The sequence below is a fragment of the Argiope bruennichi genome, chromosome 9 (assembly GCF_947563725.1).
Source record: "Argiope bruennichi chromosome 9, qqArgBrue1.1, whole genome shotgun sequence".
NCBI classification, from domain to species: Eukaryota; Metazoa; Arthropoda; class Arachnida; order Araneae; family Araneidae; genus Argiope; species Argiope bruennichi.
In genome coordinates this window covers 101,452,853-101,597,031 of record NC_079159.1, presented here as the reverse complement: position 1 = coordinate 101,597,031, position 144,179 = coordinate 101,452,853, and the positions used below count along the sequence as shown (strand labels likewise).

Sequence of the window (144,179 nt, the reverse complement as noted above, 5' to 3'; positions counted from 1 at the left end):
TACAGATAACTCAAGAACGCTTTGAGCTAGATGCGTGAAATTTGGTACACAGTCTTTACTTCAAATCTGCAGATTTCTATCAAATCTTAATTAAAATCTGTTTAGAGGAAGTACGTCTGTGCGGCTGTTCGAATGCAAGTTAACACGATCATTACAAAGCAAAGAGAGCTAGAAAGATAAGATTCGACGCACAGATTTAACATCTATAGTGTCGGCACCAGTCAAAGTTTGAGGTAAAACCAACAAAGGGTTGACAGTCTATTGGTAACGTTTCAGTATCGTTTTAACGCAGTAATTCAAAAACATAATGACTTAAATATATCAATTTAGGTATGGGATTTCGTGACTACAAGGGCAGTTTTGTGTCAAATTTTTGTTTCAATCGGTTGAGAAAAACGTGTCTGAATCAAAAATTCGATTTTTGGGTAACCACATGCCAGAGATTTATCGCCAAATAACTCGCCAAGGTTCACACTATAGATTTAGTAAAAATGCTAAATTCACTCCAAATGTTAATTTTTCGTAATTACTATATGCGAATGCCATGCAATATTTTGAGGTGATCACTCCAGCTGGTTTTAATTGAAGACAGAAAAATCATTTATAATTTTTCTCTCAAACAAAAAACAATATAAATCATTGAGTACTAAAAAGCTTTAAAGATGGAAGCTACTTTTAAGCAATATAAAATAATAGGGTCATGGAAGACTATTTTTTTTCCTAAATAGTATAAATAACAAATAAAAACAATTGAATTGAACTGGGTGACTTACTTGAAATGACAGTTCTACGTTCTGCTGCGAAATTGAGCTGTTAATTTATGCATGATTTAATGCAATACTAAACTACTATTTAATATATATTTCTAAATCTTAAATCTAAATCCTTTCTTCTCGTTTGGCATGATATGCAGTCATTCCTCTTTTTATAAAGGTTAATTTTCGAGCTTTTCTCGATATCTATAAAGATAAGTTGATGTATAACGGTCATAAATTAAATCACTTTAGACTGAAGGTATTAAATAATTTTGAAAATTTATGCTATATTCCATGTAATAATTTCTTTAATTGCACTTTAGGGCAACTAGGAACAAATAATAACATTTATTATGATGCAATATACAACAATTTCTCATGATTCCAAATTCATTCTCTTCAAAAAAAACTCGTTACTGTAACCACAAGCCAAAATGCGACCTAAGATTTGCTCCATAGTCTGGAGTAACGGGAAAAATTGTGAAGTAAATGGAAACGTTCCTGTAAGTGAGGTTGGTTAATTAATAAATGATCTGGGGAACAGAATTCACAACATGATTATGCACTCAGAAAAAGAATGCATTTTTTACAGTAAGGAAAACATTTCTTACAGTAAGGAAAGCCTTAATTTAAATGTTGTCTTAAATGTCTTAATTTAAATGTTGACTACTTGTCAGTTCATCAAAACGTTTTCTACGAAAGATAATATTTTGTAGTAGCCTCGTAAAGAAATGAGATCAAAAATTGCACCATTATTCCGTACTTGGTAAAACAAAATTTATTTATAAAGTTTCTATTGTTATGCTACTATTGCAGTTACGAAAGTTTGTTTTTCTAACTTTGAAAGTCCATTACATTTGAATACTTGGTTACAAAGTATGTCTACATCGAGACTTATTTGACATTTTTATAGGAAATACAGATTTTTAATTATTCTTTTTTTGACAACAAAAATTTAGCATAACTTCGGAAAATTATAACTAATATTTCTATTATAATTAAAGCTATCTTCCACTTATTAATAAAGTACTTTAAACGCTTAGATAATATAAATTTCCACAATGGGATTTTTTTTCTCCTTATCAGTTTTGAAATGTAAAAACAGCTAACTTTATTCTTCTACTTTTATTTTGAATTTTCAATTAATGGTGAAACTATAAAAAATAAAAATGAAACTTTCCAAAAATTTTGATATTATAACTTCAAATATATATATCTCTAATAGTCTGACCATCCCATCAATAATGCGCATTATTCTTACAATGAATTTTACTTCAAAACCCATATCCTCACAATTATCATTTCTTAGCAATGTCCTTCTTATTTAGAACTGCCTGATTTTAATACTTCCCACTCTTTGATAAACATTTTACACCTTTTCTTCGACTTTGGTCTCTTCATTTTCGGCAGAAAATTCGTCCTCTTCTTCTGAAATGTCACTTGACTCAATTTCAGACGAATCACTCCCAGAAAAACAAGCAAAATTTAACTCCATTTCTTCTTCTTGTCTTCTGTTTTGTGAAGCTCTATCATCCGCATTTAACGGTTGTAATCCTGGAATTCCCATGTCAAAGTCAATCGCAACAGCCGCAGCCACCACCTGAACATTCCCTGAATCATCCCCAGGATTCTCCTCCCTCTCGTTGTTGTTCTCCGAAGCGACAAAGTCACCACAGGCAGAGTTTAACCCTGGTTCTTCTTGCTTTTCAGCCGAATCACTTCTTTCAGCTTCTTCCTCCACATCTTCTAAACCTTGGTCACCTTCCGCTAACTTCAAATCTGACTTGCGATTGTTCTTTTTGCTGTGTTCCTTCTTCTCTGAAGCAAACGCCGTGTCACGTTCCTGCGTGGATCCATTCTTTTGCTGGGAATAATTTACTTCATCAAGCAATTCAAACTCTGCATTACAGACGTCATTCTCAAAATTGTGTTGGTCTTCTATTTCTTCTAAAGTTAATGAGATTGTGTATCCGTCAGAATCCACATTCTGATAGAGAATGGGCTCTTGGTCCTGCAGAAGAAAGTCATTTTCGAACATTTCATAATCCCAGTCTGCATCGACTTCAGGAAAACTGATTATTGACAGATCTTCAGGTGCTTTAGTAAAATCGGAACTCCCTTGTTCTACATATGGAGTTTCATTTCCAACTAAAGATTTCCAGGCTTCCAAATTTTGAACAAGTTTTGAAGTTGGGTTAAAACATTCAGCACATGGATTCAGGGAAGAAGATTTCTTAGAAGGTTTCAAATCAGATTTATTTTCCTGTGCTTCTGTCTTCTCACCCGTTAAGGCCGTTGTGCCCTCTACAGAAGGTATGATTTGAACAGGATGCCTATCAATTAATTTTGAAGATTCTTCGTCATTGAGTGAAGACTTGTGATTAAGCAATTCGTTTACTGAAACGTGCTTTTCATTTTCATCCTTAGCTTCCTGGGAAGCACTCACTTCTTGTTCACTGTTGCCATTACTAACAGGTTGGATTCGTATCGTACTGATCCTCCCATCGGAAGTTCCAGCTCTTTCAGTTGAATGAATAGCATCAGTCTCTGTGGCTACTGAACACTGCCCCTGACTGGTAGAAAATACATCACCTCCTTCTCCTATATACGAAAAGCGGGACTCAGGCATTTGCCGATATATTTGGCTATGAGGTCGACTAAAATTGGCATTTCCTCCTGAACATGGTTTAGAAATTTTAATTTGAGAAAATGGGCTTTGTTCATTAAGTATTCGCCGTCTGTAACCATTAATATGCCACGAATTTTGGCCATGATATTGTTGCTGACCTTGTCGATGGTTTTTTCTACGCAATTCATTATCATCTATAACAAAGCCTTTATTCACAATGCCCCCTTTAGAAAAATATTTTTCATTTACACAGGTATCTTTTGAATCACTTTTACTTTGTTTAGTATTTGAGTCACTTATTACTAATTTTTTATCTAAGGAACTTCCTTTTTTGAAATTTAAATTTTTATCTTTACTAGCATTAATTTCTTTAATAGGTGCAATTTCTTTGCATTTGATTTCTTCTTCGACCTTTTTGCCCTTCAAACGATAATCAAGTACATGCGAGTCTAATTCGGCTTCACAATCATCGCTTTTCAATTCCATTAACTTCTGCGATATTTTACTACATCCCTTATTAATTGCAAATGATGAAATTTTATTTCTTGGTCCTTTCAAAAATTCTTTGCTTTGAGCTAGGTTATCAGAAGAGGAAAATGTTGTTACAGAACGTTTCTTTCTTGGAGCAGGTTGTGATTTCTCCGGTAATATTTCACTCAGCGTTTTGATTCTCTGAAGATTTTCGTTACAAAAGGACTTCATTGAATCCAACACCTTTACCAGTTCTTGAAGCGATTGACTCACCAATTTTACAGAACTTTCAATCTCATTTTGAACAAATGGTGTTGAACTTTCTTTCGTTTCCGCCAAACTTGCTAACTCCTTCAATTGTGGAATGGGTCCAAATGAAGTATTAAGTGTGATACTTTCTCTAGAAACTGTGGCCGATTCAACAGTGTCATCCTTTTGAAAACATTGTTTTGAACTTATATCTGGAGAAAGTTCTTCTTCGTCTTCATGAGTCGCAGCAAATTCTGTCTTAAATTTAAGATCGCTTTTAGAATCAACATTGGAAGACCATTGTTTTCGATGGGTTGTTCCAGATGTTATATCTGTAGAAGATGATGAAGAGTTTATAATAGTGCTTAACTCTTCTTTAACTTCTTTATCAAATGGTAATAAGACATCATCATCTATGAGTGAACTTTTACTTGATTCCAAAGTACTTGAATATACATTTCTTTCCTGGTTATCAATACATTTTTTTCTGTTCTCTATGTTTCCTTCGTCTCCAAAGAAAAATTGGTGATCAGCTCTTTTTGCTTTAGAACTTTCTGTATTCAGGGTACCTGTGAAGTTAAATGAAATAATACATATTATAAAAGTTTGCATACATACGTATTGCATATTTATTGCCTGTATCATATATAAACTATGACACGATAAACATTTAGATAAATACGTTTGGAAGTTTAGAACTTTCGCCTGGATAAAAATTTTATAATACCAGCTACCGAAAGGCGTGGGATATTTTAATGAAATTCGATATATATTTAAAGTATTAACCAACTAAAAATGCCGTGGAACTAAATTAATCCCAACCACATATTTCTGCGTTGGCTGTATAATATGCCATTGTATGTATTATGTATGTCAGTAAGTCATTTAAATGCATGTAGCAAATTAGCTATTTGGCATGAAATTTGATTCTAAATCATCAAATTCAAAATTTCGTGTTGCTAATTCTTTTATGTAACTAAATATATAGGATGCTAATAGTCTTCAATCTACTGACTTATGGGTCAAGTGAGTTTAAATATATCATACCAATGAGCCGACTGGGAAGAATTTTCTATCCCAAATTTCAATCTGTTAAATTTTAAAAAATCCTGAAGAATAATATTCTCAGGAATAATAAAGGAATTATATTCACAGAATATTGTTACGAAATTTCCCGGGGTTCGTTTGGATAGTGGGAGTTATATGGTGTGGAGAACACTCAATCAGCAGGCGGCAGCAGAAAATGAAACAACGACGTTTGTTTACACGAAGACACACAGGACAGCACAAAGACGGCAACTATATGCAGCACAGAAGACGATTATCTTCAGCCGTGACGTGCAGCATACAACAGCATGCAACAATATACACAGCAGCATACAACAGTATACACAGCAGCTCTACTCCGTCGCTGCTCCGCTAGTCCCTGGAAGACGAGTTCTTCACTGTCGCTTCCGACTACTCTTCGACTCCACTGGTCCCCGACTCAATTCACCGTCCTCCCCGGCAGCTGCAGCTCCTTTTATAGGTCTTAGGAGGCGGGGCTAGAAGCCTCTCAACCAATCAGGAACGTTCGAGGCGTATCTCCGTTCCTACAGGATGGATCAGGAAAATTCTCGATGTTTCGGGTATAATCTATTTTGGCGCCAAAGTCGCCAAATTCGTCGCCAAGCTCTGTGTTATGTATCTGGCAACGGCCAGATTAGAGAAAGGAACTGTTATGTATCTGGCAACAGCCAGATTATAAAAGAACCTTCCAGGCTGTGTGACGCGCGCCTGCTTCTTACCTTTTTGAGTTCCGTAGTTCTTCGTATTGTACTTGTTCGGTGTAGTTGTTGTTATGCTCGTTCGTGCCTGTGCATCTTAATACTAATAAATGTTCTTTGCGTGTATGTAAAACGAATCGTATCGTCTCTCGGTCTACCTGGCATACATGACAAAAGAGTTGGCGACGAGGATGGGATCTTCGAACATTAGTTTTGAATCTTATGATGCGTCTGTGGAAGACTGGTCCAGTTATGTGGAACGTTTAGAATCTTACTTCGTTGTTAATGGAATCGAAGATAAAATGAAGGTCCCTGCTATTTTAAGCCTTATGGGAGCAACAACGTATAAATTGTTAAAGAATCTGGCCACTCCCAACATTCCTTCTGAATTGACTTATCAAGATATCGTAAAATTACTTTCGGAACATTTGAATCCTAAACCACTGGAGATGACAGAACGGTTTCGGTTCTACAAGAGGAAGCAATTTGAAGGTGAGTCCATTGCAAATTATTGTGCCGAATTACAAAAACTGTCGATACACTGTACCTTTGGGAACAATTTAAGTACGATGCTTCGTGATAAATTGGTGATGGGTCTCAAAAACGAAAATATACAGAAAAAGCTGTTAGCAGAGGATAAGTTAACATATGAAAAAGCTAAGAGCATTGCGTTCGCAATGGAATCTGCTCAGAGAGATGTGTGTGAAATTCAGAATCAAATGGCATCGATAAAAAAATTACATAGTTCGCAAGATAAAACTATCAAAAAAGATTTTTCTAAATTTAAGAAATTTGAACCTACAAAGAAGTTTGATAAATCTCGGAAATGTTACAGATGTGATAGTACTCAACATTTAGCTCACGAATGTAAGCACAAGAACACTCAGTGTAGGAATTGCTTAAAGAACGGGCATTTGGCAAAAGTCTGCCGCTCAAAACGTAACGAAACAGTTAAACAAATAGAATCTTGTTCTGAAACTGTACCAGTTAATAGCGTTAAATCACCACGACATGCAAGGGATAAGATTTTATTAGAAATTTTTGTTGAAGGGAATAAATGTTTATTTGAATTAGATACTGGAGCTGCTATTAGTTGTATGAATGTGAATGAATTTAAGAAACTTTGTCCGGATGTAGCCATTAAGCCTACCAAATTATTGCTTAGGAATTTCGATAATTCTATGATAACATCAGCTGGCCAAGCAGAGGTGCAAATTCAATACAAAGATCAAATTAATACAGAAACTATTTATTTGGTGCATGCAAAAGTAAACGCAGTTTTTGGTCGTGAATGGTTGAGAAATTTCCAATTAGACTGGAGCTCAATTAAAGCAGTTCGGGTTCGAAATTGTAATTCTCGAACCAATAAATTAAATATCTTGCTTCAAAAGTATGAGAAAAATTTTTCTCCGGGTATCGGGAAACTGGAAAAGTTTTGTTGCCGTCTTCAAATGAAACCTAATTACAAACCGGTATTTTTTAAACCTCGACCAGTACCATTTGCTTTAAAAGAAAGAATAGAAGCTGAACTTAAGAGGTTAGTTGCAGAAGACATCATTGAGCCGGTGACATATAGTGAGTGGGCTACACCAATTGTTCCTGTTATCAAGCAGAATGGGAACCTACGAATCTGTGGTGATTATAAGGTGACTATCAACCCGGGACTAAAAATTGAGCAATATCCTTTACCCCGTATCGAGGACATTTTTGCTGAACTGTCAGGAGGGGAGTTCTTTACTAAAATCGAATTATCTGAGGCATACCTTCAAATGTTAGGTGATGAGCGGGACCGACATCTATTGACGATCAATACTCACAAGGGTTTGTTCCGTTACAAGAGAATGAATTATGGTATAGCCTTAGCTCCGGCAGTGTGGCAGAGAGCCATTGAACAAGTTTTATCAGGCATCGCGGGGGTACACGTATTTTTAGACGATATTACCGTAACGGGGAGAAATGATCAAGAGCATTTTGAAAGGTTAGAATTAGTACTACAGAGACTAGAAGAATATGGTCTCAGAGTAAATAAGCGGAAAAGTGAATTTTTTAAGAAATCTGTGAATTATTGTGGCGCCAATGGAACTGTTATGTATCTGGCAACAGCCAGATTATAAAAGAACCTTCCAGGCTGTGTGACGCGCGCCTGCTTTCTTACCTTTTTGTGTTCCGTAGTTCTTAGTTTTGTACTTGTTCGGTGTAGTTGTTGTTATGCTCGTTCGTACCTGTGCATCTTAATACTAATAAATGTTCTTTGCGTGTATGTAAAACGAATCGTATCGTCTCTCGGTCTACCTGGCATACATGACAAAAGAGTTGTGAATTATTGTGTAAATATATCATACCAATGAGCCGACTGGGAAGAATTTTCTATCCCAAATTTCAATCTGTTAAATTTTAAAAAATCCTGAAGAATAATATTCTCAGGAATAATAAAGGAATTATATTCACAGAATATTGTTACGAAATTTCCCGGGGTTCGTTTGGATAGTGGGAGTTATATGGTGTGGAGAACACTCAATCAGCAGGCGGCAGCAGAAAATGAAACAACGACGTTTGTTTACACGAAGACACACAGGACAGCACAAAGACGGCAACTATATGCAGCACAGAAGACGATTATCTTCAGCCGAGACGTGCAGCATACAACAGCATGCAACAATATACACAGCAGCATACAACAGCATACACAGCAGCTCTACTCCGTCGCTGCTCCGCTAGTCCCTGGAAGACGAGTTCTTCACTGTCGCTTCCGACTACTCTTCGACTCCACTGGTCCCCGACTCAATTCACCGTCCTCCCCGGCAGCTGCAGCTCCTTTTATAGGTCTTAGGAGGCGGGGCTAGAAGCCTCTCAACCAATCAGGAACGTTCGAGGCGTATCTCCGTTCCTACAGGATGGATCAGGAAAATTCTCGATGTTTCGGGTATAATCTATTTTGGCGCCAAAGTCGCCAAATTCGTCGCCAAATGGTCGCCAAGCTCTGGAACCTCCCATGGAACCAATTGTGCTGGAAAGCATAGAATTCGTAACAATATTCTATATGTATTCTCAGGAATAAAGAATAATATTTCACATTTACTATCTCTATAATTTTAAGAAATGCTTATTTAAAATGACTGCTGCAGTTAATACATTACTCATTGACCTACCGAAAAAGCTGGAAATAAACGGGTCCTAACTCATTTTCAATCATTTCAATAGTTTTGAATCATTAAATTTGTAATGTTTTTATTTAGTGTGTTGTGTCATTAGAATTTGAGCATTAGCCCACCAATAAAACAATTTTAATAGATAATATTTATTTTCAAGACATTGTTCTTTCTGCCTACCATATGACTTTGATATAAAAAATGAGAGGGTATCTAAAAGAATTACTTCCAGTTCTCTTCAATTCAATTCAATTCTGAATTTCCTATCGATTTTTTTTCTAATATACAATAGTGTCAGGTTATCCGACTACACATACTTATTTATTAATCAAATTCTTTTTTATTCTGAGAAATGTTTAATGGATTTCAAATTAATGCTGGTGTGGCATATTTGAGATGTATAACATTGGCAGGAATTTACATCTTCAAGCTGACCCCATCTGAATCGTATGGAATAGAAAATTAGGATAATTTTCAAATATAAAATCGCATTTTTATCCCTTAAAATTTTTGTGCTCCCCCACCTCTATATCAAGATTGTGTGCCTATACTTTCTTTAATTCAGTTAGCATTCAGAATAAAAAGAATTAATAAAACGAACCTTCTGAAGCCATATTCTTATTTGGATGATCACCGATAAAGCTCATAGCATCAGCAACATCGCAAGAAATATCCCAAAGGCGGCATGGCATGGATGATGAATCCGAAGGGCTGTTCCAAGAACTGGTCTCTCGAAGTGATAACCTGTTACGATGGGTATCTGTCAATGCCGGCAGACTCGTGGATTCTTGTACCTGGGGCACTCGTTCACGTTTCTGTGCTTTTTCTCCAGTTTCAAAGATCTTGCTTTGTTGAATTTTCTCATTTTCGTTTCCTGAAACAAATGAAAAATTTTATCTTGCAAATGAAGAATTTTAACAATGGCTTGATAAATGTACCATTCTTTATTATTCATGCTCGAATCATCATAAATTCTTGAGCACGCCAAAGACACTATATATATTAAAGAATATATTAATCATTAAACTTATTGATAAATAATTAAATTCGCTTGGAATGAAGTTTCTGAAACTTTCACCTTATTATTAACTTAATTTGTCCATGATTTTTACCAACAGAAAAATAATCACCGTATTCAGCGTTATTCAATCATTGAAGCTCCAATTTACTCAGTTTGAATGCCAACGATCATTTGTGTTGCGCCGACAAATAATTGCATAGAAAGCGTATATCGACGCCTAAAAGTTAGCTTTAAGATTTGGCTGGTTTGCGTCTGGGACTTCTCTATCGGAATCTTTGCCAAGTTTAAATGTTGGCGCTATGATTTGGCAGTTTTGGGACCCCTCACTAACGGATATGTGGCGAAAAGTGTTCAGTTTAAATATTTATCACTCTGAAAAAAGTCAAATACATTGAAATGATTTCGATACACTGATGTGACTTCAAAAATAAGTTATTTAGTATTAATTGAAATATATAAAATATTGCATTAAAAGAATCAATACAGAAATAAATCGTTGTTTTCAATAATCGAAATATCTTAAAGTATCTAGTTGGTATGAATTTAACAATTTACCTCAACAAACAAACTTATACAAATAAAAAAATTTCAAGCATTTGAATATATTTACTTCTTTATAGTATATAAAGCTCGTAAAACATCGGAATTTTATGCTATGCAGATTACAATTTTATTAAGATTATTCAAATGCTATTGAATTCTAAAAAATGAACAATACATTTCATTTCCACGATAATATAAAGTTATCCTCGCATTTAAATTTTTAGCTAACCAAATCTTAAATAATCGTTTATTTTATGCTGCTGTCATGCACTTGAAAAAGTCAACAGGTCTCTTAAGACATTTTTATAGAAAAAAGACAAGAATTAATAATTAAATTGTTTAAAAATAGGAAAACAAAGCATGTTATACATTTATTATAATAAAGAAAGAAATTTTAGTATACGAATTATTGCCTACTGAAAATGTAGCCAATTACTCAATAAAAAAAGAATAACAACAGATGCATTTGGTACAATCATGAGCTACGCCAAATGACTTCAATCCCTTTTAACAAATACGCCATATTTGTCGTAGTTTTGAAAGAAAAAGCAAAACATTAATATATCAAAGAGAAGGAAGAAAATAGTTACAATAAACTGTCTTATTAAAAGAATAATTTCAAATTATGAATTTAACTTACCTGAAGCGCTGCGCTTTTGTCTCTCTTCTAATAATTCTTGAAAATACCTTGCGCAATATCTTGTAACATCTGTCGGTTTGTCGTGCAAGCTTTTGTGTAACAAAGGCACAATAAGCTGACGAAACTCTTCTCTCAAATGATTGTTTTCATTCTCCTGAGGATCTTCTTCTTGATTTGCCTATGAAAAAGAGCACATCAATTCTTATGTAATCAAACGTATGTAATAACAACAACATGAGTTGATTTAAATGCAAGTTTTCTCATTTACCATGTTTTTCTTCAATTATTCTTTGGGGAACTTTTTCTAAACAAACCTCAACATCTTATGTAGAACACAGTTATACAATTGATGAAAATAAATTGCGCATGGTTGTATGTTGCCTAAGAGCAAAAAAACATTTAAAGCTTTGAATTAAAATATGCTTAATGATCACGTGCTGATACCAGTGGCAAGTTGAATTTTTCCGTTAATGTAAAATTTTCTTGTTGCCAAGTCATTAACTTTAAAGTTAGAAATAATTCGTAAAAAATGAATTTTGTGAATTGGCAATCATTGGTAATTATACCCACTATTGGTGTATTATGTGCTCATAGTATAAACGAGCTGGCTGATTTTAAATCTGCCTTCTGATATTACGAAGAAGTATAAAATCGTACCAAAGACTTTCATGCCCCTATTAATAAGATTAGATTGTTGTTAATGCTAATATTCAGCTTAATTGTTTGAGTTACCATATTGGTGGCAAATTACCTTTCTTAAAGATGTTATCATATAGGAAAAAAGATTTCTGTTAGTTTTCATTTAACCAAAGAATCATCATGCAACTGACTAATAACCAATCACTCAACAATGGTGACAGTGGCAACATTCTTATTTTAATTAATGACAATGTAAATTGACATAACTCAGAAAATACGTTAAACGATCCTCAACATAAATCAAGTAAATAGTCATAAATTATGGATTTCGAATGAACTTAAATTAAATGAGATATTTGTAACCTGAAATCCTTTAGATGACGATAAAGAACCAATAATATAAAAAACCAACTTGAGTAGTCTCTCTAAAACGTTCTCGAATACTCTTTAATAAAATAGTGATGCAAGAGAACGCATTGTATCGTTCCAGTGAAATTTATGGTTTTTAAATATGTTAATCAATTTGCACAGGAAAAAAGTCACTATTGCCTTTCAAAATTATTTTATTGTCACCATATTCAGGAAAGTTGCCTTGTTTTGACTATCACAATCTCGAACGCATATTTTCAAATAACATTATCTAAAATGTCCTTTCTATTGGTTAAGTGGATATAGGTACATGTAAAAGAGAAGTCCTTTTTTGTATGATAATTCTGTATTTCAAATAATAGGGAATACCAACGAGACAATCTTCCAGCCCAACTATTGCACCAATTCTGATAATTTTAGTTTCATATGAAAACTCTATTGTATATTATTCTCAGATACATATATCATCAAGAATTGCTTTCTCACCTGCACCTTCTATTTTCGAGAAAAACAGAATTTAAAAAATTTCATAATGCACTCTGTGTGGAGCAATCCCATGATAGAGCTCACAAACTCAGACAACAGAATCAATACCAAAAAGTTCATAATACGAGACAGAGTCAAAAAGAAAAGGGACATTTGGGAAAAAGTCCGTTTATTCTAATGATAGTAAGTTGAACAGAAACATACATTTTTTTCCTACATAATCACTCTGGACTTGAATCCACTTTTCCCAACGTTTCGTAAAATTTTTGATTCCGTTGGGGAAAAAAATTTGTATCTGTAACCAATTTTGCACCGCATCAATGACATCATTGGTTGCAAATCTTCTTTCCCTTTCAATGATCCAGACATGCAAAAATCGCTTGGAGCTAGTCTACGATGGGTGTCCCAGTACTTCGAATCCCAAATCTTTTATTGTTTAGGCCATCCGTTGGGCAGAATGTGGCCGAGCGGTATCTTTCTGAAGGATGACACCTTTTCGTAGTTTTCCACAACGTTTGGATCTGACTGTATGTTTCGATTTAGTTCGCAACGCATCACCATACTTATCAACTTTTAAATTGTCCTCAGTGGTGGACGACGATGGCCTGCCGGATCTTTCGTTGTCACATAAAAAAGTTCTTCCCTGTATGAAGCGCTCTATCCTTTAGCAAATCTTGCTTCGCAATAAACAGCTGTCACCATGCTGCGCTTGCCTTCGACGAATAATTTCCGCAGGTTTAACACCTTTCGTAAACAAAAAGCGAATCACTGCCATCATTTCCTCCTTGGTGCAGACCGACAATGGAGCTGCCATATTTAACAGTCTGTTACACTCCAACGACAAATGCGAGAATAAGAGTGACACGTTGTATAGAAGTGTTGCCGACTGCACTAATTCAGCACTGGATACTAGCAGTGTTACCAAACCTTGGAAAGATAAATTGCAAAACTTCCTTTACATTTTTACTTTCCATAGTATACGGAACTCATGACCCTTATATATGCATATGTTAGAGTCGGCTCCTTTCCATTACACTCCAGTTATTAGGTGAAAAAAATATTTTCTTTATGGGGAAATCCCTTGTCTGAGTTTTTCAGCCCCAACCATTGGACCTCTCTCAAATAGTAGTAGAAAAGTTGCGTGAAAGCTCATGCCTCCTAAGTATGTCGTTTAAGGTTTGAACAAAACTGAAAACACACTTTTTTACTACAAATTCTTTAAGGAGAAAAACTTCGACAGAATCCCCTGCCACAAACATTGTACCGATTTCGAACATTTCTGTTTCATGTGAATGCTCAGGACTCATCGACAAATCTTCAATGACCATCGATTCCCTTCCACTCTACTTTGAGAGATATTACAAAATAAAATTTTGATATTGTTTTCAACTTCAACAACCGAGAACTTCAAACAATCGGTGGCCAAAGGTAGGTAGTTCAAATTTAAAACGCATAAATTTTTGGGGAAACCCTTATTTTACGTTTGCTTTTATTAATAAAGAACTGCAATTTAGTTAAATACAATTTTTCTGTGTCATAACAATATTCGACTTGAAATTTTACGTAAGCTGTATAAAAGCTGTAGTATAAGCTTTCAGCTGTATAAAACTTTATGAAATTATGAAGGGAAAAAATTATTAGGTCAGAAATTATTTACTACGAATACTGATTAAAGTACTTAATTCAAATTTTAATATAATGTTTCTCTGGTTCACTTTTACAAATTCTAAAAATATATTATAATTTATTTTCGAATTCTACATATTATTTGCAAAAAACATGCTGGAAAATTTGGAATTTTATTTTAAAAAACATTTTTTTCCGGAGTATAAGTGCTATTTTTCTGAAAATGTATATAATTATCAATCGCAACAAGCAAAATCATTGATGGATGTTGTAAATCATCATAACTTTTTATGAAATGGAGTGAATATAAACCATTTATACTTTTCCGTCGCTACGCTAAGTACCTTCATGATCTAATTTTCATCACAAAACGTGAATTCAAGCATATTCTTTATGTGTTTTGTCATCAAGGCCTTTCCCGATTCTATAAACTGTCAAGGATGTCTAAAATAACTCGAGTAAATGTGGTAATTCGAAAATGCTGTATCTTTGATCAAATAGAACATATATCATATTCAGGCATATAGAATAAGTAATGTTATTAAGATTTAAAGATATATATTTTCGAAAATTAGAGAAGCAAATTTTAAAAAGCAAAAAAGTTTTTCAGCCATGCTTATTTTTCCAAAGAATGCCATTTGCTTATACTTATTTCTCCACTAAACATTCGGTATTTTTCTATTTCGGCATAGACAATCTCGCCAAGCAGACTTTATTGGCGACAACATACAGTACACGCATAAAAAAAGTGTTAATAATGCTGTTACCAGCAGGAATATTCCGTTTGGCATCAGTGTATTATTTTCCGCGACATTATCGCCTATGCGGGCGAAATGGAAAAGGATCAAATGCTCTTACAATCCAGAAAAGGGACGAGTTATTTTATTATTTAGAAAACTTTTCATCTTTTTACATCAAAAGAATGAATTATAAAAAAATAATTTAAATTTGATTCATTGCATTCACTATGTCTGACTTTAATGTTTCTAATCTTCCACTTCATCACAGTATGCAGATACTGCATTAGACGCAACCGATAGAGCATGTATAGCCAATCCTTCAGGAAATAATTCTAACAAGGCTGCTTGGATATCTTCTACATCTAATTCTTCAGAATTCCCTGCGTGGGAAACACTGATATCAATTAGCACTTCGCATACCTGTTCGAGGACTTGACTTAAATTTCTTGCTGTTTCCCTTTCTAAAGATACATTTACTCGAGAAAATGATTTCGGAGCACTGGACGTCAAAGCTGCTGCAAAATTCTGTGATGCGTCAGTTATCTTAGATTTTGTGGTTCCTACTTTGTCAGTTGGGGAAGATTTAGATCTTCGTTTCTTAGATGTTTGCAAGCGGTTTGGACTTCGGCTAGCTTTACGGCTCTTGGATATTCGTGACGATTTAAAGCTTTTTCGCTTCGATTTTAAAACCTTTGCATGTTTTTCGGACCGTTGCCTTTCTCTCTTAGGTCTTTTTCTACTGTCTTTTGATTTTCGTCTTTCTTGCCTCAAATATGTTCTTTCATACGATATCATTCCACTTTGGAACTCCATGACGTCTTTAGAACCTTTCACTAAAGCAAGCTCTTTCAGTTGTTGAGGAAAAGTCTCACTGACAGACCGAAGAATCTCATCATCCTTCATTTCGAATATTTTTTCCTTTCGGCATGTCTTTGAAGCATGTTCTGCTATATACCTGGTTAAGTCCATTAGAATATGCCCTAAAAATCTTTGAGCTTTCGAATCGGCTTCAGAGCTTGGATCGATTTCGTTCAGTAGAATTTTGATACCTGGTTTAAAAATTGTATTAAATATTTTTTCAAAGAGTATATTATCCGGAGACCATTCGGATTCGTATGTTTTCCTTGGCTTGAATTCAATCAAATCATTTTCGTACAAAGCAACAGATTTACTTCCCTCGCTAATTGCAGTCCTCTGAACACCGTCTTTTAAATATTCAGTTAATATGTGTTTTAAATCCACAACTGTCAGTTCCTCTTTTTGGCCAAATTGCTCAGATGCTTTCTCAGCTACCATCTTGCAAAACTCATGCATGTAAAATGCCAGAGATCCCATAGCATTGCTATTAACTTTCATATTCGAAACAACATCATGACACATTTTCCCAATGCCTAACTTAAACAGGCGCATCGATGCTTCGATTCTTTTGAGTTCGATCTCTTCCCTTGTGCTTCTTTGAATATCATTTCTTTTGAATTTGGCTTCTGTACCATTTTCTCCAAACGTTATACAACCGCTCTCCAGCAAGGCTAATTGCTTATAAGCCTCCGATAATGCATTTGTTTTCAAATCTTCGGGAAACTTCTCATCGATTACTTTGCGGGCAAGACGGTGAAACGTCTGTCCATTGACCCTAGCTACAGAACTGTAGTGCGTTTCGATGCAGGAAATTAACATTGAATTAACATCATTTAATAAGTTTGAAATAAGCTCTATGGCACTATCTTCTATTCTTTCAGAAGAAAAATAAAATTTCTTGAAAATCTCCAAGCAGCTATTATAATTTATTCTTTTATTTACCGCCATTATGTTATATTCTAATTTTTTTAAATTCTTATATAGTGAATGGAGAAAAAGATTCCAGATGTAACAGGTACAATAAACAATTTCAATTAACGATTTTGAAAAGATTAAATATCATAATAAAGGCAAAATAATGAAAATGCTGCCATTTTTTAAAAAATTGTTTGTGATTCACGTTCATTGAAAATCTCTATTTCTAAAGCAGTTAAAATATTCATTTTTGAAATTACATTTTTTTGAAAAACTTTTCTGACAATTATTATTAAGTCATGCTTTGTAAACGATAGCATGATTGATATAAAACTGAAAACTAACTTATGATAATTGTGTAGCACTCTTTTGACATTTTGCATTAATATTAGTTTTACAAATCCAAAGACTAGTTTCAAAACTAAACTACTTAATGCAAAATCATCAAATTCTTTAACAGACTTTGCTACATGCTCCCTATTTTTTAAGTTCAAAATCAGGTTCTTCTTACGCCTGAAGTAAGATATGAACTTTTAAGCAAAATACTCGTGCAAAAGACTTTCCTCACTTTTGAATAGGAAGAATTTTAATTTACTCTAGCCGCCTTATATGACCAACCCAGATGTTTGTCCAGATTATTCAACTGCATCAGTTTAGTGCAAATTAAAAAGTACATACATACGAAAAAAAGTGAAAATGAAAATTCTACTGTGAATTTAATGATTGGAACAAGAGGTAATAGCATTAATATGGAGGATTCCTTAAATAATAATTGTTTTTCAATATTTTTTTTATCTTTTTCCTACTTAAACTTAACAATTACTTGACATTTTCAAAAAAATTTCTAATCATTCATTGAAAAAAAAAACGAATACTGCTGTATCGATTTTATGTGTTTGAAAGAAGCATCTAATTTTTTAATCAGGTCATTAATTATCCCTTTTACTAATAAAATCGAAAGTGTGTTTGTCTACCAAAATGTGCGCATGTCTGCTAGCACTCTAAAGCGCAGACAAATGGACTTAAAAAATTCGGCATAAACATATTTTGAAGTATTAGGAAATTTGGAAAACTTTCAAAGTTTTTCCATACTAATTTTTTTATTCCAAAATATTATCATACCCTATGGATTTTTCGAGCACTTGAACAGCAAAAATATATATATCTTTTCAAATGTGCCTATTTATTTGTGCTACAATTTTTTTTCTTTAATTTTAACAAATTTCATTTTTTTTTTTAATTTTTATTTGTAATAATACCTTCCATTGTTTTAATGAGAGCTGAAACGATTTAGTTATTTCTATTCGGATGTTTAAATTACTAATTAATCTCCTCTAAAAATAGATAGAGTTATATGCTTTCGACTTCTCCCCATATTACCTCGATTTGTCATACTTTATGTTTATCTTCGTCAGTGGAGGCGAAAGATATAACGCTTTTTTAATCATCTTCTCTCCGACACAATCGAAATTTAGTATTAAGACTACAATAAAATTCATCTATCTAACATATTCCGTGTGTGTGTGTGTGTGTGTGTGTGTGTGTGTGTGTGTGTGTGTGTGTGTGTGTGTGTGTGTGTGTGTGTGTGTGTGTGTGTGTGTGTGTGTGTGTGTGTGTGTGTGTGTGTGTGTGTGTGTGTGTGTGTTATGAAATTCGCATAGCACTAACTTACAGATTCACAGACAGTCGATCTTTTGACGGATATGATTCAAAATTGATGCTGATATAAAATTTAACGAATCTAGATTATTACGTTTTTTTTTACTTTCTCATATAAGAAGTATACAAAGAGAAAGTATTGTAATTGTCAAAAAAATTCGAACGCGAGATTTTGATGAATGTTCACATTCCAAATCTTTCTGAGTCCGGAAAACACATTTCTGAAATTTGTCTCCCTGCCAGCAAACTCGGTCATTCAGAAATGCTTTGAGCCTTGATGGATGAAATTTGAAATGTGGTATTTACACCAAATTTGTAGATAACTATTAAATTTTTAACAAAATCCATTCAGAGGAACTCTGTCTGTCCGACTGTCCGCGATAGCTACAAAACGAGGAGAGATGGATGAATAAAATTTGGTGCATAGATTTAAAATCTAAAACATAGATATTTATCAAGTTTGAAACCAAATCTTTCATGGACTAGACTGTCTATACGGTCTGTACTTTTACAAGCATGTAAATGATGCGTGACTTGTCAATGACTTAAATATATGAAATTTGGTATGTAATCTGTTGATTACAATTGTGTTCTATGTCAAATTTTGCTTTCAGTCGGTCTAAAAAAAAAATTTCAATATACAGGGTGTTTATAAAGTCCCGGACCCATTTTGATGTTTAATAACTCATAAAATAATAAAGATATAAACACACTTATGACATTTATTGATGGAATAACTCATATATTTTCCTTTTCAGGTTTGAATATTTTTACTTTTGTAAATATCGTCTGCGCGTGTGGTTAATTTCAGATAATTTCATTTTCCAGTCTAAATATCTGTACTTTTCTAAATATTGTCTGATTATTAATTGCATTTTTCTCTCTTTTGTTTTTGTCAACTATTGCAATGTTATGTTTACTTTTGATGTGTTTGTTCTATGTAGTACTTTTGTATGTGATGTTTTATTCGAGCGAATATTAAGGAGAATGCATACACCACAAGAGAAAGCACAGATTTTATGGTGGTTCATAGAAATGAAATCGATAGTGCAAGCACAGAGAAATTTCAGAAGAATTTACCAAAAAGATCCTCCATCCAAAAACAGCATCTTGCGGTGGAAAAAGAATTTTCTAGAAATCGGAAGTATCGAAGATAAGAAACGTTCCAGACGTCCTTGCACAAGTGATTTTGATGTTGAGCGTGTCAGAGAGACATTTTTACACAATCCTAGAATATCTGTGAGATCAGCGGCAACAGAATTGGATATGCCAATTTCGACGGTGTACAAGGTTATTAAGAAAAAATTAAGACTGCATGTATACAAAGTTCAAATTGTTCAAGTTTTGGAACCGAACGATAGACCTAGGAGGATGGCCTTTGCAACAGATATGCTAAGGAGGATAGAAGATGCTGCTGATTTTCTGAAGAGCATAATGTTCTCTGATGAAGCATCCTTTCATGTTTCTGGCATTGTTAATCGCCATAAAGTGCGCAAATGGCTCTGTGGATGCCGACATGCTTGTCGCTACCTGGCGGGAAATTGACTATCGACTTGATATTCTCCGTGCGACGAAGGGGGCACACGTGGAAGTTCATTGACAAGGGTCATGAAACTTTTTGAGTCTATTTAACCATTTATGTTATTAATTTAAATCTATCTTTATTATTTTATGAGTTATTAAACATCAAAATGGGTCCGGGACTTTATAAACACCCTGTATTATCGGTTTATTCGGTTTATTATTATTATTACTATCATTATTACTACTTGTGTAATAACAGCGTTCCAGCTATTAATCGCCAAAAATAGATTTTTTTTAATAGAAGCTTTCTAATTATTGTTCGCCAATGCTATGCGAGTAGTAATAATGCACTGGTGCATTTATTAGAGAGTAAGAGAGAAAGGAGACAACTCCCAGTAGTTTGTTATCGCTTGAACATGCTCACCGATGGACAAACTGGTAAACATCCTTTGAAGTATTTAGTCCAAATTTGATACATATATGCAGTTTTGATGTCACAAGTACATGCCAAATGCCATCCCTTCTTCCAATTTTTAGACATCACATTCACAATCAACCGTAAAATCAAATTTGATATTCCCAAACGTTGATTTATGCAATATGCAAAATTTGCATATATGCAAGATGAATATTAAAGAATAAAAATTCATGAGTAATCGTTACAGAATAAAACATATCAAGGCTGTGATTAGAATTTCAATTGTTTTAATTTATGATATACTAGCCGCTTTTGGTGACCACCCGGATCGCCAAAAGCGGCGGTACAGTGTGTGTAGTTAATTTGATTAAAACAATACTTAAATATTTGAAAATTCATTTAAAAGACTGAGTATCAGATTACTTTTATACTAACCTTTTGCAAAGAAACTCTCTGATTTATACTGACTTTTCAAAGCCGATGCTCATATGTGTGTTATTTAAAACCAATCGAGACAAAGTAAAAAGTTACTTTATTATCTAAAAAAATATTCCAAGTGATTTTAGGTAGAGTTTAGGAATTATAAAAGCAATTGATTTAAATTTGATCCGTTACAGCCTTGATTTCTAACTTTAAGGTCGATTTCTTTTCATTTCTTCAAAGTATAAAGATACAGCGTTAGTCGCAACAGATAGGGCATGTGCGGCCAATTCTGGGGGAAAGAGTTTTAATAGAGCTGCTTCGATGTCTTGGGTGCTTAACTCATTGGATTTTGCAGCATGGGAAATACTGTGTTTGATTAACGCATCGCATGTTTCTTCAAGGATTTGATTAAATTTGCTTGCAGTGTCCTTTGCTAAGGATATATCTATGTCAGAAAAGGCTTTCAGAACACATGACGACATAGCCGCTGCAAAACTCTGAGATTTTAAAATTTTCTTAGAAGGTTTCTTGGTTCTAGGTTTTTCTTTTGGTGGTGATGTGGATCTTCGTTTTTTAGGTGTTGATGGACGCTTTGGTCTTTTGCTTACTTTTCGTTTCTTATGTGCTGGTGGACGCTTTGGAACTGAGCGTTTTCGCTTATGGATTAATTTTTTAATCTTGGCCAGTTTTTTCAGTTTAATTGGCACTTTTACAGGTCTCTTAATTTTTGCAACTTTTTTAGATGGTTTTTTGGTTCTTTGTTTTTTTCTTGCCGGAGTTTTGGATATTTGTTTCTTAGGTGTTGACGGTCGCTTTGGAGTTCTGGTGACTTTCCGTTTCTTAGGTGAGGGCTTTGGACTTGTACTGGCTTTACGTTTCTTAACGTCTGATAATCGCTTCGGACTTTTGTGTTTTCGCTTAGCGGTTAATTTTTTTACTTTGGCGGGCCTTTTCGGTTTAATTGGAGATTTTGCAGGTTTCTTAATTTCAGTAACTTTCTTAAATGGTTTCCTGGTTCTTAGTTTTTCTTTTGGTGGTGTTTTAGATCTCCGTTTCTTAGGTGCTGAGGGTCGCTTTGGACTGCTACTGGCTTTCCGTTTCTTTGCTTCTGGTAATCGCTTGGGACTTTTTCTTTTTGGTTTGGGGCTCACTTTTCTAACCTTGGATGGCCTTTTCGATTTAATTGGTGACTTAATAGGTTTCTTTATTCTTAGTTTTACTTTTTGTGGAGATTTGGATCTTCGTTTCTTAGGTAAACGCTTGGGACTTTCTCGCTTTGGTTTAGGGCTCAGCTTTTTAACTTTGACCGGTCTTGGCTTAAATTCAAGTAAACCACTTTCGTACAAAGCCAAAGATTTATTACCCTCGCTAATAGCAGATTTCTGAACATTATCTTTTAAATACTCATTTAATACTTGTCTTAAATCCGCAGGTTGTAGTTCCTCTTTTTTACCAAATTTTTCAGATGCCCTCTCGGCCACTATCTTGTTAAAAGAGTGAATAAAATATGCCAAAGATCCCATTGCTTTGCTGTCAACTTTAACATTTGGAATAACTCTCGGACACATTTTCGTAATGCCTGACTTGAACAGACGTACTGGACCTTCATCTATTTTGGACTCTCTGTCTTTTCGAGTGCTTCTTCTCGGAACTTCCGCATTATCATCAGTTTCTAAATCAGCTTCTTTATATAGTATGCAACCACTCTCCAACAAGACTAGCTGCTTATAAGCTTCTGATAATGCATGCGCTTTCAACTCTTGTGGGAAAATCGCATCGATTGCTTTTCGAGCGCAGTGTTGAAATGTCTGCCCGTTGACTTTAGAAACTGAACTGAAATCCTTTTCGATTTGAGAAATCAACATTGAATTGGCATCGTTTAATAGGTTTGAAAGAAGCTCTTTGCCACTGTTGTCCACTTTCTCAGAAGGAAAATAAATTTTCATAAAGGTCTCCAAACAGATTTTATAATTCATATTTTTGCTTCCAGCCATCATGTCATATTCTAGTATACATCTGAGCACATATCATGTAAAGTAAATAATGAAAAATGGTCCCAAATACGGTAATTATTTTTACCAATTTCATTTAACAATTTTGAAAAGACTACATATCGTGATAAAAGTAGAAATGATGCCATTCTAAAAAATTCTGTCCTTCACGTTCAAAGAAAATGTTTACTACTTAAAGCAATTAGATCGCTTATTTAAATTTCATTTTCTGAGAAACACCATCGATATCAAATTCACAATCATTATGAATACGTGATTTGTAAATTTAAGAAATGATATTAGTAGAAAATTAAAAAATATCTTAAAATGCGTATAAAGCTCGCATGATTTTGGCAATTTTGGACCACAATTCACTAATCTATTTATACATAGTATAAAATGAAGGACCTAAAAACTCGAGAAATACTTAACTAATTTTGGAGATATTTGTACCATTGTGCAGGGCATTTATTGGGGAAGGTTTTAATATATTGAAGTCATATCAAAATAAAAGAAGGAATTTTATAATTGCAATTTTAATTATTTTCTTACTAAGATTCGCGCATGCGTAAAGCAGCAATACTTGTGTTTTGCACTTATCCGCGCTTGAGCAGAATTCTCAAACTTCGCATGTGCAATTAGAAAGAGCTGTGGTGTGCATATGTGATACATTTCTTTGTTTACGTCTGATTTTAAACAGTGATTCAAAACTCATTATGCCCAAAAGAAGGAAATCCAACCTTGGCCGGAGCACGTTAAATGCTAAAACGCTTTGTTTGTTGCGCGTTAATGAAAATGTCGAGGAAAGAAACGTTCGGTTAGCGAATATCAGAGAAACAATGTCCACACTTAGGAAAGGAGAGTCTTCTGTTGTGCAAAGTAAAATAACACTATAATTGAATTTCAGAGGCATAATGAATCAGACTTAAGTTTAAAGCTAATTTTTCCTCTTGGATGTTATGCCACGGGCAACGCTGTGCAGATACTGTTAGTACAAAATAAAAGAACAGTTTCAAAATTTCTTTAATCAGACAATCGGATTCTTTTCCATCACAAAGAAAAGCATGGAAACGGCGTCTTGGCATAGGGGTAGTGCGTTTTTCCAGTGATGTGGAAGTCCCGGATTCGGGAATGGTTGTTCTTTTCCTGTGTTCTGTCTGTGAGGTGTGTGAATATGCCCCCCTGTAAAAAGGGGTTGTGCAAGCGAATGTGACGCTTGAAGTAGCTAAGTCGTGCTCTTGTTCCTAGTTTGGGCTATTGAAAAAACAAGAGACCCTCACTCGACTTAAATCGCTGACAGATAACTCTCAGCGGGCTAGTAAAGTGTCATAAGTCGCAACAACACAACAAAGCATAAAATAATCAGACAAAATATTCATACCAAAAAAGCAGACCACAGTTGCATTAATAGAAATTACTTACAAGAACGAGCATTCTAGCATGTAAATGAATTTAATCGAAACAGTTTTTGAATATACTTTTTTATGAACATACTAATAAGAGATATCTATACTTATAATAAAGCTCAATGTGTGTGTGTTGGCGCTCTACAGGCCAGACCGTTTGACCTACAGCTACCAAATTTGGCACGTGTATACCTTGGAGGTCGGGAATGTGAACCTGGGGGTTACTTTTTAGAATTTTTAATTAGAATTTTATTTATTTAAAAATTAAGCAAAATGTTGGCGTGTTTCTGCTATAACTTCCGAAAATATTACCGCACAAAAAGGATTTTTACATCAAGTTAAAGATCAAAAATTTATCTTTTAAATGATACCAATGTTTTACCCTTAAAATTAAATTTCTATTTTTAATGAGTTTTTAAATAAATATTTTAACTATATTTTTCAACAATTTTTTTCGTACAAAATAAAAATAAAATTTAAGCTGCACGAGCACGTTTCGCATTCATGGGAAAAAAATTAGCTTTTTTCAAAGTGTTGCCATCACATTGATTAAAGCTCCAATTAAAAATAAATTTAATCTTTTTGGAAATGAAATCTGCAAAAATATAATTTTCGGCACGGTCTGTAGGAAATGAAACAAATATGAAATATTATTTTTTTCTAAAAAATAAATTCAAGAAAAATTATTTTATGATCTTTTACACTCTCCATATTATTAATCCAATAAATCAGTTTTTTTTAAAGGCAAGTTTTGTTTAATATGAACAGGATATCCATTCAAATCATGGCCACACAGCTAATTTGTAAAGCTTTAGTAAGACACAGATCTGCTAAAATGGTCTAAATGGAAAATGATTATATTTTATGTAACTTGATTCAATAAATGCTGTAATAAATAACGAATTTTTGATTTTACATAAAGCTTCTGCTGTGGAAATCACGATTAACAAAATGTTCTTGAAACACTAATATTTTAAATAAAAATAGTTAATTTCCAATCAACTAAATCAATCACTTAAACTGATTGATTTATGAAAATGTGAATATCACTATTCAATAAAAAAAGGATAATTTTAGATTTTCCATCGATCGTTTCAAAGAAAATACGCCAATCAGCGTGCAGGTTTCTCAAGATTAATTGGCCTAAGATTATGAAAATGTTGAGTTTTTCTAAATTTTTAACATTCAAAACTTCATAAATAAGTCTTAGTTGATCGTGGAAAATAGAAACATTCATTCATTTATTTAAAATTTGGTGTGTCCAGAATATTTCTCAGAATCTGATACCGTACTGCATTAAATTTAGACTTCATAATTTTTGGAATATATTTATAGGTCGGAACAAAATATTATTATTGATTTCATTTCAATCCTTTTGAAAGCAAAACTAAAAACTGAATTTTATGCTGAATCTGAGAAATTTTTGTTGAATTATTCTTTGAGATATTACATAAATTATGAAAAATATTTTTTAGTTCACATAAGACTTAAATGCCGAGCGATTCTGTTTGCAATACTCATATTCAATAATAATAATAATAAATAAATAAATAACAATAAAGATGATAAATAAAATAAAACGCTTGGTTTATTAAAAATATCTTTATATTAATTGCAATTTCATCATTTCCACTTTAAGTTAAAGTTGAAGTTTTACCGGAAATGACAACAAATTAGCAAAATATATATAGTAAATTGAACGAAACGATCTAAACAACAGTAAAAGTTTGGTATGACTATCAAAATTGGAAGATTAAAAATGTTTTGTTTGAGAATCTATTAAGAGACCAGTTACTTAAAATATTTAATTGAAAATCGTAGCGAGCGGTAATACTGGTGAACCGGCTGGTCGCCAAAGGCGGCTAGTAATTAATATATTTTAGATCTTAATAGTTACTTATACTTTAGCCATTAATTCATTATTATAAAAAATATTTTGGAGTCTTAAAATCAATTTCTTAAAATTTCTATGAAGTGGCATCATCTTTATGGAATCAAAATTTGATTCATTTAACCTGGTTAAATAAATTGAAAATTCAACCCAGAAAGTGTTAAAAAGGCATATTATCATCGAGGAGATATGTCTATAATATTTGAAAGCTTTGTTAAACAAAAAAAAAGAAAGAGTGAAAAATAGATCACAAAATTCTATTTTTACAAACGCGAAACAAGTCAAGTTAAATAGCGATTTTTGAATTTTAAAATAGAATAAAAATTAATTTAGTGATGATATATTGTGTAGGTTATCATATAAACAAATCAAAATTTCGCATAATTTATAATAAAGATTTTTTTAAATTTCTTCGAAGTATACTTTCCCGCCATTCAAAGTATATATGTTTCAAATTTGGTGATCTAGATCTGGCCTATAGAGCCAGATCTAGATCTGGTCACAGTCACACACATTCTCTTTTATAATTAATAGTGATATTAATATTAATTCCAATTAAAAAATGTATTTTTACTTTATCGTATACTTAGTATAATAATCGTCAAAAAATTCGAACTCGAGATTTTGACGACGAATCTCCTCATTTTTGACCTTCCTGAGTTCGAAAAATACATTTTTGGAAAATGTCCATCTGTCTATCTGTGAGAAAGATACTTGAGATGGTTGGTATACGGTCTTCATACCAAATTTTGAGTAAAATCTCTTTAGAAGAAGTCTGTCCGGCCGTTTGAAAATAAGTCAATACGATAATTACGAAACGAGGAGAGTTAGGCAGATAAAATTAGGTACAGAGATTTAACATCTACAGTATAGCTACTTGTCAAATTTAAACCAAATCTGATTACTGTCTGCCGGTCTTTACTTTCAGAAGTAAGTGAAATCGACAATTCAAAAACGCAATGACTTAAATATATCAGATTTGGTATGAGATTTTGTAACTACAAGTGCAAGTTTGTGTTAAATTTTGCTTTCAATCGATTGAGAAAAAAATATGTCTAAAACACTAATTTGATTTTCGGATACTATTAACCACATGCCAGGGAATAATCGCCAAATAACTTGCCAAGGATGGATGATACGATTTGCTAAATTCACTCCAAAAGTTAATTTGGCGTGAATGCCAGTGCCATGTAAAGCATTCTCTGGCATGACATTTATTAGAGAATTTGAGAGAAAGTTTTCGTGAGACTACTCCAGTTGGTTAAGTTGGTTAACAAAACTAAAACCCTTTCTAGGGCCTTGGGAAGTATGCTTCCCACCAAATTTATCAATCTTTGTATGAAATTATGTAGGTTGGCATAAGTTTTGACAAATTTTTTTAGTAAGTCAGAAACTTAGATGCTTCAGTACTTTATCTCAGACAAAATGATGTGTCTTGATTTGTTACTTAATTATTAATTAACCAAATTAATTAATTAATCAAATTAAATTTATCTAATAAGCTAAATGAATCCCTTTTCTTATTCTAATTTCAAGCCTAAAAATATTTTAACATAATATGACTAGAAAAAAAATGACCCTTTAAAGGGTTAAGTCAGTCCTCTGCAAAGAATACTTATGGGAAGACCTACCAACTAAGACACATAACAAGAACATAGAACGACACATGATGAGAACAGGTTGAGGCGAATTAGAAGGATTTGGAAAGCTAATTTACGGCTGTCTCAATAAAAAAAATTATTAATGAAAAAATAAAATTACTTGACGAATTTATGTTGGAATCAAGAATTAAAACGTTAATTAATGAATGCAATGAAGAGCGAACCATACAGTCGCTAAAAACAGCTAGCTGAAAATTATTTATAACAAAAATTAATTATCCTTTTACTTTCTTTCAACTTAATTTTCCTAAAACTATAATTAACAAAATTAGTTATCTCCTTTCACTTGCCACTTCAAAGATTCTTAAAGATCGCTTTAAGAAGTTTCTATGTTTCTTATCATTGACATCTAACTCATCTTTAATCAGAAAATGACTATTAAGGCCTCTTTCTTACCATTGAATGTATTTAGTTAAGTTTTCTCTGTTTATAGACCATGCAAAATAAGAATTTTTTTTTAATATCCCTAGTTTCAGCAATGGACAAAAGAAATAAAAAATTTCTTCGAAAAGTCCGAGAGGTTTCAGTTTGTAAAAAAGGATATGCTACAACGAATAAGCTGCACAAAATAGACAAAGACATAGAATCTAATATTTCTGCCTGGGGAAACCTGTAAATTTTTTTTACATAAAAAAATGGCCCATTCATATTTACTCATATGATTGTGTTTTTTCCGATATACTCATTCCTTTATTCCACCAAGACAAATCAGTCTACCCAGAACTTGTAAGTCACTAACTGTGATGGTGAGAAATAAGCATCTAGATATAAAACATTTTTAACATACTAATTCCGGTCAGTATACCTATATTTGTCAAAGGAATTGTCTGCCTGTTATGTCTTCGGTGATCACGAATCTACCAAATTAACTGAGCCATGAAATTTGACATAGATAATCGTAATGATTTCCCAACTAGCCTTGAAATCCAGTTTTAAAAGGTTAATGTAAAAAGATTTTTGTGTAATATTTTGTGCACTGTTGAGGTGATTTTTCGCATGTATTTGTCCTAGTGCTCTTTTTTTTGGGGGGGGGGGTGATAATAGAAAAATAAATAAATGCACCGATTCATAAAACAAACGATTTTCGGTCTGATAAAATTGTTATTTTTTTTTTAACTTCTTGCGCATTTTGCTGCATTTTGAATTTTTTTTTTTTTAAATAAAATCGTTTTTTAGAGAAATTTTATAAACTAAAACTAAAATGCTTGCATCTATCAATCTAATTCTGTCATCGTTTTGAAATTCTGTGAAATAATAACTGGAATATTTCTCTCTAATGTAAAACAAAAACGTGGAAATATTTAGTATTTATGGTAAACTTTTCTAGTGATTTCAAATAATTTCTTCGCAAATCCGTGGTCGGGGAGGAAGGGTCTCCTTTGACTAGACAAGAGCCAAATGATAATTGAGGCTCCAAGAGCTATTTTTGCACAATTTAAAATCTATTAGCATCACTGCAGCATATCTTCTAATTTTCTTATTTCTTTTTTAAAGCATGTCTTTTTTTCCTTGTTAATTGACTCGATTTCTATCGTTTACACTTCTTTATACGATATCATCGCCAAAAAGAAATTAAATGAGAAAATTAATATTATCTTTCGTTTTGATGCTATTATCATATTTATATATTGAAAATAAACAGAAAACCCCAAAATCCAGTCACTTAGCTCCAACCACTGCTCTGATTTCGCCAATCAATAATAACCTGTCCACGTCTTCCGAGAGAAGCTTCAGAAATGCTGCACTGTACATCCTTTATGACGAAAAATTTTATAAAGTTCTCCAGTAGCAACCACTGTACCGGTTTCGACTATTTTTGTTTCATAAGAAAATTCTTGAAATTTTTTGCAAATACTTAAATTATTGGGCGGGCGTAATTAAATATTTTTATTCTACAGAATAAAATCAAAAATGAAAAACTAAAAAAAAAAAAAAAAAAAACTATTTAACGTTTGCACAAAAGTAAGAGGTGTGATTAAACAATAAATAAGTTTAATATTCCGAAAGAAAAAAAAGAATTTTTATAAATTATGTTTATACTAAGCTTGAAAACTCATTAAAAATAGAGAAATTATCGTTTGGAAATAAAATTTATGTCACTGAAAAATTACTTTTTTTTTTCATTTTAAGGTGGCTTAAATATAATTTGCTGCTCGATGTTATTGAAGAACACGTAAATTCCTTTTCATTCCCCCCCCCCTTTCCGTCGGTTTTAGAACGACTTAGAAACTTTTTAATAGTTCAACTAATCCTTCAAACTTCGAGAAATATGTGCTACAAATTTCATTCGAATCAGCAAAAGTATAAGGAATTCTGCCAGGTTCATTTAAACATACAAGCAGATCTTTCAATTTCGTAAGTATAATTAATACGCCCAACTTTTCGTTTTCTCTTTAGCGAGGATTCTTCCATTTTTACTTTCTCATATATGGAATATAGAAAAAGTATTGTAATCATCAAAAAATTCGAACTCGAGATTGTGACATATCTTAACGTTTTGAACCTTAAAAAAATACATCTTCGGAAAATATCTATGTGACTTTCTATCTGCCTATCTGTGAAAAAATGATTCAAAAACACTTTGAGCAAGATGAGTGAAATTTGATTTATAGACTTAAGACCAAATTTGTAAATTTCTATCGAATTTTGAGCAAAGTTATTTCAGATTAAGTCTATCTATTCGAATATAAGTTAACACTATAACTACAAAACGAAGAGAGCTAGATAGATTAAATTCGGTACACAGATTTAGGTCATTTGATAGGTGTCTATAGTATAGACACCTGTCAAATGTTGAGCCAGATTCAGCAAGGGATTTATTGTCTGCCCATCTATACTTTCAGAAACATGAAAACACTGTAATTCTAATATTGAATGACTTAAGTACATCAAATTTTGGTATGTAGTTTTGTGTCAAATTTTTGTTCCAGTTTGGTTAGGAAAAACGCTTTTCTAAAACCCAAATTTGATTTTGAGATACTTTTAACGGCATGGCCAAATTTCCAAAAAATTTAATTGCCGAAAAAACTTGTGAAGAATCACACGATAAACTCAATAGAAATGCTGAATTTATTCCAAAGTCTGATATTTCATAATTTTTATATGCTAGTGCCAAGCAAAGCGTTCCCTGGGATAACATCATTATTAGAGAGTATGCGAGAAAGTTTTCGGAAAACAATTCCCTCTGTTTTTTTGTTTTTTAATCTCAAATTGAAATATTTTATTTATTGTACGTAATAAGAAATGTCTTCTTTTTTCGGTCGATGAACTGCTTCTCAGAGGAAAATAAAATACATTTAGCTGTCTTTTTTAAACAAATTTTTGATGTAACAATGCAAAGTCGTTAAAGCCAATTACACTGCCTGTTTTTATTTATTTATTTATTTAATTTAATTTTATTTAGATATCTCAAATAAAGAACGGCCAAAAAATTTTCTCACTCTGTTGAGGAAATATATACAAAGAATAGCGTATTTTCGCATATATTTGCATCAAAATAAACCATTTGTTTTTATGCAATAAAAACACTTTTTCAAAAAATACTGCCTTTATTTAACTCATAATGCCAATCCGCCTGACGTCACAATCACTTCAGCCATCTATCCTGTTACTTCCTGCAGGATGTGCAAATGATTCCAGAAATATATAAATATATTAAGGAAGCATGAATTAATTATATTTTAAAATAAAATTATTTGTAGTCTGTAAATATTACTTTACAATTATACATGTTAATTATATTTGTTCGCATATTTTTGTGCAATAAAGGAAAGAAGGTACCTTCCATTGTGGAATAATTTTTCCAACTTCAGTATCGATATTATCGTCATCGAATGAAGTGAATGTATTTATATGTAAATAAACACATGTTTCTGATAACAGACGAAGCACCAAAAGTCATTTATTTCGGACTGGTTATTTTAGTTTGTTTATTTGACAATTCATTTTTCTCCTTTCCTTTTTAACTACAATGAATCTCGAAACATCAAAATTTACTACAAAAGATTTTTGTGTTAGAGTGAAGAAATTAAAAATGACAGATGTTGTTGAATTAAATCTTGTCATTGACCAGTTAAATGCACTGAATTCTTTAAATTTTTCCGGAGATTGTAAAGTAAGATAACATTCAAATTTTAGAATTTATGTGGGATTTTTGTACTTAACTATAAAAATATTTTTTTTAAATTTAGAAATATTTTTGAATTTAAAATTATTTATAATGCAGAGTGTATTAATATACCTTTAAATTGTTTGTATGTTGTGTAGTAGCAAATTATTCTTTTGATGTTGATTGCTTTAAAAGTGACAGAAATTATGAAGTTAATAATTAATTTTTGTTTCTTAAGTGTCATGTATTTGAAGCAAATTTTTAAAATGTTCATAAGGTTATTTATAATGTGCTATCTAATAAAGCTTGTGTATTTAATTATGTTAAAATGCATTTTAGGATTTTCTACATTACTTTTAAATTACATTTAGCTGATATTTAAACAAATTTTACTTTAAAGAAATTTTATATAAGCTTAAATTTTATTATTGCAAGTGAAAAATAAATAAATTAGAAAAATTTTCTTTGTATACCCAAAGAGCTATATTTATTCTTTATTCTCTATTGTAAATAGTTTATAATACATTCCTATAATATTAATTAAAGTTTTAATTAATTTTATAGGAATATGGTGAATTACTGTGTGATTTAGCAAACTTGATTCCTCCTGGAAATGATCACATGCTTTCCAAGTTCTGCTGTCTTCTGTATTTTTCTCTGCACAAACAGAAAGTAAGTTTTCTTGTTAATAAAATGCCCTTAATTATACATTAGTGTTTCTTTTAAAATTGATTTATTTTATTGTCATCATAATAATTATTCTTTACTGATATAGCTTGAATATCTTATTGCTACATAGCTAGTTAAAAATACATAACGTATATTTAATTGAGCTTTTTTTTAAATTTATTTTTTAAAACGTGAAATATTCAAACAATTTAAATAGCAGGTTGTTTATATATATGTATATATGATAAATTATATAATTGTGTATAGAATGTTGTCTTGCTAATCCTTTAGATCAAAACTAAATTCTAGAACTGCAAGTCAGTCTCATTTTCTAAATATCTTTCATTTTGCTTCTAAATAAACTATACTATTCTATCATTTGCAATCTTGTTGCAATTATACTCTTCTCATAGCTAATTAAAATAATTCTTTTTAAATACTGCTTCAAGATGACTTCCTATTTTCTTCTTTATTTCAACTTAATTTACAGTTTCATTAATGAAATTGTTGTATTTTTTATAGTTCATTCTTTATACTTGCTTTAAATATGAATATTATTTTTGCTTCCAAAAGCCTATTATCAGTGACTTTTTTACACCAAGAAAAGGCAAGCATTAGCTTATTTGAAAGTCATACTTTCAATAAATTTAAAAATAATATTATATTTCTAAGGGAAAAACAAACAAACAAACTGAATGGATGTCATCTAATGTAATTTTTAATAGGATTAAAAAAGATAAAATGTGAAATTTTTAGGAATTACAAATTTTGAAGTAGCAATTACAATAAAGAAATTTTTAAAAAAAATCTATGTTTCTCAAATGTATGTGCAACAAATATTTACATTATTTTTTTATTTCAATATTTTACATATGTGAAATACCAATCATTATCAGATTTGAATGTTGCCACCAGTGTTCATCATTAAGAGTCACTCATGGGAATTATTGCTATCGTGAGTTATTGTTAAATGTAGCCAGTTTTTGTCTAGGCCCCAACTCTGTAAAAATTAGCAAATAATATTTTGATAACTTTAAATGCAAGAAATGTTAATGGGATTTAAATAAAGTACCTACTCTTTTAACTTAATCCTTCTGTTTAATATAATAAGAAAAACAATTTCTATCATAAAAAATAAAAATAAATTAGAAAGCTAATTTCCAAGGTCCGGAATAAGTTAAACAAAATAAGTTTCTGCTTGTTTTTGTTCCAATAATTATAATATGTTTGTTTTTTGTTTATAATAATTGTGAAGTAAATGGAATGCAGTTGATTGTTCGATTTAAAATATTAGCAAGTAATTTTGTGTTGCTTCTCATCATGCTTTTTCATTATATTCTTGATTTTATTAAAATTTCTGTAATTTTTTAATTTTTAAAGCTGTTAAAAAAATTAAAAGAAAAAAAAAAGCCCACACACTCTAAAGGACAGGTTGTAAGTCGATTTCCAATTTCCTTTTATTTTAACTTAACTATTTCAAATATATACTAATAGCTATTTTTATTGACACCTCTAATTAATTGTGCATTGAAAGCAATGAGCAGTCATATTGTCAACAAATGATATGCTATGTATTTCTATGTTTTCAAAGATAACAGAAAGATCTCCAAATAATTTATCAATTTTGGTTCAAATATAGAGTTTCATTACAAAGATAGTAGTATCATATTCAGTACATTTTAACAGAACATAATTTACTTCCTAGTAGCGTTCCCCAAATAGTTATTAAATTTAGTGTTTTAGTAAAATATGCATATGATCATTATTCTAATTTTATTTATCCATTGGTATTATGAATTGTTTTCGCATTATTATCTTAATGCCATTTTCATTTATTTTTCACTCAATTTTGACATTTTAAATTATACTTCTATAACTCAAACTTATTAATTTCTTTCAGGTAATTCTTCAGGAGGCATCACAAGAATATCTTTTAGAATTTATTATACCATCAGTTCATTCTTGTGCTGACTGGGTTTGTAGTGATGTACTAATGGCACTGTCAGCTTTATTGGAAAGCAGCAGTGAGTACAATAAGAAAGTAAGTTTAGAAACCGTATTATTTTTAATAAATGTGTAAAAATAAAAACTGCATTGGATTGAATGGAAAGAAAATTAATATTTTAATACTGAAAACATAAAGTGTTGATATTTTTATTTTCATCCTTTTAATTAATTATTTTTATTTCAAGCATGTCCAATTTTGCATGTCTTGTTAAGATAAGTATTTAAAGGAAGAAATAAATTCCTCATTTTTCATTTACTAGGAGACAAGATCTGCCATGTCTTTAAACTCATTATAAGGTTAACAATTCTTTCATTAGCATTAAGCATGCACAACACATAATTTGATACAACCAGATAGAGAGTAAAATAATAGAAGATAATTAGAAATTCCAAAGACTATTTACAAATGAATTTCATAACTGCTGTACCACTGTACGCAGATAAGAAAATCTTGTAGAATGATTGCATTCACTCAAATAGTTGTTGACTGTTTGTTGTGTTTATGAACCATCCTAATGGAACTAAGCCCCATGACATCATAGCACTATTTAAAACATAATTGTCTGGTTCATCTTCCTTCTAACATTTGAAATTATTTAGCATTAAAATTCATCACTAACCACCTTTGGATTGTTGTTAAAAATGTTAACTAAATAATTTCTCTGCCTATGTCTTCAACAAAATATGTTATTTCAATTTTTGATAGACAAATAACTTATATATTTTAGAAGCTTTGCACTATTCTGTTCATTCTACTGTACATTTCCTGAATTTTCTAATTATATCTTTATATATCGAATTATATCTTGGAAATAAGCAGTAGTATTTAAAAGTGAGTGCATTTTTTCCTCCCCAGAAGTTCCACTGTTACTTGATTTTGAAGTTAACCTGAATTGTAAATACAATAAAATTTTAAAACTTTTATTACAAACATATCTTATATTGAAACCAATCCAGTATAAAAAAATAATGCAAAGTTTTTTTTATCTTGAATATCAACTATGGAAAAAAACAAGCCATGATGGAATATTAGTAGCTACAATGAAAATGATTTGAGTTTCACTTCAACAATGGAATGTGTTACTGTAAAATATGCTTAAAAGTTTTTTCTTTATTGTCTCAAAAAAATTCATTCAAATAGAAAAAAAAAAAAAATGTAACTAAAAAAATTGGTGTCATTGAAAAGATAATAATTTTAAAATGATGAAAAAAATCATTTTTTGTGCTTTAATATTTTTAGAAGATAATGCAGAAAACATCAAAATTTTGCTAAATTTCTTTCTTTTATATAAATTATACAAAAAAAAAAATATTGCAATGACAATTTGAAATATATGGGGGTAAAAAAGGAAGAGAAAGTATTGAAAGGGAAATGGTAGCCTGACATTTTTTTTATTATTATTATTGAAAGTTTCTTGTTCGGTATATTTTAATTTTATTTCTATTTTAGATTACTATTTTGATTGTGTAAAAAAAGTTAGACTTTTGTTTTCAAGCTTCATTTTGGCTACAAAAAATATTTTACTTTTATTAATAGCACTTTTATTTCAACAAGTCACTACATTATATTTTTAATATAAATATTTCAAATCATTATAATAAAATTTTATATGCTTTAGCAAAAGCACAACTCTTATTTTTATTTTAGATAAGTAGAGTAGTTATTTAAATATACAGTCCTTTGCTTAATGTGAAATGAAAGGGTGCAATAATTTTATTTCGCTATTTTACTTATTGCACTATAAAGATTTAGTTGTGGTAGCAAACTATGAATGTAATATATGCTGTGGTTTTATGGAAGATAATTTTGGATGAATTGGAAATTCTATTCCTATTTTCTATTAATGTCTTGATTTCTGTTTATATTATATACATTTAATATAATTTTCCTTTTTTCTTTTTCATTAGTTTAAAGACATTCTTATTGGAAAAAATGGGGTTCTCACAAAATTTTTGGAAACTGATTATGATGACAAAAACAATCAATACAATGCTTTTCAGTGCCTTTATTGTCTGTTAAAGTAAGTATTTTACAGGGAAAAAATTTTGCCATTGCAAAATTAGTTTGATTAAAAAAGGATTATATCAGATAGTTTTACTTGTTAAACAGTAAAAAATAACAGTACCATTCAACAATTAAAAAAAAAAATTATGAATTTATACTTTTGAAAAATTTATTTCAACAAGCAGAAGCCAAAGGTGAATTCCTTAGAAAAGTAGAGAAATATACTTAATATTTTCTAATTTTTATTTCAATCAGATAAAAACAATAAAATATGGAATATGAAGCAACCATAAATAATGAATTTATTAATATCACATATTGAGCATTAAAAAATGAATTTCTACCACTCAAGTAAACAGTGTGGGATATAGAGACAAAAAAAAAAAAAATATTTGAGGAAAAATATGCTTAAATGATGTTTGCTTACAAAAGTTTGAGAATTATTGAGCACTTATTGGAAATAGATATCTAATATGATCTGTATTGCCAGATTTAAAAAATAAATAAATGATCATAATCCAATACATTTAAAAGAACTAAAGCACTTGCAACTTCTGAAATTTTTTAATGCTGGCCATTTTTACATAATGTTACTAATAAATATTTTTATTTAATTAGTTTTCTTCAAGCTATAGTCCATGTACATTTAAACATTTTATAGTCTGTACATTTAAACATTTTATAGTCCATGTACATTAATTTTTTAAGGTACATTTAAACCATGTACATTTAATTACATTTTACATTTCAAATTAAGAAAAAAAAGTAATATTTTTTTTTTTTTTTTTTTTTTGAAATTTTTGTAGCAATGCAGATTATATTCAAAATAATGAAAGTTAAGAATTAAAAATCGCATTTCAGCCATTAATTTCTAAACAATTGCAGCTATTGGAAAACTTTTAATAAAAATTTATTTGTCTAAATAAGATGTAAATTTGCCTCATTTGATTTAGACACATTTACACTTATGCAGAAACACAGGTACAAAATAAATGAAGGACAATGCTTTTTCATGTATTAAATTAAATTTGAAAAAGTTATTCAAATGCTTTCAGATATATATAATTTTTGGTTTTTCAGTCTTCCTCAAAAAAAAAAAAAAAAAAAAAAAATGACTTTCCAACCTTTTGAGCATGCTACGTATTACTGGCCATATGAAAAGAATAGATTTTCGAGATCTAATTCATACATTTGAAACCGCTGATCTTGTAGCTTGTTGATGAGCATCCAGGTTTCAAAAAGAATGGGGAACTGCAGTCGTTTGAAATCAAATCTCATGTTGATGGAAATAAGGATGAGTGAAATTGTACCTTTTAACTTGGCATTCAAAATTATCGCCACGATGATATTTAGTATTAGGTTTTGACAATGAGCCTAACTTCAATGCATAGTCATGTATTAATGTTACAATTTACTTATGAGAAAGATTTCCTTAGAATATTATGTCACTTCTAATTAAAGATATTTTGATCACAGAAATAATTAACATGGAAATTTTTTAATTAGCTGATTTTTAAAACTAGTGAAATAAATGTGATTTTGTGTAAATTGTCTTGTGTTTACTATTCTTTCCTTTTGTCATTAGGTGTTCTGGAGAAAATCCACTAGATGAAAAAATGTTAGATTTCTGTTTTAAAAATTGTTTTTTAATATTAAAAGACAAATTAAAGAGCAACATGGGTGACATACTTGTCCTAAAGGTAAATTTTTAAAATACAAATAGTAATGTTTCAATTACATTTTACTGATAATAATGTTTTGCATGTGACTTTTAGTTTGATAAGTCTATTAATGAATTCTTGAAACATTGTATCTTCATTTTCAATATTTTCTCTTTGATTATTGAAATAAAGATTAGATCTCAAATAATAATATCCAAAGTAAACTATAAACTTAACCCTAGTCTGCTGAATTTAAAATGTGGTACATTCTTTTTCATTATTCATTTCTAATCACTTTTCTTTAAAGAAGTATATTTATCTATACAAAAATATTTCTGTATTAGGAAGTTAAATCCAAAATTATCAGTTTTTAAAAGTACATTTTTTTTTTTAAGGATTTTTAAAAAAGCAATTTTTTAATTGCCTATTTGTTGATAAAGTATTCTTAAAATATTTTAGAAATGACAGTAAAAACTAGGATATCAAAAGCATTAAAATAGTTTTTAATATTTTTTTTAACTAAATTAGGTCTTCTGTAAAGTTGAATTTCTGGATATAGAATACTACTGATTCACTGCAAAGATATCATTGATGATTGATTGAAATGGGACGAGAATGAGATTTTTGGCAACAAAGGCCATTATCCCCTAATGACAAAAGCATCATTCAATAGATGATAAACTTCAAAGATTGGAGAAAGATCCAAACATACTGCTTATTAGAAATAGCTTTTTGAATAAACATTTTGAATGAAGAACAAGAATGAAGATCAATATTAAGTTTTGCAAAAAGATTTGACCTATGAGTTGCGTATTTGTAGCAAAAAAAGATGATATCTTCATTGTTATTTTCATGATTACAAACTTGGCAGTGAGGATAATTGTGTAGACCAAACTATGCAACAGAACTGGAGTTATAATCATCCGGGGTAAAAGGCAGTTATGATATCTTCTCTTCTATTTTTAAGCCAAGGATTAAGGGAAAACATTGTGGGAACATCGCCAATAAATTCTTGATATTTGCTGTTTTTAAAAATGTGATTCGTTTTTTTGTAGTGAGGTTTTCTGATAATGAGAAATTAAATCCTCTGAGTCAATACACTCCAGCAACGAGTGCGACTCCGTGACCATTTTTGTGAGTACGTCCGCCTTTTCATTCCAGTGGATATGTGTATATCCTGGAGACCACACCAAGCATATTTTCTGATTTAATTTTCCCATGGCTTGAATTTTGCCAGCTAATCTATGAATGACTTTTGGAGATATGATTGTAAGGCATTTTAGATCTTGAAGGGCCAAACAGCTGTTTGTCAACAAAAACAGTTTTTTTTTTTTTTTTTTTTTTTTATTCTTATTACTGAAAGTTTATTCAGAGCTAGACAAAGTGCCAAGGTTTCCGCAGTATATATGGAATTGATGGGATGAATTCTATAGACGAAGGATTGATTACAAGAGATACCCACAATAGAAGTGAAAGATTGAGATTTGGATGCATCTTTAGCAGTAATATAATAATCTTGAAATTGTTTACATACAGTTTCGTCCAAGAGATTCTTAATCATGTAACTAGGAAGAAAATTATTAAAAATTTATAATTTATTATAATTATTATTATGAAAACTAAGGTCTGAAAGATGAATTTCACAAAAATTGTTTGCAAACAATAGTGTTTTGCAGAGCAATAATATGACTTTTAGTAGCATTCAGGTTTTTAAATAAATTTTGAACTATAATTTAGTCCTTTTTGACTAATTTGATTCCAGGATTGGAATTATGATGATATATTGGTAAGTTGCCTAAGAAAGAATTACACATCTAATCTTTTAATTTTTTCCTATAGCATTTCCTGATCCGCGATTTTCATTAGAACAATATTTGGGGACCATTTTGGCAGTTCAAGTGCTATTCTAAGGGTTAATTCTATAGTTTGTATCGAATCGCAGGCTTTGTATTGAGTTTCAGAGATTTTATTGGTACTGAGCTGCTGTTATAAAATAGACTTAAGATGCTATTATTGGTATGTTTACGAGATCCGTTGTTCTAGGACCGTAAGTTTTATACGCAATAGATATTAATTTTTCTAAGAGCTTTAGCTCGAATATTTTTTCATATAATCCCATTTTGGTTTTGTTTTCGAAAAATCGATGTCTAAGTATTTAATATATTGTTTCCAAGGAAGTGGGAAACCAGCATATGTAATTCGAGGAGTCGATTGCAATTTCTTTTTTGATGGGTCATCAATAGAACATTTCTTGGGGCTGATTTTAAGTTTCCAATAACTACACCATTTGTGGACGTTTTCTATTGTATTCTAAAGCGTCTTTGAAATGTTATCTAAAGATGTATGAGCACAAAAGATAAAAATGTCATCAGCAAAAATTGAACGTTCCACGTCAACCTCAAGAGTTTCAAAGAAATCTGCAGAGAAGTTTACAAAGAGTATGGGGGAAACTACGCTATCTTGAGGCAAAATTTTCTGAAGAGTTTTTCTCCTAAAAAGAGAATTTCTCCAACGAACTTGGAAAGTTCGGTTTTGGAGAAAATTGTGTATAACCTTTGAAATGCTGCCTTTCATATCAAGCTGAAGTTACTTTAACATAATACCATCAATATAAACAGAGTCGCTTTTAATATCTACCCTAATTCCGATAAAGTATTTCTTTAGATTATGGGCTTCCGTAATGGCTATATGAATTTTTATACTGCAATCTGATTGTCCCCGAGGAGAAGGAAACCATTCACAAAAGGCGGAATTTTTCTCTTAATTATTAAATGATGGGAACTGAATCAAAATTCTTTCAAAAGTTTTTGAGAAAACAAAGGTGAGAGCTATTGGTCTATATGAAGTGATTTTGGTTTTGTCCTTGTTAGGTTTAGGAACTGGACCAATGATTGAATGTTTCCATTCCTTCGGAATAAAAGATGCAAGAACCTCCTGAAAGATGGATATAATGTTTATTAGATCTGTGATGCTAAGATTTTTAAACCGATTTGCTGTAATACCATCAGCACCAGGTGTGGAATTCTTTGCTTTTTTTTTTATAGCGTATCTGACTTCCTGTAAGTGAATAGGAATATTAAGACAAGAAATGCGGTCTTCGCTATAGTCAAGTGGAATCGTCTCATGCTGAATGCTACTGTCAGCAAAAAATTGCCTTGTTGAAATGGATTTGCGACAAAACGATTGTTATGCTAAATGAGATTTGATATATTTTATTCCTGGTTTGAATGATTGTAAAACTTGTTGAGTATCGAGTAAAACATTATAGGATTTGTAGAAATGTTGGAAATTTTATCCCAATAAATTCGACTTGCCTTTTTAATATGAAAACGAAGACTTGCTTCATTTTTTTATGCTTTATCCAATCTGGTTCTTTCGAAATAGGGCTCTTTTTCGAAATATAATTTTCAACTTTTGAAATCTGTGGCAAGATAGGTACCACCGGGGAGAATAAGTTTTAGTTGGCAAAGGTATTAATTTTGTGTTTTTCCTTGTAACTTCCGAAATCCTGCTTGTCAATGCATTTAGATTAGTACTTGTAGCCAATACTTTTGCCGATTTCTCCATAGTCCGATTCTAAACTATTGTTTTTATATACCTTGCAGTAGGTTCTAAATTTGACTACGTAATAATGATAGGGCAATGATCACTTTCAAAGGACGAATCAGAAACACAGCAATTTACGCCATTATAAATATTGGGTTGGCAACTAAGTAATTGCGGATTTTTTTTAGAAAATCAAAGACAATTTTTTTATGGAACTAAATAACTTTATTTTGTAATGTATTGCCTATTTTGATCAATGACCTTTTGCCATCTTTCAGGCAGCATCATAATCCCACGTTCATAAAACTTCTGGTTTTTATTAGCAAAAAACTGAATCAGGTACGATTTGACATCATCATCATTATTGAAATTTTAACCATTCAAGGAGTTTTGTAAAGATCGAAACAAAAAGTAATCATATGGTACAAGGTCAGGACTATATGGTGGATGTGGCAAAACATCCCAACCAAGCTCCAAGAATTTTTGCCGAGTGACCAAAGATGTGTGTGGCCTTGCATTGTCATGATGGAATACACCTTTTCGATTTGTCAATTCGGGCCGCTTTTCTTCAACTGCATTGTTTAATTTCGTTAGTTGTTCAATGTAGACATCAGAATGGATCGTTCGGTTGGGTGGTAAGAGTTCAAAGTAGACAATTCCTTTGTAATCCCACCAAACTGATAACAAAACTTTCTTTTGATGAATATCAGCTTTTGATGTTGTTTGAGTTGATTCACCTGGCCTGCTACAGATCTTTTCCGCTTGATATTGTTGTAAACAACCCATTTTTCATCGCCAATTATCAGTCATTTTAAAAATGGATCATTTTCATTACGTTTCTTTAGCAAACCGCAGCTGTTAATGCGTTGCGTTAAATGCGTTTCTTTCAGTTCGTGAGGAACCCATGTATCGAGTTTTTGAACATAGCCAAGTTGTTTTAAGTGATTTTCAATGCATGTATGTGATACATGAAGCTTCTCTGCAATCTCACGTGTTGTATTGTGACGATCCGAATCGATTATTGCTTTAATTAGGTCGTCATCAACTTCAACTGGGCGACCAGAGCGTTTTTCATCTTTGAGTGAAAAATCACCAGAACGAAATTTGGCAAACCAATTTTGACACTGCCGTTCTTTTAAGTCTTCGTCACCATAAACAGCACATAACTTTTTATGAGCTTGCGATGCGTTTTTCCCTTTGCGGAAATAAAAAAGCAAAATATGACGAAAATGTTCCTTTTGATTTTCCATTTTTCAACGAACGCCAAACGAAAACTACGCAACCGATCAAAAAACTTTTTTTACTGATTGACAGCTGAATTGCCAACTATCAAATAACAAAATGTGTTTTACATTTGTACTACGTCTGCAAGCCTAAAAATTCAACTGAAGCCATCTATGAGTGAAATCCGCAATTACTTAGTTGCCAACCCAATAGATGCCGAGCAGATTGAGCGATCGAGCAGCGAAGCTGATTTAGTACAAGTTGCATACATAGGGCTCGGAGTATTAAGGAGGATAAAATTGGAATTTTGAAGCCATTCTACGAAGTCATTACTTAGAGGAGAGGATTTAAGAAGACGATGAAGATTAAAGTCATCGAATATAAAAACAGAAACAGAGATAGAATTTTTTAAAAAAAACTTGCATTTTCTATATTGAGTTCTTGAGGAGCAAAGAAGTTAATGATAATAAAATTTAAGCCTTTATGATAAACTTCACCTACAAGAATTTCATGGTTGCTATCGTGTGTAGTACTAATTGGGATAATTCTGCCAGATGCGTTTTTTTTTTTTTTTTTTTTTTTTTTTTTTTTTTTTGGAATGCCGGTAATTAAACCACTTCCAGGCCGATCTTGCCTGTCTAAATAAAACAAATTTTTAGTTGAACACAGAAAGTGATCTTCATGCTTGAAGAATGTTTTTTGAAAAATCTAGAATTCGGATGAAGAAAAAGGAGGAATTTTGAGTCTTTTGTTTTTAAGACCTCTACAGTTCCACTGTACGAAAGTCATTGTAAAAAAGAAAACGACAAAAACTCACAAAAAACCAGTCTCAAATGAATTATGGGAAAACAAAAAAAATTTGAAGACACACAAGAAAAACAAAAGAAAAAAGGATTAAAATGGGAAGGAGCGAGCACCTGCATCCAATTATATTGGAATAGCAGATGCTTTGCAAATCTTTTCTAATGCTTTTTTTCTTTCTTGGTGGAGAAAGATTTTCGCCGCCAAGGTTACTCATGGCTGTTAATTTATGTGACAGCGAATCCCCCAGTTTTCCAAATATTCGAATGATTATGTTAATTTGCTCTTCCATTTTAATTTTCATTGTTTGGATGACAGATTCTGTGCTTTCATTCATTTTAATGACCATAGTCTCCACTTTTTCACTTAATTATTCTTCTATATTTTTATAGGAGCATTTGTTTTGACAGTTGTCGCGTAACTAGATTTCTTTCATTGATTGTAGATTCATCTCGTCACAGCAGTTGTGATATTGTTTCTACATTTGAGCTCTAAAATGTCCTTTACCTTGATAAAAAAAAAATGAGCATCCTCTCATTGTGGCCGAATGCTCATCTTCACAACTGATACATGTGGGGATTGACAAATGCCTGCATGAATGTCTCCACACAGAAGATAAATCGTTAATTTTTAGCATATGCTTGACGGGTGCATGAAACTAAAGCAATTTGCGCACTGCGTGGCTTGTAAATAAATGGGTTTTTTTTTTATTTGTGAATTAATCTTTGCTTCCACCGACAAACGTGTTCCAAGTTTCGTTATAAGAACGGGTGATGTCCCCTTGGAGTCATTCTGTGTTATAAATCGCCTCATCTCAACAATTTCAAATTCGTTATATTTTGTTAGCTTTTCAGCAATTTCTAGCAGCAAGACTTTTGTGGGGATATCATAGAGTAGAAATCGAGAGGTTATATTTTCCTATATAATATCCGTCGCAACTGGAATGTTTAATATGGTATCTAAATTAAGTAATTGGGCTGCACAAACAGGATTTTTTCCTTGCAAATAAATTTCATATTTTGTATGTTTGCATGATGCATTATTTTCTCTTTAATGAAAGCTTGTAGGGTAAATGGGTTTATTTGGGGAAATACGTTATTTAGAGTCCGCATTTGGTTATACGATATTAATTTCTTCGTATTCATTTTGCCCAGGGCGTAAAACCAGTTCATTTGTGGATTTTCCACTTTTGGAGAATTTTTCAGATATTGCATAATGTTTATAGAATAGCAAATATCATTTTCTTCTACTACAGAAACCTTTGTATGGCTCAGTTTTTACTAAGTTTTGAAACAGTAGAATAAAAAAAGAAGAAATTGATAGGTCTCACCTGACTTCAATGCACTATATCAGTTGAAAACAGAACTTTTAATGAAATAAGAAAACAAGGAACGAATTCTTTTACTTCAAAAATAACAACGCAAAATTATCCAAAATTCAAATATCGTTTTTTTTTTTTTTTTTTTCCGCCCCAACGTTAACAATGCAAAGAAAAAACAGTAAAACTCTTCAACAATTTATTTCTTGTGGAATAAAAATAAAATTTTCAATATTACTGTTATTATGATAATTATTAAGTATACTTGTTTATAAAATACTTTATGTAATAATACTTTTATGACTACTCATTCAATTAGAATATTGTCATGTATTTTGAAAAATAAAAATGTAATTATAATTACTTCTTTAATTTTATTCATTTTAAAAATAATTTTTCAAATCAAATCAAAACGATTTTTCTGATTTCAAATCTTTAATGTACAACAAATAATTACTGTATTTATTTTTAAATGCATACTTTTGAACATGATACATTTATATTTTGAATTTAAGCATAACATATTTTCAATGTGTCAAATATATAATATAATTTTAACATTATATTCTTCCATAACATTTCTCTGTCCATGCTAGCAACAGCATTTTTGATGTATTCATAAAATCAGTATTGCGTATTGGGTATGCATGCTTATTGCATCCATAAAAAAAAATTGGTTAATTTTTTTTATTGTTTAATTTTCAATCTCTTTCGACTAAATATCAATCAAAAGGTAACATGTCATAGTAATAGTTTTCTTGATAGTTTTTTGTTTTAAAATAAAGGTAAGAAAATTATTTGTAACTATAGCAGAAGCTGTAAGTGGAGCTCACTGCTGTACACAAATTTCATTCTAGTTATTTCACAAAATGTCCACATCACAGGTGCTCCAGATACAAACTGCAAAAAGTTTGGCAAATATTGCCCCATAGCTTTTATGTATGCTGTTTGCTTTGGATGTCTGCAATATTATGTTCAAATCTGATCTAAGAGGTGGATATAACACCTCTTGAAATAGGTATCTTTCAAATAATTGCAACTTCTACTTATTGCATAGTAAAATTTTAAATTGTAATTTTATATTATATACAGCTATAACACAAATACTTTTCTTATCAAAGAGGATGCATTTTAAGTTTACATTTTTTTTAAAAATGTACGATTTTTAAAATGATTTTTTGCCTTTAGTTTGTTCCATTATCTATTTGCATATTACTGATTTGCACACAAATAAAACTTCATTTCCTGTACTGATATTTTTTATAAGCTACAAATAATAAATTTTTAAAATTTTCTGTTTATTCATTCTGTTAAAGGGTGAAATTTTAATTATGTGTTATTCTTTATGCAGATATTTATTACTTCACTCAAGTGCTTACAGTGTGTTTTCACATCAAAAAATATAAGAGTAGATAATTTTGGTGAATTATTAGGAACTCTGAAGGTAATATATACTTTTAATTGTACTGAATATCTTGTAATTAATATCTGATGTCATTTGTTTCATTTTAAAGTTGAATATTTGTTTAAATATGGAATTAAAATTAGTACTAATCAAAAGTGCTCTGACATAACATCCAGAATTATTTTGTGCTTCAACCTAATCAAATGTTTATAATACAATGAATTAGTGCATACTATATCATTTGTAATATAAATTATCATATTAATTTTATAACAGGTTCAGGTTGAATGAAGAAATCTGTATATTTAAAATTGTAGAAATAGAGCATCATTTATATGCATGATCAAATTAATATCATTAAAAGTATGTAGTAATAATTATAGCTAATCAAATTTATATCAAAAAATTAATCATTAAAGAAATAGAGGAACTTACTCAACTGTGTAACTTTCTAAACATTTTTAAGAATGGTATTAATTTGATTGTGATGATATTTTTATTATTTTTTTTAATTTGATGATTGATGAACTGTCAATTACATTTGTGTTCTTATTAAAAAAATAATAATAACCTCCATTCATATGTGAATACAATATTTCTATAATCTTAAGTCTGTTAATGTAGCAAGCCTTCACTTTTTTGAAGAAATGAAAATTTCAGGTGTAAAAAATTTCTTTGAATTCTTTTCTTCTTAAAAGTTTTTTATGTTTTAAAATGAGTTTAAGTTTCCATCTTTAAATATCAGTATATGTCATATGTATGTAAATATGATTAACACTGACATTGACATGAAACTAACAGTTTATTTTAAATTTATAATTTAATTAATGCATTGTCACTATTTGTAATCTATTTACATTATGTCTTTGAATGAAAAATTGTTTCTTGTTGATTTGCTCCATTCCACAAAGAAGCTTTTGATTAATACATAAATAAATTATTTAACACTCTTTTCAATATTTATTTATTTTTCTCTTTCATATTCTTAAACATATATCCTTTTTTTATTTTAAGATTGTATTAAAATAATGCATTCTTTGTTTACTTATATGAAAGTAATCTGTTTGAATTCATTCAAAATTTAAACTTCTTGCAGAATCTTTTATTTTATGGTCTTCCTGGTCAAACTTTCACCCAGGATATTAACTTATATCCTACGCTTAGGTATCCTGAAACATCTCAGCTCCAAGAATCTCAAAGTGAATCAGATAGTCCATATCCAAAGGTATTATATCCATATTTTTGTTATGTGGTATTGTGCCATTATGGGATTACATTTACAAAAATAGATTAAAACTGTTTATTATTTTTAAGCTCAGAAAGCAGAAAAAGAACAAAAGAAGACTAAAAAAGACTCCACAAAAAAAGCAAACACATGAAGCACCATCTGTTGAAGGTATATACTTTTAATAAGCTTTTTTTTATATATTTAGTGCAATAATATAATTTAACAGCCCTTTTATTTTTACGGCCCTGGCAATAAATTGGGAAAAAATGCAAACCATCATCATTTTGGGGATTAGGCCAGGAATTGAATCATCTTGGCGAAATTTTAACATATTTTATATAACTAGTCACCTCTAGTGACCTACTAGTTCACTAGGAATAATAATTATATTTAATTCCAAATGAATGATTTTAATATAACTTCATGTCCATGAGTTTGCCAAATTGTTCTGCATTAGATTGCCATGTATGAAAGCCTTGTTATTTTAATTGTTTTGTTTAAATTCTGTTTATTGTGCACATGAACCTTTCTAATGAAGACAATCCCATGACATCATAGTTTATTAAAAACATAAATATCCGGTTCATCAATGTTCTAAACTTCACAATAGTGTATCTGTTTTATTTGTTGGATAAACCATGCAGATATTAAACAGAATCCTTTTTCTTTCAACAATGGAAGAAATTCATGGAAACGAATATTTGAAGAAACAATTAAATTATTTTTATAATTTTTTTCAAAAATAGGAGTTAAAAGTATTCTATAATTATTGTTTATCAACAAGTATTCCTTAAAAATTCATTTATATATTGCTCAGACTTGTAATGTTATTTTAAAATTTGTTGAATGATACTGCAAGTCGCATTTCAAAATATTAAGTACTTCTTCTGGCGTTTGTTAGAGAGTTTTCTTCAATGCATTCATCCCTGTCGAATTTTTTAACATTTATTATTTGATCTTGCTCCAAAAAATGTTTGATGTTTTTTCAAAATTTTTCAAAAAAGGAGCCTGGTAAAATTTCAGCTGCACCACAGCATTGGATTGATTCACTTTATTTGAACTTTTATCCCTTGTAAGAACTCTTAAGCTATTTTGTCTTTAAAACCCGAATCCGTTCTTTTCTTTTAATTCATTTTCTATCATAATGTAAGCGTTTTTTTTTTATTTCATGTGCAAACCAAATTAAGATTTCATGTTAGATTTGGCAGCTTAGCTGTCCATGTAGAATGCTTAACTATCTGTCCAGCCAAGAAAATGTGAACTTCATCTCATAGGAAAAATAACTCTTAGATATTTCTTTATAAGATCAATCATTAACACTGGTTGAAAATGAAGGGTAAGATAATTATTTAATTCATAACAGATAACATTAAGTAGCGTAGATCGCGCTAAATGGATAATTTTGTGCGTCTTTGATTATGTTCATTCAGAACAAAAAGGTTTTGATAAATCAAACGAATGATAATATTAATTGTGATTGCATTACTATACTTCGAAAGAAAATTGTTGTTTTATTAAAACCAAATCAGCTTATCAGTTTATTTTAAAGGGCTTATATACAAATAAGTTTATTTCAAAAAATTACGCTACAGAAAATCGAATATTTTTCCATTTAAAATATATATATATACATTTAATTTTTATGCTATGTATTCTTGGATTATATTTTTGCTTATTATTTTTTTACTAATTCAGTTATCTTTTGTAGATGATAGGAGTGCAGCAGCTGATGCAAGTGAAGCCATTGCAAACCTTTCTTTATCTTCATCTAAATTCTTCCCCGAGACAAAAGTGAGAAGCAGTAGCTCTGATTCCGAGTTATCTGATGCTGAAAACCACAATTCCAAAATAAAATCTCTACAGGCATCTCTTAGACAAAATGCATATTTAGTGTTGCAAAATGTTGTTAAAGTACGTCTTAAAGTTTTTATGAATCAAAACTTTTGTAATTTCATAATCATTTCATAAGATTGATTTAATTTCTATTTTAATGTTGAAAACTAGATTATATACATGATAGTAGGAGGGGAAATGTCAATTGCTCAATGTAAGAATGCTTTCAGTATTATTTATTCTGAAAGAATAGAAAATATACATAAACTTTTCTCCTTCTGCATATTTCGTAAGATTGATTTATTCCAATAATCAAATTTATTATTATATTCTGGTATATTCATCAAAAATAAAGCATTTAGAGTTTTGGGATAAAGCTTTATGAAATTAAATTTATAGACTATATTGTCGAATCTAATTTGAATTTTATTATATCTGACAATTATTACAAGCTTCTAAAAGATTTAAATCTGTTTTCTAGAATATTATGTGTTTTTCTCTTTAAAAATAATTCAACATTTTAGTGAACACAATGTCACTTTGAAAAAGAATTATTCATTTATGAAATCATTAATAATTTTGGTCTCCTTTCTTTACTTAAATTATTTAAAAATCATTATTTTTTCTCTTAAATTTAATATCGTAATTCTCTTTTTACACACATTTATTTAAGTTGAGTTGTTTCATGTTTATGAAGGTGGAATATTGTAATCTATTTTTCATTCTTTTCTTAATGTTCTAAATTTCCCTCCTCTTTTTTAAACGTATTTTTTTTTAAATGTACCTCTTTTGTATGTTCTTGATGACAATACACCGTTCTAATATTTTTAGCACGCAATTTCATTCAGTGGATTTACTTATTTAAATTTTGATTTCAATTATAAAATTAATAACAGTAAATCGTAAGCTGCAAGTTTTGGGTCTAATAATCGACATAAACTTTGGCTCCAGGTTTCCAGGTTTAAAAATTCATACCAAAGGTGACATTTGTTATGAAATAAAGAAATAAATAATTTCAAGATTCCGTTATATTTATTATAATGAATTAAAAATTAAAAACTAAATGTAGATAATGATAGAAATCAAATTTTTTATAATAATGAAGTAAAAATATGTATTAAAAACTGTTTTATTAATTTATTTATAATATTTTTCTAGGTTACAGATAAAAAAGTGATATTTGGTTACTGGTCTTACTTTCTTCCTGAACATCCCGTAATACTTGGTCTTGTCTCAAGCCCGAATATTTTTACAACAATCCTGAAAGATCCTGCCTCACAGGTAGTTTTCAGTCAAAATTCTTATAACTTATGCCATACAATATAACAAGCATTATCCATTTGGCGATTTTTTATATATTATCATCTTTTTCCCCAAGGTTCGACTAAGTGCCTTATCTCTGTTAGCAGAAATACTAAGAGGGTCGAAGCAGTTTTTGATCCATGCAGATGGAAGGTAATAACTTTTTAATTATAAATAAAAGTAAAAATAAATATTTGCATTCTTTGAAAAATATTCAGAATTGATACAAATTAGTGAAGTTAATATTTTTTTTAATTTAGTCTATAATATTTTCATTTAAAAAATAAAAAATTTCATAAATGCATTTTTTTACTGAATAATAAATGAATTTAATAAATGCAATTTTACGGTTGGAAACAGACATTTGCATGGATATCTATCAATGGCCACTACAACGATTGTTCTGAAAAATGCAAGAATTATTTAGAATTAATAACTGAGATCTAAAAAATGTCAGGTGATCATGTACTATAATTCTATAAACAATGAGGAACTGGGGCAAATTTTTTCAAATTCCATTTCAATAGCGAACTGGTGAATTATTGAAGCAGAGTGCTTTATCTAGTACTGTTGTTATTAATTTATAGTGATTTGCTATCTCTTATATTAATAATTTCTATAACTGCTGTCTTTATGGTTAATTTGGCTATGTCTTTATTACATGTGCATCATATATATACTTCAATAATATTGGAATAAAGCATCGTTTCTCACTATCTGACTTGTACAGCCATGAGGGATTTCCATAATAATATTCTTTTTCTTTTAAATCAAAACTTTGTTGTTCTTATAGATGACATAAAAATTGCAGTGTACTGAATGTTTAATTAAGAGCATAATCATTTTTAGATGATTTTACTATTTAGTAATATTAGTAATAACTACTGGTAGCTGATAGACTTGTTAAAGTTTACATTTAAATAAAAGCAATCCCAATTAAGAATCCCCCAAAAGAAAGAAGATAAAGAAGTAAATTAAATTAATTCAAAATAACCTAGAATAGTTTGCAGTGAATGCTCTGTGTACACAGTTAGACACTTGCTTGATTTGTGATTATTTCATATAGAACTTTGCTATTGATTCTATGCAAAGTATGCTTGCTAAGAGAGATGTTATGCAAAATTTTATTGTAGGACAATCAGTTGTAGTGTCGTCTGTAGAACTTATATCTCCATAAATCCTTCGATCTTTAATTGTGCAAAAATGAACCACAAAATCCCCATTTCCTTGTGTGTTTTTTTCTCTATATGGCTGGATTATATTGCTGAAGACATGAATATGAAAGGTTCTTAATATTGTGAAGAGAGATAAGCAATTGGTTGACGAGGCCCCAAAACCTTTTTTGTTGACATGAATAGAAAGCAAGCTGATTTTAGATGAAAGACTGAAAACGCTCCTATCAGTATGTTAAATTTTTTTGAGTGACAGAATGAAATGACGCAAAATATGGCAGAATATTTAAAAATAATGTTTATTAAAACAAGCACATTTTTAGAATATATTTACATACATAGCTATATGAATTTAAAAATGAATGCATGTTATAACTTAAATGCAGAAATTCCTAATACTTAATCAATCCAAACAAAGTACAGCTTATGAAATTGATAAGAACCTTTTTTGTGATCTCAAAATCAGTAAATTGAAAAAATTGTCGATTTGAAAAGTTATTAATATATGGTATTAAATGGTGACTCATCAAACTTTCTTTCCTCAATTTTTCTATTTTTAGGTGATATTTAAATAAAGTAAATGTTAAAGGAAATTTCACTGATTATGCTTAAGTTATAAAAGATTTCACTTAAAGAAGAAAAGTGTATTAATTTTTTTACAAATTTTGATTTTGCATTCTTGTTTCGTATTTGTAAAAAAGGAATTTTATAATGGATTTTTCATTCTCTCCCTTTTGTGCTAGAGTTTGAAAATTTTGTATACCTTGCATATTCCTAGCTGCAATTCACTTTGTTATCAATAAATCGATTCATTTTATTAAATTTAGATTTCATGCTTGTAATGCAACCTATTAATGAATTTAAGAACAACTTGTTTTCAATATGCCATGGTATTTATAATAAGGAATTATAAATCAAAAACTACTCTGTGGAAAATATTTAAAATAAAAAAAAAAATTATTTCTACTTTATGTACATTTTCTAAGAATATATTTTTATTGAATTCATCATTAATGATCCTTCTTTTTATTGTTTTTTATTAGGAATGCAAGGCATATGTCATTCACTTCCTTAAGTTCAATTCTTGCTACGATGATTGGCGAAATTCATCGATATCTGCTTCTCGCTCTTTTATCAGAGAACTCTAATCTACTTCTGATCCAGATTCTAAAAGTAAGAAGCATAATTAATTTGATAGTAGAATTTAGTATGGTATTTACGTTGTGTTGGTATAATGTTTTAATAAAATATCTGTCTTGCAGTGTTATGCAATCCTGTCTGAAAATGTGCCTTATTGTAAACTAAACATGGATATTTTAATGAAATTTCTGAAGCACGTCAAAACTTACCTCAGCCATAAAGGTAAATATCTCAAAAAAATTCTTTATATGGTTACAAGTTTAAGGGGCAATAGATTTTATCAAAAGTAATTATAAATGGGATAGAGTGTGATTGGGAGCCAAATAATTTACTCCAAAATAGCAAAAATTTGGTACTCAACTTCCAGAATAATAATTTTAATCTGGTGCGAAAAATCGATTTTTTTTTTTTTTTTTTTTTTTTCTTGGGGCATTTGTAAAACCAAAATTAAGAATTGCCCATTAAGTCATCTCAGTGAGCCGTTAGACCTGGTCAGCTTTGAGACCGGATGGTTCAAGATTCAGTTGTCAGGTCAGCATCAGCTCATGTGCATATCTCTTCATCAAACAGTGATTCAGAATTGTGTGCTGAGTCCCTAAATAGTGCTTCTAACTGGACGCTAAAGAAACTAAACTGGTTCATTTGAGTATCTTGACAGTTAGCCCTGCTGTAGCAAAAGAGTATGGTGTGTCCAGAGTCTCTGTCGTTTTAATGATATAAGTATTACAGTTTACAGTCAGTCATTTACACAGTTCTTGAAATTGTCAAATAGTATTTTAAGTAAATTTTAGTAGTTAATATTTTCATTACTTAAGTTAAAGCGCCAGATGTCGCCTTGCATTGTTTTACAGAAATTGTTACTTTTTTCCATGCTCTGTCACCCCACCCCTTAAAGTTATGAATGTCTTTCATGTTTTGTTCTCTATTTTTGTCGATTTATGCACAATTTGATTTTTTTTTTAAGTATGTAAAGATGGAATTTTGCAACTCATTTTCTACTTGCTTTTTGATGTTCTTGAGTTTTAAGTTTTTGCACAATGATGTTTGTATGCACAATGCATCACTGTGCACTATTTTAATACTTCCAGAGCACTATTATCAATTATTCAACTGATTATAATTATACTTTTATTCCATATAAATGGCATAATCTGACAGAAAGTTTAAGAAAAAGTTTATTTCTAAATTCCCGATATAATATTAAATTATGAATTAAGGATTAATGATTAGATATTGAATAAAGAGACAAGAAGGCCGCAATAGTCTTGTGCTGAAATATCAGCTTCAAAGTTAGAGAGTTCTGGGTTTGAATAGTAGTTTGCTTCCAAATGGGACGTTAATATGACTAAACAAACAAGCAAATAAAAAAAATTCCCCTTTGATTGCATTAAAAAAATGTTTTTAAAACTGCTTTTATTTTTATATCTTTTTAATTTTAGATATACAAGTACGTGTGGCATGTATTGCCGTATTTTGTTCTATTCTGAATTCAGATCAAATTCCTGTGGATATTGATGAATGGATGCTTTCCTCTGATTTTGATAATGCAGTGAATGTTGCAAATGGAAATAATTCCGTGGACCCCAATTCTTCATCTTGTGCAGCTCGTCAGTCACCGTGGATCATCCAGCTGTGCCAAAATAACATATTAAATGAAGAACCACTTCCAATCAAAATACAGTCTTTGCAGTTACTCTGTTCTGTTGTTGGAAAATACTTCCAAAAATCATCGTAAGTTTGTTTTGAGGTCATTCAATTTGAAAATTCATGTTATGCTTATTATTTCCAAAGGCTCCCGAGATATGCTGACTTTTTTTTTAACCCTCAGTTGTAGTAGGTGTAAAAAACAACCCGGCAAAGCTTTTTGCTTTCATATAAGATTTGATTTTTCGTTATGGATGTCATACTTTTGAATAGGGCATTAGTTACCTCTTTTCTCCTCTATTGTTAAGGCACTCACTTAAAAAATAACACAAAGTGACAAATTCTGAAGGGAAAACTTTTTCTCTGTGATTAAAGCTAAACTCAGTGGCTCGACAGCCCATGTGGGCCAAGGCCACCTGTGCCCATATTTGCTTTCTTGACCGAGGGCCATGGGGTGCTAGGCATATGTCCCAGTTAGGTGGTCAGCCTAACATAGAACCCCAGTGTTTTGTTAGCAAGCATGTTTGGTCCTCAGTTTATCGACCCACTGAAGGGATGAAAGGCTGAGCCTAGCCCGAGAATTGAACCTCGGACATGTGCGTTGGGAGCCCGAAGCGTTACCATTACCCCACCGGGCTTCGATTAAAATAGTATTTATTAGTAATCTTGAGCTCCTGAAAATGAATCTAACAATGAAAATTTGAAATTAGTACCCATTCCTAAGATATTTGTGAATTAATTTCTACATATAAAAGTGTATGTGGTACAGGCCAGACCTTTGACCTCGTTCATCTCAAAGTGTTTTTTTTTAATTTTAATTAATTAAAAAATAAGCTCGCTTATGACATTTTTTCTCGATAACTTCCAAAAATATTGCTGCACAGTGATAAATTTTACACTTTTTCAAAATCAAAAAAAAAAAAAAAAATTGCTCTTTCAGTGATGTTAATTTAGTTGCAAAATATGTATTTAATTGACTTTTAAGTATATTTCCCAACAATATTTTCATTACTCTGAAGGAAATAGGAATCGTTACCATCACGTCCAATGTTTAAATGTTCACACAAACAAATGTTTAAATTAATTTTCTTCCATTGTTGAAAGCTAAAGAGAAAGTATGTAGTTTAGAGGACAAATAAAAAAGTGAAGTTGCAATACCACTAAATGTAATGACGAACGGACATAATATAGCTATGATGTCACGGAACTGGTCTCCATTAGAAAAGTGAATATGTATTATGACAGAACATATGTAAGACTATTAATGTCTGACAATTTGATGGAATCATGGACATGAAATTTTATCTGAACGATTAACTGAAATTAAATATAACCATTATTTTCGGCGAACCATCTGTCGGTAAAGGCAACTATTTTCAGTATAAAACAATCTATTAAGAAACACATGTTCCTGCCCATTCCATCTTATAGGAGCTTTCACATTTTTTCAAAGTCATCATTGAAAATTACCCTGTTTCCTGATGAAAACCCTTATCATGCTCTTCGCTAATCTGGTCACAGATTCTGAAAGGCAGTCCAAAAGAAGTCAACGAGAAGTGCATTTTTAAAAACATAGACCAATCAAGTTTTTTGATACAGATAGTATGTCCATCAGTAATCTCCTTAGATTTTTATATTTTGTGAGAAATTCGTTGACAACGGCAAAAATCACTCCTAGTTTTTTTTTTTTTTTTTTTTGAACTTATTACCAAAATTTGTATCTTTGAAGAGTTTACGAATATGTGGATCAATAAAAATTCTTTTTTCAATCTAGCTCCATTGATTGCTAAAGAATTGATATTGAAGTACTTGGTAGTATCCATTCTTGTCAAATAGTCTCACAAGTTTTTCATTAAATGTAATTCTGTGTGCAAATGCAGTGTTTCTTTTTACCTTTACAAATGGCAGATTTTGTAAATTCTTCTGTTCTATATTGTATGTGTTTCTATTAGGTCATCGATTTTTTTTTTATAAAGTACAAAGTTTGACTGACCAGTCACGCTCATATGAAAATCGAAGGCTTATAAAAAGATAGTTTAATCACAATAAATAGAGCAGTTGTTCTTAAGTTGAAGATAGTTAAAAAATGTTTTAATATTTATAGATTTTAATAAACGAGTCAAAGTGTCAATGTATGGAAGCCAATTTCCATTATGAATCTTGTTCCTGGTGAATCTATGATTATAAATAGATATAAATCTTTATAAATGATTATAAATCTCTGCGCCGTGTAATCCTCTATTTTGGAAGCCGGCTTCTCAAACCATTAACGCCAGAAAAAAAGTTTTTTTTTTTTTCCTTTACAAAATAAGGCGGAATTTACTAATGACGTTTATAAAACTAAATTACGCAGCCATCTTCCTGGAATAACAGCAATTATTGGCAGTATCAAAGCATCGATAAATTGACAAGCGAATGAGGTTTTAAAAGTATGAACAATAGCGATTCGTCTGTCAGGAATCCGCAATCTTCCTGATACTATCTTAAAACTTTAGTTTTAGGTTTTTAATCTTATTTGATTATTTTTCCATTTCAGAGTTTTAAGAACTAAATTAATTGCAAAAATAATAAAAACAAAGAAAGCGGACAGAAAGTAAATCAACAATTAAGAGACATAAATATCTAGATGCATCTTAAAGAACTCTCGAAAATATCAAAATTCTCTCATTACATTTCGCTAAGTGACACTTCAGAACGAAAAACCATTCTCTTCCCCACCCATCCTGACCGAAACTTAGCAGCTGAAATTTTTGCAGCTCGGATTTGGTTCTGTGCCATCTGCTTTCTCATGCCTAAGGCTGACCTTCAGTCATTTGATATTTCTCTCCTTTTGCTTTTTGATTTTCGCTATTTTTGGTTTTAGTTTTGATTTCATATTGACGCAACAGAAAATGCATCTGATTCTTTTTAGAATACATTCTTTGAAAGTAGAAAAAGATATATTGGTGATTATTTGAACTACAGTTCAAATAATCACAATTAAAATCACTGTTTTATTATTATTATTATTATTCTATTCTCGGAAGGAATATTTTTTTACAGCAAGGCTCATTCTGAGCCTACTACCACCGTTTGCATAAATAAGAGCTCTGCTGCTCAATGTCACACATTCTTTCTCTTTTACTTTCATGAGAGGACTGAAAATTTAATTAGATAACTTTTAATGAGTATGTTTATTTTATTTTATTTTGAATATTTCTTTATTTTTTACAGTTTTTAAAATTTTATTTCAATTCATCCAAACAATATTGCATCTACATCCTTATCCAATGAAGATAATTCGTATCAAATCATATTGTTGCTAAGTTTTAGCTTTAAGTATGGCACTCAAAATATTTTACACCAATAAAAAATGCAGTTTGCATGATCTTTTTTTTTTCCCCTCTCTGTCTCTTCCCCCCCCTCCCCTTCATTCCTCCCCCAAGAAAAATGCCATTAAAAGTGAACCAATTCTGTATCAAATTTATGGTGATTATAATCCATTGATATCCACTTGTAAATACAGGTTTTGACAATTAAAAAAATTGTGATTTTAGCATGAAAAATCCAGTTCCATGTAGACAAAAAAAAAAAAAATGAAAATGAAGGCTTAATGTAGAGAAACACTGCAAACAATGCAAGTGAGCCAAGGCTTTAAACAAAAATTATCAGATTATTCAGAGAGGAACCAAAAGGTGAGTTTTCAAGATGACAGCGTTTACTTTCATGTTAAAAATAATAGAAATATTTGATTGGGATGTTTACTCTCAAGATAGCTCCTTCCATTTACTACCAGTTTGATTCACGAGTTGTCTGGGGAACACTTTCATTCTTATGGGGATACAAAAAGGGGAAAGAAGTTGATCGGTGGATATTCACTGAAAATGTTCTTTCGATGTGAAACTCGCTTGTTACCAAAATGAAGAAAGGAAAGTAGTGACAACTGGGTAATTATTGAATGATGAATTTGTAATCAGTTTTTCTCTATAAAGATGTAGTTTTGTCAAGATATATCTTAAAATTAATGCGCATTCCCTTTACATAAATTAATAATTATTAAACAAGTTTATTGTTTTTGTGCAAATTTATGATATGATTAATTTTTGCCTTTCTTTTTATTTCAGCTGTTTCTTTGATGCTGTGGAAAACATTGTTTTATTTTGTCTTAATAATCCAGATACATCTATACAACTACATGGAGCTAAGGTATGGGCTTAAAATTCTATGATTACATCTGTTGAAATAAGCGTTTTTTTAAGTCAAAGATTCGTTGCCGATTTATTTTTATAATATATTATATTTACTTTAATGTTAAAGTACTTATTTTCCTCAAAAAGTTACTTTTTTTATTTGAAGTATTAAAAGATTATATCTAGTAGAAGAAAGTAAAATGAAAGATTTAAAATATACTAGTGCAATCAAAGATGTAGCATAAAATTTATTTATTAAAAATGAAGTAAAATAAATGGAATTTTGAAAACTAATAGGTACTCATCACTCATTTTTACGTAACTGGACTTGCTTCATGTCTTAAATATGGAATTTTGGAATAAATTTTCTTTCATTTCCTAATGTAGTAAAGTTATAAAAATTTTTATACTTACAAATTTTCAATGATAATTCATTTTTTAATACTTTTATTTTTCAATTTCAATTAATTGATATTTTGGTTCTTTATAAATGATGCTATTTCCGGATGAATTTAAGAAAAACAACGATTTTAAAATTTCTAAAAAAATTTTTCTGGTAAGGAATTGTAAATCAAAATTTTTAAAAATAGCAAAAAACTAAAAAAAAAATTTTTTTTTACCTTTTTGTGCTGTAATAAGTGAGTATTTAAAAATATGCTTGTATTCAATTCATTTTACGATTTCTTTCTAAAATGATTTTTGTTTCTTTTGTGATTATAGAAGGTTTGATATATTTTAATCAGAATTAGGAAGTTTCTGTACCTTACCTTTATATTGAATTTATTAAATATATTCAAATGATTTCATTTTAATATGTTAAAATGTCTTAACTACTTGGATAATAATAAAAAAAAAATTGTGCCATGCATTAATGTATTTTTTTCTTGGCTTTGAGATGTCTAAGGATGCAATATAAATATTGTGATTGATGAGCAATTTTGACTAATGCTATACATGAATTTCTGAAATTAAATAAAAATGTTATAATGAAAAATAATGTCATTTTCTGTTTGTTTTTTTGTAAATTAATCTCTTTATTTTTTTTAAAAAAAATATCTTAATCATAAATTAGGTAGTTCATTCTAATGAAAACTGGATTGCTTTTATCTTGCATTTTGTATTATATCTATTAAATTCGCTATTAGTATTATAAAATGTGTTTGTTATTTTAGTAATTATATATTTTTTTTCTTTATATATAAAAGTTTTTTTTCCCTCCAGCTTTTAGATATTTTTGGGCGCAGTATAAATATTGTAACCAATGCAGAACTGAAGGAATCATTACAGCCTTTAGTAAGTAAAATATAAATAAATAAATGAAAATTAGTTTCTTTCTGAATGTTTAGATTAAAGAGTCTCTCTATACCTTAACTGCAGTATTGTTTCTTTATATTTTTTATTGTATATGTAAATTGTGAGAATGATTCAAAAAATAAACTCCATTAAGTGATCAAAATATAAAACTAGATCTTAGATGCAAAACATTTATCATACACATTATGAAACTACAAGTGTGCATTACTCTTTGGTACAGTTGTCATTCAAATTGAGGTACCACCAAAGAATTGAGCTGTCCTTCATCAGCATTTTAAAGTGCATTGTCATCATAAAATTGGTATGAAACAAGCCAATATTTTCTCTGCCTGTAAAAGTCGGTATCAAATTTATGCTAATTTTTACTCGGTATCAAAGTTATGCTATTTGAATGGTCATTATAAAAGTCTCAACATAACTGCATTGAAAGTGCTTCAGTTCTTTTTTTTTTTTTTTTGTGCAGAAAGGACGCATAATTGTCAAAAGAATTTTTGCGTGCAAGAATCGTATTACTTCATGAACTTCGTACTTGATAAGATTTTGAATTTCTGAGTTCATTTTTAATTGATTTGGAGGGCAAGTTAGCTAGGACAGTCTTAACTAATCTCCACTTATTGTATCTCATGAATATCTGCACACAATATTATAGGCATGACTTTGCTATCCTAGTCTAATTCTTGCACATGGTGAAACGGAGTCTCCTTTTCAGAAAACCTTCATATATGTAAATAAAAAGAAGCTGAAAAAAATTTCAAATCTAAATCTCTCTCTTTATTAGGTATCTGCATTATGGCAGAGTGTGCTAATGGGATCTTTCATCAAATGTCTGACCAATGATGAAGCAAAAACTCTTCAGTCTGTATGCTGCGATTGTCTGTCTACATTATCATCTAATGATTTTGAAATGCTGCAGGTATGCATATATTGTTTGATGTTTTAAAAGTGCCTGAATATTCTAATAAATCATTTTGTAAATATGAATTGGTTTTATTGAATCTATGCATGGATATAATATTAATTTGTCTGCCAAGCAACAATAGCTATACATGCATTTAATATTGAAATTGTTCATACTGTATGAGTGTACTTTCTTCATATTTAAAGATTGGAAATCTACATATGATATGACTGAATAAAAAGATATAATCACAAACATATTTACAAGCATATACGACATAATGATAGTTTCTGTTTAGAACAGTTAAACTGGATCCATCTTCAAAATGCTTCTCATGTTTTATAACTTATTCAAGTAGTTTAAATATTTACTTTCCAAAAATCTCTATGATTTTAAATAAATGAAATTTTATGGTGAAAAATACCTTGTATGTTTATTGCAAATGCAAAAAAAAAAAAAAAAAAAAAAAAAAAAAATATTTATAAAAAAAATTTTTAATCTGAAATGTAAGCAATATTCACAAATAATAAAAATTTGGGATACAGAAAATAAAGGGGTAACTGCATTATGTTGATATATTTCAAAAAAATTGATTACTGATTGTAATATTCTAAGTTTCTGTTAGGAAATATAAAATATAAGGTTGCTTAATGAACAAATATAAAAAAAATAGCATATCTGAAATTTGTCTCCAAGAACAAGTGTAGAATATTTTATTTTTCTACAAAGCTAATACTCCAAGTAGGAAAGAACTGTTCAATTTAAAAGTAAGCTTCTGGGAAGACTCCTTGGATTGCATATCATGTTTCACACAGTTTAAAATGAATTACTGAAAAATCACATTTCTAGTGTACTGACTTATATGAATTATCCAGACTCAAAATGAGTGCATTTTATTAAAAAATGAAAATTCATTTTTTGAATTTGAACTCTTCTTTTTTCATTCTTAAATGCATGTGCTTATTTTTAAAAACTTTGTTTCTCTTGGCTAGCTTGTCTGCACTCAAAAAAGTGCAATTTTTTTTTGTAATTATAGTTATGGTTTTTCTTGGTGTAATTTATATGAATTTATATTTATGACCAAATTTTTAATTAATTAACATGTTTAAAATTAAACTATTAAAAAATTTAAGAGCATTTGGAATTATATAGCTGTGGAGTATATTCTTCAAGATACAAAAGAAGTATCTTGAAATAAGTGATAGAAGAGGGAAAAAAATCACCTTCCGATTTCATATTTATAATATTGAATATGCAGTCTGAATAATTTAGATATGAACTCATTCTACAAGTTTTATGCAATTTGAAATTCATTTTCTATGGATAATAAGCTATCATATTATGCATGTTAATTTTTTTGTCATTATATAGCAGTCATTAATATTTTTTAACAGAATTTATTATATTTTGAAGGAAATAGTAAAAATCAGATTTTCTTTTACATATTTTACTTTTTTCATCAATTTATGTTTAATTCGTATCATATAGTTGAAAAAACAACTCTTCTTGGCATGCTTATGTTATAAAAGAATGGCAATAGCATAATTTTATATTTTTACTAAATTGCTTTTTACTATTGTGTCTATTGTATTTAAAGTTATTGTGAATTATCACAATAACTTTAAATACAATAGATTAGAAAATTTTGCATATTTATTACTTAAAAAATGAACCATCGGACAGTTAAATTCTACTTTTTTGTAAAGTGTTCTATAAATTTGAATGAGTATTAACAAGTTGGAAGGCACAAATTTACTGCATTTTCCAGTTACCCTTAATTTTGAAAAAAATCATAAATTAGCATATCAATACAATACTCTAATTTTCCCTAATGATTCCCCCAACAAATAGTCAAAAAAGTCTCTTAAAGTAACAATTTATATACATTTTAATCTGTCCTCTGCATAAGATTCTGTGTATGGATTAGAAATTAAACCTTTCGTGGTATAATTTTTATATTACACAAATACAAAAAAAAAAAAAAAAAAAAAAAAAAAATTGATGTGGTTACCACTCCACCCATAAGGAGATAGTTTTTGTAATGTCATTTCTTTTATTATTTACTAATTGATAAAAATGTCAAAAATGACTTCTAAGATTTTTTAACTATTTTAATATATGTATCATTATATCAGTACTTTAAAAAAATTAATCAATGCCCTCTTCTTTTTCCCTCCCTGAGATAAACTTTATTTTCAAGTTAAAATTTTTATTAAAAAGTGATCAAATGTTTCAAGGTATATCTATTTCAAATACACACTGAACCATTTTTAGAATATTGTCATTTTCAATTTTGAAAGAATTTAATCATCAATTAATAAAAATTTTTATTTGATACATATTTAACATATAGAAAGAGAATTTTCGAATAAAGTAATTTAATAAGTTTTTATGAATTCATTTGATAAAGAATTGAGCTCAAAATTATATTGTTTAATTATTTTTTCCAGCTTGAATTACATCCATTTATATATATTTCTACATATTTCATTGGAAAAAATAGGAATGATGCAATTTAAGATTTGTGATTGAGATTAGAAATATATCCTTTCAATTTCTTATCTAATTGAATTTCATAAAGTTATTAAATTTTGTTATTAAAAAAATTAAATGACACTTTTATTTTAGAAAGACATCATTCTTTTATCGGGAAAATTGTTATGGCACTTAAAACAGTGTATTATTAAGGTTTTATGTATTTTAATGTTGTAATTGGCGATTTAAAGCAATTGACCATATTTAAGCTTGTCTTTAAAATTATTAAATTTTCATCTAATAATTTGAAAGGAAATTATTTTATCTATTTATTTATTTATTTATTCCCCATTTTTACTTTATTTCCATTTCTCATCATTATTCTATTTGCTTTGCATATTCTAATAAATTATTCTTTATAATAATTTCTTAGCCTAAACAACAAATAACATATATTACTGTGTTGCTGGGCTTGGCATCTGATTCCAATCCTAATGTCAGAGGAGCAGCAATCCGTTGTCTTGGACTGTTTTGTTTATTTCCATCACTGAATCAGGTAAATAAATTTTAAATAAAGTTAAGTTCTTTTAAAATAATATTTTTGTTTAGCACATTACTAGCTCGTAGGAAAATTCTTCTTTACTGATACTGGCATTATTCAGCCAGTATGGAAAAATTATGTTTTATCCATATTTGTATTTTTTTTATGAGATTAGATTTCATCAAACAGTTTTTGTACTTTATGATAAATATTTCTGAAATTGTTCTGATCTGATTTTAAGTTAAATAAAAACTCAGTTGACAATAGCGTAATCCTTCAAAAATATTAAACTTTCAATATTCATGATTTTTTATATATATATATATTCTCGAATATGAAATGTATAAAGAGAAAGAAAAAGAAAAGTAATCGTCAATGAATTTAAATTGAAAATTTTGGTGAATTCCCACATTATCTGTGAACCCAAAAATGCAAATTTTTCATAAAAATAATTAGATGTATGAAATATGTGATCGTTTTACTAAAATTGTAGATTTCTATTGATTTTTTTAATGACATTTGTCTGTCTGCTCATGTCCATCTCATCATAGTAATTTAAAAGTGCAAAAAGTTTGATGATACAACCATAAGCCATATTTTTAATATCTAACTTGCATATGGATGTCTCTTTTACACCATATAAGTCACTAATTGTTAAAAGGGATGATGATGGATTAATTGATTCTTTCTAAAGTAATTGAAAATTTCCAAAAGTTATATTTTAATTTCAAATTATTTTATATTAAAATGGTGAGTATTTAATACTTGTGGATATTTATGGTCCTGCTTACTTATCAATTATCAAATTATGCCATGATCGCCACACTTCATTATACATAATGCAATAATCGTGGCGATATTTCTCGTTTGTTTGGCGATAGAATATGGGAGTCATGAATATCTGCAAGTGCTGAATATCAAATTACTTTCAGGATGCCACTTTCCTGGATGATGTTTCTGTCATTCTAATAAAGTCTGTCGAGGACCCGAATGTCAATGTCAGATTCAAAGCATCGTGGTCCCTGGGAAATCTGAGTGATGCTCTCTTTGTTAGCAAGTATGTGGATTTTTATGTTATCTTAAACTTAATAATTATTCAATAATCATATCTTAATTGTACCATATAATGTTAAGTTATAATAAAAAAACTACTACTATTTCAGCTTCAAGTTAATTTTTTCAATAATTAATTCAAGAGCACAATTTTAATATTATGTTGTATTTTTTATATTTGATTTTGATCTCCATCTTTGACAGAGAAATTAAAACATTCTTCATAATATTAAATGTTTACTTTAATATTATTATATATATATATATATATATATAACTGCAAACCAGACTTGTATTATATGTATATTTAAAGTTATTCCTATTTAGTTTCTTGTATAGGAAAGTTTATTCCTAAACAAGAATGAATCTAAAATGAGGAAATTTTTATTTTATCTTTAGAAAAAAAAATAAGCATCTTTAAAGTCCTTATATAAGGACCATAAAAATAAAATCGTTTCTAAGGAATTTTAATGACGCTACGCACCCTGGTTAATTCAACAACAGCTTAAAATTCATCTTCTAAGCATTACATGCATGCCATCTTAAAAAAACTTTTGTGTTGCATAAATTTTTTGTATTATATTTTAAAGTAAACCATAAGAGTACATACAATTTTATGACAAACTTGGCTAATTTTCTGTGTTATTGCACCAAGTGATGTAATTTATAAATATAAAATCCAATTTGCCATTGCCAGTCATCTTCCATAGGAAATGTTTCCAGGTTTTCTATTGTCTATTTATTTTTCTATTTTCTATTTGGGGGCATTAGTCTGCTGGTAAAGCCTGGCATATTTTCCAGATGCTTTTCTTGTTTGTGCCTAACTTATTGAAATCAACCTCTGGAAAAATACAATTTATTTTATTGTACAACAACTAACAAATCATAAGTTTCCTAAGAAATTTTCTATTGTACCTCTAAAACAAATAGATACAGTTGTTGGACCATCGAATATAACCATAACTTTCCTTCAAATGAATGACCTCTTAGAAAACAAACTGTTGATTGTATTGGAAATTTTAAAGCATTTTCGAACAATGAAACTTCCCATAAGAGGTTCTAGTATTTGTTGCAGTACATCACAACCTAGAGCTTTAATACTTTTCTCATCAATGCAGTTTTCTTTCTCATATTTTATTATTGATGAAGCTATTCATTTTCTGAGCCATTTTTTACAGTTCTGTTTCCAATATGTTAAATCTGATTGTTCAATCAAAGATAGGTATTTTTGTATACCTATTCTTGTAGATTTACCACTTAACAGTTTCTTTACTTATTCTTTCACTCTTTTCGGCAATCAAAATGTAGTGCAGTTATATTTAAGTTGGAGCAGAGCTGATAACTTGAAATTACGAAAATAGGAATCCACGAAATATACCTTTCACAAAAAGCCTTCAATTAATCTATTATCTATTTTTTGGGCATCACCGCATTTAAATTTCGAAAAAGAGCATTTGCTAGATGACCTCCTGCTACACTCAAAATGGGAAAACCTCTATTCTAACACCTGTTCAAAAAAAAAAGGAGAGAGAGAGGGTAGATTTCCTGGGCACCTGTGTCCAAGGTAATGGGAGAACGACGACTTACATCTGAATGCAGTTGTTCATCGTTTCAAAAACTGAATTTTTTGCTATTTGAAAAAGTTACACTGCAACATAATTTATAAATAAAAGAATTGATTTAACTTAAAAGATCAATTAAAAATTTTTAAATATACCTCTTTTTAAAAATAATAATAAGATATTTATTGTTGTAGATTAAGTTTCTAAATTTTGCATGATAGATATAATTTGTCACTGTTAATTAATTCTAAACTTTGCATTTTTATATTTGCAAAAAGAGTTGCTTTCAATTTCCATTATATGATCTTCATTGTGTATGATCAATATATGTAATTTTTTATTTAATAATTTTGTTAATTTTAAATTTTATTTACTTTTGTTTCCCTTATTCTAAAAATTGGCTTAATTAAATAAAATAAAAAAATTAGATGGATCATGTAAACACATTTTAATTTTTGAAATGCAAGCTATTCCACAATCAAAACTTTAAAAAAAGGATCCATTTTATCTATTCCTTTTGGCTCTCCATTTGCATAGATTTTTCACCAGGGCATAAAATTTTCTGGATGGATCTTGATTTCCTATAAAGGTGTCGTTATGATTCTTTTGTTTTCTGGAATATTTATTTTCATTGCCAGGATTGAGTCATTGAAATGGAATCCATGAGCATCCATTAAAAAGTCTATAAGAACTCTTATCGTACTATGAGACTAACTGTGCGAGAAAGCAATATTACTGTTTCATAAATGTATTTTTGCATCCAGTTATATTGCAGGAATTGCTAACAATGTTTAAACGTACTTCTGAAGGTAAACCATAACAATAATGTCTATAAAAGTGAAATATTCAAAAATGTTGTTAAAAGCATGCTTTAAGATACCTATTCAATATGGAAAAATCGTATTTTCTTACCATGGAAGAAATATCCGGGATGAAGTATTTTCTACAACAATAAAAATATTACTGTAAAATATACTTTAAAGCATTTTTAAAAATTAATTATATTTTGACAAAAACATTTAGGACAACCAAATTGATACCTTTGAAAATATAATTTTATAAATTTTAAGAAACATAAAAATCTCTTTTTCTGCAATAATATTTCCGAAACTTATATTGGAGGGAGAAGGAACTTTAAAATGTTGCTTAATTTTGAGTTAACATTTTTTAAGTGAAAAAAAAGCTCTGAATTGCACATTTCAAAGTATATCTTTGCCAAATGTTTGGTCTGTGCAGCGCTAACATGCATATTCTGTTTTATTAGTAATAGGAGTTAATCTATAAATCTGTTGAATGCAGCAAATCTGCGTGCACTATTCAAAATATTTAAGTATTGAAAATTTCATATTATATATTTTAATTTTCTTTGTATCAACAGGGACCTTTTGAGTAAAGAGATATCTTACAAATTCTTTTATTCAATGGGAATAGCTTGCGTACGGTTTTCTCTTGACTGCGACCGCGTGAAGGCAAATGCTGTCAGAGCACTGGGAAATCTCTTAAGTTATATTCCGGAGCAATTCATAGGTGAGTAAAAACTCAATTTATGATCTGCAATAAAAGCTAACTATGAATATTTTTTTTATCAAATAGTGAGTAGATTGTTTTACAATAAGTAATATTTGTTAATTACAATGCCGGGTTATTAAAATAAAAAATGCATTATACCTCAATAAACTCAATATATATCATTATAAACTTAATTATTATATATTATTATCTGTTGGTGAATACAATAACTCAAAGACAATTTGAGCTAGACGATTTTTTAGACATCTTTCTAGAATTTAAAATACAAATTTACGATTTTTTTAAATTTTTAACAATTTTAAATGAAATTATTTCAGAGTAAATCCGAATACAAATGAATACGATAGTTACAAAAAGTAAAGCTCTAGATAGATCAAATTTGGTACTCAGATTTAGCATCTAAACTGTAAATCCTTATCGATTTAAAACTAAGTTCGCCAAGAAGTTGACCGTTGATTTTTCTGTTTTAGCATGCTTATAAATGCGATAGTTAAAATGACAGTCTAGATAAATGGGATTTGATTTGCAGTTTTGGCATCTGAATGGAAGATTTTTATCAAAGTAGTAGTTTAATTTCTATCAAATTTTAAATGAGATCCAACAAAGTGTGAATCATTTGTTGGCATGTACTTTCGAATAGGATTAAATGCAATGAATTAAATAAGTGAAATTTGGTATGTGATGCTGCGATTATAATTGTAGCACTATGTCAAATTATGGTTTTAATCTTTCGGAGAAGAAAGCATCCAAAATATATATTCAGTTTCCTGTTATTTGTAGCGACATGCCAGTAATTAATTGGGGAAAAAAATGCTGAAAATTGAAAAATGGATTCATATTATAAAATATTTCATAATAATTGTTGCCAGTGCCTGCAATTAAAACACTAATACCGATCTTTCTTATTATATACAACGAAGCACACAACTCTCATATGTGGGATTCTAAATATTTAATCCTCAGCACTCATGTTTCCAGCCTTATCCCTCCTCTTCCGTGCTTAAAATTCTGAATTTGGGTAACTCCTTTATTAGTGAGTTTGCAAGAAAGTTTTTGAGAGACCGTATGTGCTGGTTATGATTTGTAAGTATTAATAAATTCCTTTCTTGATTAAGATGTCTCATGTCTAGCAACTGATTGAAAACTAAGTAAATGAGTCAGATATATCTTCTTTGTAGGGAGAAAAAAATGGGGTCCCCCTCCCGAATATCACTTGTTATAAGACTGTGAACTCTATCATTTTATCAGTCTTATCATTACGCCATTAACTTCAACATTCTGATATTAGTCTAAATACAACTTGTGTGTAGAATATAAGTAAATTGTTGTAAATATAGTGGATAAATGATGATAAATCTTGCTGGATTAATTCCAAAAAACCAGTTTGATTTTTAGGAATCAAAACAATGCAGGAATTCATCAAAGAATCATGTGAATCACTGAAATCTGCTCTCTCGTCCAGTTTCATGAAAGTTTGTTGGAATTCGTGTTATGCTGTCAGTAACATGCTCAAGAATACCTATCTTATTGAACACTGTGATTTAAATCTGGTAAGTTGGGAAGTGTTTTATAATTTTAATACAATATTTATTATTATCGTTCTAAAAATATTACCACAAATATATGTCTTTATTTATTACACTAATAAGTTAAAATGAATCATTTTTGCATTGATTTATATAAATTTCATAAATCTCTTTAATATACAGTCTTCAAGATTATGTCATAAATATATGAGCTGTAATTTGTAATCTTAAAATAATTTTTCAAAAAATCCAAATTGCTTAAAAAATTTTATAGTCCAAGATCAAAAGTTGATTGAATAGCTCTTTTGACATATAGTTACTTTAAATTTTTGTATTGAGTTATTGATATTTTTTATATTGCAATTAAGCATTTCATCACTAAAATTAAAATTTATTCAATATAAAGAATTGTCTATATACATGAAAATATTATATTCTTATATTTATAAAATTGAAAATCCATTTGTTTGTATGTTTATTTATATATTTGAACCTTATGCAATTCCACATTCCTTGATGCTTTCAAACAAAATTCATAAAATCTCCATACAAAAAAATCGCTCTGAGGTGCACATTCTTGACCTTCAAGGTATATATGTACCAAATTTAATGGCAATAGGTCAAAAGATCTGGCCTCTAAAGCATCAATACAAGCACACACACTTTCATTTTTATTATATATATTCTTTGTGATAGCTAACCAAATGTTGTAATGATACCAGGAGGATGTTTGGCGAAATTGCCAAAATTTGACTCTGTATACTTAAGGCATTCCCTTAAAATGCAAAATATTAAATAAAAAAATGTCTACACTAAATTTTAAAATGCAGGCTTCAAAGTGTATTGAACCAATATTATGACTACCAGGGCATTAGATTCCTCTGAACTTCTCAGACAAACGTACATAAACACTGCTTTTTATAAATATAGATTTTTAAGACTATTTCATTTTATTTTTTGCAAGTAACCTTCAAGTTTTGTTTAAATCTACACTCTAACATTCGTTTTCTTTCAGAATGAAGTGCTCACTTGCTTGTTAAAAGTTCTCAAGTCACCTAATTTTAAAGTTCGTATCAGTGCAGTCCAAGCGTTAACTGCTTTGCCAAGCAGAGCATTCTATGGAAATCTTTACCCAGTCATTTGGCAGGATTTGGTGTCAGCTCTCTATTCCACGTCATCAGATGTAAACTTTAAAGAAATAAAACACCAAGAAAATTTGCATGATCAAGTATGCCATCTTGATACTGTAGCTTTCATCTTTTAATTGCTAGATAATTAATTTTTGAAACGAATTGATTAATACTGAGTCTTTATTTCAGCTGTGTTTCAGTCTTTGTCAGCTGGCCTCGCTTATTAAACCAGAAGACCTTGTAGAAATTAAAGATTGCATTTTGTGCTCTCAAGAGGTGTTGTTAGTATCTATGTGGAAGCATGGTTCACGGCTCTCAAAAGAAAAAAGTATGTATTAAAAGTGACAACAAGATTAAATTCTAAATTTAATAATTTTCTCCCCATAATATAACATTTCAGTTCCAATCTTTTAAAAAAAAATTGTAAACTCGAATTTTTTCTCAGAAAAGAAATTCATTTACCTTATTTATAGAGGAGAATAATTCAGGAAGTAAGTTTCGTTTGTAACAAGAAATAGATAGGAATGGCAGTGTCATTCATGTAGCACTGTGGGCAGGTATTCTACACTTTTAAATGGAATTGAAAAGCAGCGACTGTGTAGATGCCTAGTGTAACTGGAATTTAAAAAATTTCATTCTCTATTTTCTAAATATTTATTTACTATTTTTGTAAAAAAATGGGAAAGTGAATTATAAAATAATAGGATAAATTATCTAGTAAATTTGATCAGGTTCCTATATGTTTCATTGTGTTTACTTATAGTTAATAGAATATTTATAAATATTGGTGCAAGTGTGGACAGTAAGCAATCTTGTGTCATTACAGATAAACAAATACATTTTCGCAAATAAGTTGAAAATGATTAAATTATTCATTGCTAAAAATATATTGAAATGGGAAACAAAATTGAAGGATCTTATAATGTGTAGCCGAGGGCTGCAAAATACTTAAATCCACTACTAATTAGAAAGGCATGTTGTTGTTAACTCGTCCACTAGATCAGTTAAAATGAAAGCTAAATGTGAATTCTGTGTAGTAATAAGGCTTTTACAATGGTGGCCAAAACTGTGAACACTTTTGAAAATTGTTATGTTTTCTAAATTTGTATATTTATAGAAAATGTTACATTTCACAAAATGTAAAGTCATATATCATTTTAAAGAGAATTAAATGCTGATTTCAATACAAAAAACAAAATTCAAATATTTGCACTAAAAAATTATTCTTACTTTAATCTAAATAACAAACAAAATGATGAAGTGGATTGTAATTTCTAACTTTCCTGGCAAATCACTGTTCTTGTTCTGAGAACCAATCAAAACTTCAAGCATAAGCTGACAACATGTTTAAAGTTGGAATAAGTCATTATTGTGCTTTTTCTGTAGAAGTATATCTGTTTTTTATGTAATTAAATTGCAAGTTAGAAGTTTTGTTAAACTTTTTAATATATAGTTGGAATTTTTGTAAATATTTCTAATATTTAGTCAAGAATCAATGACATCAAATAAAAGAATATATTGGGCTCCTAGAAAGAGAACTGTGATACATGAATGTGGTCTTCTCTATGCTGAAATTGCAAGATACATGATTCATTAACTACATTTGGAATTCGAAAATTTTATTTACGATATCAGGAGACAAATTCATTAAAAAATAAAGTGGGAAATGGCTGAAAAAGGTGCACCACATATGTGGATGACAGAAAAATAGAAAGACTATGCCTCCAAAATAGAAGAATGTCATCAGTGGCCATCAGAAGTCAATCGAATGATGCTGGCATTTATGTCAATTCAAGAATAACCAGGAGAAAATTATTAGATGTTGGACTAAGTGGTAGAATTGAACGAAGAAAGTCCTTATCTCATTTTAAGCAGCGTGTAAAAAGATTACAGTGGGCAAAGGAACACATTAATTGGACAGATGATCACAAGTTATTCGGAGTGATGAAACAAACATATAAGACATACAATAGATGAAGAACTATATCCTGACTGCATTCAGGTAACGATGAAGAATTCAGTTAGGTGTTATGATTTGGTCATGCATGTCAGCAGACGATATTGGTCTCCTTCATGTTATCGATGAGACATTAAATGCAAGAAAATCCATTGACACTATTCTAGAGTCAAAATTTACACCTCCTATCGGTGATCTAACAATGCATCATTTATTTTTCAGCAGGATTCAGCTCCTTGCTACACAGCAAAAATATGGAAAGAGTGCTTTAGTACAAAGAGCATCGAATTGTTATCATGGCTAGGAAACAGTCCTGAATTCAAAATTATTGAGAACTTATGGCACCATTTGAAAACTCTTGTACATATGAAGCGTTCGTCAAATAAAAGAGAATTAATTGAGGCTATAATTGTTTCCTGGCATCTTGTAATAACAAAGAAAGAGCTCAATATTCAATAATATTCAACTCAATGAAACTGTAAGTACTGGTAACTCATTGCAGTCATCGGCATCTAATGTACAGTGGGTAAAAAAAGTTTATTTCTATTTTAATCTTCCGTACATAAACTAGCATAATTTCTAATATTTGCTTTTTATCTTTATAAACTACTTATATATTGTTAATGAGTCTTTAAAAGGGAGTCACATAATAAATTTCTCTTTTTTACAAAACTCAGCAAGTTCGTTTGCAATTTTTAAGATAAATGACGAAGCATCATGCAAAAAAAGTTTTCATACGCAATATGCAAATTCCCCCTGATGTGCTGTACAACTAATCTACAGTAAATATTTAAAGTTTGATGGTTTGTCAGAGTGAAGAATACAACATAACAACACTTGTTTCATTCCAATGTTTCGCTGTTCGTCTTGAAATGGAAATTCAGAAATACATTCGAAAGTTAATGATTTGGTTGCGAAAAAAAAATCAGTGAAATGATGTACATACCAAAGTCTACAGTGCAGTATATTATTGAAAGATACCGTGATGTGTAAACATTTGAGAATAGAGATCTATCCAGAAGAACTCCAAAGTTAAATCTCTTGCATAAAAGAAATATAATGTGTAAGGTGTAAGATAATCCCTCAGATTAGTGCACCTCAACTTGCAACTGATTTAATGGTTAATTATAACATTAAATTCGCATCTTAAATTGTGAGAAATGTCATTTTAAAAAAAAGTTATAATGGATGTGGGCCCGTAAGAAGCCTGTTATAAGTCTCTGCTACAGAAAAAGCGTCTCAAGTTTACAAAGAAGCATATAAGCAAGCCTCTATCTTTTGGGGAATTGGTCCTTTTTAGTGATGAATGAAAATTTAATATTCTGGTTCAGATGGTTGAGTTATGATCAGGAGGAAATCAAAACAACTTATGTTACTTAAGAATATATGTGGAACTGTGATGGTTGGAATATGGTATGGGGATGTATAAGTGCTGTTGGTGTCGGATATTTATGTTTTATAAATGGAAATATGAATTGAATTTTGCTTTTTGTATTGGAATCAGCATTAATTTCTCTTTAAAATGATATGTAAGAATTTGCATTTTGTGAAATATTACATTTTCTATAAGCATACAAAGTTAGAAAACAAAAATTTCCGAAAGTGTTCACAATTGTGGCCACTGTATGTATATGACTTTATTTATGTATTTTAGAAAATGACTTTTGGGACCAATATTTCAGGTGATGAGATTCGCCGCTAATTATGTATTGTTGATGAAACCATAGAGAATGCTGAGTTCGGGTTTACAATAATTCTCCCACACTATCTAAAAGAATTAAGAACAATTCTATTAGATGAAACCTCCACCCAATGTCCCAGATATGACACTGTCGAAAATTAATGTACTTTTCATGCATTAAAATTTGCATCTATGAATGCCCATCATTGATCACCTTTACTTTTTACACACTTTTGTGAATTTTCCTAATACCACCAATCTAAACGACTGAGTGTATATAAAAAATAAAAATAAAAAACTGAACTAGTATTTTAATCAATTTAATGGATGAAGTTTCTAAAAGATACTTCATTTATTTCCGCAAACTATGTTTATTTCTAGTTTCCAGCCGCATATCAAGAAACCAAAATTTGCAGAAATATGCTTATTTTGAAATTTAAACGAAAACATTTATTTTTGAAAGGTGAATTTTTGCAGCATATAAAAATTGTAATATATCATTTCATTAGATGTTAGTCATTAGTTGCAACTTAGATTTGATAAAGAAAGTAAATTTGAAAAATTGAACTTTAGTATCGAAAAATAGTATTATTCCGAGGGATAAAATTCTGGCCAAATATTCATCTTTAATGTAAATATATATATATTTTTTTTGCTGCATACAATCTAATATTAATAGTATTAATCAATATCCATGTTAATAATTTTCTTAATTTGTGCCATTTTTTCTGTAAGACTAAAGTGAAAAAGAAGGTTAATTATATGTGTGTATATGTTTTTAACATTGTTGCTTTCCAGCCCTGTAAATGAACTATTTATTTTTACTTGCATTTACATGTTAAAAGAATGGATCAAAATATATTCATATATATTTTTAAGAGGGAAAAATAAACTTTTCTTTTTTTCAGGTTTATTTGTATACAGCACAATTGAAAAAATAAACTGTCTGAAAAATGCAGAGATTTCAAAAGATGATCCTACTTTAACAATTTTGCTAGATATCTTAAACCAAGCTCACTTTGCATTTTGTAGTCAAGATTCTTAAATTATATGCATTGTATTATAATTTTTGCATTTATATATAAATATTTTATATCATACTTTTTATTATCATGGCAGCTATATATGCAGCTACATTGTGTTTCTCTCATTTATTATTACAAAGTGTTTTGTGACTATTCATCAAGAAATAAATATTAACAATCAATATAATCCTACAAATTATTACTTTGAAGATTTCAGAAAATCAGACCATGCTGCTTGAGATGTAGGTTTTTTAAACTTGTTATCTCTGTCAGATAAAGGAGTTTTAAAAAATTTTCTTTGGTTAGATGGAGTTGATGTGTTGCTGAATATTTTTCTTTTATCCGCAGGTGTAGATGGTGTATTAAATGCTGACATATTTTTCTGTAAAATATAGGATAAAAAGAATAAGCAAATTATATTTTCTTTAAAAAATACATCAGTTAATACTAAATTTAATTACCATTTGTAGATTTTCTTTAACTCTCCAAAAATCGGTATTTTTTTCTGGTGTCATTATTGATTGTGTCCATACAGGATGCCCTAATTCAGTTTTATTTTTCTTTAATGGCAGTCCAAATTTCTTTGCATGATTCTGAAAATTAGAGGAAAAAATGGATTGAATACATCATACCGCTTATGTTCCATATAAAATATAATCAAATTTTCTGAGCAATGTAAGAATAGAATATATCTAAATTTTTTATCAGATCTGCAACTTGTTAAAATAACTGAAATTGCATGCATGAATTGGAAACCAACCATAATTCTACTGCTTTTCAGGCACAATACTTAAATGTGAGTAAATTTTAATCAACTAAAATTTATTGCAACACACTATTTAAATTATAATAATTTGAAAATACAAATTAACATTTTTCTGTAATGCTTTATAAAAGCAGGAATATTGCAACTTAGTTATACAATACTGAATACTAAATAAAAATAGTGTCCAATTATAGTATGTGCTTTTAAGAAATATTATAATACACTGAAACTCTGACTTTGTATGATAACAGCATCTGTTGGAAATCAAAATTTAGCTACATTTAAATCTCATAAAAAGACAGTAATTACCATGTTGCTTTATTTATTAAATAAAATTTTCTTTATACATATCAATTTATATATTTTAGTAACCAATAAATTTTGAAAATGCTTTCTTCCTTCCCTATGCATAGTTATATTTTTTCTGTTATTGTTGAAGACAAGACTTAGCAATTGTTGCCATTATACCTACTATCATCATCATATATCGTTGAAATTCTTTGATTAACTAATTTGTACATATCATATTAATATATTTCTGAGTGATTTAATGCAGCATTTAATGTGAAATTTCAGATTTTCGCAAATTGTATTTTAGGATATTTTCAGCTCTCTCACTTTGATTTCCCTTTTGTACCTTAAAATTTTACATTTATCTTCTGCATATCTAAAGGTCAAAAAAAGATCAGATTACCTGCTCTCCTATGACAAAATATTAATTGTACCAAGTGCTTTATTCGTCCTCCTAGTTCCTCAAGCAGATAATCAAATCCAAATTTATAAAAAAAAAAAAAAAATTCCAACCAAATTTTTTAAGAAATTTGAACATAATTTCTTCAATTTGATATTAGCAATAAAAGTGCTACAAAATAAAATTTGAAAAAATTGTTGTTAAATGTGTAAGAATAAGTTGTATAAATATATTTGTCCTATTTATTATGTAAATGAACCTTTCTAATGGAATTGCACCTCATGCATTATACTATCATTAAAAACATAAATGCCCAGGTAATCTATCATCTAATTGCACAATGTCTTTGTGATACAATAACCTCACTTGCTTAGTTGTCATATTAAATGTGCAAATAATAAATAGAATCTTTAACTTTCAACAATAAAAGAAAATAACACAAATAAATAGTGTTGAGAATTGTGTTAGAAAAGTTGAGAAATCGCATTAAACTGATGACCTTAAAACAATGTAAAAATCAGTTTTGGCTGTAATACACTGTGAAATAAGCATAGAAAAATACTTCACCTAAATTTTTATTAAATCTCTGAAGTGCACATCTCCTCCTTCCTCCCAAGTTATATTTATATCAAATTTGATAGCTCTAGGTCAAACAATCTGGTTAATTTTTTTTATAATAACATTTTCTTATAAAATAGATAATAAAAGAAATAAAATAAGATTAAAATGGCAAAATTCAAACAATATAATGTCTAAACTTTTTTTTACTGAAGGTTATAATATTCCATTCTAATTGAAATTTAATGCAAAAGGAAAAGAATAAGCAAAATGCAAATCTGCTAAATAATAGTTCCCTACCTCCTAATCTGTGAAGAAGAAAAAATTAACCTGTGCCCCCCCCCCCCCCCCCCGACTTATTATAAAATATTTGGATCTCTCCCAAATATTTCAAATTCCTGGAAAGGGATTGCATCTTTACTTTTGAAAAATTTCATCAGAAAAACTTTTAGCTTCCAACTCTTGGAATTGTCGACTTTAATTAAGACTTTTTCATCAAACTAGTTTTATATAACAGAGAACAATGATTCAACATGAGGGGAATTAAGTAGAGAATCTGAATGCGCTGTTAAAATTATATTAAATGTTTAAGCTAAATTATTCATCAAAATCCTGATTTTGTTTAAGAGATCATAAAGAAAACAGAGATATATCACAGATGAAAATTACAAATTAAGATATACCTATATAAGCTGAAATAATACAATTTTTTAACCTGTTATTGCAAGAAAAAATTTTATGGAGATGGCACAGTGCTGGAAAAATTATGAATGACCTCTTAAGAAACAAAAATAAATGTATTTTAATATGATGCAAACTAGTTATTTGAATTCATCAAGTCAATTCCATGCTATAAAATTAGATTTCTAACTAACACACATGGAATTGTTTCAAATTTATGAAACTTATTAAAAAATTTCAGCAAAATAATTTCAAAGTATCTTAATAATCAAAATTCAACAAAATACTTACATCTGCATTTACGCACTGGTTATCCCTTTTCAATCTAGAGTTAGAGGAAGAGGATTTGTTTGTAGCTGATGAGTCAAGCTTACTATTAGAAAATGGTGACTTTTTTGGAGTCAAGCCCATAAATTTTTCAGAATCCTATAAAAATAAATTTCATATTTCTCTCCATTTATTTTGTAAGAATTAATTTCCAATTTAATTAACTTACCTATTTTTTAAAAACAAACTTTCACTAATATTTTTCAATTAAAAGTGAATTGTGATACAGTTCAGGTAAATTTTACTTTAATGGCAAAAAATATTTATTAACGATAACAGTTGGTTAGATATCAGGAATGCAAAGTATCTGAGATCAAAAGCATTTATTTACAGCATTACACAAACACTGAAATTTTTGAAAGATTAACATATAACATTTCAGAAGAAGAGAGGATTTCATTATCATCTCACTATCAATTTTGAAATGATTTTGTATTAGTCGGAAAATTTTATGAACAAATAAATTAGATGAAAAACTTTGCTTCTTGCAAACAGTTATTTTAAATTTGTGTAATATCAAATAATTTTAATAATTTCAAACTCATGAAATCAAACTAACTATAAAGTTTAACAAGAAAATTCTATCAATTAAAAATTAGCAAAATAATCTAAATTATTTAAACATCGAATTTCCTGGTGATACAACAAGAACAAATTTTGCAGTTAAAAATAGAGATAGGCTTTTTTTAAAACTAATTTAAAGGAAATTTTTCCAAATTATTCATACCTTGTCGAAGGCTAATTCTAAATATTCTGATCCACTTGAATCTACTTCCCATTTATTTTTTTCCATATTTAATAATGTTGATTTTTCATTCTGAAATCAACCAAGAATTAAAAACAATACATTTCATTCAAGTTTGATATCAAATAAATATTTATAGTACTGAACATTTTTGCTCTGAAGTATTTTTTTAATGCAGAATCCATTAAAAAATTATTTTTATATCACCTATTAAGGTACACCAAAACCTAAATTTGGCATAAAGGCATAATGAAGTACAAAATAGAAATTTCTATAAATTCTACTTTGAATCTTATTAAATAATTTTTTTAATTCGTGTAGAGCTAAATAATCTCAAATATTCAAACTTTAAATGTATTTCTTTCACATATGAACAACGAGGGAACATTTTGAACTCAACTTGAAAAAAAGAAAAATAGTTTAATACTTATATTGTCTAAGATAGATTTGTTTTAATATTATCAACAATGTATCATATATGCAAAGAAAATTACCAAATACCCATCCAAACGCCCATTTTAAACATGAGCTATTTTCCTATAAATTTATGTCTTCATTGCCTAAGATAGTTTCCAAAATAAAATCTTCTGATTAGCAGTTGCCGAACCCATTACCTTGTTCAATGCTTTTGAAATTTGTAAATAATACTACAAAAACAGATGAGTTGAGAATGTGGAAAAAAACTTCTCAGACTGGGGGGGGGGGTCAATGGGAAGATGTAATCGGGAACTATAAAACTGCCACCATACCATATCCTTATGGGAAAATTTAATATCAGTTAAAATTCAAAAGGCAAATTTAGTTACTGTTTTCAGGAGGGAATTAGAGACAAGAAAGTATATTAAATTAAGAATTTTGACAGTATTACAATATAAATATATGCATACAAACAAACCAGTTTTTGTGCAGTTGTGATGACCACATAAAAGAAATTGTATTAAGACAATATTTTAAAACTTTATAAATAGTTGTAACAAATAATTTTTTACAACATATTAAAGAAAAAAATGTACACGTTGAAGAGGGACCACATATCACATAAAAAAGAATGCACAATAACAGGTATGATTGTACACTCAAACCAGAAGAAAACAAAAACCAGAAGAAATCTATACAATGCATTTTCAAGCTAATTTTTTAAGAGTGAAAGTAAAATAACTAATCAAATTTGGCACATTAAATAAATGTATAATAATTATTTTACTTATATAATAATGTAACAATGTTACAGTAGTAAAGGATTAAAAAAGAATAAAGAGGCAATTTACTTCCTTAAAAAACTTTTTATCTCATTCCTGAAGACTTTTTTTTTTTTTTTTCCCTTAGATTGTGTATACTGAATGAAGGGAACTACTTTATAGCATATTAGTGAATTAAATGTTGTGCCTAAGAACAAATAAGTATTAAATCAGGAATAGTCTAATGCTCATAACTTTTAATAAAATAACCTTTTTTGAAGAATCAAGATATTTTGACACAGCAACATCATCCTTAAGTTTTGTCTCGGGAGCTTTTGAAGTATTCTGCAACAACAAAAAATGTCATTTGTTGGATTTAAATCCTATCTAGCTTATTTGAAAATAAATTAATAATGTTTATGACATAAGTTAGTATCCTAATAATTAATTATCTATATAAGAATTACTTCATTATTATTTTAATAAAATATTTATTTTTAAACTCGAATTAAGATGTATCAATGCAGATATGAATTTTTATATTTTATAAATAAAAGCATATGTAAATGAACAGCTAAAAAGATATCTGCAGTACAAGATTTTAAACATTTTCATACAATTACTTTTCCAAAATCAGTTTCACCAGAGCTTGTTGAATCAATATCATCATTCAGTATTTGGGAGGGTATTTTTACAGTATCCTGTGAAACAAATGGAATAAAATTACCTAAACCTTTTCTTCATACAGCATTAATGTATCAAATAAGATATTAAGCAAGATACCTTCTTCTCACATACACCTTCTTTGAGTCCAGAGAATATAGAGTCTTTTTCCAAACTTTTATTTTGTAGATGGTTCTGATTTTTCTAAGGGGAAACAATATTATTATTAAAATAATATCTCATTTTCTTTAGGTATTTCAATGATTTTTAGGATAATTCTTATAATTAATTTATTATCATATATTTATTAGCTGAAAAATTATTCTATGAAATTTAGTAAATATACGACTTTTACATCTAGTAAATACATGAAATACATTTCACTAATATTTAAAAGAAGTTCATGTTTTGGCGGAATAATGAAAATTTTAGTTTGGTCAAACAAAACAAATCTCTTATTATATAAAAAGATAAAATGTATAGCTTTTAAAGTGCATAAAAAGTTAATAAACTCTAAGCAATATTGGCAAAAGTTTTATTAAAAACAAAAGACTAAGAACAAATTGCCTATGTGGTTAAATTAAAATATTCTTGAAAAGAACTTTCAAAAGTCGTTTTAAGAAAGTTCAAGGACTATATACACTTTAGGAATAAAAATGAAAATGATGAGCATGAATCAAATATTTCACCATTAACATTTAAATGTGCCATTATTTTCTTGTTTACTACTTATATGAATAAATGAAAAGTAAAATAATAACCGTTATGAAGGATAATTTATTATGTTTATCTTATTGAATAAGCCAAAACTTATGTTCAAAGTGGGTACTTTGAGATCATAATTTCTCCATTAATTCTAGCAAGCCTACTATTTGTGTTAATTTAACAAACTAATTCAAGGTGCTCATTTCACAACAGATTTATACTTTAGCTGAAACAAAATTCATTATAAAAGAGAAAAGTGCTAGAGACAGATACAAATCAACAAACCTTTGTTTATAGTTAAACAAATGAAATAAAAACAGTGACATTAAAATATTTTAAATTTATGTTTTTAATTGATCTGCTAAAGTCTAAATTCCTAAAACTATATAATTCTGCTATACATTAAAAATCTCTATCTGCCTTTTCCACCACTAGTCTGGCATTTCACCATCATTTCAAAAAAATCATTTCTTCAATTCTTTATTTAAAAAAAAATCATTTAGTTTATCTGTATTATGTTTTTTTTTCTTATTCTTTTCCTCATTTTGAGATTGTTACCTTTGCTTGATCATCCATGTTTGTGAAATTATTTAGTGTGGGATTATTCGCATATAATCTAGGTCTAGGTTTTTGCATATAATCTACGTGAATCCATCGAAAATTCAGTATTTCACATTTTTTCATTTCATTGAAAAACAAACGTTTTGCAACATGCTCTTCTCTATATTTGAAGATTTGAATATACTATGGCTTTGTTATTTTCCATTGTTTTGCCTAATTTTTTAATTAGATATTGTAAAATTTATGTTATTGAAATACCACTTGTGATTGTTTTATCACTTTCATTTTTTTTTTTTTTCGTTAGCCTTGGTCTACTTGTAATTAATTTAAGGGTAGATAGCTTTGGTAAAATCAATCTCAAGATTTCCTTTTTCTCTTGTATACTTAGAAGCAATCATTATTCCATCAAATTTTCCTTTGGTTTTTGTACTGGAAGATTTAGGTATTGAATGGTTGCTCGATTATAATTAAAAAATAACCTTGAGTTAGTTATATAATTACCAAATAGTTTTATATTTACAAAAACTTTGCAATAGTTGTATTATAAAATAAAAAATTACGCAGCACAGAATAAATATAGTATAACCTTGCAAAATTTTTGAAACATTTGCATTTATAAGAATTTAGAAATAATTGAATATAATAAACATGAATAAAACATATATACATATAAAAAATTAATAATTCCAGGCCAATTATATTATATTAAAATTATGCAAAAGGCAGAGTGAAAAATACTTTATTTCAGGTACCATTTAAAGAATAAAAAAAATAATAATGATCTTCCAACACATTAATGCAGACTGTCAATGAAATATCCCCGTATTTAAAAATATAATAAGTTCCTTTTTCCCCCCCTTTAATATTCTAAAATAATGTGTTCAAATAGAAAAATATTTCAATATAGAAGTTTACTGTTTTTCTTTTTTTCTTTCCTGTATGAACTTTTGATCTTTTATTCTTGTTAGTTTCACGCATTTCATTTTGGCCCTATAAAAAAGAATAAAAACAATAGAATAAACTTTACTTAAACAAATGTGCATAACACAAAAGTAATATTTATAAATAAAGAGAATAAGTTTCAATTCAAATAAATATAGATGCCAGGGTTTGCAAGTCTAGAGCCTATGCCAATCTTTTTCATATATTTAATGATGACTTTAATGAAATTAAAATATATAATTACATAAATATAGTGAGCCAGCAATTGATTGTCAGTAGATGTCAATATTATCACTGTAAACACCAAAGCATCAAGCAATTGCATAGAAAGAGAGATGGTACATATTACGGAGAGCATCGATGATAAAAAAAACAAGGCATGAAGACTTACAATGTGCTATCTTGAAATTATTACCAATCAGAAATAACTCAAACCAAATTATTGCATATATTTCTTCTGTTGTAAATATTGCTTTTATTTTTTTTAAATTTATTTTACTTAATAGAAATGTAGATAAAAGAAGCCCCTGTTTTATTTATTGAACTTGCAATACCCTAATCAATCTGCAAAATCACATAATTTATTTTATTAATTTCCGTTAAAAACCAAAAGTTAATGTAAGAAATGATGATCGTTTTATTGGAATCTTAAAATAGTTCTTTCAATTTTTAGAGACAAAAGCTCAAATAAACTAGCAATTTTTGCAAAAGGGGGAAAATCCATAAGCCTGTTAATCAAAATATATGATGTAAATAAATAAAAAAACATATCAAAGATAACTGTTAAAGAAATACAAAGAGCATAATAATATATTTAATTTGTATATAATAAATGTTCGAAATAGCTGAAATGTTCTTTGAGATCAAATGAATTTGTAAACTAATATATCTAAAATTAAATATAAAAATTTTGACTTAATAATTTGTACACAGTAATAAAGAAAAAATTTGAAATATGTTGCGTACGTAAAACGTAATCACTGTTCTTAATCTAGCAAGCTGCTGTAGGAAACAATTGATAAAAAAACAAAAAAACAAATAATTGGAATGTTTGGTTAACTTATGTTATCATGAAAATGTAATGGTTACAATTAATTAACAAATGCAAAGAAAACACTAACTTCCATTTTTATTGATCCAGTGGTATTCTCTTTATTTTCATTTAAAGTCACTTCATTACCCTTCAAAAAAAATAATAATGTACAAACATATATATAATTGTAATCAATGCGAATAATGAACACATATATATATAACATAATGAGAAATGCAATAAATATTGCTTAAAAAGTAAAATACTATACTGTAAAATATTTGAAGTTTTCTAGATTTCCTTTTAATTTTTCCTTTTCAGATTTCAATTCATTCAACTCTTCTTCTTGCTAGAAAAAAAACAACAATACAGTATTTGAAATAAATATTATTCCAAAAATATCTTTATAAAATATCTAACAAATTCTAAAAATTAAACATCTAATTTCTTTTAGTTCTAATACCTATTTATTCTTTTCTTTTGTTATTTATGAAACAATGTTATTTAAAAATACATCTTTTTAAAATATGACTCAAGTAAAAACTACAATATAGCAAAAAATAATTAATAGGGTTTTTTTTTAACATTTTTCCATGTAATGGAAATTGACTGCAAAACTTGTATACTTTTTTTAAAAATCAAATTAGATATAGCATGCATGTATAATGTGTAAATCAACAAGAATAGGTTATAGTTTATTTTAGCGAGATGCAAACAAGAAAGAATAATATATCATATGTATATGCTAAGAAAATTTATTATGCTCCTTCATTTTTTAATTTGTTAAAGAATGCAAAAACCTAATAATAATATCATCAAAATATGATTTGATGCTTTGTGCTTCATTAGTACTTCAGGATTTTACGATGGTTATATCATTTTAAACTCTTATGAGAAATTCCTTGTGTTCCACAAGAAACTGTTTGCTTTTTCTTTTATTTTGTACTTTATAATGTTATATTTAAAAAAATATATATATAAAACTTTTATATAAAAAAGATGTTTTTTTTTTTTTTTTTTTAAGTAAAATACAATATAGCACCAATTAACTTCATTTCAAGTATTTTCTTAAAATAATCATAACCTTTTTAGTGCAAGCTATTCTACAATATCACTATGATTTTGTTTGATATTCTGAATGCAATACAATATCACAGCGATATTGTGAACTATCATGGAGATATTGCAACAATGTGGTACATTTTGTGTTAATAGTGTATATATAACACAAAATTTTTTAAATATAACAAGGTTTTTTTATATTCATTAGTATAAAAAATAATAGTTAATTTAAAATACATTTTTTGTTAATAGTATATGTATAAATAAACAAATAAATTTTTAAAATATATATTCATTAATATAAAAAATAATACCTAATTTGAAATACAACAGCTTTTGTATAGTAGTTATATAGAATCTACACAATAGATACAAAAGAAAATTTCAATAAATCTAGAAACTTTACATAATTACTTTGGTAATTCTGAGTTTCAATTCCTCAATTTCATCTTTCTGTTTCTGATTTAAGGATTTTAATGTGTGGAATTCTTCAACCTGATAAAAAAATAAAGCATGTCATATTTTATATATATATATATATATATAAGCAAATGCAGAAATACTTTCTGCTTTTACTCCTCAATTTAACATAATGCAATAAATGCAAAGAGGAAGCTAGCAAAATAAATGCTCCAACTCTGTGCTAATAAATTTTAAGATGCAGTTACATGAATCTTAAATAAATTGCAAATATGGAGTTGAAAAGCTATGAAGCTAAACTTTGTAATGAAAGCTGAACCATGTGGCAGTGGATGAAGTAACAGCATTTATTATATAGAAAATTATATTGTTTTACTGGCCAGTTTCTCTATTCTTAAATTGTATTATTGTTCTTTTTATTCTATTCTAAAATTTTTCAAAACCAAATTTCAAAATAAATTTCATTAAAGCAACAACAGTTTTATTCAATGATGCACATCAAATAGAATCTATGATCATTACAAATTATACTACACCCTAGCAAGGGCAACAACTCACCATAAACAACACAAAAAAAACAGTAAATAAAAATTTCTTACCTTAAAATTCAGGTTTTGAGATACAATGAGTCACCACTAGAATTACAAGTGTGCAAAATTTCAAGCTTAAATGTGATAGATAAGCCTGGACATCACAGATACCCAGATCCACAAGGTATGTCATTTACAAACATAGATTTCTGTATTTCAATATAGATAACTCAAATCTCTACTCTTCTCTCTCCTCTTTTGAATATCTTCCATTTTAGAATATAATACAAAGGTAAAATTGAGAAATAAAAATAAATAAAGAATAAAAAGAAATTTTCTCTTTTCTTTTTTCACAGTCACTCTTGAAGGGCAGTTACATTTAGATAATCTCAATGAGCTGTTAAAATTTTCATAACAAAGAGCTAGCAGTTAGAGATATGTGGTTAAATTAATACTGTGGAAATCATTTCGAATTCATATTGACCAGAAAAATAAATAACATTTACAAACTTCCCCCAAGTTTTTAGCTGGCTAGAAAAAGAATTATAAATTTTTGAAATAATACACTTTAAGCAAAAAATATAGCTACACAGCAAAAAAAATAATAGTTAAACAAACAAATAATAGTTTCCTATGAAGAAAATTTATATGAAGAGAAAAAGTGTTGGATCACCAAATGAATTTGTTAAATTTCATTTAGCTACGGCATAAAAAATCTCTATTTTGTGTAACATATATTTTAATAAGTATTACTTAGTATAAGTATGGGCAAAAACTAAATTCTCTATTACATAGTTTTCTTTTTTAAAAAAAAAAACTCTTTTCTTAGTTTTTGCTTCTAAATAAAATTTACATGCATTTGTATGCAAAATTTGAACCCAATCTATGTGTTGTCAGTCCTTCCTAATACATAACTTCTGAATATTTACAGTAAATGAAGTTTGATTGTCGTATTTTATTCCTTTTTAATACATATCATTACACTCTTTATGGACATTTTGCACTCTTCACTCATGAAATTATAAATTTATATCATATTATTTACATGAATAATTTTGACACCTAAATTATATAATAAATATAATATAAAACTGCATTATTCTTCACTCAATCTATTAGTTGGAATGCCACAAGCAATTAGATGGGAAGGAAGCTAGTAGGACAAGGGAGAAAAATTCTTGGAAAAAAAAAATTGATAGAGGAAAGTTTATCATGAAAAATAATAGTCACTGATGAGGTAGGGTTATCTGCCATTTTTGTAGTCTATAAAGCTGAAAAAATGCAAGAAGTGCAAAAAAAATCTGAAAATGCAAATGCAAGGTTGGGTAAAACAACAGCAATGCCAGTAATTCAATCTATCAAGATAAAGGGAAAATATCAAGAGATATTCTGAATGTTAAATTGGTTCAACGTGCCTCTCACTTTACCTTAGAACATGTTACCAATGAAGTTATTTTATTTTCAGAAACAAGCCGCCTTTACATAAATTGTCACCAGTTCAGTAGTTGTGACAATTTATGTAAAAGCCCTGTATCAATTAATAAACTGCAATGCATCATTCAGGCCATCCAGTCTGGTAGAGGGCAAAAACCAGTACCAATAAGAAAATGTGATTAATGTAATGACTGCAGTCATTGACAACCTCAAAGAAAACAGTGCACAGGTCAGTAGTGCGACAATTCAATTTAAATCTTTTATCATTATGAAAAATTTTACATACAGTTCTTCGCTTTTACCCTTACAAGATAAGTCATAGACAAGCATATTATCACAGAATGATTATAATAAATGGCCAGAATTTGTTCTACCACATCTTAACAGGGATGCAAGTGAACAATGCTTGCTATGGAAAATTTTTTGGAGAAATAAGGACCACTTTCACCTAAAAAGGGCAAATAACACTCACAGTTCTTGAATTTGGGCATCCAAACAGCTTCATGCAGTTCAGAAAATCTCATTACCTTCACAAAGACTCGCTGTTTGGTGCAGCTTTATAGCTGAATTCATCATTCAGCTTTTTTTTTTTTTTTTACAGAACATTATTCTAACAGATAACAGATTTATAGCACTACCAAGCAAAGATTATATATACTGACTTTTATGTATGTCAGAGCAGTAGCGCACATTTGTCTATCAGTATAGTGGCTGTTGTACCACTATTTAACAGAAGAAGAAAAATCATAAGTACACACACTTGCATGGGCAATTCCTTCCCCGGATGTAATTCCAAATTACTTTTAGCCTAAGGGATTATTTACAGCTCAAATGCTTGGGGTTAGGACTCTAACAGCTAATAAAGATAAGATATCATGGGCTGTATTGAGAATTCCCAGTAACACTTTGTAATTTTGAGTCCATGAGAAAAGTGATTACAAGTGATGATTGTGTGGTTCACAATGAAGATTATTACATTGTATGAAATGCAATATGTGGTTTACAAGGAAAATGATTTTACTGTAAGTCTTTAATGTCCTCATCAAGGAAGTATTTTTATTTAATAAAGTGTTATGGTGCACTAAAATATCATCTCTCAAAATCTTCAGGGCAGTTAATTTCCTGCATTAGAGTGGTAATGCCTAAAATTTCTCCTTTGATATTCATTTGTCTTACAACTTAATTATGCAGACAACAACAATTCCATATTTTACACGCCGGCAAATTTTGGAGTAAATTCTTTTTTCTTTCGTTTTAAAAAACATCATTTTCATATGTTTCTTTATATTTTCTTATGTTTGTTAGGATGTCTACTATTATTTAACATAAATCCTTCTACGAGATTTGGTGATATTTAAGTTGATAAATGGTTCTGAGTAGTGTTAGCATTAAAAAAAAGAATGCTTTGTACACATACACAAGTCATTAAACATCTATTGTCACTTTTGAGTCAAATCATGCAATTAGAATAAATTCTAACATTTATAATCTGGACAAGTAAATTAAATACACATAACTTTGTTCTGAATTTAAAATTAAAATTATAATTCTAAATTAATACAATCTTACCTTGACATTCATAATTCTCATTTCCTGTTCAAGTCTACGAACTTGTTCTTGAAATTTTATAATCTCTTTCTCCTTAGTTATCCTATCATTATTATAGCTATCCTGTGTAAATAAAGACAATGGCAATGATAAAAGAAAGAAACATAAGCACATTTTTTATTAATAAATCAATAAAAAAGAAATTGCTTAATTCAATAAGGAAATAGCTTAGTATTAATAGCTACTGTATTAATGTAAGATAGTCAATAAGAATACATCTACTTCAGTTGCAAAATTTTTATTTCTAAGTATTGTGGTATAATGTACATATATAAAATACTTATATGAAAGCAAAAACAGGCAGTTAAGCAATCTAATTATAATTGAATAAATACAGATTTTAAAAATTACACTTAGATTTTTTTTGCAAATTTGCAGTAAAATAAAAATATATAAACAACACATCATACCTCTGCATCATTTAACATCTTCATGATTTCCATGTTTTCTGTTTTTTGTTTCTGAAGTGCTTCTTCAGCTTTTTGAAGAGTTATGTTAAGATTTTCCATTTGTTTTAGCTGTATAAATGTTTCATTAAAGAACTTGGTATACATATTATATTTAAAATATAGAAATTTGCAACTTATCTAATGGAAATTAATATAGAGATTGGTAATGACAAAAATCTAAAAGATATAATTTATTAAAACTGAAAGCAAAAGCAGAAATTTATATTTAATTTTTATAATACTGTTTTAAGAAAGATAATTATTCTTGCTGCGATAATAATTGTTTTTCATCTTTTCAATTACTTTCCTCTTCAAAAAATATCACAAATGTGAAATCAGAAGTATAGATATAAAAAAAATAAGGCTATATGAAGTTCTTCAAATAGTTATGATTAACGGAACTGTGCTTAAGTTCTTTTAAATCATATTATTCATCAATAATCATTAGCTGTTAATATTATAACTCTTTTTATTTCGGAATTCAAGAATATGAAGGCACAATTCTATCCATACATCAGACAGATGTAAAATTTGAATAGATAGTTTTCATCATTGCTCGTTCAGAAACCAAAAAAAAATTAAAATTCAAGATTTTAATACAAATCTATCAAAAATGAAAAATAAATTCAATATCACATCAATAAATAAATCATAATTCTAAATTTACAAAAAATAGTTTCACTAACAATTTTAAATTTTTCTTACCAAATCATAGAATGAAAGTAAAAAAAAAAAAATGCAGATATATATTTGCAGATATATTTTACCAACACTTTGGTAAAAAAACTGTTCTGATGACATTAGAACTATGCTTTATGTGCATCTAAAAGGCATGCTATTTAATGCATGATTGATGGTAACTTTTTATTTACATCAATAAACATGTAACAATGATTATATATATTTAGCAAAATAAAACTGTGCAAATATATATTCAGAAAAATAGTGCATAGTCAATGATAGAAAGTAAATTCATTAATAATCAGAATTGTTGTTTCCTAAAGCTTACACATCCATCTCTAAAAAATAAACATACAAATTGCCTTTTTATAAATTTTCCATATTCATTGGCTTGAATATAATTTCTTTCTCATGATTTAGTTTTTTGTATTATAGAATAAAACAATTCTTTCCATAATATAGAATAACAAAAAGCAAACAAAATTATTTAATATGGATTTTTGTAAAGTATATACCTGAGTTGCAAGTTGTTCACATTCTAAACAAGTAGCAACTTTTTCTGCTTCAATTTTGTCTTTTAGAGAGATATTTTCACATCTCAGACTTTCCAATAGTTCTTGACAAGAATTGACTGTAAATTCCAAGTTCAATACCTAAATTTTAGATTAAAAATAATAATGAAAATATGAAAAATAAATCCTTATTAAAGAAAGTATACAAATTTTGTTATTACACCTATTTTATTTTTTATTTCTATTTATTATTTATTTATTTATTATTTATTATTTTCATTAGTTATTTTGTTATTATATAGTTACACCTTAACTATTGGAAATTAACTAAGAAATGGTATCAAACAATATTTAAAAGTAGGATTTTGTTGTTTTGTGAAAAAAATTTTATATCATTCAGTATTCAAAATATATAAAGATAATAAAAGGAAAAATAAAATTAAAGCATTACTATTGCCCAATAATTACTGAATAAGAGAACAGAATTATATCATTATGAATTAATGAATCAAAAAATTAAACCATTTTCAGTTTAAACTTTTGCAAATAAATAAAAAAATTAAAGTATTATTTTTTTAAAAATACATAACATTTCAGATGAGTAATATGTATTATAAAAATGAATGATCACCAGAATGCTTTGAAAACATTTGTTACCAAGTTAATAAAAAAAAATTCACAGAGGATACAGTTCAGAAATATATATATCTATAATGTTTTATTAATATCAATTATAATTTAATTTTATCAATATAATTAAATATATATATATATCTATAATGTTTTATAAAGGCAAGAGATCTATATATTTAAAATAATAAGGAAAAAGCAAATGAACCAGTCGCCTAGTCCAACTAATAGTCTAAATTTGGCAATTTTTTTTTCCCCAAATAAAATCACATAACCTCTACACCTATCATCAAGGGTCACCTGCTTTTAGCAATTATCCACTTTTGAGAAAAAATTAAATAAATACTTCTTCACTATACATTTTTATGAGAAAAGTCCCATGGCAGATTTCAATTACCAATAACAACTAAATTGATTTTAAAGGCTCTTATTTCATGTGAAAGTTTATGAACTTTGGATATATCATCAATGGTTCACTTGCCTTTCTTGACTGACAGAAATTAAAAAACAGAAATAATTGCTAAGCCATATTAAAAATTCTGAAAACTAACAGGAAGATCCTAAATGCGTTCAGAATCCTGTTAATGTCCTGTTTTTAAAAATTCGTCAGTAAGTCAAAAAAACAATTTTGAAAAAAAAAAGTGTAAAACTAACAAATATTTCCCTAATAACCTAATTTTTAATAATTTTGTAATCTTTTTATTTTAAAACAACTTAATTCAGCAAAGTTCAAAATAATTATTCAATACATCATTTCAAAACATTTTGCATTTTTGAAATAATTGTTGTTGTATCTCTACTTTATTTAATAAATGAAAGTTCAGTTTAATCAAGTCAATTTTCCCTTAACCTTTCAGTACTTTATTAGAATCTAAAATACTTCTTAAAGTATCCATACTAATAGATAGTGGAAATGAATTGAAACTAGGAAGAGAAAGGTTCATGGGAAGTAAAAAATTTTGGTGAGATGTCATTGATAGAAAATCCAACAAATTTTCCATAAAATTTTATAGAAATTTCTGACACCAAACTTGAAATATATTTTTGTATAAAAAAATGAATATTATTTTACCATTTGCACAGCATATAGACTATCGATTTTCAAATATATTTGTCCAAGTAATTAAATGGATTTTTAAAGGTCATAAAAGGAAGTAAGCACCAATATTTTCAATCCTGTTTTAGATAATTGAACAGTCCAACAGCTTTTCATCAATCAAAATTAGTTTGAACAAATTATCCATCAATTTCAAAATAATGAAAGTTGATGCTTCACAAGGTAAAGCGATATTAAAACTGTTAGAGGTCATTTTTTTCATTATGAAATCACTTCATTCAATGCAAATCTCTTTGGATATACTTTATTTTTTTCTAATAAATTACTTTCCCAAGATTCCTCATTACTTTAATAAAAGCCTTGATCATAAATTTATTTATAATAATAAATTCAATAAAAATTAAAATCATCTAAATTTAAAATAAGTTAAGTCTCAAAATTCCGAATATAAATCTTCAAAAATATTAACTGTTATGATAATATATTTCTTCCAAGTAAGAATTATGCCGAAACCTTGTTGACAAGTCCACCATCTTGGATAGTGACAGAAAAATAAAATAAACTCAAAGTTTCCCTAAATAATTATTCAATTTTCGTTTATCAGTTGAAGTCTAAATTGCCACATTCAGCTATTATCTATTATCGACTGAAAAAAATAAGCTTCAAGTGGAAAATCCTGACATTCCGGAAATTTTAAAATGTAAAAATTCTGAAATTATGGATAAATATGAAACACAATCACCCTTGAAAATCACTGCCTCATTATACATTGTCTATGGGAAAAAATCCATGATAGAGTTTGCCCTTAAACCACTGGACCGATTTCAAAAATTTTCTATTCATCTGAAAGCCTGTGACTTCTAGATATGTCAACAATGGGAATTTACATTCTTTGCTCCTTTTTCGAGAGATATTACAAAGTCAAACATTGAAACAGCCCTCAATTCTCAACAGCTGGACCAGTTTCAGCAGTTAATTTATCAATTTAAATTATAATTTTCAAATTACAATGCTATATCATTACAATGCACACATAAAAGTACTTTTTTTTGTGACAAAATGTGGTTCTTAATAGTTCATTGACATGACTAAAATAATCTTATTAATAATAGTTACCTTCAGTGACCATATAATTGCTGTTGACATTGTCATGCCAACCAATCTTGATAAAATAGATCAGCTCAAAACAAAAAAGGGATTATTTTATATTATGGATGCATAGCAATAATAAAGCTTCCAGATCAGTAAACTCAAAAATTAATAAAAAATACTTTCTCTAATTTTTAATACAAAAGGGAATATATAGAAAATGCTCTCATATCTAAATAGCAACATTTAATTTTTAACACATTATTGTTAAAAAATAATAATGATATAATGTTACAGTAGAATCTTGTTTAATGAGTGCAATTCATTCCTGAATCACTTATTAAAAAAAAATCTGTTGGAATTTAAAATGAGGATGGGACAATCAATTCCATCACAAAAGGAAATATTCAAAAATTTATAATAATGCAATTTATCATTTATTATTTTTCATTTACAAGAATGTTATTTAAAGACATTTTCTTTGGCAAAAAATTAGACTCAGGATTATTCTTAAATTAATTTGTGGCTTGCATAGTTAATGCCTTATTAGGTCAATTTATATTTTCAAAGAAATTTTAGAAAATGGTATATCACAAAGCAAAAGAATGCTGTTACCTTTTCATCTCGAACGAATATTTCATCAGTTTTTGCACTTGAATCCTTTTCTAATATAGCTATTTTATGTAGAAGTTCAGCATTACTTTTTTCAACTGATTTTAATTTTTCATCTGCTTCAACCTATTTAATGGTAAATTCACTTATAAACAGGAGAAGAATTTCAATAAAAGAATCATATCTAATAATTTAAAAAAATAGATAGAGATTGCATACATTAAATAAATTCAGCAAATCAACTAGTATGAATGTTAAATAAAAAACAATAGTAAAATACAATGCAATTAACTAAGAGAAAAAAAAAGTAATATACATTCATTAAAGTCAAAAATGATTTATTAGCATAATTAATAACTAACCACTTATGATCAAGAGTAAATTCAATATCATTAGAATGTTTCCATTTTATTTCTGTATGATATATATAAGATGTCTCAACATCAGGGTTACAAACTTCTCGGAGGTGTAGAGTACACCAAGACAACTCTGAATTACATAATAATGCAGGGTCAAAAATGACATAATCTTGAAGCAGTGTATGCAGAATTTAAAAAAGGCATTTTGAAAGTGAATATACAGTTTATAATTCAATGTACAATAATCAAAGTAACATGGAGAACTACATAAAGTCAAAAAAGGTATAAATATCCTCCTGTCCATGAACTACAATGTAGATCACGCATCTTCAGCACATGAAGGCAAGGACATTCTGCAAATTTTCGGACATATCTCAGATTTCCCCAGAAGCTTTGCATTGAGTGCAACTAAGTTCTTGGTGCTGTCAAATGGGATGTTATTTCAAGTGAACTGTTATGCCCTCAGAAGCAGTCAAGGTACAAGAGGTCTGGCAATCATCGAGGCCAGGGTACCATATCAATAAACCCAATCCACTGTTGGCCAAATGTGGTGTCTAAGGGGTTAGAAACATTATGACTGAAATGGACAGGGAACGATTATGTTTGATACCACATTAAAGGTTAAACTGAAGCAGAAACATGTTCCCCATGCAGCTGTTAGAGTAATATTTGCTCCAAGAAGAGCAAGTAACTCTTAATTATCATAATTATTATTGATTGTATTACCCATAATTATTACTGATAAGATATTGTTTCATGAGGTCATCCCCCACAATGCTGGCTTAAACATTTACAATATAATGTTTCTATATTACACAGGGTGCTATGATTAAAAATTCCCTCTCTTGTAAATGGGACCTCATCAGTAAACAATACAAAGGTTGGCAAACAAGAATACTAGTGTTCGGAAACCAAACTAACACATAGAATCTTTCAGAAATTAAAATAGGTTTGCATCTACCAGATGCGGGGTACTTAAGTCAAAATAAGTTCAAAGGTTTTTCAGACACATAATGTTTATTGACAAATAGACAACACAAACACAGATACATTCATAAAAATCACACGGCTACGCCGAGAACACAATCCGTACTGAATATATCATGCAGCTCGCAGGCTGACATCACATCGTCGCCTGGTGGCGGTTACATTTTGCTCCGCTTTACAACAACCAGTGTGCAATACCAAGAATACCAAAAACAGACACCAATGTGCAAAAGCTATCCAAAATCCATCCATAATTATTTCATCAAGTATCTGAATGTACAGTAGGTGTTATGGATACATATCATTTTTCACACAGAGAAGAGCCATATACTATGTTGATAAACATTTATAAACCATCATTTCTTTGCGATTCCTAGTTATCTAGGTATATCCTATCCTTCCTAGAAATTTGTAATCTTTGTACTGAAGCTAAATTCTTGTATTTTTATTTATTCATGGCTGAATGAATTATGCACTTTATTGGTCTTTATAATAAATCTATGAAGAAACATTTTGAAAAAATGTTTCTAACAATTTAAGAGGAGAAAGTTGGCCAAAAATTTTCATTTTCATGTTTTTAACTGTGCAAACATTATATATCAAGCAGACATATCCTTGTAGCACTTGTATCAATAAAAAAACTATATAAATATACAGAAAATTGGAGAGTTTTACATAGCATTATTCAATATTAAAAATGCATGAAAATTTCTTACTATTTTGGTTTTATATTCTTGAATCATTTTCTTCAAATTTTCTTCTTTTTCATTACATAACACAAAGTCTCTTTCTTTTTCTGATCTGAAATATGCAATAACATCTCAAGTGAATATGATAATGATGAAGGTCTCAAAAAATATGAGGCCACAGTAAGATGCAAAATTATTTAAAAATGTACTCAATAAAAATAGTTTTAAAATATTGCTCTGAATTTTGCTTATAAAACTTATATTATGAAAAATTAAGCCTTTTTTAAATGAACATAACACTTTATTTTAATTTTAATAAAAACACAAACTGAAAAGTATTTTAAAATACTTTTTTTATATTCTGTTTCATAAAACGTTTATAAATAGAATATAATGATGAAATGCCATGAGTTATAAATTATTTTATTCATAAATGTTTGAATTAAATATTCTTCCACTGAAGTTACTATACAGATAAATAAAATAATAAATTTCTATATAATATGATAAAATCAGTTAAATCAAATAAAATCAGTCAAAAGAGAATTTTTTTAAAAACTTATTATTTTGCAATAAAGTAAAACGAAATTATTACATTTAAGTCAAAATTACTATTAACCATTATTATTTTTAAAATGTTATCTAAAATAATTGCAAAATTTCTATTGAAACAGAAAAGAAAAAATGCAACACCTTAGTCAACAGCAGTTCTAAGCTCAATTTTTGAATAAATTAATAAAAGAGCAAAATTAACAAAAGAATCTAATAAAAATTTGCTTTTACTATGTAAATAAAAGTATAGGAATACACTGAATTAAAATCATGGTGGGATTAAAATATATAATTAATGTCTATAGTTAAAACTATTTTTGAAATATTTTTGATTTGATAAATATATCAAAATGCACAGCAACTTATCTGAAAATAAGAGCACGCTATTTTAAGTAAATTCTTCATGTTTCAATCAAAGTTCAATCATTTATTAGTTTCAGATTTTCTGCAAACTGTAAATGTCTATTATGATAATTTGATATACGTGCAAATATGAATTACCTAAAAATTCCAATTAAGAAAAATAATTTTTTTTTCTTTGTTTCATTCAATTCCTAATCCCAGAAATAAATTTTAGTGACAGAATCAAAAACATTTAATGTTTTAATGAATTCAAAATTTTAAACTTGGAACCTTATTAAAAAAATTAAAAATTCTTTTTTTTACAAATTTTATGATTTTTTTTTATTTCATAGTTTTAGTTTTCTTCCAAGGAAAAGATAGACAGGGAAATGACTGTTCAGTGTTATGAAACATTATGAAAAATTAATAGAACAAATAAAAAAAATCAAGATTTTTGAATTTTGAAAAGGAAAGAAAAATCACAAAGTAAATGACAGGAGGAAGTTTCTGGCTTCCATCCTGAATATAAAAATCTTTTTTCTCTAATATGGATACAAAAATTAATAGCAGCTGTCTGACATTTGGCTTCCATCCTGAATATAAAAATCTTTTTTCTCTAATATGGATGCAAAAATTAATAGCAGCTGTCTGACATTTGCTTCTATTTCAAAAGATCATTTTTTAATTAAATCAGTATCATGCACAGTGATTATTCTGAATTAAATACAGAAAGTCCTTTGCTCTTAAAAATGTATGCTATGATATGATATGAAAGATTTATGAAAATTCACTGGCACAATAACACATAGTATTCAGATGACTTCAATGTACATTTATGATCATAAAAAAAATTTTAGTTAAAGTATCAGAGACATCTTTTATATATTATTTTTTCACTTATACACATTTCTAAATATTATTTGATTAATCAGGTATGCATTTTTTAAGAAACCAATTATCAAGAATTTTTAATATTATACATAGAATTTTTTTAATGAAATTTTGACATAGAGATTAAATTTTAAAAATATTTTAAGTTTCAGACTGATATAAAAAACATTTATGCACAGGAAAAATTTCGTGTTTATTTACTTGTACTGCAGAAGCTCCTCATTCAAATTTTCTAAAGTAATATTAAAACATTTTTCTTTCTCAGAAAACTGAGATATTTGCTCTTCCAAAGCTCTATATTCATTCTAAAAGATTAGAAAAAAAAGTAGAGATGAGATAAGTTTAGCATAATAAACAATACAATTGACCTCGTAATATAAGATAAAATACTACTCCTATTTTTACAGAAATCAATATAATAAATTCAAAATTTTCTTATTTAATCAGCTTTTTTATAAAATTATCAATCAATTTTTTTAATTAATTGATTTTCAATTGTCTATTTTTGCAACAAACTTATTCTTGCTTTTAAACATCACTGAACTAAATTTCAATACATTACAAATAAAATATTTGCTTTAAAAGTAATGTTTTAAAAAAACCCTACAATATCTAATTTTTTTTTTTGGGGGGGGGGGTAATTAACAACTTAAAATTAACAAGGTACTTTATCATTATTAATAAAAAATTAGAAAAAAATTTTCAGTTTTAATTCAGAGAACTTTACATATATTTCTATTAATTCTTTGATTAATGATATACGTGAATTTTTATAAAAGTTTTCCAATTGTCAAAAAAATTTGTTGCTATCTTTACTACAAATCATACACTAAACAAAAAAGCATACACAACAAGAAACTCTAAATACTGATAATAATTTTAAAAAAGCAACATCAACATGTAATACAGATAAAATGTCTGTTTAGTTAGTTATAACATATAAAATAGAGATAATTGTTCTTTGCAACACATTCAAATAGAGAATTATAAGTATTATTCATTGATACAATTAAGTTTAAAAGCAAAGGCTGAAAACATTTTTGTTGACCGAAAAGAAAAATAAATTAGACTATACGTTAAAATAATATTTGTTTAAATATTAAAATAATCAAATATGAAGCAAATCCTTCTTAATTAAAACTTGGCATATAAAGAAGAAGATAAATGAGGAAGTAAGTAATTAACAGGTAAGAGAAATAAAGGAATAGCATTTAAACTTGATATAAAATCAAACAAATACATACTTTCAGCTGTTCATAAGAAGTTAATTCATCTTTTGCTTCAGAAATCATTGATTCCAAATTGTCTATAAAAAAATCATATGGTTAATATAATAATCAGATATGAGTATCAAAAAAATCTTTTTAATAAAATTTTCTTTACTTTTTTCTTTCTCGAGAATTGAAATGGAAGATATTAAAAATTCTTTGCTTTGCTTTTCTTTGTCCATTCTAAAAAAATGAAAATATTTTAAGCTTAAATCACTGCTTAGTTACATATTTGTTTTCAAATAAAGAAGAGTGAATTTCTTCATCATATCAGAATTTTATTATACAGATTAGTAGGCAATTTCCGTAATTTAAAAATAAAAATACTGAAATATATATATCTATTTAAAAATAACTTTCATTTTTAGGGAATTTATGTATTAATTTTCTGAATGAAAGAAAATTATATTTTCACAGAAATGCTAAAAGAGGATCAGATGTTGTCTCAGACTAGCTTTTTTTTTATATAAGTGTTATTATTAAGTGTTATTAAATCTAAAAACTACAGGAGATAAAGTCATCAGTAAAAAAACTTCTTCATAACCCGAACAATCAATCAAAAGAGTAATAACAACTATTAAAACAAACAACTATTAACAATTTTTCTAGTCTGTCAGTTTTTTTTTTTTTTTGTTGTTGTTGCTGTTGTTGTTAAGATGTGGCTTTTACATTCTTTTGTTTGTTGAAAGTCATTATTTATATCAAAAAAATATTAAAAAAGAAAGTTATATATAATTATATAATTATTATCACTGCACATTCTTGAAAAAAAATTCTAAGACTCTTCATCATAGTAATTCTTTCCAAACAGAAATGAAAAAAGCGCAATTTATAGCAATAAATTATAACTATAAAATCAAAAATATTTATAAAGTAATCATTCTCATTTTTAATATATGTTCTTTATTCAGTGATGGTAATTTGTAAACGAAAGCTACTGAAAAACTAAAAGATTTTTTTTTTAATTATATCTTTACATTTTCATATTTTCTCCTTTTTCAAGTGATAGAACACTTTTTTAGAATAAATCACTATATATGATGTACAACAATAAGAAAAACTCATTGAATTTTCTAATCCAATGAAAGATCACAATTTATTCTTGGTGAAAATACTGGCAATATTTTAATGAGAGAGTATCATTAAGAATATTTCACATACAGTAATGAAACATTGCTTTATTTATATTTCCAAATGAAATAAAAGATCATTGTAAAATTTATTTTTATTTTACACTGCACATTTTTTCAATGGCTCCCTGCGTAAATATTTACTACAAAGATACTAAGCATCATAAAAATTGCAAAATGCAATAATATGATACAGTGCAAATAAAAGAACTGCGGATAAAGAGGTAAAAAATCCAAAAACTGACATATTGTTTCAATTAACCTTCCTCAAAACATTTCTAGCAATTGATAGATTTACAAAAATCAAGTAGTTTATAACACTTCAATTATCAAAATTAAAACCTATAATATTGTGTAAACTATTTATACATTATTCTGAGCAATTAAAGTTCCAAATACACAATCACATAGAATTTTTTTTTTCCAGTAAATGTTGCTCACAAGGCTGAATTAAGCTTTCATATAACTTCATTTTATATATCAATTGCTTTTGCATGTGGCTGAGTATTAAGTTTTCATACATCCATTTTAAATGTCAACTATTCTTACCTAGTGGTAGGGCATTCAGTAGATCACAGCTGTGAATGTGTATCTAAATAAAAAGTAGGTTGTATTCCACTTTCAAATTTGTATCTAATACATTAAAAATATAATTTTGCAATTATTTTAGACTGCTATGAAAGATAGCAATAAATTTATCAATTTTGAGTTATTAAAAATTTAATAATTCAAAATCTACTGCACATATAAATGTTTTCAAAATTTAAGGGCTTGTTAAAAACCACAAAATAATTGCTACCAAGGTAATAAAAACATTTGCATGAAACAAAAACATTTGCAGGAAACATAGATAAGATTCAAATAATTATCTTTAAAAAAAAAAAAAAAGACACCTCATTTTATTCTTTAGACTTACTTGGCTTCAATGTTACAAATTTTATCTTCCAATGATAAAACAGTTTCATTCAAAGCTGATATCTTTTTTTCTGATTCCTTTTCTTGTAGTTTTGCAATTTCTAAACATTGATTCAATTCCATCACAAAATTATCATTTTTTGTCTTTTCAGATAAAAGCTTTTGTTCCAATTCTAGTTTTTCATTCTAAATAATATACAAATTATTAATTTTTTTTATATATGAGTAGTATTGTAGGTGTATGGTGTGAAATAGGTGCAAAAATTAAGCACCTTTTAACCATCTTAATGAAAAAAATTAATCACTTTTATACAATGCATGAATACATAAATTAAAGAATTTTCTAAGTATAGGATTTTTTCGTCCTACAATAAATTGTAATTTTTATAGAAATTTTTTTTTAATTTTTATTTCTAAAAAAAATTATTGTTTTTTAAAATTTAATCTTTGATTTAAAAAAACGACTTTTCAGATCAGTTAGGCAATTCTTTATATATTGAGAAAGAAATTTCCCTGAGTAACCAAAAAAAATCATGTAAAAATTACAAAAAGAGAAAAAAAACTTTTGAAAAATTATATAATCTGAATAATAAAGGTTTCTTAAAGCTTTTATTTTTATTTATTTTAAATATTAAATATCAGACCTAGCAGAAGTTTTTGAAAATAAAAACTAATATTTGAGGATTGATTCAACAAATCATAATTTTCAAAAGAATGGAGACATTTAAAAAAGTACGCTGCAAAAGAAATCTTCATTATTAAAAACTTACATCTTCAAATTAAAATTTCATTTCAATGGATTTTGCCCAGTCGACTAAAATAATTACAATCACAGTAAATAATCCTGCAGTAAAATCCCTTTCATAGTCGTTCAAGAGATTGCTCAAAACAACATTTAAACAAGAATGATGATTGAATTGAAGATGAAGAAGATGATGCTTCATGGTAATGAGAATAAAAACGGCTAAATTTCATAAATATCTTTCATGTGTGCTTTTAAAACAACTTCCTTCATCTCTGATGTATCTATTTATTTTGCTCACCAAACTGTATTCTTATTTTTTGTCAATCAGAGCTAATCCATACAGTCTTTATGAAAACATAAAAAGTAGAATATAAAGTTACCAGGCATGACTAAAATAAATTCTTCGCTATTTAGAACACTAAATGAAAAAGAAGTTCAAACATTTTTCGAATTGCAGCCAGTTTGGTATATTTCATATTTGGCTCTTTCGGAATAACCATTCCAATATTTTAATATATGGCGGTGCACATTATTTTAAAAAAAGTTCATTAAGCATCATCTTATGGGTTGAAACTCCTTCACCAAATATTTCCCTTTTGTTGGTTTTCTTTTTTGATATATCCGGTAAACAAAGATTTATGACTGTTTTTTATTTATTGTATTCATCATCTGGGGAAACAAAAAAAACAAAAACAAAAAAACTAATATTTTCTTTGCATTTGTTGAAAAAAAGTAAGAACTTTTATGGCATTTTCCCCCAAAATTATGGACTTTTAATATGCTGAAAAATGGTTTTTAAATTTAAGCACTTTTTAAGAAGTTTTCATTGCAACTTCTATAAAGTCTTAAAAAGATAATATTTTGCATAGTTAAAAAATTCTTGATTTTATCATAAAATTTGATCTACATAGAAACTTCAGTTGTATTGCATTTAAATGACTAAATGCTTCAATTTGATTTTACTAGATATTTATGAAATTTCTATGTGATTAAAATAAATCAACTTAAAAATTTGACTATTTAAATTTTGATAATATTTTTAATTTCCAACTTTTTTAAAAAATGACTTTATTCAAATTAGAATTTTAAAACTATTTTTAAATCAGTAATAATAAAATATGAATAAAAAGATAAAAATTTATTTCTGAATTAAATCATTTTCATATTTTTGAGAATTGATTAGAATGACTACTAAAACTATTAACTATTAGATGATCAATTCATAGAAAAATATTAAAATAAAGATGTCTTATATAAAAATATATTTGATTTCATGATAGAATTGACACTCTGAAATGAATGAAAAACTAAAGAAATAAAAGATTTAAAATGAAAGATATAAATAATTTTTTTACAAAATGTCTAGAAGAACTAAGTTAGCTCAAATTATATATGATTTGTCAATAAATTTTTAAAAGTTTATAATTTTAAGCCATTTTACATCAATAACCATTATAACCATACAGAAGAAGAAAAATAAAAATCTCACCAGAGTTATTTGTGAAGTCTCTTCTATTTTCTTTAGATTAGATGAATACATTGCAATTAAATCTTCAAGTTTATTAACTTGAGCATCTAGAATATGTTTTTAATATCACATTCTTACAAATTTAATAATTCACAAAATACAAATACAACAGCTGTCATTTAATGTGATTTCTTCAGAATTTAAAAATTTTAATAGCATCAACTGAATGAAAACAATAATCAATTTGTTTAATATCAGGGATATTTTTATCACAAGAAGAAAAAAGCATTTAGCCCAGATGTATGAACATTTAAAAAATATATATAGTTCATTTTTTGCTTGTTGACAATTATTCCTGAACATTTCATTGATAGATTGTTCACACTTAAAAAGTTTTTTAAAAGTTGTTGATCGGTACTGCATACCAAATTTCAATATATCATTTGACTCATTTTGGCATTTGTTAAAAGATTTTCTTCGACACATTCATGTTCATCAGAATTAGCAACATTTACTGCTTAGTTTTAATATAAGACTTTATGCTTTTACAAAATTTTATGAAGAAGGAACTGTGAAACTTTCAAATGCATCGCAGTGCTGTGTTAAATAATTTTAAGTAACTATTCACATCTGTTCACAATTTTAATTTTTTCTTGAGGATTCAAATGAATTCCATTCTTATCCATTTTGCCTTTATAATTCAATTGAAGGCAATAATAGCTTGTGGCTAGTCAAAAAATTTCAAGGCAGTCTCAGTAATGTAGCTTTTTTCTAAAAACAATCCAGGCTGTTTTAGTCCAGACAAAAATATATGGAAAATGAATCTCAGATGTTTCCTTAAAATAGAACAAGAAATTCCACAAATGTCAGTTGTAAATGCTGGTTGAAAATGAAGGATTGATTAGTTCTCTATTTCAAAACTGAGAGCATTAAATGATATAATGATCACCCTAAATGAATATTTCTGTGTACATTTGAAAGAATTCAGAATTAAAGGATTTTTATAATGTAAAATAAAATTTAAGAATAACTAAGATCACATTAAGTGGCACCAATGGCATAAAGACCATAAAAGAAAAAACAACACTAATTAACAAACAAACAAAATGTTACTTTTTTCTTCAATCACAAGTTTAGATTTTTTCCTTTCTTCATCAATTTCTATAGAAATCCTTTGCATTTCTAGCTGTAGATTTTCAATCATTCTACAAAGGGACTCTTTCTATAATAAAAACATCTTTGTGAATATAAAGTAAGAAAAATAAAAAAAGGATAGAATACTTTAATGATATAATCATTTATAAAATTATATATATTGCAGAAAAGGATAATGGTGAAATGATATAGTTTGAATATAAAAAGGTAGGAAAATGTCAAACCTCATTTTCAAATATTGCCATCTGTTGTTCTAAAGTTTCCTTTAAATTCAATGCTTTATTTGTTTCAGAGGCCACTAAGAAAGATCATTTTATGGAAATTAAAGTTAAGCAATACAATTATCCATTTTATTTAATTTTTATCATAATATATGATTCAAATTAGAATTATAGTCTTAGATTATGAATTATTATAAGACAAACTAATCAACTTGAAATAAATTTTAAAATTTAATCTAAAAGTAAGTAATTAGGCCTTACATGGTCAATACACCCACTTTCCTATTAGTATTAATTCAGCTATGTGAACAAAATTTAAAGTTATTAAGAATAGTTATTTTTGAATTTAATTAGTTACTTTGAATTAAAACAATTCAGTAGGATAGTTTTACAATGAATGAATTAAACTAAAAAACTATTATTTTGAGAAGGATGTGGAAAGATAAACCATAAAAATCAAGTTTTGGAAACATATAAATTTTTAATTGCTTCTAATGCATTAATACATTTCAAAACAGAATATCAACATTATGATTAAGATCAGGAACAGCAGTGAAATTCCAAATGAAATTGTTTTCAAAATCAATCAATAAAAACAGTTTAAATCTTCTCTTTCAAATAAACCACCTTAAACTTTGTTATTTGCTAAACAAACTCAATTTATAATGAAAAAAAAAAAAACTAAAATATGGTTATCTTTAACAAATTTTTAGCAAGTTATTATAATTTTCATTCCCATTTTGAAAATGATATAAAATTATTTAAATTTCTAGTAAAATAAGGATAATATAAACAATATATCACTAAAGAGGAAAAAATTATACTTTTTCTCATTTCAGCAAAAATTGGGGAAACATAGTTTAAAGGTATGGCATTTAAAATAATCACACTACTAAAAACTGTTAAACAACTATCTCTTAATTTAAAAATTTTATATTAATCTTTGAATAAATTCATTCTAGTTTTCTGTATTTTTCTTACTATAATTAAAAGATAAATTTAGCTTTCATTTAACTTAGATAAAGAAAGAATCTTGAAAATAAATGAAAATTAAAAACATTGAAATCATATTTGATAATAGTAAAATTAGTATAAAAACAATGCATTGATATTGTATAATACTTTTATCATCATTTTCAAATAAGTCACTAAAGCTAAAAATTTCAATTTTAAAATATATTCTCTTCTCCATAGCTTGGTAAAAGTTACTAATTCCTTTGAATTTCCCAAATTATCTATTTTTTCCTGAGTCTTATAGACACTTATATTCCCTAGTAAAAAAAAAATCACTAAGATGATTGATCACTGTTGATTTGTATGAATCACTAAGTGATTTAAATTACTAGATGTTGCTGGAAACGATGGGATGATTATTTTCAGTAAATACTGGTATAGTGCTATAGTGAATACTGGTAGGCAAATGACCAGAAGGATTGGTGAATAGGTAGAAAAGACTGCAAGTGAAATTTCAAATTGTTCAGGATTTTTCACATATGTTGGTCAATATTATGCATAACTGTTTGAACATTTTTAAGACAACTTGTTCTGTTAAGAGAGTCGAAAATTGCTCTTACATATTCTATACTTGAATTTTAGTAATTTCTTCCAATTTTAAAGCCTTTCTCACATATTTACTCAAAAGTAATATTGAAGCAATTTTATATTAAATTTTTAAAAAAATAATGATATTAAAACAATATTTTTTAATTATATCGAAATTAACAGGATGAAAGTAAAATGTTTCCAAGATAAAAGTAAATTCCTGGATCGTAATTTTTTAGACATAGTTATTGGAAAATACTCAAAAATCAGTCTATATTTTAACAGGTAAAAGAAGCTAAGTTTATAAAAAAAACTTTTGCCCGACTACTGCAGATGAATAGAACTTCCAGTAAATTATTTGTTATAAGCCAGCTACTTGATCATCAGTAAACTTACTGTAGCAATCAGAAACTTATAAAATAATTTCTACTATTTTCAAAATGACTCAAAACTTAAAATTGACAAACCTCAAAACTACAGTTACGACTCAATGACTTTTACCTAACCAGATTAAAGAAATGTTTGCTCCTAAAAAGTTTAGTCATATGTTTTGTTGATTTATAGCTATTAATTTTCCTTTGTAAAAGGCTAATATAAATAGATTTAAACACTTTAGGATATTTTAAGATCTGGAGCTATCAAATTTGATGTAATATACCCGAGTGCTAAAAAAGTGCATTCACATAACAAATTTTAAAATATTTTTATTAATCAGATGAAATTTTGGTATTTTTTGTGCTGAATTTCCACCCAATCCCTGTGAGATTTATCTTATGAAAATTCTTTTTAAAAAATGGAAGCATAAAATAAGGGAATTATTCTTAATAGTATCAATTTGGATGTCACATAATATAAATTTTTCTTATAAATTCATCTCTTCACATTCCCCTATGTTATGATAAAGAAATAATGAAATTTATTATAGAAAAATCTTTAACTGATTAATTTGAACACGAATGCATATGGCATAGTAGTGACACAAATTTTGTTACATCCAGACAATGCTCAGTCTTGCACCTCAGCAGTTACAATGACAAAAATTCATGAATTACAGTTCAAAACTGCTTGAACACCTACCCTACTCACCAGATGTGGTTCCAAGTGACTTTTATTTTGGTTTTCTTGTTCCCTAATCTAAAAAAAGAAGCACTCAGAGGACAAAGATTTTCGTTGAATGAGGAGGAGTTATGAGCTTCATTAATAAGTATTTTGCAGAGACTCTACATATTATTTGGGCTACAAGGATAGCAGCATCACTGAAAGAAATGTATAGCCTTACAAGGAGACTGTTGAAAAATAAAAATAATTTTGAAAAAAAAAATCTTTTTAAATCTTTAAAATCTTTTTTAAATCATTAGGTAGGAAAGTTTCATTATTTTTCCTTTCAAAATAAAGTATTAGTTTTGAAACAATGAATGAATTTTTATCCATCCTACACATTTCGTTTTGTTTGATAGCAGTTCCTTATCTTTTTTTGAAAAATCATTTAACTACAATCATTGAAATTCTAATTCTCAACATGAAAAAAGAGAGCCAAGTACAATCTCACTGGATTATTATTATTTTGACTTTCAATGATATTTTGATAGTACATAATCTGGGTTTCAAGATGGAAGCAACAATTAAATTTTAAACTCTTCTCGAATAAACAACATTGTATGAATGTACCTCTGTGGCATCAGAAATATGTCATTATTTTCTGATGCAATAGAGGCTTATAATTCTTAAATGATTTGCTAATTCAGGACATTTTTCTTTTATTACTTTGCTTAATTCCTTTTGTGTTGATTCATCACATTGATGCAAGATCTTTTGGCATGTAATTCGTCTTTCCTTGCCTTTATCAACCATTTGATCATCATCAATTTGAGTAGGCTAAATGAAACATTACTGGCCTTTTAGTTTTTAAAAAAATGAATGAATTCTGATAAATGGGTTTTATTAATAATCAGCATTATAAACTCTATTTGTGAACAACATCCCCCCCCCTCCTTGTGAAAATAAAAAATAAAATATGATGAAAATTTTTTTCTCATTTTACGCTAAAATCAGCATTACAGAAGTGCCTTTTCATCAAAAGTAAAGTTCAAATATTAGATAACTAACAAATTGCACAAAAAGAAATTAATTGAAAAAAGTTAATAAATATTCTGTTTGTAATAAGTGTAATTATGCTTACATAAACTCATACATACAATATACTTTAGAAAGGTAACAAATTTTAAAGTAATATGATATTAAAAATAAAAGAATTCCAATGCATTTGGAATTCAAAAAAATAATTTTTAAATTTTAACTATACATTCTAATGACTTTGACATAAAAATATACTTACAAGCATCATTCAAATAACCAACTTTCTCAGAATGTTCTCGACACATTCTTTCAAACTTATTTTGCAGATTCTACAAAATGAATAAATTATAAAGGCACATATTTATATTATGATTTTTTTAACATTATGCAGTTAAAATATACATAATTTTTAAATTTAAAATCAAATACTGAATAAAAATTTATTTTAACCTATGTACATACATTTTAAATTAATAAATAAAATAATAAAATTTATATGAATGAAACTGTATTGTTATTTTTTAAGCAAATAATTTTTGTAACATTCTATATACATTGATGTCTATAAATTAAGGATAATTTTGAATCGCATAGATATTGAGCACTAAAATAAAAATTTGTTCTTGAGGACAGTCACTCAAATTCTCAGGAATGGCACATCCTTATTTTCAAGTTGGAATAAACCAGCAGATGGCATTAAAACAAACAAATCCCTTGTTGAGCTGAATAAATGTAATCATATTGGCAATATCACATAATCCGCAACTTGTGAACAAATTGAAAAAGATCATAATACCTAACTATGACTCAGAAAACACATCCAAACAATATTTCAAGTAGCAGAACTACTGGATTGAAATGTGAATGTATCCAAAGAACTCAAAATTAGACAGAATGTCATATCTATGCTTTGGATGTGGTGCCACAAAGATAAGTAAATGCTTCAGTAAAGTCATTCCAAAGTTAAAATGGCATCAGACAAGCCATATTTATCAATTCCCAAAAGCAACAGGTGGAGCTCAGAATTAAACTTCTCACGACAGCTATCAGCAGCCGCTGATACCACAGCTTTGAGGTAGGACATTTAAGATAGTATGGTCGACATGTCTGCAGACCTGTGAAATGTGTTCTACTCATTGAAACTCATTGCAAGTGCCAACTAACATAGTGCAGAGATTATTAAATTTGTCAGCTTTAGATCAAAGCTATATACTTTTTATATACAAATGTAGATTTTCAATACATTTCGATTCAAACATATTTTGATATGAAGAGCACAAAGGACCTACTACAAACAAGAAAAAATGATAGAACACCACCATTATGGCAGTGCTGAGCTTGTTTGGTAGGCACTATCTGAGTTACTCAAACAGATCTCCATATCTAAAGAGAAACCAAGGCAAGATCTATCTATTGTGGTATCATTTTGCAATAAGACATACATCTGTCCAGGAGTGCAACAGATGTAATTTTTTTCCCCTTATGAAAAAAAATGCCTAATATTGTGAACAAATGCCTCAAGGAAAAGGATATCACAAGTTTCAAATAGCTAAATTTCTCTCCCAATTCTATATATTTGTTCTGTTCCAGTCTTATGAATCATAGCCCATAATCCGCAACCTACATTTATTGGGGAACTCTAACTCTCTATCTTGATGGATAAATGGACCTGCCCCAAGATCAACTAGATAATTTGATGCTCAGCATGTCCATAAAATGTGCTGATTGTATTGTAGCACAGGGCAAACATACAGCCTATTAAATGTCAGACAAACTAAATGTTGTTACTTTTTTACATGATATGTGTTTTCTCTAATGTCCATGCTTGCTCCAGAAAGCATGGCCATATTTTAATTAGGCACTAAGGTGCATGCACCTCTTTTTTTGTTCTGTATTTTTTTTTAAAAAATTAATATGTTTTCATCATTTTTGTTGTATTTTTGTATTTTATCTGTACAAACTGCCCTGATCCTTAATATATGGACAAGAGTAAGTAAAAATAAGTAAGAGTAAGTAAGTAAAATAAAAAATTATTTTTTATTAATTTTTTTAAAATGTTATGGCATTTTTAAATAACAGTTTTCCAATGTAAAATTTAATTGATAAGAACAAAATTTTTTCAAACTTAAAAGGGTTGTCAATATACTTTATAAAAACTTAGAAACAAAAAAAAAAAAGAATTTTGTTCAAAATGGTCAAAAATATATAGTTTAGTCTTCTAAAAAAATAATATTGTATAAAAAAAATATAAAAAAAACATAGTTTATAGAAAGGAAAATTAAAATAATATAGTAAAATTGCTTGTAGCACAAAAAAAAAAAAAAAAAAAAAAAGCTTGACAAAAACATTTAATAATTAGAAATCAGTAAAGAAGCAAAATCAGCTTACTTCTATTGCTGACAATCTTTTTGCATCAGCAATATTAAATCCCTCTTCTATTTTATTTCCTAAACAAATTTAAATAATGAAATTATTAATTGTAATAAAAAAAGACAAGTACACCACATTAAAAGCTTAACTTACGATATTCATAATGTCCTTGTAGGGTATTATAATGTTTTTTCAAAGCAGAACATAATTCTTTAGTGGAGTGTAGCCTATAACAAAAAAAAATGTTTAAAATGTAGAGAGTTAAATAAAAATTTTATATGTATGAAAACTTCAGGAAGTTTCAATAAGTGTAACAATGTTAAACAAAGTGTAAAAAATTATTGCAGCATGTTTTATTCTTTTAAATTATTCATATTAGTTTATTAATTTAATGACAAAGACAATCTACAAATGAATAAAATACAAAGCTATAAGAACAACTAAATTTGCTTTAGTATCAGACTCACTAAACAGTCTATTCTCTTTAATTATAATATTTGCTGCATTATCATCAAACAGTATCAATCAATGGATAAAACTTGTTTCATAGAATTTTTTACTTAAGAAATTATTTTCAATCAAATTTTGCAAGCATGTTGTTTTATGAAAATTCAGATTCTACAAATTAAATTTGGCAACTCTCAGACATGGTTAGATTGTAAAAAGCCTAAAACTAAATAAAAATTACATAGTCATTTTTTTATTATTATATATCTTAAAGAATCTGTCCCCTTTCCATACAGTAACAAAGAAATGTTTCGTTAAAATGAATATATATATTGTTCCAGCATTTATTTTTACATTTAAGAAGATTTATAACCTGCTGATAACTACTTTCAAAATGTAAATAAAAGTCTGGAAAACAAATACAAAAAAGTTAGCAACAATACAAAAATTATTGCAAAAAACACAAAAATGAGCATATGAGAACTAAATTTAAATTATTTTAAATTTAAATCTTAACTATTTTAAAATTAAAGAAAATAAATTCCACTAACTGTCAGTGAACTAAAAAAATATGATAATTACATATTAACTACATGCCAGCCATCAATTCCCTCAAAAAAATTGTCAAAGATTTCAAAATAATAAGTTCTTTCACGATTAAAATTTGTCTATGTTTGCCAATAGCAGGCAATTAATATGCAAAGACTAAAAATATTGCAACTATAATTAGGTAAAAATTACAATGCATAAATCAAAATGAAATTAATACTTTTCTAATACAAAACTCCTTTGTTGAATCTCTTCACTAAGTTGGTAACTAAGGTTTTCATTTTCCAGCTGTAAATCTAATATAGTTTTTCTTTGCACTTCTAAGGTTTGTAAAACTTCTTCTATTTTTTTATTCTGTAAAATCAATAATGAAATCATTCTAAGTAAAATGTTTATTTTATATGAAAGCAATAAATTTCATAATGTAAATCTTTAAAAATGTACAATAATTAACCATTTTAAAACAATAGTTCAGTTTTGCTTTCTAATTTGCATCAGCAAAGTAAGTAGAGCAGTCAATATGTTTCACCTACAATCACACAGAATCCAAAATTTTAACTCAAGATAAAAGGATTCGAAACAAGCAAAATTAATTCTTACAATCATAGTGACTTTTAGAGGCAATTTTCTCAATAGTTTATATGAATATTTAAATTCATCTGTCTCTAAAGTATTTTTGTTTCTAACAGAAGAGAACATATGATAGTTATTAAATTTAAATCTCAGAAATTTCAAAAATTATTTTTCAAGGGATAACATAAATTCCTAAATCCTTCATCACAAATTATAAAACATACTTTAAAATATAACAAAAATACATGTTTAAAAAAATATTACACTTTCTGGGTAACAAAAATTTGAATTATAGAACCTTCTGCTTGCTTTCCATTTCAACAGAAGTTTTCCATTTCTGAATTTCTTCAACACCAGAAAACAATTTAGAATGAATAGAATTCAGATTCTCCAAGTATACTTTCTTTACTTCATCCATATTTTCCAAATTAACTTCTCCATTGAAACCTGAAAAATAAAATTAGTTTAATAAAAACTAAATTTCATATAGTAAGTTAATTTATATTTTTATTACTTAAAAAGTTATTTTTAGAGATACCAAAATGGCATTACTAAACACTATTTACATAATATAGCTATATTTTGATATAATGTATTACATTGGTGTAAGCTGCCATTCTATTACAAAAATAACTATATTAAATAATGTCATTTTGGCATCCCTATAGTTATGAATCAATAATGTTGCTTCCTAGTGCAATTAATTCTATTTTAAGAAAGACAGTTTTATGGACAACTCTGTCGGATGTTGATTGGATGCCAGATTACTGTCCCTCCAAGCTTGGTGGTGAATTTGGAAACTTTGGCGAGACAAGATGGGGCATTCAAGAATTCCCAGGAATTTTGGTAATAGGATTAGGAGGCAAATTATGCACTCCCTTGAGAACTTATTGTACACTACTTCAAAAGCTACAAGCTGGAGTCATAGAATTAATGCTGAGTCAGTTGGATTAATCTAGCAACGTGCAAGTGTTAAGTGGAACTCAAGCAATTAGAAGATTTAGCTGTGCATTAAGTTTCGCAGTCAAGTATAAAAACAGCATTGAGTCGTGTGCTGAGAAGTCAGTCGTATGGTAGTGAGTAGGCAGTTGAGTGTAGCTAAAGCAAGAAGATAATGGTGAATAGCAGATGTTTTTCGAGGGACCATCATGAATAGTTGTGTGAAATTTCCTTGGTTGCTTCATGTTCTGCTGTAATTGTATTAATTAGCTACTAGTATGCTGCTATCTGGTTTTGAATATGTACATATTCAAAATGCTTGAATGCTTTTTGTACATATTGAATGCTTTTGTGTACATATGTACATATTGAATGCTTTTTTGTACATATTGAATGCTTTTGTGTACATAATTTGAATGCTTTTGTGTACATATTGCCTGTATTTTTGTTGTCTATGTTTGTACCTTTGTGTTAATAAACATCATTTTTTGTAGTTGTGGACTGCTGATTGTGTCACAATTCACTCATTACATCAAACTTGTCAATTATTATTGATGTTAAAAAATTTTGTATAAAGAATTTTCTATAACAATATATATACATGGATAGAGATACATACATATATACATTAGTTGCAAAAATTACTAATTGAATTATTATCTCACTTTATTTCCTTAAACATGTTTAATTTCAGAACTAAATTTTATTAAACTATTTCAACACTTTATTTTATGGCAAAAGATTTTATAATACTAAAACAAATGATTTTATATTACTAAAAAAATTCTAGTCTATAACTTTCTTTGTACTGAAAAGAAAATGGAAGAAACATGCTTTTAATGTTAAAAAAGATTATGATATGATGAACACTTCATATGATGGATATGCTCCTTTGAAATCTCTCACTGGTGATTGTAATAACTTTAAAAATTCCTGATCATTTTATATAGAGCAACAAGAAAATTTTCCAGGAAGAGTTTATCCAAAAATTATCATTTCACTAAGAATACTTTTCTGAAAACCAGTGACAAATTCCCTGATTGAATAATCTTTTTCTTCTTTGAAAAAATCATAGAATATTAAAGACCTTCAATATATGAAAATAAGCTGAATGTACTTGAATTAGTTTCAATTATAGCAAATTTTAGATCTATTAATTTCAATGTAGCAATGGAAATATTTCATGGAAAAAGCCAGGAGGAGAAAATTTTAGTAGCATTTTGAAAAGACAAGAATAAATCAGAAAAAAAGAATTTTCTATTAAAGTGGGGTAAGCAAGACTTTTTTAAAAGAATTTTTCTGAAAGTTTGCTTTTCAAAATGGTAGAATGTTTTTCTGTATATCCTTCTTCAACATCCTCATTCATTTTTCAAAATAACAGCCCTTATCCTTTCATCCCTATATAATAAATAGATTTTAAACAGGTAAGGAGCTAAATACAAATAAATTCTTCTGTTTCATTATCCAGTGAAAATTCTTCTTTTAATGCCTCTTTAAAGGGTTGAAACAAAGTTTGAAAGTTTTTAGCTGGACTACACAGCAGGGAGATAGTGTCTGAATACCATCTAGTGAAAGCTGGTTAATTTTTCTTGTGTTACAATACTTGTTTGGAGTCTTGCATTGTCCTCAAGAAGGGAAATATTGCACAGCTGCATGGAATGTCTTTTTGACCAAAATGCTGCTTTAACTTTCTTCAAAGGTGTTCAAAAGTGAATCACATTAATTTTTCATCATCCTTGAAAAAAAAAAAATAGAAATGCTGAAAAGCCAAAAGTTGAAGTAGTTGGTGAAATTCGAATTTCTCCAACAGATAATCGAACATATATTTTTTAAAACTTTTAATGGACCATTTTCACTTTTTTTCTGTTTGTCTATATGTCTGCCGTATCATGTTATATCAATTTGTCACACAGATGCAATAATACATGTAATTTTCATCACAAATTAAAATTCAAATAAAAAATGCATCTCCTTTTGTTTCATGGTAACTCAAATAGCTTTCACAATATTTAACTTTGTTTGCCCCAAATTTATTTATTTTTTAATAATTAATGAATTCAAATGCAACAATTATGAGTTAACTGATAATCTTCTTCACAACCATTTTTAAATACCTCATGCTATTTGCACACTTGGGAACTTAATAGAAAGTAAATATTAAATTAGACACTAAATTTATATAAATTTTAAGAGGCTTCATATTTTTATTCATTAAGAATTTAATGATCACTTACTGTGTAACTATTTAATGATAACTCATTGTGATATTAAATGAATAAATGAACATATGTAATAAAATGAATGTAAAACAAAGCACAATAATTATTTAAATTTTAAACAACTTATTATAGTCCTTATAACAACATATATTAAAAGTTTCTGCTACTACTAAAAAGCTTCAATTGTAATTCATTTACTCTTATGCATGGGTTACTTTTAAAGAATTCTAAAATTAGTGCAGTTTTTATTTCAAATTATGTGATTTAAAGATTATAAAAAATGAACTGAATAATTATTTTTTAAATAAATTATTACAAGTTAAACTGTGAATTATAAATAAAGAAGAGAAGGATGCAGAAAAATGCACTTTGCAGTAAGCTACAAAAAAGTGCGAATTTAGCCATGTACTTTAATTGCAATCTTATTCATTTTATTTTAAACTCCATCTTTATTCTTATTCATAAATTTCTTAGAACAGAAATATTTTTGTCATAGGAAATATCTTGTAACTGAATAAAATAAATTAAGACTGGTTAAGAATTAGTTTTTAAATTATGTTATTGAACCTTTTATTTATTTATTTTTAGTTTAACGTATATAATTTCACAGTGTAAAGAAATTTTGATATTTACCAATTACATTGCCATTTTCAGAAACTTCAAACTGCTGGATCTAAAAAGAGGGCAAAAAATAAGCATTTAGGGAAAAAAAAAAGAGGAGCCAATTGAATAAAAAAATATCATTTTAAAACTATGAAAAATCAGTGAAAAAATATAAATTCAAAATATGGTAAATTACGAATAATTCAGTCATGAACTATAAGTAAAATAATACACATAATAAAAATCCAAAATAATTTTAAAAACCTTTACTTAATCTCAAAAAGTAAACTTAAATTCAAAAATTACTTTGTTACACATAGGAGAAGCAAATGTCCTCTGACAATCAGTATTATCATTATTTTCACGTAAAGGACGAACATAGGTTGTTTTCGAAGGAAGAAAAGGCATTTTCCCCTAAATTAAAAATAAAATATTTAATAATCAATATATACATATTATAGAAAAACTCTTAAGAAAATAAAAGACAACATTCAACATATTATGTAAAATTTACGGTTGTTTTTATTTAACCCTTAACTGGGGACGTGCGGTCTGTGAGACCGCTCCTATTCTATTTTCAGCTCAATTTAATGGATTGACCCTGTAGCTTCCTGTTTTGTGACCTTCAATACATGTGCACTATTTCAACCGATTTCAGTGAATGCTTTTCAAAAAAATTCAGTTATTTCTTTGAGTGCAGTCTATAAGATTGCATCTCCCTGTTAGTGTCCCAGTGATAAACAAGGCTTATTACGCTAAACAATACAATGGAGCTAAAACTTGGACCCTGAAATATCATCCAATTTACTGATACTATTATGAAGCAGTGCTCCAGACACTTTTAAATGAAGCAGAAAGTGATTTTAGTGATAAGGATGATTGTGCAGAAGAATTTTTTGATGAAAGTTCACATTCAACTGATTTTGATACGTATGTTCAAACATAATTAAATTTTCTAGTGATAATGCATTTTGAAAAATTTATAAAATATATTAATATACCAAAAGAGATTATATATACAGAATTTATAGGTATATTTTTATACTAGTTCTTAACCTTTATGTTTAAAATGCCCTAGAAAACCGTGCCATGAAAGTTACACAAGCCGATAAAAAAAGGGCCAATTTTACCCATTGTCAATTTTTTTATTTTTCATGTAATTGTTGATTTTTACATTATAAAGTAAAACGTTTTTTTCAAGAATATTATTTATTGTAACATGTAATTTGAGAAGAAAATGTATGTTCCAACACATTTCCTTTTTTCAATGATAATATATTTTGAAAAATTTCTAAAACATTAAACTAAAATTTCTATATATCAAAAAAAATATCTGCAAAATATATTGGCAGTTTTTCATACTAATACATTCATTAGAAAATTTAATTTTAATGTAAATTAAATGCGGTCTCATAGACCACACCTCCCCAGTTAAGCCCTAAAATTTTACCTCCCCAGTTAAGGGTTAATATTTGTATTATTTTGTCAGTAGTAGATTATTTTTATTGCTATATAGCTAAGAAATTAATTATTATCTTATATAATTATTAATAATTCTTTTTTACTGGAAAATACTCATGAATCTCAAAATTTACAAATAATAAATATTATAATATTAATACTAATAAAATTCTTTGTAGTGTTTTGACTTCTCCTGGAAAATTATTCAAATATGAAAAGGAATGAGAAAATTCTAAAATTTCCCGTTCACTGCGAGTATATTTCTTTTCATCATATCAATCTAAAAATGAATTTATAATATAATTTTTGATTTCAACTCAATAAACAAATAATTATTAATTTATAGCTATGATTGCATGCGCCTTCATATTTCTAATAAGCATCAAGGATGAATAAAGTTGTACAAATATAAATAAACAGACTACAATCTACTGCATTTTTATCCCTTTTATTTGAAAAATCGGTACTAAATCAAAAGAAATATTGTTTTACCTAAACTTGGCTTTAGAACAAAGTGTTTCGCATAAATTTCAAAATTCGAGAAACAAAACTAAAATTCGAATTCTACGCTAAAAATTAATGCAAATCGCATTTCAGATCACTTCATAACTAAGACTTCAGAATCTATGATACCTACTAAATATCCTCCTCTCCTCACTATTATAGGTTTTTAAATACTAACAGGTTTTATTTCTTGATATCAAATTTTATAAACCCTTTAAAGCATTCTTAAAGATGTAATAGAATCTTAAAATATCTTTAAAAAATTCTAAGGCAAAGACATATAGAAAATCCGACCTACACTGCTGTCTGAAAGTCAAACTCTGTTGACTATGACCGTAAGATTTCAGCTAGCAGACGAATTTTGAAAATAATCAAGCGTGTAAACATTGCTTGAAAGTTTAGTTCTGTTAGCTATCACATTGTGTATGATGCTTAGTTCTCCAGTATTTTACTCTATTATTACTTCTAGATCTTATCAAATATCTAGAGGTTCATTTAATTTATTTAAAAACCTACTATTTAATCGTTCATTCTCCAGTGAAAATACACAAACCAAACAGCAGGAAGACGATGTACATTTTTTCGGCTTTCAGAAAGTCTCTTCATCAGAAAAAAGACAAAGAGGTATATAAGTTATATTCTTGTTAAAATGGATAGTCTGTTTGTTTAATAGATAGTTAGTTAGAAAATAGGTAGTGTTAAAATGTTTAGTTTTGACAGCTGAATTGTGGTATATGAGGCTAATCTTTTATCAAACCGTAAAAGTTATACGAGGACTGTGAGAAAAAATATTTTTTTTTTTTAATCCCAAAGAATGTAATTTATTTTCTTACTTGAAAATTCTGATTTTTAGAATATCCATTCAAAAGACAGTGTGACAATTCCTAGTTTTACTTAAAGTCGGACCTGTATTTTCTCATATTTTGAATATGATAAATTCTGCAGTTTCGATTTGTCTGCAGAAAGTGCACAAAAATGGTATAAAACTGAAATGAATAATTTTTCATGATGAGGAAGGTTTGGGTTCAAAAAGTTGATTGAATAACATCCATATTTTGGATTAGAAAAAGCATATTTAATTTGTCTGAATGGAGACTTAGGTGGTATAAAGAGTGTAATAGTGGCCATTTTATATTAATTTTTTTAATATTAACTTGTTTTCTCTAATTAGATCATTGGGTTTCATTCGATATAAAATTTGATTTTGTAAACCTTTTTTGAATGATTAGCTGCCTTCTATAAAGAATTACCTAGTATTCTCTATAGAAGAAATACTCTCATTGATTTTTTTAAATAACTCGTTAACAGATGGATAACTCATGGAGCATTATAAAAATTTTTGATCCATGTAATACTGAACAATCAATTACTTGAAAGGATTATATATTGCTCTTTTGTTTTGTATAATGAGAAAAGACTGTAAGTATTATCAAAACTTCACTGGCAAAATGGCTGTTAATGTTGAAATCTGTTCTGTTTTTAATCCATGTAATACTGAATAATCAATTATTTGAAAGGATTAAATATCGTGCTTTTATTTTATATAATGAGAAAAGACTGTAACTATTATCAAAACTTCACTGGTAAAATGGCTGTTAATGTTGAAATCTGTTCCTGAAATTCTTTTGCATGTTGAGATATTAATTGCTATTATGAAATTCCTGTGTTTTTTCGTGACATCCATTGTAATCAGAATTTTGTATTTTAATTCTGAAATCAATATGATCCTTCAACTGAGAAAATAGTAAAATGCAGGTGCACATTATGCCAAGGGCATCTAATAATTGCATGTACTGATTTTATATTATTCTTGAATATAGAAAATATTTTTAATTGCCATTTTAAATATATTAAAAGTAAAAATATGATTAGGATTTTAATTAACCAGTCATTTATTTTATAATATTTCATAAGCAAGTATATCAGTTCATAAATATTCATGCTGAGATAATCAGCAAGAAAATCCAAATGTAACAAAATTCCTGTGCATGTAAAAAAAAAAAAAGTAACTATGCACTGTGTCATAATATTACATCTGATTTAATTCTTTAATGATATTACTTTGCTGTATTAAAATATTTTCAGCTTTGACACTACATATTTCTATTGACTCCAGCATTCTAATTGCTGGTTACAACTTTAATAGAGAACCAAATTATTATATCCCGAACTTTCAAATCTGTTAAAATGGTCATGTAGAGTCATATTAATTTATGTTTCAAATTTCATAAATTGGAATCGTGTTTTATGATATTTCACATATTTATATAATTGCTACATCTAAGTCAAAATTTATTTTTAAAAAATTCTTACAAATTTATTAGTAAAATTTTGGATTTAAATGAAGATTATCATAATTTAAATGTACTAATTTATTGTGGATTGCATATTTTATTTATGCATATTTAGGCTGTATTGTTACCTATACTGAACAATATTAGGAGCCTATATTGTTGCTTTTAATGTTTTGTATACTATATGATAATTTTATAAAATAATTTTCATTTTATTCTTTAGTGCAGTCAGTCTTCTCTAATGTTGCTGCTAAATATGATTTAATGAATGACATTATGAGTGGTGGAATCCACAGGTTTTGGAAAGATTACTTCATACATACCCTTGCACCAACTGCAGGAACAAAACTTTTGGATGTAGCTGGAGGAACAGGTGATATTTTCATCAATCCATACTTTCTTTATTTGTATATAACAGATAAGCATAGAAATGACAGGGATGGTTATAGGTACTAATATTAATTTGTTTAGATGATATGAAATATGATCTATTTGTATGTCACTCACTTCATTTAATTTGGCATCTAAACAATTATAAAAATAATAAGAATTTTTAAATTAAAAAGAAATTAGATTAAGAATTTTGAAAAGAATTTAAGAATTATTATTTAAATTTGTAAAAGAATTGGGTTTAAAAAGTAATTAAAAATACTGACTATGAGTAGGAAAATATATATTAGATTATAAATAAATTGTAAAAAATGGTAATTCTGAAAATTTTACCTTTTTAATTTCATATTTAAAATTTGCCCTTTTTTTACTATATTATTTTTAGAAAACAATTTTTAAGTGAAATTTAAATATGTGAGTTAATTTTAAATAATGTCCTGTTTCTAGAATCCATTTGAAGATTTACTAACAGTCACTGACAATTTAAGTTATGTTTTTAGGAATTATATTTCAGGATCATTTCATTATGAAGACAGAATATAGCAAGAAAGTAAAGCATGAAAAAAATATATACCATTTAATGTTATGTTTTTTAAAGAAAATTAGTATACAAAAACAGGAATAAAACATCTGAATGCATAAAGTCTTGTTTTAATTTTATTGATCTTTTATTTTGTTATATTTTTAAAATATAAAATAATTATTTTTTGCATAAAAATAAAGCAAAATCCTGTGAGGTATAATTAAGGCAGTTCAGATTTTAATTTTGTATTTGTGGTGAATAGCATATAAGCCAATTAACAACTATGCTGCATGGGCAATTGCTTTTGCATAATGGTTATTTTACTGGACTGCTAACCACAAGGTTCCAGGTTCTATCACCGCAAATCCGCTAAATTGGTGACCTCGGACGATGAACCTTCAACCTTCATACAGCTGTTGTGGTGCCATCTACCCACAGCAAACCAAAGCCGTCAGACTCACTTGGCGCATAAGCAACCACAAAAAAATGCTCACCATAACGCTTGGCGCTACTCAACTAGGTACAGGCCCATTAGACAACAGCTAAAATACATCACCACTCAACATCCCAATCGTTCGTTTCACCTCGGACTCACTGGAGGGAGAGTCTGTGGTAAATAGCATATAAGCCAGTTAGCAACTACGCTGCACGGACAATTGCTTTTGCATAATGGTTATGTTACTGGACTGCTAACTATAAGGTTCCAGGTTCTATCCTCACTCATCGCAAATCCGCTAAATATTTATTAATGGAAGAAATTTATTTACCTAGCAATAAGAAGCTATTTATGTATAAATAAATTAAACAGGTTCGAGGATTTTTTTTTCTCATTTTATAATTATTGTTATTTTATTTTAGGTGACATTGCATTTCGTTTCTTGAAAGCTGTAGAAAATGAAAGTCTAGAGTTTTCAGAAATTCAAGATAATCCAGAAAGCCATGTAACAGTATTAGACATTAATGCAAATATGCTTTCAATATGTAAAAACAGAGCTGAAGAAGCTGGATTGTGTAATTGTAAGTATATAATTCTAAAATACATTTATTTAAATACTAACATCTTTTATAATAATAATAGGTAAAAATTGAAAGTTGAGGATCAGAAACCTGTCTTTTTAAACACAACTACGAACCTTAGAAATTTGTAAAACAGTTTTGATTACACATAGAATACATAAATTACATGAAAGAACTCTAAAGAATTCCTCATCAAAAAAAAATCTTCATTAACTGAAATTGTAAAAAATTATTATTTTGCATTGCATTTTTAAAAAAGAATTTTAAAAACTATTAGATATAAAATTTCATTTCCTATCACTTTTAAACGAATTATAGTAAATGTTAATATTATGTATTTGTGATATCATTTATTATTATTTTTTGATAATATAATGATTGAATCTTACTTCATGAATATTTTTAAATTTAAATACTTTTTCTATGAAAAATCTTCTTAAATATTCAAATTACGAACATAACTTGTTATTAAAGGTATGCATAAATGGTAAAATTTCTTTTAAGAACTTAGAGGTTTTCCATTAAAAGTTTTTTTTATATATAACTTTACTTTTCTTTGACTTAGAAAACATGTTATTTAAACTTATTACAAAAGTTAATTTCTATGTGACAAGAATCTCTTCTTCCACATAGAAGTTCCAAATAAATTGAGAATTATTATCTTCCACTTATAACTTTTCATTTCTCAGAGATCTGCCCGTTTCTGAGGCAGCTAATTTGATTGATTTAACCAATCTAAAAAATGTGCGCATCTGAAGGACATAGAAACTGTTGAAGAAAACTACTTTATACAAAAGTAGTTTTGTAGCTAAAGTTATAGAGCTGTTTTACTTTCTCACATTAATGAAAACATCTTAATTGCTAAATATTCTATGGAGTCTATCTATTCTAATTCTAAATATGCTAAATATTCTACATATAATATAATAGTACATAATTTTAAAGTGATAATCAAGAACTTATGAAAATATCTTCATAACAAGATTCATAACATTAAAAAAGGATTAAAGTTTCATGAAAATATTACAGATAAAGTATTGCAATTTTTACAAAAGTATGAAAAAAATTGAAAATGTTTGTTTTTTCATTATAAATCTGTGTATAGCAAGACTTTCTTACAGATTAGGATCCATGTCAAAATCAATGAAAGATAAATTTAATTTTTTTTTCTTTCTTTTTTTTCTGTATTTCTTTTAATTACTATATGTAGAAATTTCAAGAATATCTCAGTTTTAAAAAATGTATTTAAGTACAATTTTGTGAAATATATTTGAATAGATATAATGAGTTTTCTAAAGTTATACAGATAAGTAGTTTTCATGCATTATACTATGCTATGTCAACAAAACATATACTATATCAAACCTAATACTATAAAGCAATCAATTCCTACAAAAAAGATGTCATACTAATTACTGCAAATAAAAATAGATTTATTTCAAAAGTCTATTCTCTTGTATAAACCAATTTTGAAGCTTATGAGTAAAAAAATATTGCAAATATATATATATATATTCAAAATGTTTTTTTGCTTTTATTGCTATATTCTAAAAAAGTATTATTGTTTTCAATTTTTATATCATGTTTTTGAAAATTTGTATATTATTATAATAATATACAAAAAATAAATAAATAATAGTAAAAATAGGATTCTAGGGAACATAACTAAAAGAAATAAAAGGTATTGTCGACTGGAGGTGATATAGCAGCCAAGGGGTAAGAAGCAGTATAGATTATCTTGTTGCTACCATTGAGATAAAATGTTTGTACATTTATGCCTCTTTTGCCATTAATTAAACTCTGCCATTTATTAAAGTGTAATGTCACAAGTAAATGAAAAAATGTCAGGCCTAAAGCATCATTTACTCTTTCTAAACCACTGATGACAACTGGTGGAGAAAAAATAATGTTATGCCTGGGGCACTATTTACCTTTGCTATGCCACCGTCAACTAATTTATAACATTCTTGATTTCCAATATACTTTAAAATAAAGTAAATTGTATAGAAATTAGTATAAATAGATTTTTCTTAATATACATTAGGAAGTTGAAAATAACTTTTGTTAAGAATACAAAACTTATTATATAGGCATTATAACGTGAAAATCGCATCAAATAATAGAGGAATTTTCATCTAAAACTTGGTTCTGATTCTTATGCAAATGTCATTTCAGTAGTTTTAAATAACTATAAAAATTTTCAAATTTTTAGTAACTATGTTACATTTTTATCCTTAAGTTTTAAACAAAAAAAAATTGCCATTTTTCCTTTCTAAATTGCCTTAATTTTTTTTTTTTTTTTTTTTTTTAAATCTGGAATGGTTCTAAAATACTTGCTAACTGTTATAAATTATTTCATTAATTAAAATCAATAAATCCCTCAGCATGTTCTGGTATGAATTTCTTTTTAAAAGCTGTCAAATCTAGAGAAAGTGGATGAGTTTTTAAAAATGATGAAATAACATTTTATTATTAGTAGTACAAATTTATGAAAAATTGTAAAGTATTTTGGTCTTAACAGATTAAGAATTAAATATAATTTTGCTATCCAGAAATATCAGGTTCCATCCAGTCTTGGTTTCTGAACTTATCTAATTTTATTAATATTTTAATCTATAAATATTTTAACTAATTGATTTCATCAAGAATATAAAGCTTAAAATTATGCTTATAGTTACTTATCCATACTACTTTTATAAATTTATACAAGCATAGCTGATTGGTAAAATGATTCTGTTGTATAACGTTAAAATAAATTAAATATACATGTGGAAAGTTATTAGCAGTCAACAAGAAAAAATTGTATACCATTTTAAAAATATAATTAAATATAATAAATTGTCATTATTTTTGCTAAATTTTATTCAAAAATAAAATCTATCCATTTTATTTTGTTTTCTATAAAGAATATTTTTGTTCTGATGCCACTGATTTTTGAAAAATGTTTTATCCATTGAAATTAGTGAATTTGCATGTAACCCATTCAAGTTTGTAAAATTGTATCAAAAATTATTCCTTCTAACATTTAAAAACAGGATTCAGACTCTGATGTAGGAACAGAAATTGTTAAATTTAACATTTTGGCAATGAGCAATTGATCAAGTTTTAACTCTGTAAAGCTTGTATTTTACAACATAACAGAATAACATCATAAATATAATAAAGAAATGTTACCTATTTCCTTTACTAGTTTTTATGTTTTCAGATAGATGTTGCAAAATTAATTACAGATTCGAACAAAATTTCTATTTCAAGGGATTTATCAGCTTTACGAGATTTCATTTTTGGAAGACAAAATACTGTAATTCATTATTTTCAACAAAATGAATTTTAAAGCTTGTCTTTAAAAAATTATTTTATATTAACTGTTTTAAAGATAAAATTCATGTTTTAACTATAGTTTTTTTTTTTCAGACATAACTTTAATTCAATTGTTCAAAAGCATTTAAGTGATCAATTCTGTGCATATTTTGACATTAAGTCTATGAGCTAAAGATTTTTTGCCAAACTAAAGTGATCCTTTGAGAAGTTTTATTGTATCTTATTAAACAAAGCCAAATAATTTTGTTTTTGTATTGCAATATTTTATATTCTTACCATCTACATAAAGAAAGTTTATGTCAGTACATTTACATCTTTATCTTTACTTATAATAAAAATGAATTTGTGATTATGTGTGTACACAGGCCAAACCATCTGACTTATCAAATGTGACACATCCGTAATTTGGAGGGTGGCAATGTGCATCGAATTTTCAAAAAAAATTACAATTTTAATTAATAGAAGTTAAGTAAATTTTGGTGTATTTCTGCAATAATTTCCAAAAATATTACAATAAAATTTTATTTTTACGTCATCTTAAAATGCAAAAAATTGTTTTTTCAATTATACCAATTCTTTTAACATTTAAATTAAATTTGTTTTTAATAAATTTTTAAAAATATTAGCATAATTTCAAATTATTATTTTACCAAAAAAAAAAAACATTAACTTAACATAACTTAAAAAAAGAACTTTCAAGGGAAAAATTAAATTAAATTTTAAAAAATTTTATCAATATGTTGTCATTACTTGGAAAAAAATTCAAATTAAAATATTAAGTTAATTCTCATAGAAAAATAAACCTTAAAAAATTGAATTTTCAGCACATAGCTGTAAGAAATGAAATATATTTTCTAGAAAAGAATATGAAATAAAAAAGTTTCTGTGAATTTTTAAAATATCTGTAGTATTAATTCAAAATTTATCTTGCATTTAAGGCAAACACTTTTTATTTAAATAGTATATATAGGATATCCATTATAATTGGGTTCTAACATGTAAATTTTTAAATATTATTAGGCATCTAATAAGGAAAATGGTCCAGGTGAAGTAAAGAATACTATTTTATGCATTTAATATCAAACGTTCTGATGAATTAAGAATTTCATATCTTTATATAGCCTGCGGTCCTATGAGTCATAGACCCTAATATATATATATATTAAAAAAAGAAAGTTTTAATCACAATCAAGTAGATTTAAGCAAGTTATGAAAATTTGATATACTACTGTTATTAAAACATGCAATTTCATACCACTAATTGAACAACTCAAAGATAGCCAATTAGTACCTATTAGTTTCCAAGAGCTTCATTAGCCTAAAATTATAAAAATGTTGACTGTCTGTTGAATAGTTATATTCTAAACTTTATAATTAGGTTAGATTTGGTCACAAAAGAAGGAAACGTTTACACAAGTTAAATGTGGGAGTATCGGAAATATTTCACTGAATACGATTCCTTAGGACTAAATGACCCTATAAAATTTAACTTCAAAATTTTTTTTTCATAAGTACAATAAATGTCTGAATCAAAATAAAATAATTTTTATTCAAATCCTTTTGAAAGTAAAGCTAAAAAACAATTTTATGATGAATCGGAGAAATTTTTGAGTTCTTTAAAATATCACATAAATTATAAAAAAATATTCTGTAATACACGACTTCAATGTTGAATTATCTTTTGCACATATTAAAATATTTTTAGATTTAGCAAAAAGCCTTTAAATAAAGCTTAACCATGCACTTCAAATTTTACAAGAAATGATTGAAAATTAGAAAGACTGACAGTATTTCGAATTCTATAATAATTATTATTACGATTATCAAAATTTAAAGCTAAAAAATATTCAGTTGAAGTTTTTAAAACACATTACATAATTTTCAATTCATAAAATACTAAATTAGCAAGCATTAATCCTGAGATTCATATAAAGTATCCATTTTTGATTTCGGAATTTTTCAAGTTTTGGTTTTCTTGAAAAATTCTGAAAATAATTTGAAAATTTTTTAATAGTAAAATTCATTTATAAAATTATCATTTTTACTTATTAATTCCTTTTTTCATTATATGGGAGACTGATAAATTTCCAACATGAATTTTTTTTAAAAATATGGATGAAATTAATAGATATTTTATCAGTTTTAAAAGAGATGTTATATTGCTATATCCCTTCTATAATAAAATCAGAACCAATAATATATTTTCATTTATTTTAAAGTTTTCAAAACCAGATAAAATTTCTATTTTACTATTGTTATAGAGCATTCACTCGTATCGTACAAGAAGACAGTACAAATAACTACAATGCTGAAAACATGATCTGTTAATGTGAACCAATTCCAAGCCAGTTTTTAAATTTTACTACTTTTAGTGAGCTAAATGTAAAACCGCATTAAAAATAGTACCCACTATAAGAGAAAGGCACTAGTATCTTTTACTTGTTAATAAACAGCTATAAACATAAAAGATCAATTCTTAGTACTTTATGCCAGCAGTTCAATTTTCAATGTGAATATTTATTTTCAGAAACAAAAAACTTGATTTGTGCAAGACAACTAGGATAATTTTTGAATTCGCAATAAATTAGAAAAATCTTTTTAAAAAATGTAACTGAATTTCTCGACGGAACAGTATCTATAAATAATACATTAATAATGTCTTCCTATTTTCTTTGATAAAATCCGAATTCTTTTATTTAGTCTGTCTGATCTTAAACATTTTATATTTATAATTTATAGATAACCAAGTTGTCTTTACTAGCATAGCATAAAAATTAATAATTAAAACATTACATATTGAATAAAATTAGTTTTTAGAATCAAAATACAATAAAATGACTTAAAAAGTTGATTAAAAATTCTTGTTTAGTTAGAATAATACTTTATAAAAGCCCCAACTTATTCAATACTGGTCTTTCATTTAAAAAATCATTAGTTTATTTTCTAATATTTTTTTTTTCTCTTGTAGCACTAACTTACATACAAGGAAATGCAGAAAAATTACCTTTTCCAGATAATACTTTTGATGCTTATACCATAGCATTTGGAATTAGAAATGTAGTTCATATTGAAGAGGTATATTACCTTTATCATTTAAATTTTAATACCAATTTACTAGCATTTTCATTATACATATAAGCATTCTAATTTATCAAATCTTATTTTTAAAGGCTTTAATAGAAGCATTGAGAGTGTTAAGACCAGGAGGGCGCTTTTTGTGTCTAGAATTTAGTGAAGTGAGAAATCCAACCTTTAACAGGTATTTTTTTTATTCATTTTACAATATTGTACATAAAATAAGTAAAAAAAGAAATTAATTGCAAAATGCATTACAGAATATATTACTGGTATTCCCATGAAGTAATTCCAGTTCTGGGAGAATTAGTAGCTGGAGATTGGAAATCTTACCAATATTTAATCGAAAGCATACAGAAATTTCCTAATCAGGTAATCATCTACTCTTGTATGACCTTTAAATATTATTAAGAATATAGATTTTTACAATTTTTATTTCATTGCAGGAAGACTTCAGTCAAATGATAAAAGAAGCTGGATTCTGTGCAGTAACATATGAAAACTTATTTAATGGTATTGCAGCAATTCATTCTGCTTACAAGCTATGAATCTTTATTTATGAAATTCAAAACATGAAAATTAAAATGTACAATTTGTACAACATATTGAAATAAATATTTATAAACAAATGAGAGTGAAACAAAACAGTTTATAACAATTGAAAATGAGCTGCCATGTGCAAGTCCTCTGAACTCGAATGGAATAGCTTGAAGTTTTGAAAAGTTTCTCTACCCAGATTTGAACAATAAAATTGCAACTTGTCCTAAATAGAAATAAATGAAGTGCTTGGTTTCATGTGTGACATAACTGCCAAAATTACGGCCAACAATACAATGCCATGTAGGGTTATATTTTTTGTCAAATTCCTTCTTGATGTAAGCAGCTATATCTTTCTCGATGTTATATTTTTCTAAGGCTTGAGTTGCAATATCAACTGCATCTTGCTGCATCTCTTCAGACATGTCAGCATTTTTGATCACTGCTTTTCTATCTGAAGACATTTTGATTTCTGTAATGAAAAAAAAAATTAAGTATTTAACTTCAAATATCATAGCAATTTAACTTTAAAATATTTTTAATAAATATATATATACTATTGTAAATTCATTAATGGCATAATCTTTAAATTACTCCAATTACAAGCTTTAGATCACAAATATTCTAGAGAATCGGCAGACATACATACATGATACAGGTTAAGTTGAAGAAATAACATAAGATAATCTTTTAAAAAATTAAATCCATATTGACAATAACATTTAAAAACAATAATAAATATACAGGTAATTAGAAAGTGCATTCCAGTAAAGTAATTTATTCAGAACATTCTGTATTAAGTAATTAAGTGAATTTATAATTTAAATTATAAATTCATATTTACTGTCACAAACTTTTAATTTGAATTAACACTAACTTATGCATGTTGCATCTGGTAATTTAAACTAATCAGCTACATAATACTTAGAAAATATAAATTTAAGGTTAGTTTTAGTCGATATTAAACATACCAGCAATCTTTCAATAAAGTATGAATGAAAGGAAAAAAATTTAATTTCATCTGCATATTTACTAGCCATATATAAAAATTATGATAATCCTTAGTTATTTTTTTCAATTTTATTTGAAAAATTGTATTTAAATTTTACACAATATGCAAATAGATTTAGTCACCTTTTAACTAACATGGAAAATAATTTTTTCCCCACCGATTTTCCTATATTTAGGTAATTTCCAAATATGTTCAATTTTCCTCTCATATTCAAATAATCGCTACATGAACATTCATTTAGGAAATTATTTTTTAAAGCCTCTATTTAAATAACTTATAGGACAGAACTGATCTTGTCCTTATCTTGTTAGATAAAACTGGACATTATCCTTATCTTGTTTAAAAACATTAGATAATAATCGGCAATCTTTAATCTACAAGACAGCAACAACTTAACAGCATTAGACAAACAGCTTATAAATATATATGCAGCACTGGTCATTTTAAATATTACATGCAGAACTTCAGATTGCATGAAGTAATACAATTGACAGTAGCTATACAATAAAAAAAATTATTTTTTTAAAAAAAGAGAATCAAATCTAAAACAAGGATTTCAATTTTTTAACTGTTACCGACCTACAGATAAGATAGTAGAATATTTGCATAACTCTTTAGAGACGGAACTAATCATTAATTTTAATCAACTAAAAATAATTAATCAAGATTAATTGGTTCTACAGAAGCAATGTAACTATTTTTCAAAACTAGTAAAAATTATCAATCAGAATTTTAAAATTATTTAAATACTTTTTCCAGATATATCTGATACCTCTGAAAATTTTAAATGTCAAAGCTAGATGTTTATTCGTGCGAATAATATCATTAGCCCCGAATAATAATCTAATCTTATTTACAGATATACTAAACCGCTGCATATTGCAGATGTAAACCGCTGTTCTTAATGCAGACTTAAAAATTTCCTAGTTATAAAGATAATTGAAAAATTCAACAGGAATTCCGTTTTTTCTTCACATTTTCATGCAATATTTTCGTCATGTGAATTTCTTTTGACTATTTGCATATTCAGAATGGATATAACAAATGACAACCGTTGATTGACAACTAAATCAATCGTTTCAAAATGTAGTTATGAAAATGAGATGCATTATTAAAGAAATAATTTCATAATACAGCAACATTTTCAAAGATTAATTATAGAAAGAGTAATATGAAATTAAATGATTATCAAAATTCAAACAATATATACAACTAATCCTTCTTTTGAAAAAAATTTAAAATCATCTGTCAGTCCAAAAACAATTTTCTTAATGCAAGCATTGTAAAAATTCGATATGCATACAAGACATAGAATAACTAATTTTTCTTATAATTTCATTTTGTCAAAAAATGTTAAACTTACATTTGTTTTAATATAGTATTAGTACTCCAAAGAAAGTTCGCTATAGCCGAAAGACCGCAAGAGAGAAGCAGACGTCAATTCTACACCAAAACACACTCGGTTTCAATTCAAAACTAGATTCGACACTACTACGGCAAATAGGAATGAGGAATACGAACTGCAGCGCTCGTAGCTCTTTCACCTGATTGGTTGCTTTCGCATGAGGTTGCATTGGATTGGATGATAAGAATGTCTTCTGGCATTTCTTCTGTCGTCCCATAATTCCACTGTTTACTTCATTGAAAGAAAAAGTTTTGATATCAAAATAAAAAATATATATACTTATAAAATTTGACTTTTCCACTTTCCACCAAAGAAAAAAAAATTCATGCAATAATGTTATTATTGAAAGTTTTCAATCTATTCACGAATTTCAGGAAGAGTTAAGAAATATTGTAATATATCGATGGCACAAGGGGTAGTGAATGATGCTATGTTAACAGATTATCGCAGTCGGTTATTTAGTAAAATCTTTAGTTTACCAATGTAGAGCAAAGATAAATTGTAGCCGGAGAATTATAAGTCCCTCAATCCTTTTTCTCATCCTATTTGGCGTTATAAATTAATAATATTATATCTTAGCAAAGTCACAGCATAATGGTTCGGTTTCGATATCCAGCGGCGGGATAAAATGAATCGTGGTAAAACTAAAAATATAAACAGAATCTTGAAACTAATCTATTTTAATGAAAATTTTCTTTAAATAAATCAAATGAGAATTGTAACATTCATTTAATTAATTAATCTTTTTTGTTCATATTATTTTTCAATTTCCGTATCGTTGCTAATCATGAAAAAAACTGTAATTACTTGTTTAAAAATTGCCAATTGAAGGTTTTGGTATGAAAGCAATTTATTGAACTTTTCTTGAATATCTGGTGGATATTGTGTTCTTGAAAAACTCATTTCTTAATATTTACAGGCAAGAAATGTGAAGTTTAAGGAAAAAAAGTTAATCTAAAAAACATCTCTAAAACTTGCAAAACAATTATTCAACATTTAATTATTTTAGTTATTATTTGATAAAAAGCGTAATTAGAAATCAACTATTATTTTGTAGGTTTAATTTCTCTATTTCAAAAGAATACTTATAAGCGTGGTTCAGTAGTATTCAAACTGTGAGTTGGATCATACATAGTAAACTGTTTTCATAATACATTTATTAATTTCGGAAAAGGGTTCTATTTTTTCAATTTATCTTGCAAAAAAGACAATTAAAGTTCCTCGCAATTACAAATTAATGCCCAATTAATGAACTACTAGTATTTTTTATTTTCAGTCTTAAATCGATGCAATCAATTTTTTAATACCAATTTCGTTTTATTTCTAATTTTCTGTCGGTTATAGAACAATTTTACTGGAAGTAATTTTTTTTTTAATGGAATGACAACTTTGATAAATTTTGATGAAAAGTCTCACTGTATTCAAACTAATGAAAAAGAGATAGAAATTTTGAGACAAAAAATGTTGACGGGCAGAAAACCATGAAAAACGCTGAAATTTCCTTACTTTATTCGTAATTAAATTTATCTTATAATGCATTTATTAATTTTAGAAAAACACGGACAACGAGGATTAATAAACGAAGTTATGAAAGGCGGATAACCTCGCTTTGCTTAGTGAGACATTCTAATAAAGACAAAGTAATAAACGTGAAATAATTAATAAATAAATTAACTGAATAGCTAATTTCTAAGCCATCAAAAATGGGTACTTATATCCGATTGAAAAATGTTTAAAATGACATAAAGAATAATGTTTTGTGAAGTGTGTGAGTAATTGATTTTGTGAACTGTGTGAGTAAGTAAATATAATAATGAAAAAATTACGAAATCATTTTTTTATAGACCTCTGCAGCCGTATTAGTCATATTAAAAAATATTCAGAGATCAATACTTCAAACAAAAAAATAAAAACTCTTTATACTTCTATGATTTAAATTGGATGATTAATGAAATTTTGAATATTTTAGACAATTTTAATTATTTTTGATGATTTTAAAAATATCTTATTATGTTCAGTAAAAAGTATGTTTGTCATTTAGGCAAATTAAATTTGCTGGTATTTTTTAGCACAAACTATGGAATTTCTAATAATTGAAAAGGAATATTAAATTAGATTAAATTTTCAACTTCCTTTTTGCATTTGATTGGAAAATCACAAGAAAGTGTTTCTTTCTTTCTTTTTTTTTCCCCCTTCAAGAAAGCTTTTTATATCCTGATAAAATTTAACTGACAACATCTTATGTATTTGTTTTGTTAAGAAACAAATTAGAAAATCGAAAATTGCAGTCTACAAGTGTTCAATACGTCTTCAAAAAGGTAATAAAAGGCCTTAAATTTATTATTAAGTTGATCTAGAATTTTAAGAAAAGCTTATTGCGTTAACAGCATTAATAGAGTTCCAGAAATTAAGATTGAATTTCAGCCAAGTTTATTCAATTAAAAATATTGAAAATTAGGTTTAAAACTTTTCAAACATAAGAAAACCAATATCTACCAAGGAAATCTTTATGAACGTGCGAATATTTAGTGCAGAACATAAAATAGTATTTTAATTGGGTCATTATTTTATGATGATGCTTTCTTTTCTGCTAAAAATATGGCAATCTTATCTGAATCATTAGCTGATTATTTGGAAGAGTGTTTTCTTTAATAATTTGTCAAAAATCGGGTTTCAGCACGATAGGGCTCCAGCTAAAAATCTTTTCAACTATGCTGCTTCTTGAGCAATATTTTGAAATAACATTACCGGTTTCAAAAGTCCTTGTAAGTGTTTTTTCTTTATCACTGGATTAAAGTCTATTAGATTATTTTTTTAATGTTATGTAAAAGTAAAGAATATAAAAGAGAAATTAGGAACAGTATATGCATTATGGTATGCAGAACTGTTATACTAACAGTACGGCAAAATATGCAAGAAACACAGACGCATTTCTAATTTCTGTCAAAGGAAGTCATTTTGAAAATTTTTTCGATAAAGTGATTCTTGCTTCAAATTTATAAGATTGGTATTAAACTGGTATTCTAAAAGATATTGCGTTTTTTCATGAAATGAGTACTAGCGCAAACTGTGTTATTTTCCGATTATTTTTGCGAATAAGTTGAATATCTGTTTTACGCTTTTTTTTTTTTTTTTACTGAATATTCAAACCGATAAAAAAATATTGCAATGGCATGATTTTTTTAATTTGATCAAAACTTTTTACAATTTCAAAAGATAATTTTTCCACAAGTGAATTTGCATATAATTTATTTTCAACAGCTTTTACTTTTTGTAATCTTAAAATAATGGAAATGTTTTATTATATACTAGCCGCCTTTGGCGACGAGCCGGTTCGCCAGTATTACCACTCGCTACAATTTTCAATTAAATATTTTAAGTAACTGGTTTCTTAATAGGTTCTCAAACAAAACATTTTTAATCTTCAAATTTTGATAGTCATACCAAACTTATACTGTTGTGTAGATCGTTTCGTTCAATTTACTATATATTTTTTGCTAATTTGTTGTCATTTCCGGTAAAACTTCAACTTTAATTTAAAGTAGAAATGATGAAATTGCAATTAATATAAAGATATTTTTTAATAAAACCAAGCGTTTTATTTTATTTATCATCTTTATTGCTATTTATTATTATTATTATTATATTATATATATATATATTAGTATAAGAAATATTTCTTATTAAATATATCGTGCAAGGCGAAGAAGTGTGCTCTCAATAAAAATTTAAGCCTTACATAAGCGTTTAAAAGAGAGAGAATTAACTATTCTTACAAAGTCCTGAATGAATTTAAATATGCTTATAAAAATATAAGAAAATTATGTTTAATCATGCAAGATTAGAAATCCGTAAACACTGCAGCATTTGTTTCATAATTTACATAATATCTTATAATACCATAAACGTTTTGATGCGTTAATATTAAAAAAAAAAAAAAAAACCTTGAAACATACAGAATAGTAATGAATTTTTATACGTGCCGCTTTTGGTGACTAGATGGTTCACGAGGATTAATGGTTGCTAAAATTTGCAATTAACCGTTTTATATTACTTGATCTTAATAGCTTCCCTAGCAAAATATTTGTAAGCTACAAATTTTGATAATCATATAACTCATACCATTAGCGAAGTCCTAACCTTTTTGTTCATTGTACTATGGATTTTCTTAATTTTCTGTCATCCGCCTTAAAATTTGAACTTTAATTTGAAACGAAAGTACTTAAACTTCAATTAATACAAAAACTTTTTTGATGAAACCAAAAATGATTTTTTAAAAATATAAGTACCGGAATTAGAAATCATATTGTATTACATAACATTTTTTTATATAATTTATGCAACATCTCAAAGGCTTATTCAACAAAAATTTTTTCCTATTCATCATAAAAGTCATATAACTAGCTCATGTAGGTTAAATTTTATCTTTTATTTGTATGAAATACATATTTGAGAAAATAAATATTAAAAATTGGAAAAATATAGCCCAAAATAATAAGTATCATTGCTAAAGTAATTTTTCGAATTTTAAGATGACGTAAAAATTATTTTTTATCTTTAATACTTTCAAATGTTTTACGCCGAAGGAAAAACGATAAATTTTCGTTTATTTTTAATTAAATAAAATTTAAAAAAAAATCGCTCCAAAGTGCGTATTTCTACCCTCTAAAGTACATATGTGCCCAGTTTAGTAGTTCCAAATCATATGGTCTAGCAAGTGAAGCGCCGACACCTACACACACAGATGTAATCGTCTTTATATTGAAAAAGGACATCAAATTACATTGTAGCTTAAAAATGTAAAAACTTTAAAAGTTTGTAATTGTTGCTTTGTTTTAAAATTATATCTGATCGGTAATCACTTCAAAATTAAAAGAAAAAAAATTTCAAACAAATAGTGTTTTAGAAAGAAAACTCCCTGATACAGAAAAATTCACAGCAATTTCGTGTTTCACTTTTTATCAAATCAAAACCAAGAGACTTTAATATGTCATTTCGCCTTAGACCCAGGGCCGTTTAGGTTACTTATATTAAAGTCCAGTTTTTTAAAATAACACTAGGGCTATTTTGGGACGGACCTCGTAATTTTGAAACGCGGTCAGATGACGAGGACGACACCTCAGTTGGCCCCAGCTCTCCTCAACACACCACACCAGCGTATTTAACGAGATAACGTTCTGACAGATTTAACATGCAACAGACTCCCTTACACGACGGTTCTTCGGAGGAATCGTATCTCGAACATGAAACCCTACAGCTCACAAGCCGAGACCTTACCACTAGACCACCGCGGCTCTCATCCAGGGCCTTTATGACACGGTGTAGGCAATTCTTGAGCAGTGCCTGTCTGAAGGATTCTTTTTTCCTTTTGTAATTTACAAAACCAGATGCTAATTTTAAATTATTATTTATACAGGCAATATTAAATAGCAGCAAAATGGCCATTTTAAATTAATATTTATACAAGAAATAAATGGCAAAGAGATAATAATTTTTAAGAGAATTGGATTCAGTATCTCTCACTTATATGTATAAAAAAATCAAAACTAAAAATTAAAAATTTCTTTAATAAAATAAAAATAATAATTATAATTAATAAAATAAATTACTGCGCCATCTAATTTCTTAATTTTTATGTTATATTAGTTGGGGATACTGTTCTCTTTTTAGCCTATGTTAATTTTCTCTCATTTTTTATATCCAAATTCCATTGTTTTATTTAATTATTTCTAAAAGGCGCTTTAAAAAATGGCTGATCATTACGGTCTTTCATGCTGTAAGCGAAGGGATAAAAATTCCTAAAACCTATATACTCCTTTCAAAGATCCCTTTTCTAAATCGCCACGCCTCAAAGAAATCCCTATCAGAATTTCTCAGTAAGATTCCTAAAGGGAAAAATTTCTGTCACTCTGCTCTTGTGTTCTGGTGCAAATAAAAGTGTTGAGCTTTTCGTCTCTAAGTAAAAAATGTTATACACAGGGACGTGTACAGTTACTCTCGTGACGAAATAAACTGTTTACTCCAAAAGTATCATCTTCTCTATCACTCATCGATCAAAATTATTTTACATATATTTAGTGATTATTCATTATCACCAGTGGTGATTATAAATAATTACATAATATAATTATTATGCCTAAACACATACCACCAACGCAACACACACACACACACACACACACACACACACACACACACACACACACACACACACACACACACAAGGAAGTTGTAAAAAATAACTCAAAAAATAAAGAAGATCCACCAAAGGTCCAGTTAGAAAAATGTAAGCAACACCATATCAAAAATGCATGAGAAAGTTTCATAGATTATCAGAAAAACTGGCGCAGAAATTTGCGAATAAAATTATGAATTTTTCCATTACTTGAAAAAGGGTTCGTCCTAAAAATGAAAAATGCATCTTCAGATGTTGCTGTCCCTTGAGTGTGTTTCTAAGAATTTTTTGACTCTTTTTTTTTTTTTTTTTTTGTTAAATCATTAATTAAATTTCATTTTTCCATTACATAAATCAGAAAAGCTGTTTGGTAATACCAGAGAATAGATTTAGATAGGCATTAAAATGAACCAGAAATTAAAAAAAGATAATGATGGGATTAATTTTATTGCTTGTAAGCTTTTAAAATAAGTAACCATAATTGAAAAGAATATTATGCAGAAATGATATTGATATTATTGAAATGGTAAAATTCTGAATTTTCAAATGCTTTAAAAATCTTTCTTTTGGAACAATCTTTCCTTTTACAGAGAAGAAAAGGCAAAATTTTGATTAATTTCTAATTAATTTTATATAATTTTTGAACTTTGAAAATTGTACAATATATTTCATGTCTTAAATAATAAGTGTAGAAAATTCATTTGAATTCCATCAAGTTGTTAAAAAAAGATGGGGAATTTACATACATAACCACATTGACTTTTATTTATATTGTTCGCTTATCCCAAACTTCCCACATATCGATGGCTTCTTTCCAAGATCAAAAAGTAAAGAAAAAAAGTAATCTTTTTCTTCGTACAATGGAGTTAGAGGAGGAGGAAAAGAGTTCTTATAACTGACAAAATAACGTGAAAAGCAGTAGAAATATTCAACGATAATCACTAATTTAATTCGACCATCATTTTTATTTGAATGGCAACATTAATCAGCGTCGCACAAATATTTACAATTAAAGGTTAACTGAGAATATTTTACATGCAAAAGAAGAAAGCAATTTCGAAATGCATGAATTGCATTTCGATCCATTGAAATTCTTCTTGTGCCATCATGACACGGGAGGGAAAAAAATTAAAGGACACAAATTCCATTTGCTGCAATTTAATTAGAATCCAAAATTCAATAGAATAGAATTTTTTTTCTGTTAAAAATTATTATGATTTGAACAATTTATTGTAAATTCCCCCTCCCCAAAAAAGAAATAAAAAGAATAGAAGAATAGCATTTAAGATAATCATTTTAATTTTTATATGTTGTAATGAATTGATTTGAAATATATAATACGTCCAACAATGTAGAACTATTTTATTTTTAATCTAATCGCTTTTGTTCGCTGAGAATGTTGGATGTGCTTAATGCGAATGCGTGCAGCGAAAAGTTTTTAAATTTTATATTGTAAATTGAAATATATTATTTACCCGAAATTGTTTCAGAAACCTTAATTATATAGGGCGTAAATTATAAAGAGCATGCACGGGCGAGCAGTTTTTCATGTATTGTTTGACAATGGATTTTAAAACTCTTCGCGCTTTTGCGCATGCGTGAGGATGGGTTTAATTCGTCAAAATAGGAGTAGGAGGAAAGATGAGAGGAGGAAATTTTTACATTTAACAATAAAATAAACTTGGATTACTCGCAGACTGAATTAAAATAAAACTGCCAGAAAGGACACAATATTCACATTCACGTAAAAAAAAAATGAACAAAAAAGTATCTAACAGGACGAAAATCAAGGTCAAAGAATGACGAAGAATTCCGGAAATGTGCTCATCCTAGAGCGTCTCTCCTCTTAATGAGATAGAATCGTCGAAAAGTGGTCGTCTCAGAATACTGAAACGAACAATATATGTCCTTTAATGCAAAAGGCGAGGATACCAGTATTCAATATGGTAACCACAAAACGAAAGATTCTATATGATAATTTTTTATTATTTCTTAAACGATTATCCATTGCTTTTTTTTCCTGGATTTTTGTGGCTCCTGCTCCTGGATTTTTGTGGGTCTTATTTTCATTTCCGGTTTTTGTTTGCACACATTGTTCACTCGTTTTAAATATAATTGTCTGCTCCACTAGTAAAAGATGTTAGAAATATATTCTGTACCTATTTCAATAGCATTGCTGCTATTCCAAGGCAACAAAATATGTGCCTATATAATTAAATATGATAATAGTTGTTAGTTTGCAAAATTAGTAATAATCTTGGTTGAGAATAAATTTTCATTTTTTGTGTTTATTAGTATCTGTAACGAAGTTAATTGTTGCTACATTTTATAACAAACAATTCATGTCATTCACTTATATTTTTTATATTATTTTTTCTTTTTGTATGTTTTAATAGTATATTTCATATTAAGCCAATATTTTTCTTTACGCAGCTATGTGATTTTACTTCGGTGTAAACTGATTTTCATCTTTATCATTTTTTGGTTTAATATTTAACTATTGTAATTTGAAAAAAAAAAAAAAAAAAATAGAGTGCTTTTTACGTATAGTAATATGTTTCTTTTTGTTGGTTGTGGTTATATAACCTATATTTTTCATAATTACAATTGTTTTCGTTTGTAATTGAAGTTAATATTTTTAAAAATATTTTTTAAAGTTCCACACATGACTAGATATTTCACTTTAAAGTTGAATATTTAAAATCAACAAGCAGTTTTTGACAAAACTGTATTCAATTGTTGGTCAATAGAACAGTAACTGATTGGCGGGAATCATGATTATTTTCAAATATCTTTCATAGTAATTATAATATGTTCTAGTAATTGTAGAAAAATGCATATTCAATCATAAATCTATATTTAACTGTAGTGTGTGTGGAAAAGAGTTTTACTATTTTGTCTTGCTGTATAGAGATATTACATGTAATTATACACGTGATACACACACACATACACATACGAATAATCATAAAATTGGTAGAATTAATTTAAATATTAACCAAGAAATTAAATAAATTAAATTAGATCTTCAGCGTTTGAGTCCTTTCCAACATAATTTTGTAATTTGTAGTAAGTAATAAAACCAAATCTGTAAAATCAGTGGCAGAATCTCACCCAAATGTTGTTTTTTTCAGAGGAATTAGAATGTTCCGAAGTCGAATTACAAATGTTTCTAGATTAAATAAAAAAAATGTTTTAATTTCACAAATATTTCGTTTTAATTATGAAATAATTAAAACTTAACGTTAACATTTAAAATAACATTTAAATTATGAAATGTTCTATCTTTAATTTTCAAAACTGTGCATCGCATTCTGACATCGCTTTTTTTCTCCTTCTTTTTTTTTAAATAAAATATGTAATGTGAAAGTAACAGTCAAAGAATTCGGCTTCAAAATTTTAATGAATCTGCATTTTTAAACCTCCCAGAATGCATTAGAAAAAAAAATGGCTGAAGTGAACTTTCTATGCGGGAAATATATAGTTACTTCATATGTATGCAAAGAAAAAAAAAATGCAAAGAGCGAGTGGATGAAATTTAGCATGTGATTTAATCATAAGAATTGTATATGTATCTTAAATTTTGGATCAAACGCATAGTGAATTAAGTCGTTTGTTAGCCAATTTATTTGTGTGCACATGTATATGATACCTCAAAATTTAAAAAAAATACTAAAAGAAATAAAATTTTAATATTTAATATTCTGATCAAAAATGCATATTTGTATCAAATCTTTTATTGAATTTATGAAGAGAAATATATTCGCAATGCTTCCTCTGTATTCATTTTGATAAGGACTGTATTGCGTTAGTATGCAATAAAATTCAGAAGCGAGCATGATTTTTTAAATTTTGAAATTAAAAAAATATATATGTATTTAAGAAATACATATTAAAAATTTTTAACACTATATCTACTGAGAAAAGGAGTAAAGAAGTCGCTACTAAAAATTTATAGAGTTCGGTTTCTCCGAACAAGAAATGTGTATTCCAGATCCTAACGACAAGGTGTTAAATTCCTTTTAAAAGAGGAAACGAACAAAGCCTGTACATTTCACAAATTTATCCAATAAATCGATTCATGAATACCGTCACTGTCCTTCAACGGTTACTCGCGAAACATTACAATGGTTCTTTTTTTTTACAAAATCAATCTTTTAGAAAGCCCAGTCGAAATTGAAAAGTACATAAGGAACAAGTTTCGATGAAATACCTCCCCCCTTCTTTTTTTCTTCTCTCTTTTGGTGATATTTGATTTTAAAAGAGCCAGAAAGTCTTTTTAAGGGTTAGTGCATTTATCTGAACTTCGATAATTCCGCTTCATTCGATGAAAATGATGGAGAACTCTGATAAAATGTTATTTAACCTCGAGTCTTGTAAATAGAATTTGTAAATCCAGATGGGGTATCCTTTCCTCAATTTTCTGGTATATTAACACAATATCGCTTTTATTTTTCCAAGTACAGTTAAGGAAACTTCATTTAGATTTTGGGCATGTTCCTTTTCTTGGATTGGATCCAAAAATATATACAGATTAACAACGTTGGTAATAAAGCCACATCAAATGGTATTCGTCGCTGCATTTTTCAATTTGTCAGTAAATATTTCTCAAATTTATAGAGGGACAGATGGTCAACCCTTTGATGGGTTGGTCCAAAATTGGATATAGATCTATAGTTTTGAAGATAAATATGCTTAATTTCATTCATCAAGCTTTTCACGTTTCTGAATTAGGGTATTTACACGGACATGAACTGATAAGCAGACAGACTTCTTGTAGATGGATTTTATTTAAAATTGTATAGAAATGTGGAAATTCGCTGTAAAAATCTCACGTCAAATTGGCTGTCGCTCGTTGCGATTTTGAATGCATGTTAACATGAATGAGAACAAATGAGACCGTCAGTCGACCTCCCCCCCCTCCCCCGATGGACTTGGTTCAGTTTTGTAGATATCGTGTACATTTACATTTTGACAGACAAACAGACTTTCGCTCTATATATTTTATTCAAAATTAGATGCAAAGATCACATACCAGATTTCATCCATCTAGCTCAATGTGTTTTTGAGTTATTGTTTTTCTAGACATATAGGCAGACGTAATGATAAAAAAAAAATGTGTTTTTCGAATCCAGGCAGATTTGAAAGTGGATACTCATCTAAACTTCGAGGAAGATTTTCTTAACAGTTACAATATTTTTTCTTCATATTTACTTCGTATGAAAGGAAAAAAAAAAAAAAAAAATGAAAGTTTATTTCTATATTAAGAAGCAATTCAAATTGCGGTGATTGAAGTATTGTAATTGTGTGGGTCTGATACTATTACAACATTGCGTTATGAAAAATTTCTGCATAGCTTAAATTTTGTTTTTTTTTTAAATAAATTTTAAATAACTAAAAAATTAGCTCATGAAAATAAAATTACATTTTTCGACTTGATGTGGTGAAAAAAATTGTAAAAGATTTGTGAATAATGTTAAATTTTAACTAAGAATATTAAATAGTTTTTTTTTTTCTCTATTTTTCCCGTAGTTTTTGCTCCCGTTTATAAAGATTTATACAAATCTATTGAGCAATAAATATAAAAACACATGAAAATTGAAATGTTCCCGAACCATAAGCAGTAAATAATTTTTCTATTCATTAATAGAGTAGAAATTTTTTTTATTTAATTTTTATTTATCATTAATTAACATTGATTTTCTTGTTAAGTTTGAAATTTTGAGTTTGCGAAAAAT

General features: G+C 28.0%; 5 protein-coding genes across 7 annotated transcripts; 2 read left to right on the top strand and 3 right to left on the bottom strand.

The window, feature by feature from the left end:
• Positions 1–21,089: 21,089 nt before the first annotated feature.
• Positions 21,090–22,874, bottom strand: LOC129985034 (neurofilament heavy polypeptide-like). The gene has a single exon (XM_056094961.1). The coding sequence runs from the start codon at positions 22,872–22,874 to the stop codon at positions 21,090–21,092; it is 1,785 nt and encodes a 594-aa protein (XP_055950936.1).
• An 8,804-nt stretch (positions 22,875–31,678) lies between these two features.
• Positions 31,679–75,862, top strand: LOC129984092 (HEAT repeat-containing protein 6-like). 2 transcript variants are annotated; one of them, XM_056093870.1, is made up of 24 exons: positions 31,679–31,943; positions 32,502–32,609; positions 34,507–34,647; positions 36,522–36,634; positions 38,204–38,318; positions 46,520–46,612; positions 47,670–47,798; positions 47,888–47,969; positions 49,510–49,712; positions 50,793–50,915; positions 51,013–51,089; positions 53,152–53,281; positions 53,371–53,470; positions 54,688–54,979; positions 58,996–59,077; positions 60,283–60,354; positions 61,154–61,288; positions 64,182–64,304; positions 65,222–65,346; positions 68,283–68,431; positions 69,830–69,984; positions 70,976–71,188; positions 71,280–71,418; positions 75,637–75,862. In XM_056093870.1, exons 1-24 carry the CDS (start codon positions 31,800–31,802, stop codon positions 75,771–75,773), a joined length of 3,180 nt encoding a protein of 1,059 aa, XP_055949845.1. In that variant the 5' UTR covers positions 31,679–31,799; the 3' UTR covers positions 75,774–75,862. The 2 variants fall into 2 exon arrangements, with proteins under 2 accessions (XP_055949845.1, XP_055949846.1); XM_056093871.1 differs by lacking the exons at positions 70,976–71,188; positions 71,280–71,418; positions 75,637–75,862 and having other exon boundaries at positions 69,818–69,955.
• On the bottom strand, positions 75,862–118,711 carry LOC129984093 (synaptonemal complex protein 1-like). Of its 2 annotated transcripts, XM_056093872.1 has the most exons (31): positions 118,681–118,711; positions 117,034–117,141; positions 116,758–116,797; positions 113,265–113,413; positions 112,614–112,747; positions 111,551–111,624; positions 111,416–111,474; positions 109,287–109,356; positions 105,413–105,486; positions 105,147–105,255; positions 104,055–104,140; positions 101,822–102,006; positions 99,891–99,958; positions 99,752–99,813; positions 98,709–98,812; positions 96,750–96,834; positions 94,691–94,813; positions 91,303–91,440; positions 90,068–90,175; positions 89,619–89,720; positions 86,080–86,160; positions 84,875–84,952; positions 84,692–84,751; positions 83,544–83,618; positions 81,483–81,566; positions 81,323–81,400; positions 80,970–81,044; positions 79,504–79,593; positions 78,741–78,875; positions 76,215–76,346; positions 75,862–76,135 (listed from the first exon to the last, which is right to left on the bottom strand). In XM_056093872.1, exons 2-31 carry the CDS (start codon positions 117,133–117,135, stop codon positions 75,953–75,955), a joined length of 2,943 nt encoding a protein of 980 aa, XP_055949847.1. In that variant the 5' UTR covers positions 117,136–117,141; positions 118,681–118,711; the 3' UTR covers positions 75,862–75,952. The 2 variants fall into 2 exon arrangements, with proteins under 2 accessions (XP_055949847.1, XP_055949848.1); XM_056093873.1 differs by lacking the exons at positions 111,416–111,474; positions 111,551–111,624; positions 112,614–112,747; ... (2 more) ...; positions 117,034–117,141; positions 118,681–118,711 and adding an exon at positions 109,824–109,947 and having other exon boundaries at positions 81,317–81,400.
• Positions 118,712–119,025: 314 nt separating this feature from the next.
• LOC129983859 (ubiquinone/menaquinone biosynthesis C-methyltransferase UbiE-like) lies at positions 119,026–129,957 on the top strand. Its single transcript, XM_056093524.1, has 7 exons — positions 119,026–119,316; positions 121,210–121,359; positions 122,758–122,916; positions 129,206–129,312; positions 129,408–129,496; positions 129,573–129,684; positions 129,759–129,957. The coding sequence occupies exons 1-7, from the start codon at positions 119,118–119,120 to the stop codon at positions 129,858–129,860; spliced, it is 918 nt and encodes a 305-aa protein (XP_055949499.1). The 5' UTR covers positions 119,026–119,117; the 3' UTR covers positions 129,861–129,957.
• Positions 129,958–130,040: 83 nt separating this feature from the next.
• Positions 130,041–132,483, bottom strand: LOC129985032 (dynein light chain 1, cytoplasmic). The gene is made up of 2 exons (XM_056094960.1): positions 132,321–132,483; positions 130,041–130,321 (listed from the first exon to the last, which is right to left on the bottom strand). The coding sequence occupies exons 1-2, from the start codon at positions 132,481–132,483 to the stop codon at positions 130,041–130,043; spliced, it is 444 nt and encodes a 147-aa protein (XP_055950935.1).
• Between the last annotated feature and the right edge of the window lie 11,696 nt (positions 132,484–144,179).

Coding starts and splice junctions, on each gene's coding strand:
- LOC129985034 (XM_056094961.1), bottom strand. CDS start 22,874: ATGGCTGGAAGCAAAAATATGAATTATAAAATCTGTTTGGAGACCTTT.
- LOC129984092 (XM_056093870.1), top strand. CDS start 31,800: ATGAATCTCGAAACATCAAAATTTACTACAAAAGATTTTTGTGTTAGA. Junction 59,078..60,282: donor TACAACTACATGGAGCTAAG/GTATGGGCTTAA, acceptor TTTTCCCTCCAG/CTTTTAGATATTTTTGGGCG. Junction 60,355..61,153: donor AGGAATCATTACAGCCTTTA/GTAAGTAAAATA, acceptor TCTCTTTATTAG/GTATCTGCATTATGGCAGAG.
- LOC129984093 (XM_056093872.1), bottom strand. CDS start 117,135: ATGCCTTTTCTTCCTTCGAAAACAACCTATGTTCGTCCTTTACGTGAA. Junction 113,414..116,757: donor TGAAAATGGCAATGTAATTG/GTAAATATCAAA, acceptor TTTATTTTTCAG/GTTTCAATGGAGAAGTTAAT. Junction 112,748..113,264: donor AAATGGAAAGCAAGCAGAAG/GTTCTATAATTC, acceptor TTGATTTTACAG/AATAAAAAAATAGAAGAAGT.
- LOC129983859 (XM_056093524.1), top strand. CDS start 119,118: ATGATGCTTAGTTCTCCAGTATTTTACTCTATTATTACTTCTAGATCT. Junction 122,917..129,205: donor AGAAGCTGGATTGTGTAATT/GTAAGTATATAA, acceptor TTTCTCTTGTAG/CACTAACTTACATACAAGGA. Junction 129,685..129,758: donor TACAGAAATTTCCTAATCAG/GTAATCATCTAC, acceptor ATTTCATTGCAG/GAAGACTTCAGTCAAATGAT.
- LOC129985032 (XM_056094960.1), bottom strand. CDS start 132,483: ATGGGACGACAGAAGAAATGCCAGAAGACATTCTTATCATCCAATCCA. Junction 130,322..132,320: donor TAGTTTTGAATTGAAACCGA/GTGTGTTTTGGT, acceptor TTTTCATTACAG/AAATCAAAATGTCTTCAGAT.